The sequence below is a fragment of the Monodelphis domestica genome, chromosome 5 (assembly GCF_027887165.1).
Source record: "Monodelphis domestica isolate mMonDom1 chromosome 5, mMonDom1.pri, whole genome shotgun sequence".
Taxonomy (NCBI): Eukaryota; Metazoa; Chordata; class Mammalia; order Didelphimorphia; family Didelphidae; genus Monodelphis; species Monodelphis domestica.
Genome location: NC_077231.1, coordinates 34,087,213 through 34,231,391, shown reverse-complemented (window position 1 = coordinate 34,231,391; position 144,179 = coordinate 34,087,213). Strand labels below are relative to the sequence as shown.

At 43.6% G+C, this 144,179-nt stretch overlaps 1 protein-coding gene across 8 annotated transcripts; it reads left to right on the top strand.

Annotated features, from left to right (window-relative positions):
- Positions 1-34,156: 34,156 nt before the first annotated feature.
- On the top strand, positions 34,157-116,646 carry SLC4A8 (solute carrier family 4 member 8). Of its 8 annotated transcripts, none has more exons than XR_008912053.1 (26): positions 34,158-34,477; positions 43,330-43,411; positions 54,657-54,803; positions 55,390-55,525; positions 56,765-56,925; positions 68,092-68,280; positions 68,888-68,979; positions 76,861-77,018; positions 77,747-77,834; positions 78,877-79,023; positions 84,162-84,262; positions 88,231-88,405; positions 89,505-89,638; positions 90,335-90,580; positions 96,819-96,924; positions 97,690-97,851; positions 99,482-99,595; positions 102,479-102,640; positions 103,122-103,373; positions 104,057-104,125; positions 104,762-104,935; positions 106,493-106,630; positions 107,104-107,195; positions 110,083-110,178; positions 112,199-112,297; positions 112,420-116,646. XR_008912053.1 is itself a non-coding variant. In XM_056798199.1 (25 exons), the coding sequence occupies exons 1-25, from the start codon at positions 34,433-34,435 to the stop codon at positions 112,455-112,457; spliced, it is 3,324 nt and encodes a 1,107-aa protein (XP_056654177.1). In that variant the 5' UTR covers positions 34,157-34,432; the 3' UTR covers positions 112,458-116,646. The 8 variants fall into 8 exon arrangements, 6 of the variants coding, with proteins under 6 accessions (XP_056654177.1, XP_056654181.1, XP_056654182.1 ...); XR_008912052.1 differs by having other exon boundaries at positions 112,064-112,297; XM_056798199.1 differs by lacking the exon at positions 112,199-112,297 and having other exon boundaries at positions 34,157-34,477; positions 112,400-116,646.
- Positions 116,647-144,179: the final 27,533 nt, after the last annotated feature.

Below are 144,179 nucleotides of genomic sequence, written 5' to 3'. Positions count from 1 at the left end.
TGAAAGGATGTCCCATCATTGTCATTTTCTTCAATGCAATTATTAATTGTTTCTATGATTTGTTCTCTAACTAACTGATTTTGGAGAATCATATTATTTAATTTACAATTTATTTTTTATTTGGCTCGTCATGTACTTTTACTGATCATTATTTTTATTGCCTTATGATTTGAAAAGGTTGCATTTATTATTTCTGCATTTGTATGCCATATTTTTATGACTTACTATATGGTCAATCTTTGGGAATGTACCATGTACTGCTGAAAAGAAGGTGTATTCCTTTTTGTCCCTATTTATTTTTCTCCATATATCTATTAAGTCTAATTTTTCTAAGATTTCATTCACATCTTTTACCTCTTTCTTATTTATTTTTTGATTTGATTTATCTAAATGTGATAGTGGTAGGTTCAAGTCTCCCACTAGTATAGTTTTACTATCTATTTCCTCCTTCAATTCTACTAGTTTCTCCTTTAGAAATTTGGATGCTATACCATTTGGTGCATACATGTTGATTAGTGATATTTCCTCATTGTCTATACTTCCTTTTATCAGGATATATTTACCTTCCCTATCCCTTTTAATCAGGTCTATTTTTACTTTGGTTTTGTCTGATATCATGATTGAAACTCCTGCCTTCTTTCTATCAGTTGAGGCCCAATAGGTCTTGCACCAACCTTTAATTCTGACCTTGTGAGTATCTACCTGCTTCAAGTGTGTTTCTTGTAGACAACATATGGTAGGATTTTGGATTCTAATCCACTCTCCTATTCATCTATGTTTTATGGGTGAGTTCATCCCATTCATGTTCAAAGTTATGATTGCCACTTGTGAATTCCCTAGCATTTTGATATCCTCTCCTAGTTCTGTCCTTTCTTCTATTGCTATATCCTTTTAAACCAGTGGTTTACTTTTAATCAACCCCCCTAATCCCCTCCCTTGATATGCTTCCCTTTCTAGTCCCTCCCTTTTTGTTCCCTTTTTTTTTTTAGGGTTTGTTAAGTTCCCTCCCCCTCTCTTTCCCTCCCTTTTAGTACTCCCTCCCTCCCCCCTCCCCCCTTTAGTTTTACTTTCTCATTTACCCTGTAGGATAAGATAGAATTCAAGATCCCAATGGATCTAGATGCTTTTCCCTCTCAGAATTGACTCTCTTCCTCTCATTCTTATGAGAGTATTCTTCCCCTCCCCTTCCCATGTGTATCTTTGTGTGAAACAGATTATTCTATTTGTTTTATTTCTTAAAGTATCTCTTGGTACCATCTTTGATTCCCCCCACCCTTTTTTTTTCTTTTTTGCATATCATCTTATAGCCCTTAATGCCCCAATCTTTTTCTTTGAATGATTCTTCTACTATAATATTGAATACAATTTTTGAGAGTTACAAATAACATTTCCCCATATATATATATAATTTGATCTTATTGTAGCCCTTAAGAGAGTCTGAATAAGAAAAAAACATTTTCCCCCTTTTCCCTCTCTATCTTATTTACCTTTTCATGTTTCTCTTGATCTTTGTGTTTGGATATCAAACTTTCCACCTGTGTTCTTGTCTTTTCTTTATGAATACTTGGAAATCTTCTATTTTGTTGAATGCCCATACTTTCCCCTGGAAGTATATAGCCAGTTCCTTTAGTGTGGAGGCTGCCAGGCCTTGTGTGATCCTGATTGGTGCTCCTTGGTATCTGAATTGTCTCTTTTTGGCTTCCTGTAGAATTTTCTCCTTAGCTTGAAAGCTATGGAATTTGGCAATTACATTCCTGGGAGTTGTCTTTTGGGGGTTTAGTGTAAAGGGTGTTCTATGAACTCTTTCAATGTCCATTTTGCCCCCATGTTCAAGAACATCAGGGCAGTGTTCTTGGATGATTTCTTGTAGTATGATGTCAAGATTTCCGTTTATTTCTGGCTTTTCAGGTAGACCAATGGTTCTCAAATTGTCTCATCGTGACCTGTTTTCCTGATCTGTCTCCTTGTCAGTGAGATATTTTATTTTTTTTTCTATTTTTTTCAGTCTTTTGCCTTTGCTTTATTAATTCTTGCTGTTTTTCAAGATCAGTGGTTTCTAGTTGCTCAATTTTGGTCCTTAAGGTCTGGTTTTCTGTTATAATCTTTTGGTTTTCTGCTTTAATTTTTTGGTTTTATGCTACAATTTTTTGGTTTTCTCTTTGAACTATTTCCCCCTTCTCTTGCCAGAAGGCTTCCATCTTTTTGATAAGCTCCAATTTAAATTCTTTCAGAGCTTGTGGACAATTTTCATTTTCGGGGGAAGGTTTTGGGTTTATTTGAATTTCCTCCTGTATTTCCTCTGTAGACTGGGTTTTTCATCCAAAAAATTTTTGAGGGTCACTGCCTTTTTTTTGTTTCTTGAAGGATGTTTGCCCCTGGGCAGAATTTGCCATCACTGTGGAGGTTTTACCTTCCCTTTTTAGTTAGAAATCTGAGTGAGCTGAGATGGTTCTCTGTGTATGGAGTTAAGGAGCAAGGATTTTGCCTGAGGCAAGCTCTCAAATCTTTACAGCCTCAGCTGTTCGCAGCTCTTCTCTGCACAGGAACACCCACGGTCTCTGCTTCCCCACCTGCCAAGATTTCACATGTAGCTGCTCTCAGGGGTAGGTTTTTGGTGGTCTTAGTTAGCTCCCAAGGACCTACAGGTGCCCCTTGCTCGATCTAGAGGTGTCCCTCGCTCACTTGCTCATTCTGGTGAGTGCTGCTCTGACTCTGGCTCCATAGGTGGGGTGGGGGAGGGTAGATCAGCTCACATTTGGGTGGGAGCTTTTTCACCCCCTTATAGTGTGGAAATGCCCAAATCCCACCTACCTTCAATGCTCCACTCTACTGTAGAGTCCCTCCGTTCTTATGAGAATGTTTTTTTGGTCTTTTGAGGTAGTCTATATCAGTGTGTGCTGGGGAGAGGAAGCATCTCACGTCTAGACTGCTGCCATGCTTACCCGGAAGTTGTAAAGAATGTTTTGTCGCGATGTTTATATAGTTACTCTGTGTGTTGGTAATGGACTCCCAAATATTCTACAGAGTTATTTAAAATGGAATTTCCCTTTCTCTTTATGGTAAGTTTGGTTAATAATAGACAGAAGCTGAAGACTTAAATGGATTTATTTTATATCCTTCTACTTTGTGGATGTTATTGTGTCAAATAATTTTTAGTTGAATCCCCAACCTTCTCTATAAAGACTAGAATATAATTTCAAAAAGCACCTGGACTTATTCTCCTATTTTCTTTTTAATGTCATACCTGTGAAAATAGAGATGTAGTTTTGAAGAAATTCTTCTGTCTTAGAATCAATAGAGCGTATCTAAGGCAGATGAGCAGTAAAAGCTGGGCAATAGGGGTTGTGACTTCCCCAGTTAGGAAGTATCTGAGACCACATTTGAAGCCATGACCTCCCAGCTGCCCATATATAATATAATGGTATAGTATAGTATAACATAATGTGATATATGATATTATCAAAGTGAAATCTGGACACTTCAATTTTACTCCTGACCTTTGAGAAACCCTAGTGTCAGGCACACCTGTTTGGGATTGAACTATAGACCTTAACTTTTTGGAGACCCTAGTATGAGTGGGATTTGTGAACATAGTCAAAATGTTGAGTGCTTTTATTTGTTTTAGAAGCTTCTCCCATTGTATTGAAATCTCCCCTGAAACCCAGCTTTTAGTTTGACCCTTTTCTTTGTAATTAATTATAGTTGACCATCCCTGATACCCCTGAGGCTGGTTGCAGACCTCTTTGCAGCCTGATTGCAGTTTGTCTCTGCTGGCTTGCCATACCAAGTTCTCCAGAGGGTATAAAAGACCCCCAAGTTATCTCCCTCTTCAGAATTGTCAATCTACAGTGGTTGGCTCTCCCAGGGGTCAGTGACTAAAGCAACCAGAGTCTCAAGCCTTTGGACTCTGTGTGGATGTGTAGCTCTCAGCTCTGTATGGAGGCCTAATTTAGCACTGAACCCCTTTCCTTAATTAAAGAGTGGCTTTTCTGACTATTTAATAGTTCTGTGTTTTTTCCAAGTTAACAATATATAATATGATAAAATATAACATGACATTGTAATATATTGTATATAATATATACAGTATATTAATGACATCAAATGTGATACCTTGTATATATAATAAATATATAAATATACACTATATAATATAAATCATTATATAATTTCTAGAATTATCTCAAATAATAGTGATTATGAGATTTCCATGTTGTACCTCTAATCTTCTCCATTACATTAATGTTGGCTTTTGCTTTTAGGCCACCAGCACAGTGCTGCAAAAGTCACACTCAGGCCAGCTTTGCCAGAACCCAGGAGATAGGAGTTCTCTAGCAGTTTGCCCGAGGCCTTACCAGAGACTGGCTCTGAAGATCCAGTGTACAAAACCTTAACTAGCAAAGGGGGAAAGCACAGTCTTGTAGGTGAAAGTCAGAACAAAAATACAAAGGAAACCACAAAGATCCAAGGCAAGATCATTCAGGACTGATACCCTACAGAAAGCACAGTAGTGAATGAAGCCTGGCTCTGAAACAAAGTCCTAATTGGGAAATAAAGCTTAAGAGATGAGGAAATTAAAGAAAACACTAACCAGTATTAAAAAAATTACAAATTTAATTTCAAAACAACTACAAGTGGAGACTCAAAAGGAAAAAATTATTTTCTACCAGAACTACATGAATACCTAGAAGAATAAAAGCTTGAGGTAAAAAATAAAGCTCTTAAGGAAGGAAATAGAAGAATAACTAATAAAAGAGAAAGTATCAAGTCTTACCCAAGAAATAGAAGCCCTGAAAACTAGATTATATCTAACAGAAATCAATGTCTCTATTAAAAAGCAAGAAACTAATTCTAATTTAAGAATCTGTGTAGGGGGCAGCTGAGTGGCTCAGTGGATTAAGAGCCTCTCAGGCCTCTCTGGGAGGTCCTAGGTTCAAATCTGGCCTCAGTCACTGCCTACCTGTGTGACCCTGAACAAGTTACTTGACCCCCATTACCTAGCCCTTACCACTTTTCTGTCTTGGAACCAATACACAGTATTGATTCCAAGACAGAAGGTAAGGGTTTTTAAAATAAAAATAAAAAAGGAATAGGCAAAAGGAAGAGTCATAAGAATGCCAAAGCCAAAATCTAGAGTTCACATGTAAAAAAAAAATCAGAATGTCAGATTATATATAGATCAAAATTTCTTAGATGGCTCACAATAGACTAATTTTGAGAAGGGAGATTTACATGTCACCAAGGTAATCAAGGAAACATAACATAAGCACCATGAAAAATGACCATCAATATATCAACTAACATCAACTCTCCTTGTATCCTAGGAACTGACCCCCAATATCCATTTAATCATCACATTTTGAGTCCCAGGTGTCTCATGTACTCCGATCCCTGGATATGTTCTCTTGAGTGTTCTGGAATTGTCCTCATCCCCAGGGCAACTCTGAGAATTGCTCTGAGAGGTTCCTAAATAATTTTGCCAAAATCTGCTAGTATTGATAGTACTATAGATTTCATGTGTTATAAAAACCAAGTATTGTCTGAAATCAGTGGGGGTTTTTTCAGGTAATTTTTGCACCTCTTTTTCTATTTGGCCAATTCTATTTTTTGAGTTCTCTTCCATAGATTTTTGTGTCTCTTTTTATCATTTGGTCAATTCTATTTTTATTATTTTTATTTTTATTTATTTGTTGTTTTATAAACCTGATGGACAGGTCTCTTCCACTCCACTCAGCCTGTCCTATTATTAAGTCATCTTCTGACTGTTTAAGCTGATAAGTATCCAGAGCTGTCTCTGCTCTTTAGCCTTTATTTTTTGTGTTCATACCACTGGGTTTCCATTCTTCTCCAAGTTTTCTTCCTGCTTTAAAAAAATCCTTACCTTCCATCCTAAAATCAATACTGAATATTGGTTCCAAAGCAGAAGAGCAGTAAGAGCTGGCAATGAAGGTTAAGTGACTTGCCCAGGATCACACAGTTGGGAAGTGTCTGAGATCAAATTTGAACCCAGGACCTCCCATATCTAGGTCTGGCTCTCAATCCACTGAGTTACCCAGCTGCCCCCTGGCCAATTCTATTTTTAAAGGAATTATTTCCTTCAGTATTTGTGTGTGTGTGTGTGTGTGTGTGTGTGTGTGTGTGTGTGAGTGTGCATGCACATGCTCCTTTTACTGAGAAGTTGACCGATTCTCTTTTCATAGTGTTCTTGCATCATCATTTTTTCTCCCAATTTTTCTTCTACCTTTCTTCTTTGATTTATTAACTCCTTCTTGAGCTCTTCCATGAATTCTTGTTGGGTTTGTCTACAATTCACATTTTTTTTTCTTTGAGGTTTTTCTTATAGCTGTTTTGATATCATTATCTTCTTCTGAGTTTGGATCTTGATCTTCCTTGTCACTATAGTTGATTATGATCAGGTTTTTTGGATTGTTTTCTTATTTCTCCAGCCTATTTTTAACTTTATATTAAAGTTAGGTTTTGCTACCCTAACTGGTGTTAGGTGTGGAGGAGGCACTATTCCAAGCTTTAGATAATTCATGCTCCTATTTTCAGAGCTAGTTGGGAATCTGCAAGTTTTTGGTGCCTCTAAGGTAGTATGATCCAAGCAAAGGTGTGGTCACAGTTATCCTGTTCTGTGTTCTGGTCATTATCCAGTAAAGTAACTTACTGTCCTATAGCTACAAGTACTTTTGTTCCTTTTGGTCTTGGACCTGTGACTCAGGCCCCTGCTCTATTGTGGCTACAAGTTCTAATGTCCCTTTCTGCCTTGGAACTGAGACCAGGACTCTTGCTTCCTTGCGAGTGACTGTCAGCACTCTTTTCCACCCAGGCAGTGTGACCAAGATTCCTGTATCCCTGCAGCAGAAACCTTTCTGTTTTTCTTTGCTTTGGATCTGTGACCCAGATCTGCTTGTGGGCAAATGCAACAGGGTATTGCACATAATATCATCAAAGTTCGCTGACACTCTCTTTTTGGTCAGTTGCCCAACCCTCTTATTGCCTGTAGGCTGAAAGTTCCCAAAGACAGGTAATGTCTCATAATGGAAGCACTGGTCTTGCCCTATTACTGTCTTCTTGAGTCTCTTTGGTTTCATTTTTATCAGTTGGGGTCTCTTGCTGTTCAGTTTTATCATTTTTTAAACTCTTTACCTCCCCAGTCTCTTCTTTTAGCTTAGCTCCCAGTTGTGCTATCTCTTCTTTCAATGTCAAAATCATTAGCTTTAAATCCTCATCTGTTGCCTGAGTTTTTTCCCCAACAATTAGTTTGACACATCTTTTCAGTGCATAATAAAGTTGCAGCACTGAAAAAAACACACCTGCAGCCACGGGAATATAGGATAAAGCCCTACCCATTTCCACTTTCATCCACTGAAAACCATCATAAATATTTAGTAAAGATTATATATAATTCAGAATAGTAATGAAAATCAAGTTGTAATACATCCATAGGATGTGACAAAACATTGCCACTAGTCCCATGATGAGAATAACTTTGGGTATGTCATTGTGCCAAAAAACCTCTCTGCAGGAAAATTTGTCTTTTAACTTTATTCCTTTAAGAAATCCCTGTGCCCCAGAAGTGATGATCTCTTCTGATTGGCTATCTCAGTTGTTAGGTGGAGTTTAGCTCTGAGCTCTGGGAAACCACAATGGCCCCCTCTTACTCTGGCTTCCCAGACCCAAATGTGCAAACCTAGCTTTATTTTATTTTTTAAACCCTTACCTCCTGCCTTAGAATCAATACCATGCATGTATTGGTTCTAAGACAGGAAAGTGGTAAGGGCTAGACAATGGGGGTTAAGTGACTTGCTCAGGGTCACATAACTGGGAAGTGTATGAGGCCAGATTTGAACCCAGGATCTCCCATCTCTAGGCCTGGCTCTCAATCCACTGAGCTACCCAACTGCACCCCCCCCCCCCAGATGTATTTTGATGTTAGGAGAAGATTGCCAGCTGTCAACTTACATAAGTGCATTACAAACCAGACTTAAAGAGCTCCATGAAGTGGGTGTAATCCAACAAACAACACCTCTGGATTATTTGCTGCATGATTTGACACCAGGTGACAAAGTATATGTAAAAATCTTTAATAGAAAATCAGCTACTGATGAAAAATGGATAGGTCCTGAGGGAGGCCAGAGCAGGAAATTGCCCAGCCTTGGAAGAACTATAAAAAATGCCAAGGTCCCAGCTGGAATGGGTAACAGATAAACTTTGGGGCCAAAAAGACCCTGTGACATGAAAATGTCAAGGTACGAAGAACAGTATGTAGCAGATAAGGGCTGAGGGGCCGGCAACATTCCAACAAGGGTATGCAACAGATAATGGACTGGAAGGAGGAAGGGAGGAGAGCCTACATGCTGAAAGATACTTAAGGCCCAGCCTTAAGTAGGGAACTTGGAACTCTTTTGGCTGAGTTCCCACTAGTGCATACTAGTTCAATAAACGGCCCTTTCTTTGCCTGATTGCATTGTCCACGGGTCTTCCTAGGTGGTGGGTGAAATCCCAGACCTTAACAGTCCCTACAAAGTTCTGTTCACAACTCCATCTTCAATAAAAGTTCTAGGTAAAGAAAATCACATTCCAATGTGAAACTCCCAAAAGTTCTAAATTATGCCCATCCTTAGGCCATGAAAATAAATTTGGGTTGCTTCTAGTCTCATTGATAAATTGTCCTTTTTCCCTTTTGGAAGAAAGTTCAGAGAGAAGAAATTCTGTCTTTGAATGAAGGCTCAAATGATCTGATTGCATGGTGGAACTCTTTTATGTACTTCATTGGTTCCTCAAAAAATCTAGAAATTCTCTTTCTTAGGTGTTCTAGATCCCCAGCTGTAAATGTGATGAAAAATGGATGGGTCCCTACAAAGTTCTGTTCACAACTCCATCTTCAATAAAAATCCTAGGTAAAGATGTATGGGTTCACTGTTCCAACGTGAAACTCCAAAAAGCTCACAGAGATAGGAAAGATCAAAGGGAAAAAGAGATGAGGACAATGGAAATGAGAAAAGAAATCAAACAGAAACAATAGAGTTAGGAAATAGGAAAGTGGAAGTTTCTGAAAGTGATTCAAAAGCAGACGAAAACAGATTCATCTGGCAAGTACAGACCACCATCAGAAAGTGCATAAGGGGACACAGTGAAAGGAAGATAAAGAGAAGCTGAGAAGGAAAGATAAAGATATACCAGCCCAGAGGAAAAGCATGAAAGAAAGCTGCAAGAGCAGAAAAGAGACAGAAACTTTGAGAGCTGAAATGGACAGTAAAGACAATTAACACTGTGAATATTTGTAAATATCAAGAGGACAGATGATAAATGGGACATATGTAAGATACAGTATGAGGAAAACACACATAAACAATCATATATTAGGGCATGCAACATAAACATAAAGGGAAGAGAAGAGATTTACATCAGGTAACTGTAAGAAGTGGATTTCTATAACAGTCCGACCTGTGGCTGCTACATAAAGTTTTTCCTTAGTGGGTTTGGGCTTGAGAAGGAGAAAGGAGTCGGAGAAAATGGGTAATAAATCAAGAGACACAGACAAGTTAATTTGAAATGGGGAGCGGCGCTGGCCCCTGGTAATATTTTCCTTAGGAAAATAATTAAAGGAAAATATGAGAAATAAGAGAACATGTGGAAATAAGAATTCCAAGATAGAAATGAGGGAAAGAGAATCAAAGTGATCAAGTGGGAGAATAGAAAATCCAAGAGAGGGATCAGCAGCTGCTTCCCATATTTATTCCCATGTGGATTGGGAGGTGTTCAATGAATATGTAACAAAGCATAGTTGGATGCATTGGATGCACATTGGATGCAATGGTACCTTCTGGGCATGATAATTTCAACCCATGCTTTGCAAATGAGTTTGGCTCAAATGTTAATGAGTTTGCCCTGAACAAAGGCAGCATGGCCAAGTCAATAGTCAGCTCATGAGTATCAGAGTCCAGTCATGTGTCTGATAATACAATATCCATACATCATTCATATTTCTTAGATACGAATATGCCTGGAATGCTACAATTTCTGAAGAGCATTGGTATCACATCCAACACTACATAGAATAGACCACACAATTTACGAAATGATATATTTTGATGATTTCATGTAGATAAATGGGAGTTTATATGATGGGAAATAGATCCATAAGGTATTAATTGATTAGAAGGATCTCTAGATTCTCTATTAATTAATATCAGGGCATAGACAGGATTGAAATGTATTTTGTAAGTATTATACATAGATCTGTATATATCTATGCATATTTTAACATAGATTTCTTGCAATTGTGTACATATTTCTTGTAAGTATGTATTATAGTTGTAGAAAGACCATGTACAAAATAGGATAAAGAAATCAGTTATAAAGTTATTGTAACAATTTAGCTATAGGGTCAAGATTCAGTGTAGAAACTAGATAAGGCAATTAGAATTGTTCGTAGTAGAAGTTTTAAACTGCAATTGCAGAAAGTTTTTCTTTGAAGTTTCTTTTTTTAATCGCAAAATTTTATTTAATTAATTAATTTTATAATATTTTTCCATGGATACATGATTCGTGTTCTTTCTCCTTCCCTCCTTCCCCCCCCCCCCCAGCTGACAAGCAATTCCACTGGTTTTTACATGATCAAGACCTATTTCCATATTATTGATATTTGCACTAGGGTGATTGGTTAGAGTCTACATCCCCAATCTTATCCCCATCAAACCATGTGATCAAGCAGTTGTTTTTCTTCTGTGTTTCTGCTCCCACAGTTCTTTCTCTGGATGTGGTTAGCATCTTTCTCATAAGTCCATCAGAATTGTCTTGGGTCACTGCATTGCTGCTAGGAGAGAAGTCCATTACATTCAATTGTGCCACAGTGTATCAGTCTCTGTGTATAATGTTCTCCTGGTTCTGCTCTTTCTGTATTAATTCCTGGAGGTCATTTCAGTTCACATGGAATTCCCTTTGATGAAGTTTCTTGTGAAAGCTACAGCTAAAATTGTGTTTCCTGGAAGATTTTACAGTTTACATTGTTCGTCCCAGAATCAGTCCCGAATGCAAGGAAGGCATCACACCAACAATGTAATCACAAGGGGAACTTTATTGCTAGCTCAAGCTAGGGTCCAGGACCAAAAGTACAAGTCCAGACCCTACGTAGGGGCTGATGCAGGGTTTATATTTTGTTCAATCAGCGTAGGGAGCGGTTTTCTGGTTACAGCTGCTGGCTGATAAGGGTAACCAGGCTGTTGCTGATAAGGGGCTCAGGGGCATCCTGTTCTGCCTGACTTCCAGGAAGGAATGTTCCTCTTAGATTGTGATTTATGGGGGTCTTAAGTTTTTATCTGGGCCCAACAACATATTGTTCTAGGATATTAAGAGTCATAGATAGGATTGGAAAATTCATGTATTAGTCTAATGTTACAGGAATAGCTAGCAATTGTATTAGGAATAGTTATACTAGTGTTCTAAGTGTTCTAAGAAGTTGCAAGTTGTAATACTGATAGAAACTTTGTAATCATTATGTAAACCCAAGCCTTACCCTATTTCTTTCCTGGGGAAAAATCCAAGATTAAAATGAGTAAATTAGCAAGTAGCATAGTATAGGTAGAGGGTTGGTTTTTTGGGGGGGGGGCAGGAATGAGTTCATAGAATAGAATTTAAAAGGAAAGTATCAAAATTCAAGATGTTGAACTCAGGAAGTTCAACATTGTGAAAGGGGATTTTGGGAAGGCAACATGATTACAAGCAGAGTCATAGGATACTGTGTAACGCAGCAGACAGGAGTTAACTCTGTTAGAATTTTGGGGCGAGGGGATTGCTAGGATACCAACAGCCAGCCTGGGAAGTGGTTCCTTGACTCTGGAGGGACAACCAGCTCTGGTACCCTGCTCCAACACTTGGAAATCATTCCTGAAAGAGATTTTAACAAGAGATTGAAAACTGCTGAGACTTCCAACTCTCCTGTGACACTGTGAAGAGCAAGATCTGAGAGGGAGCTGATCAGACTGCTCAGTGTGCCCTTGGGGGTTATTCCCTGAGGTAGACCTGATTGCTCCTGAAGCCTGACTTCAGATCTATTCAAACTACAATCTAGAGGCTTGTTCCTATGTGGGTTTAGCCTATGTTTAGCTAAGAATAGAAGGGGTTTATCAGGCAGAGAGTGTATTTAGTGGAGCCTCGACTTTTGTGGAGGATTGAAGAATCAATGTCAGATGGGGGGCCCTATTAGAGATAGGGAATAATCCACAACCCACTTCCCTTATCCCATACCCAGTTATCAACTATTAAACCTTGTTATCTTAAAGAAGCAGTCAGATTTGGTTACTTACTGGCCTGAGGCAGAGAGGGCAACCATTTTTGCTCTCTGCATTGAAAAGACTGCCCCATCAGAGCAGGTTAAGCAAAATCCGGGTCACCCATTTATATCATTAACATATAGTGCTGGTGTGGTGGTTATGTTGTCACAGCCTATGCTGTGCTCCACTCCATCTGCCAACTTCCTAAATGGTGGGTTTGCTTGGAAAAATGTCTCCTCCAAACTTTGTGTTATCTTTACCACTTCAGAATTCAGTTTGGTGTTATTTCATTATTTATTTAAAACCTTACCTTCTATCTTAGAATCAATACTTGGAACCAATGTGTTGGTTCCAAGGCATAAGGGTGTTAAGAGCTGGGCAATGAGAGTTAAGTGACTAGCCTAGGAACAACTAGGAAGTGTCTGAGATCAGATTTGAACCCAGAACCTCCCATCTTTAGGCCACTGAGGTGTTATTTTAAAGTTGTTTGGAGGGGAATATTGGAAGAATTCAGTTGAGTCCTACCTATGTTATTCCATTTTGGTTCTGCCTCCCAATTTTCTTTAAAAATTTATTTAATTAGTTAATTTTGAATATTTTTCTATGGTTACATGATTCATATTCTTTCCCTCCCCTCCTGTCAATCCCCTCCTGTAGCTGACACACAATTCCATTGGGTCTTACATGTGTCATTGATCAAGATCTATTTCCATATTATTGATATTTGAACTAGGGTGATCATTTAGAGTTTACATCCCCAATTATATCCTCCTCGATCCATATGATCAAGCAGTTGTTTTTCTTCTGTGTTTCTTCTCCCACAGTTTTGTCTCTGGATGTGGATAGCTTTCTTTCTCATAAAGAGAATTGTTCTGGATCATTGCATTACTGCTAGTAGAGAAGTATATTACATTCAATTGTGCCACAGTGTATCCGTCTCTGTATACAATGTTCTGGTTCTGCTCATTTCATTCTGCATTAGTTCCTGGAGGTCCTTCCAGTTCACATGGAATTCCTCGAGTTCATTATTCCTTTGAGCACAGTAGTATTCCATCACCAACAGATACCACACTTTGTTCAGTCATTGCCCAATTGAAGGGCATCCCCTCATTTTTCAATTTTTGCTACCACAAAGAACACAGGCATAGTTCCAAATTGCCTTCCAGAATGGTTTGATCAGTTCACAACTCCACCAGCAATGCATTAATGGCCCGACTTTGCCACATCCCCTCAAACATTTATTACTTTTCTTTGCTTTCATTTAGCCAATCTGCTAGGTTTGCGGTGATACCTCATAGTTGTTTTGATTTGCATCTCTCTGATTATAAGTGATTAGAACACTTTTTCATGTGTTCCAATTTTTTAAAAAATTGAGATGTTAGCACAAAGGTTGAATAATTTTAGGGATTATTAGCAAGAAAAAATGTTTTTTATGTCACCAATTTTATTTATTTATTTATTTGGTGTATTGCATTTTATGGGTTATTTCATGGCTACTGTTTTAGGAAAAGTATATAGTATCAGAAGTAATATTTTATTGTAAAGAATTGTATGTAAAAAAAGGCATTTTAGCACTCTGTAGTGGAAAATTATAGTTTTTCATGGTCATGGGATCCTAAACCCCTACTTCCCACAAATTTGATGTATCAATATTTGTATTTTTTACTTTTATGCTGTTTTCTATGAATGTTACCTTTCTAAAAGCTGAGGATTGACTGTTTTATCATCTTGTCTCATTTTTTAACCCTTTAAACCTTAAATACTTCCTAGTTGTGAGACCCTAAGCTAGTCACTTAACTCTCATTGCCCAGATCTTAACACTCTTCTGTCTTGGAACCAACACACTATTGATTCTAAGATAGAAGGTAAGGTTTAAAAAAAAAAAGGTTTTAAAAATACTGAATATTGACTCCAAGGCAGAAGAGTGAAAAGGGCTAGGTAATGGGGGTTAAGTGACTTGCCCAGAGTCACACAGCTGGGAAGTGTCTGAGGTCAGATTTGAACTAGGACTCTCAATCCACTGAGCCACCCAGCTGCCCCTCGTCTCATTTCTTGAAGGGCAGATCTGGGTCATTAACAGTATTTGGAGAATTAGGGAAGATTTCATGGAGGAGGTAGCACTTGATTTTGGATTTAAAGGATTTGGGGTTACATATAGAGCAAGGGAATGTGTCTTGTTCTGTCCAAGCTACTGAATCTAAGGGGTCAATTTAGGCCATGTATCATGGGTAATTTAAAGCATGTGTATAGTTCTTAGTTATGAAAATCCTAAACAGGGATAGACTAAATGTATCAAGACCAGCTTTTTGGTGAATCTGAAATATAGTGACAGTGATCACTTGGTCCTTAACTTGAGCTAGGTGATATAGTGATAGAAAATATAGAACAAATAATTAATACTCTAATGAAGTTTAAAGGCTTGTCTAAACCTTGTTTCTGCTTTATAAACTTTATATAATTAAATTGGAAGGTGTTGGGGTAAAATTAGGGGTTGAGACTGAATATATTATATTAGCGGTCACCAGGGATTTAAATTAAATCCCAATGAAATACTCAAGTCAGTATGGGATTTTATGGTGTTTTATTTACAATAGGATGAAGAAATTAAGAAGGAGAAGAGGGAAAGGGTAGAAGATCTGCTCCAGCCTGGCCTAAACCAAGGGGAGTTCAGAGACCTCAGCCAAGAGGCCTTTTCAGAAGATTAAATCTAGTTCAGCTTCCAGCCATGAGGCCTCCTCAGGGGCTAGTGCTTTCAGCAGGTCAAGGAAAAGGAGAGTCAGTCTTATCACTCACCAAGGTCGATTCAGGGAAACCACCTCACTTAAACCACGCCCCTCCCAGTAAACTCCACCACCAAAGCCCAATAAAGCTGCAAGCATACCAAACATCTCCAAACGCTCCCAAAGCTGCTGAGACGCTCACAGGAAGTGACGCAAAATATATAGGCAGTTCTTTACATCACTTCCTGTGTCTCACATGTACCAATGGTGGCTTAAGCTTTGCTTAGGACAGCCCAGGGGGCCAGTCAGTTGTTTCTGATTTGTCATGTGCTAGCACATGTCAGTCATAGGTCATCCTTCCCTACAGTTAATCCCTAAGTGGGGGTGTATACATTCCTGGTTGCTAGAATTCTAAAGACTAAGCAGGGTGGAGTAAATCTAAAATTCACAATCCCCCTGATGATGATTGGGAGACTAGTCTCCCCAATTGACCACTAAACATAATCATCTTGTATCTTTAAATTCTCTAACTGCAGGTGCATACAAAATTTTACCTTCTAAGAGGAAACTACAGTAGTTAGAGATAAGAGGGGAATAGAAGAGAGAAAGACAGCAAAACCAATGTTTTGCTGGGTTCAGTGACAAAAATAAAAATGGAGGGCAGTCCCCTTTTGGCATAAAAAATATACATTCAAATTAAATGTTCAATCAACTTTCAGTTCAATAAATCACACCTAAAGTTAATTCTAGATCTTCTTGATATAGTGTAGGGTTTTCAGGCATCTTTCTGCAAACAATTCATTCTCTGGATTTAGGAGCTAGTGAGCTTCTTTCCTTGAAGATCTTTCTTGAACAAAATTCTAAATCTTGGATTTTTATTAAAATATAACCCCCCCCCCCCTGAAGTAGGTGTTGAGAAACACCCAGTTCAACTCAGGATGCATGGTTGAGTTATGGGGGTGTATGAGTCAACTATCAAAAGAAAAGAAAAAACTCAAAAACAAAAAGAAAAAAATGGAAGAAAGTTAAACTTTGGGGAGAAAGAAAAAAAATCAAAATCAGAACAAAATATCAAAATCTATGTATATAAAATTTTGAGTAAACAAGAATAAATTCATAATAGGCCCTTATATTAGGGTCCAATTAAAGTAATTTCTATCCCACAAGTCTGTAGGACAAATGCAGTAATGTTTCACTTACCCATTTGCAGCCAAAACTATAGGAAGTTGCCATACTATAAGAGAGAAAAAGGACTAGATTTTTCTATGTGTGATAGGGAAGTGTCATTCCCTGGTCTGATTTTTTTTTCATTCTTAGGGATAGGGGGAGCCAGAATGATAGCCAAACTTTGGTACTTGTCTGTATTTCACAAAGAGTGCAGATACAACGAGGTCCTCCGTCTTAACATATGTCAAGCGTCACAACCTGGAGTCTCATACTAGGTTCAAGTCCTTTTGTATTGGCTTAGAAGTTCATCAATGCTGCCTGGATTGGTTTCTTTCTTTTGACCTGTGTGCTCTTTTTGGCACTATTCAGGTTAAGTCTGTGCTTCTATGACTCTGTATAGATGAAGTCTAAGCTCTTTTTTTTTTTATTCCATTTCCTAGAATCAGACACAAATATTAATCACAGTCCCATAACATTTATGAATAAATGACAGGTTTCCACAGCCCAAAGCTTTTGGTATGCATTAATATTATATTAAGTATATATATATATATATTATATATATATATATAAAACTTATACTACTGTAGAATAAAAAAATTAATATTGATTGTATGTACCTTAAGTACAAGAAATGAGAAAAGGGAAAAAATAAAATATTCTAATCAAAATAAAAGAAAAGCAATAATAAAAATAAGGAAAAAAATTCAGGAATTCAATGTGTTCCCAAAAAACCGTATCCACTTGTCTATGGATTATTATCTCCAATGCATGTGATCGGATACAGTCAATCAGTCTCAATAAGATAATCTCTTTACATGTGAGCAATGAATCCAAGAGTACTTCTCTCCAATCTTTATAGATGTTGGAGTAGTTAACAATATTTGGAATGGCCCTTCCCAGGAAGGCTGAATTGCTCCAGTATGCTGGAAGTTTTTTATATACACCTTGTCTCCTGGGTTCAGGTCATGAAATGAAAAGTCTAGTGGTCCAGCTTGTACTGCAGCTCTGGATTTTCATGGAGTTCATACAGTTTGTGCTGTAATTCTTCTATATAGGAAGCAATAGTAGTATCTCCCTCTAAAAGTGATGTATATGCAGGGAAGAAAGGCTTAGCCTGCATAGGTGGATGTCCAAAAAGCATCTCAAATGGTGAGATGTGTAGGTCTCCCCTGGGCCTGCTTCTAAGATAAAATAAAAGAGGGAGAACTTCAGGCCATTTTAAATGTGTCTCAGTGCATAATTTGCCAATCATAGTTTTAAGTTCTCTGTTCATTCTTTCAACTGGGCCTGAGCTCTGGGGATGATATGGTACATTGGAGTAATCCCCAAGCAAGAATATATCTGATTTTGAACAGAATCAGTAAAATGACTTCCTCTATCTGAAGCAATACATGCTGGCAGGCCAAAGTGAGGAATAATCTCTTTTAAGAGCATCTTGGCAACAAAAGCCACTGTGGCTCAGGCTGTAGGAAATGCTTCTGGCCATCTGGTCAGTTGATCTACTATGTTATAATGTCTTGCCTTTGGCATTGTTATGAAATCTATCTGCAGGTGCTCAAAAGATGTGTAAGCCAGAGGACTTCCACCAAAAGCTTTGCCATGAAAGGCATGTTTTATATGCTTGGCAGGTAGAGCAGGCTATACACCCTCTAGAGGCTATAGTAGTTATACCAGGGGCTATTCATACTCTTTTAACAGAGTCCATGATGCCCTGGGTACCAAAGTGACCATTCTTATGAACAGATTGGCAAATTTGGTGATAGAAACTTCTATTATTTCTGCTCTTTTGCACTTGTTTGCAATGTTTTTGTGCCCTAATACATGGTCAATCTTTGTGAATGCACTATGTGCTGCTGAAAAGAAGGTGTATTCCTTTTTGTCCCTATTTATTTTTCTCCACATATCTCCTAACTCTAATTTTTCTAAGATTTCATTCACTTCTCTTACTTCTTTCTTATTTATTTTTTTGGCTTGATTTATCTAGTTCTGATAGAGGAAGGTTCAGGTCTCCCACTAGTATAGTTTTTCTATTTCATCCTTGAGCTCTACTAGTTTCCCCTGTAGAAATTTGGATGCTATGCCATTTGGTGCATACATGTTGAGTACTGATATTTTCCTCATTGTCTATATTGCCTTTTATCAGGATGTAATTACCTTCCCTATCTCTTTTAACTAGATTTATTTTTACTTTGGCTTTGTCAAATATCATGATTGCAACTCCTGCTTTCTTTTTATCAGTTGATGCCCAAAAGATTTGGCTCCATCCTCTTACTTTCACCCTATCTTCTTCATGTGTATTTCTTGTAGACAGCATATGGTAGGGTTTTAGATTCTAATCTACTCTGCTATTCACTTGCGTTTTATGGATGAGTTCATTCCATTCACATTCAGAATTATGATTTCCCAGCATTTTGATTTCTACTCCTGGTCCTGCCTTTTCTTCTTTCACTATTTCCTTCTACACCAATGTTTGTTTTTAATCAGTCCCCCTAATTCCCACCCTTATTTTACTTCCCTTTCTACTGTAGTAGAGGCTGGAGAGAGAGAGAATTTGTAAACCAAGATGCAAAAAAATGGAGACTTATCTGTCAATCAAAAGAAGGAGTTTCCAAAATGAAATGTTCCCAGGAGTTGGTAGTTGAGCTGATCAGAGGGAGGGTTCTGGACTTGGGGTCACTCTCTCTCTGGAGGTTGAACCTGATTGAAAGACACTGGTGGGGCTGATTTGGTTTTTGGGGTTCTCTGGCTTTGGACAGTTGAAATTGTCAAGAAGGAGAACCTGGCTTTTGAATTGGTGATCTATTTAAGAGTTGAGCTGGCCAGGAGAAACTGAGAGACTTTGAACTTTGTTTTTCTCTATGGGGCTAAAGCTGAGAAAGGATTCAAGCCAGGCTGAAGGAGAGATTTTGAACTTTGTATCTCACTGGGATTAAGCTGAGAGACCTTGCTGATTTTGTGAAGAAGATTTTAAAAGCTGTTGTCCTCCATCTCTGACTGTCCTTCTGTCACACTTGTGACTTTACAAGCCCTAATAATCCTCATTTAGATTAGGGACATCTTCATCCCTCTCACCTCAGTTTCCCATCTTGTTATTCCAATAAACCCCCTGACTTCAAAAGGAAAAGAAAATAATATCTTTATAGTTCACTCAGGGGGAGGGAAGAATTGGGAGGAGAGGGTGGCAGGAAGAAGAGGGTTGGAGAAGGGAGGGAGTGAAAGGGAGGAGGAGATTATAAAGATATACTGATCTATCAGCCATCGGTAGGGATCAGTAGGCAAAACCCAGAGTAAACCCCAGAGCAGTGTCCCTTGTGTAGCAGTTCTCCTGTGCACCAGCTGTGTGGCATCCCTCAGCATTTCTCATTCCTACCTCCATTACAAATAAGCAGTCTCAGGTTCCTGTGGCAGTCCTCTCTAGTCACAGCCAGAGAGTAGAGCAGTCATTGCAACAAGAATCAGTTTCCCCTCAGTTTACCTCTCTATATCAACAAGTAATAGTTTCTTCAGATTACATTTTTCTATTTCAAGTAGGAATAGTTTCCCTCAGTTTATTATTCTATTTCACTACTCCTTCCCTTCTTATTCCCCACCTTATTTTCTTTGCAGTCTTTTAAAAACCCACCCTTTCCCTCCCTTGTACTGCTTCCCTCCCCACCAGTCTGTTTGATACCTGTTCTACTTCCCTATAGGGCGTAAATCTATTCTCTGCCCCAGTGGATTGGATTGTTCTTCCCTCTTTAGGTCAATTTCAATGTACATAAGAGTTGAGTATTTCCTATCTCCAACCTCTTTACCTTTCCAGTGTATTGATGTTTTCCCCCCTCCTGCCATGAGTTTCTTTGTGACAATAAATTTACCCCCTTTTGTTCCTTTCCCCCCATTTCTTTTAGTATTAACCTCTTTTTTTAGCTCTAGTTGTATATATATATATATACATACATACATATATGTATTTATGCATACATATATCTATATACATATTCCTGTCTTGGCATCTCATCCTATACAGTATGTCAGTTCCCTCTAAGTGTAGTTCTTCTAGCTGCCCAAGTGATAACATTTTTTAAGAGTTACCAATGATCTCTTTTCTTATAGGGATACATATCATTTTAACTTATTGGGTCTCTTAAAAAAAGTTTGTATTTTTTCTTTTTTCCCTTTTTTAAAATGACCTTTTGATGATTCTCTTGATTTCTGTGCTTGGGCATCAAATTTTCTGTTCACGTCAGTTCTTTTCTTGGTGATAGAAACTTCTAGGGAGTCAGGGTTTTCCTTCAGATGACACCCATACTCCATTAATCTGTTTTCCTTTAAATTTTTGCTTCCATTTTTCCATTTCCTTTTCATTATAAGAAAGTGATAAATTTAAGTCATTAGTAGTTGTTAATGTTAAAATTAATTCAGGCCCTTTTATGGCCTCTAGCTTCGCAGCAGTATCTGCTCGGTCATTTCCCCTAGAGAAAGGGTCAGTGCCACCTGTATGGGCAGAGCAATGAACTACAGCTAGGGCTTCAGGAAGCTGGGGAGCAGAAATAACTTCATTAATAATTTCTGCATTAGCTATAGATTTTCCAGCTGAGGTTAAAAATCCTCTTTGGAGCTATAGAATCCCTACTGAGTGACAAATGCTAAAAACATATCTAGAATCCATATAAATTGTTGCCTTTTTATCCTTTGCAATTATACAGGCGTGTTTCAGGGCTATGAGTTCTGTACCTTGAGCACTAATATCTGTCTATTGGCTAGTTTCACACCTGGACATCTTTAAAACCAAGATGGCCAAATCCTGGAAAGAGGCATTTCAGAAAACTGAGGAAGGGAACAAAGACACCCATCTTTCAGGCAGATACAGATATAGAGAGGCAGAAAATTCAAGGCAGGATGTAACTTCAACCAATAGCATAGATGAGAATTGCTTATAGATTCAAGAGAGAACTAGTTTTGGCAGTTGAAAGTAAAATTGGGAGAAGAGCAGACCCAAGAATAAACCTACAAAATAAGGAATAAACTCATCCTCCCAACAATTGGCCTTTAAGAAAGTAGAAGTAAGTAAATTAACAAGCAACAAACAAATAAAAATATTTTGTATAAGATGAATAAGTGCTATTTAAAGAATATGGAGGGGCAGCTAGATAGCATAGTAGATAGAGTCAAAGGGACCTGGATTCAATCTGGCATCAGATATTTCCTAGCTGTGGGACCTTGGAGAAGTCTTAATTCCAATTGCCTAGTCTTTACTGTTCTTCTGCCTTAGAATCAATATTAAGAGTATAAAAAATAATATGGAAAAATGTATATAAGGTTATGCAAAATGGAATCAATAGAACCAGAATCGATATTCACTGAAGAAAGAAAAAGGCAGTAAACTGAATATTGTTATAAGGAAAAGTTAAGGAGGAAAGTGTATGTTTGCAGAGGGCAGAGACATGGGACAACAGAGTAAGGAATTCTGGAATTCTGCAAGGGGGACTTAAGCTGTTGCTAAGGGATAGTTGGGCTTGTGTTGGCTCTATCTCTCTAGTTTACCTGGAGGAGACTGGCTGTCTTCCCTCGCTGGCTAGATTGATATCTTCAGAGCTTCCTCCTTTGATCCTGAACTGTCTGGGCATCTGTAAGATTTGGTCTGGGATCCTATTGGCTCCAGGACCTCTTCCTGGGCTCTGTTCTGCCTAACTGCCAAACCCACTACCTCTAATATCACCAAAAGGGGGGTTGGTTTTGGTTAGTGAAGATCTATTTATATTAGGGTCTGAGTCTTTAGACAGCTAGGTAGTTCAGTGTAGTTTGAATCCAAGAAGACTTCCTGGTTATAGGACATTAAGATCTGGAGGGGTTTTAGATAGTTTACATTAGATTAGAATAATCCAAATCCCCTTTTTGCCTTCCCTTGATTAATAAATCCATCAGCTATTCTTGATATAACCTGGACTGTGTTTGTTATCTCGGGAAAGGCTTTGCCTATCCTGGGCCTGTCTGCCTAGAGCTGGTCCTTCCAAAGTTATTCTGATACTGGCCCTACATTTAAACATGTAATAGCATCCCCTAAACCACCCTACATTACAATATAGTTTCTTGCTTTGTAGATAGGTGGATGAAGGAAGGCATTGGGGCTTGGAGTCTTGTCGCTTGCAATTGCAGTGTCCTCTGCCCATTTGGATCTCTGTTGGTCAGTTCTGCTTCCTCAGTGCTGATTTTTCTCAGCAAGCAGTCTCATAGGATGATTTGCTCCATCTTTTTTTTTTAATATATTTTTAAAATTTTATAATATTTTATTTGATCATTTCCAAGTATTATTCATTAAAGACAAAGATCATTTTCTTTTCCTCCCCCCCACCCCCCGTAGCCGACGCGTGATTCCACTGGGTATCACATGTGTTCTTGATTCGAACCCATTGCTATGTTGTTAATATTTGCATTAAGGTTTCCTTTAGAGTCTCTCCTCTGTCATGTCCCCTCAACCGCTGTAGTCAAGCAGTTGCTTTTCCTCGGTGTTTCTACTCCCACAGTTTATCCTCTGCTTATGAATAGTGTTTTTTCTGCTGGATCCCTGCAGATTGTTCAGGGACATTACACCACCACTAATGGAGAAGTCCATTACGTTCGATTATACCACAGTGTATTAGTCTCTGTGTACAATGTTCTCCTGCTTCTGCTCCTCTCGCTCTGCATCACTTCCTGGAGGTCGTTCCAGTCTCCATGGAACTCCTCCACTTTATTATTCCTTTTAGCACAATAGTATTCCATCACCAACATATACCACAATTTGTTCAGCCATTCCCCAATTGATGGGCATCCCCTCATTTTCCAGTTTTTGGCCACCACAAAGAGCGCAGCTATGAATATTTTTGTACAAGTCTTTTTTGTCCATTATCTCTTTGGGGTACAGACCCAGCAGTGCTATGGCTGGATCAAAGGGTAGATATTCTTTTGTTGCCCTTTGGGCATAGTTCCAAATTGCCCTCCAGAATGGTTGGATCAGTTCACAACTCCACCAGCAATGAATTAATGTCCCTACTTTGCCACATCCCCTCCAGCATTCATTACTTTCCATTGCTGTCATGTTAGCCAATCTGCTTGGCGTGAGGTGATACCTCAGAGTTGTTTTGATTTGCATCTCTCTGATTATAAGAGATTTAGAACACTTCTTCATGTGCTTATTAATAGTTTTGATTTCTTTATCTGAGAACTGCCTATCCATGTCCCTTGCCCATTTATCAATTGGAGAATGGCTTGATTTTTTGTACAATTGATTTAGCGCTTTATAAATTTGAGTAATTAAACCTTTGTCAGAGGTTTTTATGAAGATTCTTTCCCAATTTGTTGTTTTCCTTCTGATTTTAGTTACATTGGTTTTGTTTGTACAAAAGCTTTTTAATTTGATGTAGTCAAAATTTATTTTACATTTTATGATTCTTTCTATGTCTTGCTTGGTTTTAAAGTCTTTGCCCTCCCAAAGGTCTGACATGTATACTATTCTGTGTTTACCAAATTTACTTATGGTTTCCTTCCTTATGTTTAAGTCATTCATCCATTTTGAATTTATCTTGGTGTAGGGTGTGAGGTGTTGATCCAAACCTAATCTCTCCCACACTGTCTTCCAGTTTTCCCAGCAGTTTTTATCGAATAGTGGATTTTTGTCCCAAAAGCTGGGATCTTTGTGTTTATCGTATACTGTCTTGCTGAGGTCGCTTTCCCCCAGTCTATTCCACTGATCTTCCTTTCTGTCTCTTAGCCAGTACCAAATTGTTTTGATGACTGCTGCTTTGTAATATAGTTTAAAGTCCGGGACTGCAAGGCCCCCATCATATGTGTTTTTTTTTTCATTATTTCCCTGGATATCCTTGATCTTTTGTTATTCCAGATGAATTTTGTTATGGTTTTTTCTAAATCAGTAAAGAAATTTTTTGGGCGTTCCATGGGTATGGCACTAAATAGATAAATAAGTTTGGGTAGGATGGTCATTTTATTATATTGGCTCATCCTATCCATGAGCAGCTAATGTTTTTCCAATTGCTCAAGTCTAGTTTTAGTTGTGTGGAGAGTGTTTTGTAGTTGTGTTCATATAGTTCCTGTGTTTGTCTCAGGAGATAGATTCCTAGGTATTTTATTTTGTCTAAGGTGATTTTGAATGGGATTTCTCTTTCTAGTTCTTGCTGCTGAGCTGTGTTGGAGATATATAGAAAAGCTGATGACTTATGTGGGTTTATTTTGTATCCTGCAACTTTGCTAAAGTTATTGATTATTTCAATTAGCTTTTTGGTTGAATCTCTAGGATTCTTTAAGTAGACCATCATGTCATCTGCAAAGAGTGATAACTTGGTCTCCTCCTTGCCTATTTTGATGCCTTCAATTTCTTTTTCTTCTCTAATTGCTACTGCTAGTGTTTCTAGTACAATGGCAAATAGTAGAGGTGATAATGGGCATCCTTGTTTCACTCCTGATCTTATTGGGAATGCATCTAGTTTATCCCCATTGCAGATGATATTAGCTGATGGTTTTAGATATATACTGTTTATTATTTTTAGGAATTTCTTCTATTCCTATGCTTTCTAGTGTTTTTAATAGGAATGGGTGTTGTATTTTATCAAAGGCTTTTTCTGCGTCTATTGAGATAATCATGTGGTTCTTGTTAGTTTGCTTGTTGATGTGGTCAATTATGTGGATGATTTTCCTAATATTGAACCAGCCCTGCATCCCTGGTATAAATCCTATTTGATCATGGTGGATGACCCTTCTGATCACTTGCTGGAGTCTTTTTGCTAGTATCCTATTTAAGATTTTTGCATCTATATTCATTAGGGAGATTGGTCTATAGTTTTCTTTCTCTGTTTTTGACCTGCCTGGTTTTGGAATCAGTACCATGTTTGTGTTGTAAAAGGAGTTTGGTAGAACTCCCTCTTTGCTTATTATGTCAAATAGTTTGTATAGTATTGGGATTAACTGTTCTCTGAATGTTTGATAGAATTCACTGGTGAATCCATTAGGCCCTGGGGATTTTTTCTTAGGAAGTTCTTTGATGGCTTGTTGGATTTCATTTTCTGATATGGGATTATTTAAGAATTCTATTTCTTCTTCTGTTAGTCTAGGCAGTTTGTATTTTGGTATATATTCATCCATATCACTTAAATTGGTGTATTTATTGCCATATAATTGGGCAAAGTAATTTTTAATGATTGCCTTAATTTCCTCTTCATCAGAGGTGATGTTCCCCCTTTTCATCTTTGATGCTGTTAATTTGCTTTTCTTCCTTCCTTCTTTTAATTAGATTGACCAGTACTTTGTCTATTTTGTTTGTTTTTTCAAAGTACCAGCTTCTTGTCTTAGGGTTTTGGATTCTAATCCATTCTGCTATTTGTCTACGTTTTATGGGTGAGTTCATCCCATTCACATTCAAAGTTATGACTGTCATTTGTGGATTCCCTGGCATTATGATATCCTTCCCTAATTCTAACCTTTTCTTCTTCAGCTCTACCTTTTAGTCCAGTGATTTACTTTAAATCAGTCCCCCTTGTCCCCGCCCTTGATATGTTTCCTTTTTTAGTCCCTCCCTTTTTGTTCCCTCCCCCTTCCCCCTCTCTTTCCCTCCCCTTTTGTTTTCCCTCTCCCCCTTCTCCCCCTTGGTTTTCCCTTCTCCCTACCCTTGTTGGGTAAGATAGAATTCAAGAGCCCAATGGATCTGGATGTTTTTCCCTCTCAGAGTTGATTTCCCTGAGATTAAGGTTTAAGTAAAAATTCTCTTCCTCTCCTTCTTATAGGAGTTTCCTTCCCCTCCCCTTCCCATGTGAATCTTTGTGTGAGAAAGATTATTCTATTTGGTCTTTCTTTACCCCCTATTTATACATTACATTTTCTCCACATGTTAGTATACATAGACTGATATAAATGTAGTCCTTATAGAAGAGAGTTTGAGTAAAAGAAGAAGATAACATTTTTCTCCTTTTCCCTTTCCTTCATATTTACATTTTCAGGTATTCCATGTTCCTTGTTTTTTGGTGTCGAACTTTCCACAGAGCTCTGGTTTTTTCTTTGCAAAAACTTGGAAATCTTCTATTTTGTTGAATGCCCATACTTTCCCTTGGAAGTATATAGTCAGTTTTGCTGGATAGCTGATTCTTGGTTGAAGACCCAGCTCTCTTGCCTTTCTGAAGATCATGTTCCATGCCTTACAATCATTCAGAGTAGAAATTGCAAGGTCTTGTGTGACCCTGATTGGCATTCCTTTATATCTAAGTTGTCTTTTTCTGGCTTCTTGTAGGATTTTTTCTTTTGTTTGAGAGCTTTGGAATTTGGCAATTACATTCCTGGGAGTTGACTTTTGGGGGTTTAGTGTAGAGGGTGTTCTGTGAGCTCTGTTAGTGGCTGTATTGCCCCCTTGTTCTAGAATCTCTGGGCAATTTTCTTTGATTATATCTTATATCACCATGTCCAGTTTGGTGTTTATTTCTGGCTTTTCTGGGAGTCCAATTATTCTTAAATTCTCTCTTCTCCCTCTATTTTCCAGATCTATCACCTTGTCGGTGAGATATTTTATGTTCTCTTCTAATTTCTTGGTGTTTTGGCTTTGCTTTATTAGTTCTTGCTTTAAAGCCTGGTTTTCTTTTACAGTTTGGTCAAACTGGTTTTGTAGATGTGTGAATTTCTTTTGCATTATTTCCCATTTTTCCTCCCAGAAGGCTTCCATCTTTTTGGTCATTTCTGATTCAAATTCTTCATGGGTTTGTGGAGAGTTTCCATTTCCTTTGGAAGGTTTCAGAGCATTTGCTTGTGTTTCCTCTTCTATCTCCTCTGTGTTTTGTATTTTTGCTCCATAGAATGTGTCCAAAGTCGCCCCCTTCTTCTTGTTTTTTTTTTTTAATTTTGGGTTTTTTTGTGCTTCTGTGGAGTTTGCCATCTCTATCTGAGTGGGGAGGACTAGGTTTTCTTATCTCTGTCTGGCGTTCAGAGATTTTAGCCCTAGGCAGATTGTCTGTTCTATGACTTGGCCCTTGTTTCTGTGCCTCAGCCACTGGAAGAGCCAGCACTCTGAGGTGGGGGGGGGCGCGGCTTCCTGGAGCTCTGAGGGCTGGTGATAGGATTAACCTCAGACTGATTATGCCCTCAGGCAGCGACCTTCAGTGAGACCCAGATGGAAGGTTCTGGTCAGGGGGCTACAGGCTTCCCCCCCCCCAGTCTCTCTCTGCCTCCCTGCTGTCTGGGTGCCCCCACGACTGGCTCAGGTCATTTTCAGGGGGCAGCCCTCAGAACAGCCAGCTCCCGAGGCCCCCCTGCCTGCCCTGAGGTTCCTGCTGCTGCCTCGGACTCAGCACTCTGAGTTGGGGGGGATGGGTCCTGGGACCTTCCCTTTGCCTTCCCCTTAGATCTGAGTGATCTCGGGCTCCGACTCTTGGGAGGCCGTACCTTTTGATCCAGGTCCAGGAGGAGTGTTTCCGGGGTCTATTCTGCTGTTTGTTTTGAATTTCGATGCCCTAGGAGCATTCCATTTGAGATCGGTAAGGAAGGGTTTCTGGAGCTCCGAACTTTAGCTTTCTCTAAGCTGCCATCTTGACCGGAAGTCCCTTGCTCCATCTTCTTAAAAAAATTTTTTTTTTTTAATATAAACCCTTACCTTCCATCTTGGAATCAATACTGTATATTGCTTCCAAGGCAGAAGAGTGGTAAGGGCTAGGCAATGGGGGGTCAAATGACTTTCCCAGGGTCACACAGCTAGGAAGTGGCTGAGTCCTAGGACCTTCCATCTCTTGGCCAGGCTCCCAATCCACTAAGCTACCCAGCTTCCCCCTGCTCCATCTTCTTTCCAGGCTTTCATCCCTGTTATTGCAGCCCTTGGGTAGCTACCTTGCATGCTTCCCTTTTGCTTCTTAATTCTCCTTTTCACAAGTTTTCCAAAGGCTGGAGCAAGAGGGCTAGGCTAGAGAGTCTGGGTATTATTGTGTGTCCAAAGGTTCAATTCCCACTCTACTAAGTTTCTCTGCCTTTTTTTTTTTTAGTATGATCAAAGGAAGGTTCCATTTTCAATTGGATTGTTTTTGTTCACAGGTATTGTCTTTGCCATGAGGGTAATTAATCACTGACCTGGAACTGCTCTAGTTAAAGCACACCTCTGTGGACCTTGGGTGTAGCTGAGCTGGGCTCCCTTGACCACTTCCAGTAATCCATGTAATTCAATGCAAGAGAAAGTGTGCTTTGCAATCAAAAAACAATCTCCTTTGATAGTAGGAAGGGGTTCCTGTGTTAAAGAAGATTGGCTACTGGGCCAGGAAAAATAGCCCACTGAGTAGAAAATGGAGTGACTTCACTGGCTCTCTCTTTTTCCTGAACATGTGGTAGGGAACTATCTTTTTGGCATTTCCACTGGGGGCAGGAGGAGAGCCAGAGTTCCAGCTGCTTTTGGTAGCTCTCACATGGCAATTAAGAGTATGCGATCACCTAGGTGAGTCAAGATCTCAAGGATCTGGATACCACTTCTGAGTTGTGCTTCCTTCCTGGAATATAGATGACTGAAGAGTAATTCTGAGATAGAATGTTCCGGTCTGAGACACAGACTCACAAGTCTGAATAGTCTGAGTCTCTCACTGGTGCCATCTGCCCTGTAGAAAGTTCTTCCTGCAGCTTCTGTAGTTTCTGGGAGAAGAACACAACCACTCAATCAGTCAATTAGCATTTATTAAACTTCTCCTACATGCCCAGCACTGTGTAAAACACTGGGGATACAAAGAAAACTATTCTCAAGGCCCTTGCAATCTAATGGGAGAGACAACATGGAAACAACTATGTACAACCAGATATAGACTGGATAAATTGAGATAATCAGTAGAGGGAAGGCACAAATATTAATGGGGATCTGGAAAGACTTCTGGCAAAAGGGGAGCTTTTGGTAGGGAAGCCAGGTGATGGAGATGAAGAGTGAAAGAATTCCAGTATTGAAGATAGACAGTGAAAAATTGCATGAAGTCGATGCCCATCAATTGGGGAATGGCTGAACAAGTTATGGATATATGAATGTGCTGAAATATGATTTTGCTGTAAAAAAATTTTATCAGATGGTTTCAGAAAAAAAAAACTAGGAAGACTTGTATGAATTGATACAAAGTGAAGCGGACAGAACTGGAAGTGCAATTTACATAGTAACAGCAAAATTGTGAAGATAGTCAACTTTGAAAGACTAAATAATTTGGATGAACACAATGACCAAAAGACTCCTGATGAAAGTTGCTATCCTCCTCCAGATAAGGAACTAATGGATTCAGAGTGCAGGTGGAAGCATTTGTTGTTGAGTCTTTTTAGTCATGTTTAAGACTTCATAACTTCATTTGGGGTTTTCTTGGCAAAAATACTAGAATCATTTGTCATTTCCTTCTCCAACTCATTTTTTTAAACAGATGAGGAAATCAAGGCAAACAGGGATAAGTGATTTGCCCACAGTCACAGAGGCTAGATTGGAACTCAGGTCTTCCTTCTGACTCCAGGCTGAAAGGGAAGCATTTTACACAGAGTTAAAATGAAATGATGAAGAAGCAGGAGTGACAGACAGGGCAGTTGGAATGCTGGGAAAAAACCAACAAACAAGGAGTTTGGTTCTGAACCTTGAATTTTAAACCCACCATTTCCTGAGGATTTCTCAATTGTATCCAATGCCCAAATTAACTGTGAACTGATCCTGTTTCTCTGTCATCTCAAGACCTGTGTGGACTGACTGGACATTCAGCTGCCTGAGAGGGTTTCCCTGGAGGTTGGGCTGAGTCAGTCCTGAAGACAGAAACATCTCCCTCTGGATCAGCCATTCCTAAAGACATTTGTTGTTACTTTAACATTAGATTAGGACAGCCAGCCTAGGGGACTCAAGGAGACAGAAAGCTTCCAGGCTGGTCCTTTGTTTTAGCTTGGGGAACTCCTGTTGACCTCTTCCCAAACCCCACCATAGTTATCCTATCCCAAATAAATAGTTGTTTATTCAGGAGCAGTCAGATCTTTAAAGAAGAAAGAAAGAAGGTTGGTGGGTGGAGGTTTAAGCTGGAAGGAAGATCTCGATCAGATCCTGGTAAAGCAAAGTCCTGGACTGAAAGCCATTGATCTTCCTTCAGCAAGGGGTTTGATCAGAAGGGCCCCAGGTGGTTAAGTTTCTCAAAATTTCCTAACAAGATGTCAGTTCTTACTGCTGCGGTGTTCCCATCTGGTTCAGACCTCTGCTTTACCTGTGCCTCCGTCTTATTAGATAAAGAACAGAGGGTAGCCATCAACTCTCCAGCTGAACAGGGAGGGAATATCCTGGAGGGTGGGGGTTAGATCATCAACACATTCTGACCAACCTTAAACCATCATCCCAGGGGGTCTCTTCCTTTCCTTGTAACCACTGTACCACCTCGATGGTTGAAACATACCGTGTTTTCATCTTTTTTTCTTTGACATTGACTAATGTGGAAATTTGTTTTGCATGACTACATATATGTGTAAAGGCTTTTGTTTTTCTTATCTTCTCGATAAATGGAGGAATGAAAAAAGGGAGAGAATTTAGAACTGAAATGAAAATTAAAGAATGCATGGAGTCAGAAGGTGGAATCTCCTTGTTGGAGGAATGGCAAGGAAGAGAGAGTCCCTGGATCACAGAGTATATGGTGAGGGAAAAGGGAAATAAGTTTAAGAAAACTAGAAGGGTAGGAAAGGATTAGTTTATGGAGATTTTTATAAGCAAAACAGGGATCTGACATTTGATGCACAAGGTGGTAGGGAGATACCTTTGATTGAAGAGAGGAGTGACATGATCAGATTCGTGTTCTAGGAAGACCCTTATTTCAGCTAAGTGGGGATAGACTGGTGTGGGGAGAAACTGAAAGCAAGGAAACCAACCAGCAGGTTATTGCAATGGTCTAGGAATAAGGTGATGCAGGCTTGCACTAAAGCGCTAGCAGTATCAGAGAGAAGGGGACATGTATATGGGATTTAAGGAAGGTGGAAAAAAGTGTACTTGGCAGCTGATTAGGTATGGGGGTGGGGTAAGAGGAGTCAAGAATGACACCTAGCTTGCCAGCCTGGGTGACTAAGAGGATGATGAAACCCTTAGCAGGAACCGGGAAGTTAGAAAGAAGGGAAGTGTTTGGGAGAGAAAGACAATGACTTCAGTTTAGACACATGGGGCTTAAAATATCTATGAAAAATCCAGTACGAGGTAACAAGATTGGAGGATACAAGAGAGGTTAGGGTTCAACAATTAAATTTAAGAATCATCATCAGTTGAAGTCATGGAAACTGATAAAATTACCAAGTGAAATAATATAGAGGGGGCAGCTGGGAGCAGCAGGCCTGGAGATGGGAGGGCCTGGGTTCAAATCTGACCTCAGACACTTCCTAGCTGTGTTACTAAGACAGAAAAGTAAGGGTAAAAAAAAAAAAGAAATAGTATAGAGGAAGAAGAGATGGAGAGGAGGATGAAATTGTGTTCAGACCTGGCTGACCAGATGCCAAGGAGTTCTTTAGACAGTAAAGAACTGAAGTGAAGGTGAATTGTCCCACTTACTGTTTCATGCTTTGATGTTTTAAGTATCAATCTCCCAGTGAACATCATAGTTAGTTGTGGGTTAATAATAATCCATAGATTTCTGGGTTATTATATCATATTTTAAATCTTGTCAGTGTGTACTTTGTGGATCCCTTGTATTTTAAGTATATCTTTTGTTTGGGGGAAATAATTGTCTACACTTGTTAGTCAGTCAGTCCTATTTTCTTCAAGAAGTTTTCCCCAGTCCTCTTGAATTTCAGTGCTTTTCCTCTGAGACTACCTTAATTCATTCTATCTAGTATTAGTTGTGTATTGTCTCTTCCCAGTAAACTATGAACTTCTTGAGAGCAGGACTTGGTTTGCATTTTTTCTCTTTTGTGTCTCTAGCACTTACATAGTACCTCGTGCTTAGTAAATGCTTTTGACTAACTGGAGGAAATAACTGTCTTTTATCTGATCTACATTGTACCTTTATACTACCTCTTAGGGGATTCCAGACATGAAACAAACCTAAGTTCTGAGATTTTCCCATTGGGTTCTGGGATATAGATGTAAAAAGCCAGAGAAAAGACCTTGACACTTCTTTTTCTCAGTCTTCCTCAGTTCAGAACCAAAGTTCTTTCTGTTACTGAATTCAGACTTAGTGTCCCTTATATACAGACGACACTCTCACTCTCCTGGGCCAGTACCCATATGTTGTTAAACATAAAAATTTTAATTTTTAATGTTCATCTTGTGGGATCCTTAACTGGAATTATTTTAAAAATGTCTGTTAGCTCATACTTCCTTGATACTTACCCTCCCTTCCACCCCCAGAGGCTATATATCAAGAATTGAAATTGGAGGTGTGGTTTAGATTAGAACCAAATGAAGTGGAAATAAAGTCCCATTTCAAGTTTATGTAGGGACAATCTTATTCTACATATATTGGTGGAGATAAAAGCAGTGTTTAGATGAAAATTTAATCACTACAGAAATAGATCCTCAGAGGACTGTCACTGACTGATTTCTGTTAGCCTCAGTTCTCTCATCTATAAAATGGGGATAATAGCATCTATTTCACAGAGTTGTTTGGTGTAAGGATCAAATGAGATAATGTACGTAAAGTGCTTTATAAGCCTTAAAAGTCTTTATGTTAGCTATTAATCACCATATTAAATTTGTAAGGAGGGCCCAGCTAGGAGGTTCAATGGATTGAGAGACAGGCTTAGAAACAGGAGGTCCTGGATTCAAATTTTACCTGAGACACTTTCTAGCTGTGTGACTTTGGGCAAGTCATTTAAACCCAATTGCCTACCGCTGGTAAGGGGCTGGCCCTTTTAAATTTTTTTTTGTCTTGAATTTTGTCACAGTATTGATTCCAAGCCAGAAGGTAAAAGTTTTTTTAAAAAATTGCATGGGAGTGGAAACACCGAGGAAAAGCAACTGCCTGAATACAGCGGTTGAGGGGACATGACAGAGGAGAGACTCTAAATGAACACTCTAATGAAAATATTATCAACATAGCAATGGGTTCAAATCAAGAAAACATGTAATGCCCAGTGGATTTATGTGTCGGCTATGGGGGGTGGAGGGAGGAAAAGAAAATTATCTATGTCTTTAATGAATAATGCTTGGAAATGATCAAATAAAATATATTTTAAAAGTTGCATGGGGCTTAAGATTTGTTCACTTGCAAATGGCACATATATAGATATGACATCTAAATTCCCCTGAGAGAATATTCTTAAGTTGGAGTTCATACACAGTTTTCAAGGCGTCTGAACTTGGATGAGAAAAAAAATGACATTTCTTTTCACTAACCTGTAACTGAAATTAAGCATTTTCTTAAATTCTGAATATAGGCCACAAGCCACAGTCTTATTAGGCTTCATCAGACTGCCACAGAAGTCCATGACCCAAAAAAGGTAACCCCTGCCAGGTTTGCTGTCTCAGGGGTGAATAACATGTTTTAGTAAACAATAGTCCTCTTCATCCCCCTTTTTACACACAGTAAGTGTTTAATAAATGCTTGCTAGATTGAATTCCGAGATTTGAACTAGGGTGAATCTCCTTTAATTGAGACTGAATTGATTTTCGGCTTAGGTCCGTGGCTCCAGCCTTCCCCTAGTTCTCTAGGAACTGAATCCATAATGGACAATTAGCTTGGTCCATGGTCCTCACTCCCTTCCCGCTTTGATTCCCCATCATTCTTCCCTTTTCCAATTCAGACTTCGATAGAGAGCGTCTTCCATCGGGAACTCTTGGGGCAAGTGTTCTCGGGGGAGACGGAGGTCATTATCTGGTTCCGCAGGTCATAAACAATGGAGAGAAAAAAAAAACCGTCCGCCGATCTTAAAAGTCAGGTGCAATGAGGTTACAAGCACGCGATTTTCAGATGGTCTACAGGAACTGGGTGGGGGCTTCAAGCTCCGAGGTCTCCGCAGGGTGGGAGGTGGTTACCACGGCAACCCGGCCCTGGAGCCAATAGGTTCCTCGCCTCCTCTCTTCTTTCTCCGCCTTCTCCGCCCGCCTTCTCAGGCCAAGGTACCAGCCGGACGGCGTCTCCCTGGCTTTGTGTGTTGATTGGCCGCCGCATGCCGGACTCTGATTGGCTATGGAGGATGCCTCGCTGGCCCGTGGCTATGGAGGCGGCGGCGGCGGTTGATGGTTGACTGTTGGCTCTCGGGTCAGGGTCGCTTCGGAGGAGACGCATAAGGTTCTGCAGCTCGGCTGTCCCGGGGCGGCCGCGGCCTCGGCTCTCGCGGAGGGGAATCCAGCTCGGGGCCGCCATGCCGGCGGGGCGCAGTGAGCCGGACGGCGTCCTCAGCTACCAGGTACCGGCCCCGCCTCCCGCCCCTCCCGTCCCTTCGGTCCCTTGTCCTCTCTCGGAGCTCCGGCCTGGGCCGCGCTTTCCCGGGCGGGGATGGGGATGGAGGAAGGGGGCGCTCTTGGAGGCGTCACGGGGCGCCTTTGCATGGAGGGCCCGGCCGGGGCTGCGGAAGCGGGGGTGACCTTGGGCCGGAGCCGGGCACTGCGGCAGCCAGCGCCCGGGGGCCAGAGAGGATGTGGTGGCGTCGGGTGCCCGGGGCTCAGTCCTCCCGCGAGGGAACAGGAACACCTGGCCCGGTCTAGAAGGATGGCCCGGCAAACCCCTTCCTCTGTCACGGGAAGAGATGAGGAGATTGGGAGCTGACCTCGGGAGGAAGGCGGTGGTCCTCTGGTAGCTTGGTATTAGAGAGACTGGGAGGGAAGAATAGGGACACTAAGCCATCCTTGGTGGGTGGTGGAGTGGGGATGCTCGAGGGAGCCAAGGAGCAGATAACAAGAACTATGCTGAGAGAAAGAGATGAAAGGCAGAGATGATGCATGGAAAGGTAAAATGATATTGGGGAGACCAAGGAAAGATTTTGGAATCAAATGACAGCGTTTGATCATAGGGACAATTCTGGAGAAAAGAGGTAGAGCCAAAAAGTTTTGCATGAATAATTAAATGATTCTTCGAGGCACTGGATTTTTCTTTCTCCTCTTGAGGATGGTGACATCAGGAGATCTCTGAGGCTCCTGACCCTAGGGAGGAAAAAAGGAAACAGCTGAGAATTTGGAAAAACCTGCTAGGGACAAATTTCTGCCTATTTCATGGGGTACTGACAAAGGAAAGATCTGAAGTTGCTTGAATTAAAGGCGGTTTTAGTAGGGCAGAAAATAGCTTTGCTCTCCACCTCTCTCTTCTGATCTAATGACAAGGTATTCAGTTCTACACTGTCTGTGTTTACTGGTAGAGAAACTGGAGGCTGAGGAAATAGCCTGATATTTCTCATTTAGTTCTAAGAACCCTTATCTTTTACTGCCCACATTTTAAATGAATAGCTTGTGTCAAGGAATAGAGATTTCACTTCATACTATGCTTTTAAAACTTTATTGGTGTCTTTTGTTTTCATACTACCTACATTTCCCAACATACCCTCCCGTTTATCCCTAATAACAAAGAATTTTTAAGAGGAAAAAAAAGTTCAGCAAAAGGCACCAACATTTCAACCAAAGTGGTTGGTTTTAAGCATTATTCCACATCCATAGGCTTTCACTTCTGTAAAGAAGGGAGGCAATCATATCCTCATATCTCTTTTTGGGGGCTAGCATTGATCATTGTAATTTTATAACATTCAATTGATTTTTTTCCTTTTTATTTTTATGAACTTGACAAATATCAGTAAATATGAATTTTAACTTATAAGGGACAGAAGAAGATTTCAAATGAAACCACAAGTCTTCCTTATAACCTTAAAAAAAGTATATTTTGATTAATTGTAGTCCCAATACTGCCTTTCTAGGATATGTTCTGCTCTGTTTCTGTTCTATTTGGTATATTTGGAGCAGCCTTTCAAATGGTTTGCAATTCTTTTGAGAACTGTTTGTACATAATCCTTTGATTCCTTATCATTTGAGGGGTGGCTTTTGGTCATATATCCCGATATATTTTGGTTATCTGACTTCTTCCAGAGAGATCTGATGCAAAGATTCCCCCTTCCCCCATTGACTTTTCCTTTTTATCACAGTTGCATTAACTCTGTGCATGGAAAGTTTTTCAATTTCATATCATCAAAATGATCCATTTGATCTTTTGTAATCATCTCTGTCCTTTATTTGGTTAAGAATTGTCACCTTAGACGTAGCTGTGAGAAGTACTTGATCTGGTTTTCTGATTTTTTAATGCTATAACCTTTAATATTCAGGTCACATATGCATTTTGAGTTTATTGGGATATAAAAGATGTTAGCCTAAACCTACTTTTTTTTTAGTTTTTACCAGCAATTCTTATAAAATAGGGAAGCCTTTTCTTAGTATTTCATATTCTTTTGTTATGTACTGAGTTCTGAATTCCACCATTTCTCCTCCTTTCTTCTCTAGCAAGGCTTACCTTTGAATTTCCTTGTCATGCAAGATAGTATCACAAGGAAATGAAGGCATTGAAGCAACACTGTTTTCCTCTCTTTGCCTATCCCGGAAGGATATTAGTCTGATTAGTGTCCTACCTCAAAAATGCTGCCCCTCCCACTCCACTCCTCACCCCTGCCCAGGCCCCATATAATTGAGCTAGCCTGTGGATGGAAGGTTTGGACTAGGTGATGACTTTGAAAGGCACTGCCAACTCTAAGAACCCATGATTCTTATCTGAATCTGAATTTGAATCTGAAAAGGACAGAATTGGAGTAGTCACTGAGGATTTCCTAGAGGAAGTGAGAATTGAATTGGGCCTTGAAGGAGGGGTATATATATATATATATATATATATATATATATATATATATATATATATATATATATATATATATATATAGGTGCAGGGAACATTCTTTGGAGAAAACAACAAACTAGTTAAGTCATATGCTTGAAAATGAAAGCAAAGTGCAGTGAGCAGACCAGGTGAACTAGGGCAGAGAAAGTTCATATTGAAGAGCAATAGGAAGTAAAATTGGGTCAATTGGGGGAGAACCAGCCTATAGAAGGTTTTGAAGAAAAGTACGGGTGTGATATAGATGTGATATGTGTGTGTGTGTGTGTGTGTGTATGTGTGTGTGTGTGATATGAAGCAATTGAGAAACAGCAGGTTCTTGATCAATGGAATCACTTGGGAACATCTTTTAGAAAAATTAATGTGCCAGGGGTATGCACATGCAAGAGAAATTAGATAGGGACATGGCAGGGTTTAGGAAGGTTGTATTGAAGTTATTCATGTATGACATGAAACGGATTTAAAGTATGGTGCCTGGAGTGAGTGGGAATGGAGAGAAAAGGGATTTTTGATAGTCTGCAAGAGGAATAAACAACTAGACTTGCTGACAGGCAGAGTAGAGGAAATGACAGAATAAATGAATGTTTTAGATCTAAGTTTAAGATTTTTTTCTAGTCTGGGAGCCTGGAAGTCTAGTGGTACCACTGACAAAAATGAAGAACTGTGTGTGTGTGTGAGGAGTTTAATTTTGGAAATGTTGAGTTTAAAATGATAACATAATATCCAAGTATACATACTTTATAAGTGAATGGAGGTATGAGTATAGTGGAGGCCATCCCATAGAACATATGTGAACTTGGGACTTTGCCTGGCCCTTTGCTATGGGACATATACAACCAACTGGTGTTGGTCATGGCCCAAATATAGGGGTCATCTCATGAGAGCCTGAGAGTTCTCTCTTTTCACACTCTTACAGAATCAGGTGACTTTTCTTTACTCTCAGAAGAGTGGATTGGCAATATATATACATGCATATATATATTTAAACCCTAACTTCTCTTTTAGAATTAATACAAGTGTCAGTTCCAAGGAAGAAGAGCACTAAGGGCTAGGCAAAGGGGTTTAAGTGACTTGCTCAGGGTGACACAGCTAGGAAGTGTCAGGTCAAGTTTGAACCCAGGACCTCTCATCTCCACGCCTGGCTCTCTTCACTGAGCCACCTTAGCTATGCCCGTACAGATATATTTTTATATATCTTCAGGATAAAAGCGATCAATGAAGCCAAGAGAGTGTTCTATGCTTAAAATGAATACTTACAAAGAAGTAAGGGCCAAAAAGGCTAACTACAGAACCTGGAGCATTATCCACTTAACAGACAGGGGCAAGGTCTGCAGTTTACTTATAGCTTCCAAATTGCTGCTGAGATGCTTAGCAGCTGAAGAACTAGGCTGAGGCTGGTGCTGGAGTGACTTGCTGGTTGGGGAATGGAATTGTGGGCATCCTAGGGGTGGACTGGCAGGGGTAGGGGATTAGTGGTGAAAACATAAGGCATTCTCTCTGGAATTGTGTGTATACCCACTCTCCTTAGGGCATCCTTATGAAACACCTCAACCAAAGAAAGCTGATGATTGTTGGACTTCTGGGGAGTAGTGCAGATGTGACAGGGGGTGCGGTGCCTGTTGAGGAGAGGGGAGTTATTGGAAGAGTTAAATAAGCCCCTGGGAACCATGCTGAAGACTCATGATTAGAAGAAGATTGGAAGAACAGTGGCAAGTTGTTTTTACTTATTTGTAGAATCCCCACATTCCCTCCTTCCTTTTCTCACACATTTAGTATAAATCAAGAATACGTTTGCCTTCTATTTCTGCTGGCCAGAACTACTTGAGAATCGTTGCCAGGAGCAAGGTGTGCGGGACCCTATAGAACAAAAGAATACAAGGATTCGAACAACAAATTCTCTTCTTCCTAAATTATCCAAGTAATTGGCTTTGCATGTTGTTTTGCTCTGGCTGGGGAGTTAGTCTAAGAGTGGCTGACTGAAGTAGGCAACTGAAAACCAGCCATGTTTATCATAAATATGCTGCTAGGAAACTGCCATTAATCTTGGAGAGAATAGCGTTTGTTTGCTTTTCTCACAAAGTGGTAACAAGCTTACCATTCACTTAATGTTAGGAGACCACAATGTACTGACAAAATTACTATTCACTAGGAAGTCTGAACATCCTGATTCTGTACTTGAAACAATGACAATTTACAGAAAGCAGCCCTCCACTCCGAATGGCAACTAATTGGGGCCAAGTCATTTGGAACTTCTGTAGGGGGAAGTTGATCAGAGGATCATCGATTTAGAGCTGGAAAGGATACTGGCGATCAGTTAGTCCCTGCGATTCTCAGGCTCTTTTTGTGCCACAGACCTGTTAGAGGTGGCACAGTGGATGGAGTGCCAGGCCTGAGTCAGGAAAACTTGTCTTCAATCACTCCTTTCAAATCATTCCCAGGCAAGTCATTTAGCCCCACTGCCTAGCCCTTACTTCTCTTCTGCCTCAGAACCAGTACTTGTAGCCACTCTAAGACAGAAGGTAAGAGGGGTTTTGTCTTTTAAAAAAAAATTATTTAACAAGAAATAACCTCTTTAGAAATCTGTAAAGCTTCTGGATCCCTTCTTAGAATAATACATTTAAACATAAAATAAAATACAGATACTGTTGTGGGAGAGCCGAAATAAACCCTGGGTTGAAATGGGCACCTTTGACAGGCATGATAGGCTCCAATAAAAGAGATTTATTAAATTGAATGCAAGTTGAATGACTGGGAGACAGGCACAAGAGTATTCACTATCTCCCTGAAAAGATGTATTTGAGAATTAATATACCATTCTGACAACAGGGGTTACACCACTAGAGCTGAGGAGATGGGGTGATGTTACTCCCTAATCAGGAATGGGGTGATATTCACTACTTGACCAGGGATGGAGTGATGTTTTGTGTCTTGAAGACACAAGGGGTGACCCATGTGATTGCTCAGGGATCTCTCCTTATCTTGGAGATCTTGGAGATCCTTATCTTGGAAGCACTACAGGAATGCAAGAGAAGAAAAGAAATTTCCTATATCCTTTTTGATCCGGGACATTTCAGGGGTTTAGTGTCTCCAGAAGAAACCAGGGACCCATGCCAGTACTTCTTTCACACTTCAACTTTCCCCATTTTGGTTTCAATATGAGGTAGTTTGGCATAAGAACATTTGGGGGAATTCTGTAGAAGCTGCAGATAGACACAAAGGCTCATAGATAACCCAGAAAAAAGTTCAGAAACTCAGAAATTCATAAAATACATTACATAAAATTACATAATTACATAAAATATTGTAAAGTGTTGTACAATATTAACACATTTTATCTTTTAATATCATAAATACACACAATTTCTTTTTTTTAAAGTCCTTATCTTCTGTCTTAGAATCAATACTGTGCATTGGTTCCAAGGCAGAAGAGCAGAAAGGATTAGGCAATGGGGGTCAAGTGACTTACCCAGGGTCACACAGCTGGGAAGTGTCTGAGGTCACATTTGAACCCAGGACCTCCCATCTCTGGGCCTGGCTCTCAATCCATGGAGCTACCCAGCTTTCCCCTACAATTTCTTTTTTAAAGTTAAAATAAGTTAAAAGGTAGGTTGCAGAAATGTACCACAGGCTAAGGGTGAGTACCAAGAGGGGAATTTCAAAGGTAATTTAAAAAAAATGCTTTTTGTTATATATGCAGTATATTCAGTATTATTCCCCTCATATCTGTTTCATTTAAAACATCTTTCACATTTATTTTGTATTTTTAAAAATTTCTTTTCCATATAGTATTTTTCTTTAAAATTGACCATGACCAAATACTTAACCCAAATTTTAGAGTAAGGTACTGTAAACATTCCATAAAAGAAAAAGAAAACATTCTGACTTTTCCCCTAGTAGAAAGGGCCAAAACATTTTACCTGGCTTTTCCTGGAAGGCAGGTGGAAGGACCCTATACACAGAATTACAAAGGACACTAATTGCATTGAAATGAAGATGTGTTTTCCCCCCATTCAAGTTCCCAGGCTTGGTTGGAGAGAGATCTAGTCCAACCCCCTCATTATGAATTACTACCCGAGGTGAAGTGATTTGTCCCAAGTAAGGGATGGATTTGGAATTTGAATCCAGGTCCTCTGACCTCCACCCCACCCCACTGGCCCGCATAGCTTATTTCTTGCTTCCTGGTTGTCAGAGATTGGTAGGAAGGCGAAGGTGAACAAGGCCTTGAGGCTCCGTGGCATGAAGCCATTGGCCGAGTCCATTAAGATGAGACGCTGAGGATTGGGAAAGATTTTGGGATAAAGAACTTGAGAATTGGGAAAAATATGAATGAATAGGCCAAGTCTGTGGACGGTGGAGAGTTTTTCTATGTGCAATTCCCAGAACTCAGAAAGGGGTCTGAAAGTGGGAAGATCCAGGCCCATTTGACCTCCATCTCAGCCATTGATTTCCTGTTGGGCTGTTTCCACTCATGAAGCCATTCCAGGATCTGGGGCCATTATGTAAGATCGTCCCTGTTGCTGCCTTTTCAGTTGTCCCCCGCGGAAGCTCTGGGCTGTGATTCATCCAGGTTCAGGGCTCCTTACCATTCCCTGTTCCAAGGCCTTCAGCAGTTCTTCCCCATCATCCGTGCTCATTCTTCACCAGCGCTGTTCTGGGTGTGTTCAGCGGGTGGCCATTTGTTCCTCATTGCTATTTTAAGCTCTTCGAGCCGGCCTGTCTCTGTTTAGCTCCCATTTGTTGGGCTGTGTGGAATGGAGGAGCCGGCAAAGAACAACAGCGGTTCTTTTCAGAGGTTGAGAACGTTGATAGTTACTGCACGGAGTCTCGGCTCCCGCTGGGCTGACCTTTTCTGGGGCGCCGATCCTGGGCGTCCTCCCTGTCGGCAAAAGGAAGGGAGAAAGCTTCAGCGAATTCTGCCTCCCGATCGCGGCCTCCGGCGCTCCCTTGAGCTTCCCATGCCTTCGCCTCTTTTCCGTTTCCTCCTCACGGAGGGACAGTCGGGCCTTGTTATCGAAGTTCGACTTTTGCTCACTCGGTAGCTGGCAGCCATCACTACTGCGAGCATGCCAGGCGCTTGGGGGGTTCAGAACCGGCCTTTAAGCAGCCCAAACGCTAGTGCAGAGACATGTGCCGAGAGAGTCATTAGAATGAATGAGGCGTGCTGAGGACGGACAGGCACCCGGTGAGCGTCTCAAGGGCCGACCGTGGAGTCCGAGGCCCTCTGAGAAGGGCTTCCGGGGACATAGACGAGAATGGCGGAGCTCCGGCTCCCCAGGGACCACTGAGGTGCCTCCAGGGCAAGCGAGACCCTTTGTAGAGCCATTTGGGGGGGCGGGGGGACTCTAGCCTGGGGAGCGCTTTGCAGGAAGGCTGGGATAGACAGAGGGAGAGCCTGGTAAAGACTGCTGGCAGGAGAAGGAAGGACCCCGAGAGGGGCAGAGGCCGGAGCAGCGCAGGCGCCGAGAGCAGCCGGCCCGTGGATGAGGGCCTTGAAGAGCGCAGGCTCAGGCTGCCGGGGTTCAAGTAACAGGGTTTTGAAGAGCAAAGAGCGTGCATAGAGTCGTGTTCTGGCTAGGTAGCTGGTCTGGGGCACCCCGGAGGGATGGAGCCTTGGGGCAAAGCCGTGGCCAGAAGGCAGTTCCAGCAGGCTGGGGTGAAGACAGGAAGGGGCGGGGTGGAGGAAGAGTAATAATGCCTGTGAAGACGAATTCCGGAAGGAGTCCGAGAGAGCCCCACGATGGCGAGCTTGGGTATTGCCATAGCCAGACTTGGAGAGGAAACGGAGGCGCGGAAATAACGTTTAGTTTGACAAATGGGAGTTTGAGGCAGGACTTTTGTGTGGATTTTAGAGAGGTGTGACGGGTTTCAGCTAAGAAAAGCCCCAAAGCACCCTGAGTCAGAAGAACACAAGGACGTGCCTAGGGCCACCCGGCTGGGAAGTGTGTGGGCTCGGATTTGAACCCGGGTCCCGGGGATTCCAGGCCTGGCATTGTGCTGCCTCAGCATCCAGAGGCCAGGCAAAGGCCTCGGACAGAGTTCTTTCTTGGGGAACAGCCACTGCTGGGGGACCAGAAGGGGAAGAAGAGTTCTGAAGGGGGAGCGCCAGGCAGGAGGGATGCGGGAGAGTCAGAGAGGAAGAGTTTAGGGAAGGAGGGGCTGCCGGAGGCTCTGAGGATGGGCTGCGGCCTGGCCAGGGGAGCTCGTCTGTCCCTGGGGTTCTGCCCGAGGACACTCGGGGAAATGCAAGGCAGGGGCAGGGAGGGATCTGCGGGCCTCCAGGAGGGCTGTTTGTGCCCTGCCCAAACCAAGTGAGTCTAACAAGAAGAGGCCAGGGTGCCCGAGGGGGGGGCGGGGCCGGGTGTGTCCGGGCACAGACTCTCCTTCTTCCCTTTTCAGAGGCCCGATGAAGAGGCGGTTGTGGACCAAGGCGGAACCAGCACGATTCTCAATATTCACTATGAAAAAGAAGAGCTGGAAGGTGAGCCAAGCGTGCCCTCGGGGTCACCGGCGGGGGAGGGGTGGGAGAGGGAAGCCCTGCTTGTCACCACCTCACCAGCCCTACGGAATCATCAAACTCCCATGTGGAGAGCCCTCTGAGGAGCTCTCAGAACTCTCTTGGCTGCAGACGTGCCACTTAACCCAGTCTTTCTGGTGGTTCCAGCAGCTCCTCGGGGTGGCCCCTCCGCCTCTGCCTTGGTGGTCACTTTGGGGCCTGGGTAAGCCACCAGCCAGCTGCTGTTTCCTGTTTCAGACCCCTCCACCTCCTCGCCCCTGGGAGCCCCCCTGGGTGCACTCTCTCCCCTAGAGCCATGAAGGGACATGCTGCTGCCGTCCCCACTCACCAGGCAGGGCTCCTCCTCAGGGCATCGGTCTGACACCTTCAGGTGTGGGCCCTGGCCTCGGCCCTTTACAGATCTTCTCACCGGACCCTCACCACAACCTGGGGCAGCCCGAGGGGATGTGACTTGCCCAGGGTCACACACACCCAGGAAGTGGGGGACTCCAGGCCCAGAGCAGAGTTGAGGGCTGCCCGTCTTTGAGGCTCCTCTGGTTGGCTTCTTTTCGGGACTTCTCTGGGCGGACCATCCCCTGCTTTGGTGTCTTAGGAGTGTGCATTAGAGCTCCAGGAAGCCATCTCTCTTCCATCTGCTTAGGGACCTGCTATTGCAGAGAGGAGGGACTCGTCTCCCTTTTCACCCTTTCATCCCCAGCTCCCTGGACAGGCCACGGCACTCATGACACATTAGAGACCATCCAGGCCCATCTCCTCGTCTGAAAGATGGGGAACCCAAGGCCAGGGAGGCCACAGGACTGGCCCCAGGTCACGCAGATGGCAAGTGACCAAGCTGGGATTTGAACCCAGATTCTTGGCTCCAAATCCAGCACAGTTTCTGCTCTTCTCTTCTGCGGCTTCCTCATCCATGGCCTTCCCGCCCAGGGCCTCCATCATCACCCGCAGAAACGTTCCCCTGGCCTCAGTGTGATATGGAAATCACTTTAAAAGACTCATATATATTAAATTAAGGTCACCAAGGAATTCAGCTATGTAATTCCTAAATGAAAACTCAAGTCAGCTGTTAACCTTTTTATGGTGTTTTAATTACAAATAGGAGGAAGAAAATTATTAGAGGGAAAGAGAGAGAGGGAAAAGGGAGAGAAGGGAATAGGGCTTAAATACCCACTCTGCTTAAGCTGAGCCAAAGGCCCAAGGCCCTGGATAGCCAAGGCAAAGAAAAGAGATCAGTCCCTATCACTCACGTGACCAAAATGGAGAAACAGTCTCAGGACCTCCACTCCAAGCACCAGGCTCCAACCACCACCCTCTCCCTCCACACAGGAAGTCCCAGCCTCCTCAGCTCTCTTCTACCTCACTTCCTGTGTCTCACCTGTGCCAATGGTGGCTCTAGCTTAACCCAGGACCACCCAGAGGTCTGTCCCTTTTGCACATGTCTGTTGAAGGTCATATTCTCAAATAATTAAATCTTGAGCTTTGCTGCAGCCCTTTCTAAATCCTGTTACCTTGAGTAGGGTGGAGATTGTAGTTTCCAAGATCTGATTCTGTCATTCCAAGTATCTCTATTGTTATTGATCAGGAAATAGCCAAATCCCATCCTCTAAAGAATGGTTTGAACAGGGTTGAGTAGTTTTGAAATTCGCAATCCCCCCCCCCCCCAGGCCCAAGGAAGGCTAACCTCTCTGATGGGTCTTGTAAACATACTAGCTATGAAATGACAATAGTTAGAGATAAAGGAAAAATAGGAGAGATAGAGAGAGACAGCAAAGCCAATGTTTTGCTGGGCACATTGACAAAAGCCAATTGGGGGCAGTCCCCTTTGGCAGAAGAGTGTACCTTCAAAATAAATTCAATCAACCTTCAGTTCAAGCAACCACACCCCAAGGTTCATTCTTGATCTTGATGTAATGTAGGTTTTCTGGCATCTTTCTGCAACAGTTCATTCTCTGGATTTAGGAGTTAGCAAGCTTCTTCCTTGAAGATGTTTCTCAAACAAAAAAAACTTTTCAAAATCTTGGAGTTTTATTAAAATACAACCTCCCGCCACCCCCAGGGACAGCTGTGATGCTTCTGCTGGTCAGAACCGTCGGGCACATCCCTGACGTCTCTCCTCCTCTGGGCACCATCCTGGAGACAATGATGCCTCCTTCTGTGGGAAGAGAAGAGGAGAGAGGGTGCAGGAGCGGCTGCTTAAGGCCCAGCCTGGCCCCGGGCTCCCCACTCTCTGCCTCCACCCCACCCCAGGCAGTTACCGGTAACTGTGGCTCTTGGCCCCTAAGGATGGCGCCTTAGAGGGAGGCTTTGTCTGGCCTCTGACGTCCGGCCGGCAGACTGGGTTTTGGACTTGAGCAGTCCGACTCTGGGGACAGGAACCCAGAAGCCCCCTGGCGGAGCTAGGCCAGGAGGAGGAGGGCAGAAGACTTTGCAGGCTCTGTGCCTCTCCGCTGGTGCCTCCACAGCCCCCAGAGCTCCCCATGGCCTGGGGATTGGCGGCCATCTCCTGGCTAACATTGGGCACTGCCTGGGGACCAGAGAGGAGATGGGCCCAGTGGTCCCACCTGAACCCTTCCATTGAGTGCCCAGCCAGGCCGCTCTGCCAGTCCTGCCCCAGAACCCTGGCCTTCGTCTAGAATGAGGGTGGTGTCATGGTCCCAAGGTAGAGGAGCCATGAGAGTCGGGCAGAGGCAGTTAGGGAACTTGCCAGTGTCAGAGGGCAGCCTGGAACCCAGGACCTCCTGTCTGCAGGCTCCACTCTATCTGCTGCCTGCGAAAGTGTGGCGGATCTCTGGCCACGCCCCGAGTGTCCACCGCACACCATTGCCCTAGCTTAGCCCAGTTGCACTTGGACCCCCATGCTTCAGGGCCCTGCAGCCTCTCCCACAGAGAGGCCTTGGCACATGCACCGATACCTGGCAGCGAGAGTCTGCAAGGCTGCAAAGAGTGGCTGGGAGGGCAGGCGAGGCGCAGCAACAGTGGCCAGAACTGGCTTCGTTCTCCACTTGGTATTGGTGCCACCCCCTTCCCAGCCATCTCCATAGCCTCTTATTCCCCTCCCAGATGGCCCCTTATTGAACATAAGCAGTAGGGGAGACTGAGTCTCTCGTCTAGAGAAATTTTCTGTGAGAAAAAATGAAAATGAGAAAGAAAGAAGAAGCCAAATATATCCAACAGCTTTTAAGAGCATCAGTTGATTGTAATCGAGCCCCTCTCTGTTAGGCTCTTTTTTATGCTTTGAGAGGATGGGCGGTGCTTTATTTAAACCCTTACCCTCTGTCTTGGAATCCATACTGTCTATCAGTTCCAAGGCAGAAAAGTGTAAAGGGTAGGCAATTGGGTTAAGTGACTTTCCCAGGGTCACACAGCTAGGAAGTATCTGAGATCAGCCTTGAACCCAGGACTTCCTGTCTGTTGGCATGGCTCTGCTGCTCCTGGCCATGTTTACTTATATTTCTGCTTATTTCTCTGTTGATCCAGCTGTTTATCAAACTGTAGTGGCACACAGTAGTCACTCTAAATCATATTTTGTTTTTTCCCCAATGACTGTAAAAATAATTTTTAATATTTTTAAAAATGTTGAGCCTCAGATTCTCTCCCTCCCTCTGTTCTGTTCCCTCCCTGTTGAGATGGTTAGCTATCTGATATAGATGTTACTTGTGAAATCATGCCCACAATGGCCACTCTTGTATGGGGGAAATGGGGTTCATTTTTTAAGGGTTGGACTGGATTATTTAAGAGTGTGGTCGCCAGGAATTTAATTAGTTCCGAAGAGGTTTTATTTACAATTTATTTACGAAGTGTAGAAAGAGTGAAACAAGAAATCATAGAGTGGATAAGGTAAGATATCTAGCCTGAGCACTAATTTACTCCTGGCCCTTCCAGACAGGGAGAATTCGTTTCAACTATCCTCAGCAAAGCCAAGGACCCAGGAAGTGTCTCTCAAGAGTAGGTCTCTCCAGAGGATAGTTTTTTTCAGAAAAATCCAGCAGTTAAGAGTCAGCTTTTGGGGCAGCTCAGTGGATTGAGAGCCATTACTCGAGGTGGGAGGTTTTAGATTCAAATCTGGCCTCAGACACTTGCCAGCTGTGTGACCCTGCCTAGCCCTGACCGCTCTTCTGCCTTGGAATCTATACACAGTATTGATTCCAAGACAGACGGTGAAGGTTTAAATTAAAAAAAAAAAAGAGTCAGCGTTTCACTCACCATGTGTCAGTTCAAAGGAACAGGGTCTCGGGTCCAGTCAGCAGATCAAAGAATGAAGAATTCCTCTAGTCTCCACTTCCCCCAAAATGAAGAACCGAGTCTCACAGGACGTAGCAGCTCCTTTGCTTCTTTTGGGTCACAGTTGATGCTTTGCCTTAGGGCTGCCCAGAAGGCAGTCTGTGGTGGGTCACAGACCTCCCCCACTCAGGGTGGGAAATGAGGCGTTTGTCCCTTTGGTGCTTACGTCTAAAAAGGGGAAGATCTCCATCCTTCACTTTTAAGTACCGGCTTCTACAGACAGACAGCCATTGCCACTGAATGTTCACAATGTGCATTGTTATAATCCGGGGAGTGTTAAATTGCATCTTCGCACGCTTCAGCAGTATCTGTTGCGTGGATGACTGACAGCATCAAAGGCATCTCGTAGACGGCGAAGGCGGACTCCTCGTGTGTCCCCTCACTGGCCAAAGGGGCCAGCAGAGCTCTTTCCCCCTCGTGCCCCCTGGGGAACAGATTTGCCACGAACTGGAGGCCCTGTAACCCCCCGGGGAGGGCAGGAGGTCCGGAGAGCACCCGGGTAGAGCAGTGACAAAACGCAGCCCTGCTGAGCCTTGTGGGGATGTTGATGTTCCTGCTGTCTCGGCCTCCAGCCTGTTCCACTGTCACAGGATCTCCCCGGAGGCCTTTGAAGTAGCAACAGCTAATATTGACTGTGAGATGCAGGCCAGTGATCAGCATCAGGAAGGAAATGGCCCCCCGCGAGATCCTGACCGGACAGCCAGGGAACTGGGGTGAGAGTGCTGCGTCCTGTCCCTGTAAGGACGGAGTCTGGATTGCCCTGGAGGGATTAGTGAAACTGGAGCACCCACGAGGCAGCCCCCAGGAATCCTGGCAGCCCTTCGCTTCTGAGGAGAGCCCTGGAGCTGCCCAGAGCCCATGGGAAGGCATCGCGCTTTGGAGGGAAACTTCCTGAAGATGGGCTCGGTCTTTCTCATGGACTCATGAGGGTGTGAGACAGCAGCATTTCCTATATGCAATGGAATGGCCTTTGTAAGCTGTGGAGCCCTGGAAGAAGGTGGATGGTCATCAGAGGACCCAAACCCTTCTGCCCGGGGGGACCCTTCCCACCCCTGACCCACATGGCGTCGGGCGTCCGCTCTTTGTTTCCACGCAAGGTCAGGCTGCTCCTGGTTAGGCAGCCTTGTGTCAGGGGCCTCCTTCGTGGGGCAAAACTCTGAGCTCAAGTGATCCAGTCTCTGTCTTCCCACGAGCAGAGCTGATTAGTGAAGGCCTGGGTGGTGGAAGGATCAGGGGCCTTCTTCACTCTGTTTATGTCACCCCAAATTTCTATGGAGAGGAGAGATGCTCTCCCTAAAACATCATTGACTGGTGGACTTTGTAATGGCCTCTTACATGAGCATTCCTCATCTTCATGGTCGTGCAAGACCTGTTAGCATGCGGGAAAAGAGGAATGACCAAAGTCTTCACTTTTTAATTTAATTTAATTTAATTTAATTTAATTTAATTTATTTTTAAACCTTTACCTTCTGTCTTAGAGTCAATACTAAGTATTGGTTCCAAGGCAGAAGAGCAGTGGGGTTTAAGTGACTTGCCCAAGGTCACACAGCTAGGAGGTGTCTGAGGCCAGATTTGAATCTAGGACCTCCCATCTCTAGTAATGGCTCTCAATCCACTGAGCCACCCAGCTTCCCCCTTATTATTTATTTATTATTAATTTATTTTTAAGTATTTTTCCATGGTTACATGATTCATGTTATCTCCCTCTTCTCCTTTCCCCCTTCCCAGAGCTGACAGACAATTCCACTGGGTTATACATATATTATCACTCAATACCTATTTCTATATTCATTTTTGTAATAGAGTCATTTTTTAAAACCAATTTTTTTAACATATTTTATTTGATCATTTCCAAGCATCATTCGTTAAAGACATAGATCATTTTCTTTTCCTCCCTCCCACCCCCCATAGCCGACGCGTAAGTCCACTGGGCATTAGATGTTTTCTTGATTTGAACCCATTGCTTTGTTGATAGTATTTGCATTAGAGTGTTCATTTAGAGTCTCTCCTCTGTCATGTCCCCTCAACCTCTGTATTCAGGCAGTTGCTTTTTCTCGGTGTTTCCACTCCCATAGTTTATCCTTTGCTTATGAATAGTGTTTTTTTCTCCTGGATCCCTGCAGATTGTTCAGGGACATTACACCGCCACTAATGGAGAAGTCCATTACGTTCAATTATACCACAGTGTATTAGTCTCTGTGTACAATGTTCTCCTGGTTCTGCTCCTCTCGCTCTGCATCACTTCCTGGAGGTTGTTCCAGTCTCCATGGAATTCCTCCACTTTATTATTCCTTTGAGCACAATAGTATTCCATCACCAACATATACCACAGTTTGTTCAGCCATTCCCCAATTGATGGGCATCCCCTCGTTTTCCAGTTTTGGGCCACCACAAAGAGCACAGCTATGAATATTTTTGTACAAGTCTTTTTGTCCATTATCTCTTTGGGGTACAAGCCCAGCAGTGCTATGGCTGGATCAAAGGGTAGATATTCTTTTGTCGCCCTTTGGGCATAGTTCCAGATTGCCCTCCAGAATGGTTGGATCAATTCACAACTCCACCAGCAATGAATTAATGTCCCTACTTTGCCGCATCCCCTCCAGCATTCATTACTTTCCTTTGCTATCATGTTAGCCAATCTGCTAGGTGTGAGGTGATACCTCAGAGTTGTTTTGATTTGCATCTCTCTGATTATAAGAGATGTAGAGCACTTCTTCATGTGCTTGTTAATAGTTTAGATTTCTTTATCTGAAAACTGCCTATCCATTTCCCTTGCCCATTTATCAATTGGAGAATGGCTTGATTTTTTGTACAATAGATTTAGCTCTTTATAAATTTGAGTGATTAAACCTTTGTCAGAGGTTAAAACCAATTTTTTAAGACAGTCTCTCCATACTTGATTAGCTCTGCTTGGACCCATTGGATCTAGTCATTTGACATCCTGCCATAGGGAAAATTTGATAAAGTACCTGGAATATTATCTCTAAAATCTTTTTTAAAAAACTTGTTCCTACTTTATTCATCCACCCAAAATATTTATTTCACTCAAAATATTTTTTCACCCAAAATATTTTTAGACATTCCATTTTAAAGATTAAGTAAGGATCTAAATCTGCCCATTTCTTTAAAAGAATTTTTAAAATTAATTATCTATTTTATTTTTATTGTCCTGCAAAACACTTCCACATCATCATTGTTGTATGAACATGCTCATCCATAACCCAAACCCCCAAATAAAACCAAAAATACACGAATGTGAAAGATGACTCCAACAGGTCTTTCTCTGGAGTGTTCTCCCTCATAAGACTTTTAGGATTGTCCCCGATCATTGTATTGCTGAGAGTAGCCAGTCTTCACAGAGAGCCATTGTCTGGGATTGCTGTTACTGTGTACAGTGTCCTCCCATTTCTGCTTATTTTGCTCTGCATCCATTCCCACATTGTCTCTGTAATCTTGAGCAGGTCGGTTTCCTCATCTGGAAAATGAAGGGTTGGCGAGGATGATGTGCCGTCCCTCCCAGCGTGGATGTTCTATGATATCTGTGAATCCATTAAAGCTGAACTCTGGGGTCAGACCAGAGAGGCTGCAGAGTAGAGGGGACAGGGTGCTGAGCTGTGAGTCAAGACAAGCTCTGTTCAAAGACACTTAGCTGCTTCCCCTGGGCTAGTCACCTACCATCTCGGAGCCTCCTTTTTTCATCTATAAATGGAAAGAATCCTTGTCCTGTCCACCTCCCAGAGTATGAGGTCATTGTAAGGGATGTCTGACTTCCAGTTATTACTACTAATACCACGGAGGCCACCATTATTGCAGGGCACGGGCCCTCCAACTGTTGCTTCAGAGCCTGGAATGTTCTATTATATTGAAAAAGTTTTTTTTATCTTGAAAAATGTAACAGCCATTCCTAAGTTCACGGCCTACAAAAACCAGCTTGCCCTGCTGATGACTATCATCCAACCCAGTTTTACTGCCAAGGTCATTCAGTCCTGGGACCAGTCTGTAAAACAAATGCAGCAATTTTTCACCTGGTTCATAATTTTATACTTATGCCCTGGAAACCCACTCATGTGTCTGAAAGTAAAAACTTCTTCCGAACTCAGTAATTTTGTTTCTCTCAAGTTGCAAGAGGAATGCATCAGGGCCAAAAATTTCCTCCTCCAAATGTTCTTGAAGCATGTCAGTGCAGGAACATTCTGATACAGATGGAAGGTCAGAGGTGTAAATTTCCACTTACAAGAGCTTTGGATGAATTTACTTAAGTCTTAGTGCCACCAAACCAGACCAAGTTGCTACTGAACCCTGTGTCTTCCCCTCATGCCCCCTCACACCCTTTAAGCCTTTAGAGATGGAAGCCAAAATGAGAAAAGACAAAGGGTGTTCTGGAATGGTTTAGCCCCTCTTAGTTATGAGCCACAATAATGCTTCTCCAATTCCTCCACCTCAGATATCTCTCTCTCTCCCTCTCTCTCTCCCTCTCTTTCTCCTTCTCCCTCTCCCTCTTCATCTCCCCCTCTTAGATACAAGCCACAACAATGCTTCTCCAATTCCTCTACTTCAGATATCTCTCTTCCTCCCTCCCTCCCTCCCTTTCTCTCTCCCCCATCTCCCTCTCTCTCTCCCTCTCTTTCTCCTTCTCCCTCTCCCTCCTCATTTCCCCTTCTTAGATACAAGCCACAATAATGCTTCTCCAATTCCTCTACTTCAGATATCTCTCTTCCTCCCTCCCTCCCTCCCTTTCTCTCTCCCCCATCTCCCTCTCTCTCTCCCTCTCTTTCTCCTTCTCCCTCTCCCTCTTCATTTCCCCTTCTTAGATACAAGCCACAATAATGCTTCTCCAATTCCTCTACTTCAGATATCTCTCTTCCTCCCTCCCTTTCTCTCTCCCCCATCTCCCTCTCTTCTCTCTCTCTCTCTGTCTCTTTCTCCTCTCTCCTTCTTCTCTCTCTTTCTCTCTCTCTGTCTCTTTCTCCTCTCTCTCTCTCTCTCTCTCTCTCTCTCTCTCTCTCTCTCTCTCTCTCTCTCTCTCTCTCTCTCTCCCTCTCCCTCTCCCTCTCCCTCTCCCTCTCCCTCTCCCTCTCCTCCCTCTCCCTCTCCCTTTTCATCTCCCCTTCTTAGATACAAGCCACAATAATGCTTCTCCAATTCCTCTACTTCAGATATCTCTCTTCCTCCCTCCCTCCCTTTCTCTCTCCCCCATCTCCCTCTCTTCTCTCTCTCTCTCTGTCTCTTTCTCCTCTCTCCTTCCTCTCTCTGTCTCTCTCTCTCTGTCTCTGTCTCTCTGTCTCTCTGTCTCTCTCTCTGTCTCTCTCTCTCTCTCTCTTTCTCTCTTTCTCTCTCTGTCTCTTTCTCCTCTCTCCTTCCTCTCTCTCTCTCTCTCCCTCTCCCTCTCCCTCTCTCTCTTCATCTCCCCTTCTTAGATACAAGCCACAACAATGCTTCTCCAATTCCTCTACTTCAGATATCTCTCTTCCTCCCTCCCTCCCTCCCTCCCTTTCTGTCTCTCCCCCATCTCCCTCTCTCCCTCCCTCCCTCTCTCCCTCTATCCTCTCTCTCTCTCTCTCTCTCTCTCTCTCTCTCTCTCTCTCTCTCTCTCTCTCTCTCTCTCTCTCTCTCTCTCTCTCTCTCTCTCTCTCTCTCTCTCTCTCTCTCTCTCTCTCTTCATCTCCATCTCCCCCTCTTAGATACAAGCCACAATAATGCTTCTCCAATTCCTTCGCCTCAGATCTCTCTTCCTCCCTTTCTCTCTCCCTTCCTCTCTCTCTCCTCTTTCTCTCTGTCTCTGCCTCTGTGTGTGTCTCTCTCTCTGGATATAGAGAAACAAACCCCTCTGATTCCTTCATCATGTATTTTATTTATCTGTAATCATGGCCTAGCCTTCCAGAGCCCAGAGTCATCTCCATGCTGTGACTCTATGCCTTAGAGAATTACTCACGCTGAAGAACCTCAGGTTCCAGGGACAATATTTCTTGTGGTTGCCAGGAAAAGCAGGCAGAAAGTGGGGGTGATTTTGTCTTTCAAAGTCTATCTTCAAAAGGTTCTAGATGAACCCCCATTGAAAAAATTTGGTAGAATTACAGACAGACAAGCCCTCTCATAAATGCTACATTGATCTGTACATATTGAAATTATTTGTATTGATGCTGTTATATTTGCTCTCCCCTTTGATCCCAGAGAATCCTTTAGAGTAAGATCATGTGTGGTCCGTACTTGGTACCCACTAGTTTTTTAAAAATCCTTCTCTCGGTATCAATTCTAAGACAAACAAGTGGCAAGGGCTGGTCAATGATGACTAAATGACTTGCCCAGTCACACAGCTTGGAAGTGTCTGAAGTTACATTTGAACCCGGGTCCTCCTGACTCTGGGCCTGGTGCTCTATCCACTGTGCTACCTAGCTGACCCTGTACCCACTATTAAATAGAATGCCATGTGCCTTGGGGATACTCCTTTTGTTCCCTTCATTGTATACTCTCCCGTCGATTTCTAAACTTCATTCTTTATAATTTGGGCATCATTCTTCCTTTACTTGTCTCCAATATGTTATTGGTTGAATGCAAAGCATCTAACCACGCAGGGGAAAGGGTGGTGGTTGACTACAGCATATGTGTAACCTGATTCAAGGTTCATTGCTCCCTGCACAAGTAGAACGAATACACTGTGCTCTTTTGAGATCTTTCCATCCACCCCAGGTAAATTTTGATGCTAGTGTTAGGTCAAACTGGCCCTGTCAGTGGTGTGCAGGTTGACTGAATCAATCATTAATCCACATATGGTTTTCTATATTTTACTTTCCAGAAACTTTGAAAGTTTTCCCAGATCAGAGAAGTGACTGGGTTTAAAGAAGACTTTTCTATGATACACATTGTTGCATCCAGGAAGATTTTGTTCCTGTCTAAACAAGGGGCCTATCTGACACTCTCCTCTTCTTTCCAGGGCATAGAACTTTGTATGTTGGGGTCCGGATGCCTTTGGGACGGCAGAGCCATCGGCATCACCGAACTCATGGTCAGAAGCACCGGAGACGAGGCAGGGGGAAGGTTGTCAGCCAGGGAGAAGAAGGCCAGGGGTCTCTTGCCCATGGTAAATATATTCAAGGTGGCATCAGTATATGATATCCTTAAGTAGAAAAGATGAGACCTCATGGGTAACATTAAAACGAGTATTGATTTCTTTTAATACTTTGGCTGGTAGGGTAAATTCTATCGTCTGTGGGCAGTTTTTCAGAGGGAGCTTCTAAGAATCAAGCACATGACTAAAATAAACAAAAGTTCCCAGATAATCTCATCCTAAAAATTTGATAATCCACTCAAAAACATATTCCCCAGGAGGAAGTAATTGATTTTGGCAGGGGTAGAGGAGAGGGTATTGAATTAAATCGACCATCGATAGCGATCCCAATTGGTCTGGTAGTTGTCAAATTGTTATTTCCTTTGTGCCGTCTAGACATGGACTCAGCAAATGAAATTTCATTTTTGTGAAACTATCCCAGGACATTGTTTTATTTCTGGCAAAATAAGAGCAACATTGATCTTTGTGGACTTACTATTATCATTGTTATATCTCTAAAAGTCCAGATGCTATTGGGATGCTCTAAGGAGAGCAGATGCTGTTTTCATTCTGGGTGGAGGTTCTGGTCAGATATCTCTTTATTTTGCTGATTGCCTAGACACACCTTCCCAGCGGGTTCAATTCATTCTTGGCACTGAGGAGGATGAGGAGCATGTGCCCCATGAGCTGTTTACAGAATTGGATGAAATCTGTTTGAAAGAAGGAGAAGATGCCGAGTGGAAGGAAACAGCCAGGTAAAGCCCTTAAAATAGCCATGATGAAGATGGGGACATACATAGATATCCTACCTTCTTCTGTTGTTTTGTGGAAGCAAACAATGTGATTTCCTGACATTTCAGAGACCATTCCTCACTCTACCCTTCCCCCCTTGCCAGGGACATGCCACATGACCCGGGGTGCCTGGGTAGGGTAGATGTTCAACCTTTGAGCTCCCCTGAACGTTATACTCAGAATCCAAGTTGATTTCTAGGGAGGGCTGGAGCCACATTGCTACAGCAAACACATTCAACACCATGGTTTATGAAAGGCATTGATAAGTGGAAGGAATCCAGAGGCAGGGAACACAGGATGGTGAATGTGGGACTGGGTGGAGGAACTGGGGTATTTTGCTTGAAGAAGGGAAGCCTCGACAATCATGACAGTGTTCAAGTTAGAGGTCTTGTCGGGGAGCCCAAGAGACCTCGGGAAGTCCCAGTCAAGTCTTATTTCTCTAGAAGTCATTTGGAGTTTCCATTCAATAGAATCTGGGAAATCCCAGCCTAACCTGAATCCTTCGAAAATGTAATCCCAGGACTCGATTTCCTTAGACATCTACATGCCCCATAGGAGGTACTTCCTCTTTTGCCCTGTTCCTCCTAATCTTCCAAGATCTGCCCAAGAATTGACCAGGACCCTGGACAGTCTAAGGGGTCCACAATACTCTGAAGTGGTAAGTATCCGAGATGACCCAGTTTTTGTGAGTTGCAGAGTAGCTGTAGTAATTCAGCTATGGCTGTACTTTGGCACATTTCTCCAATGCCATTTCCTATACCCATTGACTCCAAGATTCATTTTGTGTTGAGAAAACTAGACAAAACTAGTGATTTTAAAGTCAAAGAGAAGCACAGTGACTTTCATTCTTCAGACTATTTCATGTATTTGCTAAAGTACATGACATAACCCTTTGAGTTAAAAACAACACCTTTGATTTATGGAATTCTAAAGTGCTCAAGAGGATGTGGATTAGAACTCAAGTGTATTCACCCAGTGGAATTGTGTGTCAGCTACGGGAAGTGGTGGGGGAGGGGAAGGAAAGAATATGATTCTTGTAACCAAGGAATAATGTTCTAAATTGACTAATTAAATAAAAATTAAAAAAAAGAATTCAATGTATTCATCCAGACCCTTTCTCTATTTTTTAAATGGCATCTCTGTACAATTTCCCCATGGAACTTATTCTCCTCTTTTTGATGTTTATAAAATAAAACTTTCAGGTGGCTGAAGTTTGAGGAAGATGTAGAAGATGGCGGAGAACGTTGGAGCAAACCTTACGTGGCCACTCTTTCATTACATAGTCTGTTTGAGCTAAGGAGCTGCCTCATTAATGGAACAGTGCTTCTGGACATGAGAGCAAATAGCATTGAAGAAATTTCAGGTAGGAGGATCCTAGAGTAAACCAGGACTTTAACTCAGCCCTGGTTTCCAATCTCTCTTTCACATACTTTCTATTGGATGGTACAATTGCTTTGAATTTTCTAACTAGGCTCATTCATCTGGCACTTGCCCAGCCAAGGGGGATGGAAGTTGGGGATGGTTAGAAGAGGGGCTACAGGGGTAGCCCTGAGGGGTACAGGGAACATGTAAGATTTAAAATAGTTGTTTGCCATAAACTGTTGTAGATAAAAGAGTGGGAGCCATAAACTGTTATAGTTAAAATGGTTGATGTTGTAAACTGTAGTGAGTTAAAAGAGTTGAGGATATAAATTGTAGTAGATATAAGAGTGGGAGAGTAAATTGTGACCGCAGAAAATGTTTTCACTACAGTGTCTTGTTTTAAATCAAATATAAGGTGATCGCCAGGGAATATATTCCCAATTATGAATATACCCAAGTCAACTGGGTTTTATAGAGATTTTAATTAATAATACAATGAGCAATCAAAGAAGGAGAGAGAGAGAAAAAAAAAGTATAAGTATGAATGGCCTTAAGCCAACATGACCTAGACCTGAGTCTTAAGAGAGAGAGAATCAGTCAGTTTTTTATCACTCACCACAAGATTTGTCTTAAGCAAGGGTGTCTGGGGAACAGAGTCTCCCCAGAGGGAGTTCCAGCCAGAGTCAGCCTCCCAAGGGACTTCTTCTCAAGAGATCTTCAAAAGGCCTCCTCCAAAAGGATCTATCTCCAAGGAATCTATCTCCAAGCATCTATCTCCAAGGATCTCTTGTTCAAGAGATTCCTTTTCTTATATAGGGGTTTTTTTCCTATGTCACCTCCCCTAAGTTCTTCCATCTACCAATCACCGGAGATGTTTTTTAAAAGGCAGCCCATCTGAATTCCAGCTAAGTCGACTAATCCCCTCAGTATGTCTGAACCAGAGAAAACACAGCTGAGTCGACTAATCCCATCAAGAGAAAACCTGCCCGACCCTTATAGATACCTAGCATCCCATTGTATCAATTCTAAAAGCAGGCATGGCTCAAAGAATTCCCTGCCTCATCATAAGCATGGGTCCAAGTACTTTCATTGTTTAGCAAGGAGTTTCTCCCCTAAAGCAGTCTTAAGTACAGGTGGAGTAGAGGTCCTCCCATTTCTGATCCTGGCAAGTTCTCACATCAAAATGGGGAATGTTCCCAGTAGGGAATTGTTCCAATTGAGAATTCCCCAATGTGGAAATTTTTAACATTCATAAGTCTGAGAGATTTCAAGATTTACAATCCCCCCTGATGATCATTGGGAGACTATTTTCCCCATTGATCATTTAACATAATCAATTTTTAATCCTAAATGCACTTCTACCTATAGATATACACGATATTCAAACTTCTAAGAGGAATTAGAATAGTGAGGGAGGAAATAGAAAAGAAAAGAAGGCAAAACCAATGTTTTGCTAGGTGCATTGACAGAAAGCCAAATTAGGGGCAGTCCCTTTTGGCATAAATGTGTACAATTACAATAAATGTTCAATCAAAGTTCAGTTCAATCAATCATATCCAAAGTTCATTCTTGATCTTCTTGATGAAGTATAGGTTTTCTGGCATCTTTCTGCAACAGTTCATTCTCTGGATATAAAAGTTTCAAGCTTCTTTCTTGAAGATCTTTTCTCGAACAAAATAAAAATTTTGAATTTTTATAAAAGTACAATCTTAAAAAAAATAAAAATATTTGGATTTTTATAAAAATACAATCTCAAACAAAAAAATTCAAAAATTCTTAGATTTTAAATTAAAATACAATCCCCCCTGAAGTAGGTGTTAAAAAACATCAAGTTTAGCTCAGAATGCAATGTTCAGTTATGGGGGTGTATGAGTCAATTATCAAAAGAAAAGAAAAAATAATCAAAAACATAAGCAAAAAAAATTCAAAATAGGCCCTTGTATAGGTCCAATATAAAGTAATTTCTATCCCACAAGTATGTAGGACAGAATGCAGTAATATTTCACTTAGCCATTTGTAGCCAAGACTACAGGAAGTTGCCATAATATAAGAAGAGAAGAATTAGAATTCTATTTTGATAGGGAAGCGTCATTCCCTCGTCTTGATTTTTTTGTCATTCTCAGGGATATAGGGAGCCAGCATGATAGTCAAATTTTGTACTTGTATGAGTACTTCGCAAAGAGTGTAGATACAAGGAAGTCCTACGACTTAACATATGTCAAGCGTCTCAACCTCGAGTCTCACATTAGTATTTATTGTGTGCTCTTTTTGGCACTATTCAGGTTAAGTCTGTGCTCCTTGTTTTTATCCCATTTTCTGGAATCAGATGCAAATATTAATCACAGTCCTATAATATTTTATCAACAAATGGCAGGTTCCCATAGTTTAAAGCTTTTGCATTGACATTATAGCAAGAATATATATATATAAATTTGTATTACTGCAGAAAAAATAATATTATTTATGTGTACCTTTAGTACAAGAAATGAGAAAAAATCAAATATTCTAATCAAAATAAAAGAAAAGCAATAATAAAAAATAAGGAAAAAATCAGTAATTCAGTGTGTTCTCAAAAAACAGCATCCATTTGTCTATGGATTATTATCTTCAATTCATGTGATAGGATACAGTCAATCAGTCTCAGCAGAAGATGCTTTCTACACGTGTGAGCAATGAATCCAAGAGTCCTTTTCTCCAATCTTTATAGATGTTGGAGTAGTTAACAATATTTGGAATGGTCCTTCCTGCGAAGGTTGAGTTGCTCCAGTTCGCTTGAAATTCTTAATATAAACTTTGTCTCCTGGGTTCAGGTCATGCAGAGAAAAGTCTAGTGGTCCAGCTTGTACTGAAGCTCTGGATTCATGAAATTCATGTAGTTTGTGCTGTAACTCCTGTATATAGGAAGCAATAGTAGTATCTCCCCCTAATAGTGATATATATGCAGGGGGAAAAGGTTTAGCCTGTATAGGCGGATGTCCAAAAAGCATCTCAAATGGTGAAATATGTAAATCTCCTCTAGGCCTGCTTCTAAGATAAAATAGGGCCAGAGGGAGAATTTCAGGCCATTTTAAATGGGTCTCAGTGCATAATTTGCCAATCATAGTTTTAAGTTCTTTATTCATCCTCTCAACTTGACCTGAGCTCTGGGGATGATATGGAACATGGAATTTTGGAGTTATCCCCAAGCAAGAATATATTTGGTTTAAGACAGAATCGGTGAAATGACTTCCTCTATCAGAATCAATTCGTGCTGGCAGGCCAAAACGAGGAATAACCTTAGCACCTTAGCAACAATAGTGGTTATACCAGGGGCTATCCATACTCTCTTGACAGAATCCACGATGCCCTGGGTGCCAAAGTGACCATTTTTATGAATATATTGGCAAATTTGGTTATAGAAACTTCTAGGGAGCAGGGGTTTTCCTTCAGATGACACCCATACTCCATTAATCTGTTTTGCTTTAAATTTTTGTTTCCTTTTTTCCACTTCCTTTTCATTATAGGAAAGTGGTAAATTTAAATCATTAGTAGTTGTTAATGTTAAAATTAATTCAGGCCCTTCTATGGCTGCTAGCTTTGCAGCGGCATCTGCTCGATCATTTCCTCTAGAGACAGGGTCAGTGCCACCTGTATGGGCAGAACAATGAACTACAGCTAGGGCTTCAGGAAGCTGGAGAGCAGAAAGAACTTCATTAATAATTTCTGCATTAGCTATAGATTTTCCAGCTGAGGTTAAAAATCCTCTCTGGAGCCATAGCATTCCGACTGAGTGACAGTCAAATGCCAAAAGCATATCTAGAATCCATATAAATTGTTGCCTTTTTATCCTTAGCACTTATACAAGCATGCTTCAGAGCTATGAGTTCTGCTCCTTGAGCGCTAATGTTAGAAGGTAGTGAAGCTGACCATTCAGTGGCAAATTCTGAGACTACGGCAGCTCCAGTGTAACGTATGGCATCCCTCATAAAAGAGGAACCATCGGTAAATAAAATCAGATCTGCATTGTCTAAGGGAGTGTCCAAGAGATTATCTCGAGGCTTTTCTGCCATGGACACTAATGTTTCACAATTGTGTAATGGTTCTCCTGAAGTTGGTAAATCTGGAAGCAAGGTGGCAGGGTTAAGAATAGTACAACATTTTAAAGTAATGTTTTTACTATTTAATAAGGTTATTTCATATCTTGCAATTCTCTGATCCAAGAATGCCTGTGTTCTATGTTTTATCAATAATGCTTCTACCTCATGTGGGCACATTATTGTTAATGGACATCCCAATACTAAATCAACAGTTTTTGTTACTAGTAAGACTGTAGCAACTACTCCTCTAAGACATGGTGGTGCTCCTGCTGCTACTGGGTCTAGTTGAGCAGAATAATAAGCAATTGGGTGCTGAGAAGGTCCAAAAGTCTGAGTTAACACACCAGAAGCTACCCCTCTTTGTTCATGCACATACAAAGGAAATGGCTTGTTGTAATCTGGGATGCCTAGAGCAGGGGCAGACAGGATAGCCTTTTTTAGATCTGATAGAGCTGACAGGTGTTCAGGCTCTAATTTGAGGGGTTCAGGAACCGAATCCTTTGTTAATGCTATAAGGGGTTTAGTAAATTTCCCTATAGCAAGGAATCCATTGTCTGCAAAACCCTGTTGCTCCTAAAATTGCTCTCAACTGTTTCTTAGTAGTAGGAGTGCTTAAATTTTGAATATTCTCAATTCGTTTTGGAGAAATATAACGAGCACCCGCAGTCAGGATGAATCCCAAATATTCTACTTTTGGGAGACACCACTGAACTTTATCCTTTGATATTTTATGTCCTCTTTTGTACAATTCCAAAAGAAGGTGTTTGCTATCTTCTTGACATGTTTTTGCGCCTGTTGAAGCCAAGAGTAGATCATCTACATATTTGATTAATATACTATTTTTAAATGTTATATTGTCTGTGTCTTGGCTCAAAATTTGCTCAAATAAACTTGGACTTTCCACATAACCCTGTGGCAGCCGACTCCATGTATATTTTGAGCCCTTCCAGGTAAAAGCAAAAATATGCCTGGAGTTCTCATGTATAGGTATGGAAAAGAAAGCTGAACACAAGTCTACTACTGTAAAGTATGTAGCTGTGCTAGGAATAGAGGAAATAATAGTATTTATGTTAGAAACTACGGAGTGTCTCTTTATAACATGATTATTGACTGCCCTCAGATCCTCTACGAATCTATAGAGGTGCATGCCATCAGGCTCTCTTTTTGGTTTTTTAACTGGTAGGATGGGTGTGTTGTATTCAGATTTGCAAGGGATTATTATTCCCTGTTCTATTAATGAGTTAATAACTGGTGTAATACCCTCAATTGCCTCCTTTCAGAGGGGACACTGAGGGATGGAAGGAGGTGGGCTAGATTTAGTTTTTATCTGCACAGGAACAGCAGATTTAAGTAAGCCTACATTGGAAGAAGATGTGGCCCAAAGAGACTCCGGTATATCCTTAGGTATTTCAAAAGTGGAAGGCTCTTTTCATGTGGGCACATTATTGTTAATGGACATCCCAATACTAAATCAACAGTTTTTGTTACTAGTAAGACTGTAGCAACTACTCCTCTAAGACATGGTGGTGCTCCTGCTGCTACTGGGTCTAGTTGAGCAGAATAATAAGCAATTGGGTGCTGAGAAGGTCCAAAAGTCTGAGTTAACACACCAGAAGCTACCCCTCTTTGTTCATGCACATACAAAGGAAATGGCTTGTTGTAATCTGGGATGCCTAGAGCAGGGGCAGACAGGATAGCCTTTTTTAGATCTGATAGAGCTGACAGGTGTTCAGGCTCTAATTTGAGGGGTTCAGGAACCGAATCCTTTGTTAATGCTATAAGGGGTTTAGTAAATTTCCCTATAGCAAGGAATCCATTGTCTGCAAAACCCTGTTGCTCCTAAAATTGCTCTCAACTGTTTCTTAGTAGTAGGAGTGCTTAAATTTTGAATATTCTCAATTCGTTTTGGAGAAATATAACGAGCACCCGCAGTCAGGATGAATCCCAAATATTCTACTTTTGGGAGACACCACTGAACTTTATCCTTTGATATTTTATGTCCTCTTTTGTACAATTCCAAAAGAAGGTGTTTGCTATCTTCTTGACATGTTTTTGCGCCTGTTGAAGCCAAGAGTAGATCATCTACATATTTGATTAATATACTATTTTTAAATGTTATATTGTCTGTGTCTTGGCTCAAAATTTGCTCAAATAAACTTGGACTTTCCACATAACCCTGTGGCAGCCGACTCCATGTATATTTTGAGCCCTTCCAGGTAAAAGCAAAAATATGCCTGGAGTTCTCATGTATAGGTATGGAAAAGAAAGCTGAACACAAGTCTACTACTGTAAAGTATGTAGCTGTGCTAGGAATAGAGGAAATAATAGTATTTATGTTAGAAACTACGGAGTGTCTCTTTATAACATGATTATTGACTGCCCTCAGATCCTCTACGAATCTATAGAGGTGCATGCCATCAGGCTCTCTTTTTGGTTTTTTAACTGGTAGGATGGGTGTGTTGTATTCAGATTTGCAAGGGATTATTATTCCCTGTTCTATTAATGAGTTAATAACTGGTGTAATACCCTCAATTGCCTCCTTTCAGAGGGGACACTGAGGGATGGAAGGAGGTGGGCTAGATTTAGTTTTTATCTGCACAGGAACAGCAGATTTAAGTAAGCCTACATTGGAAGAAGATGTGGCCCAAAGAGACTCCGGTATATCCTTAGGTATTTCAAAAGTGGAAGGCTCTTTTCATGTGGGCACATTATTGTTAATGGACATCCCAATACTAAATCAACAGTTTTTGTTACTAGTAAGACTGTAGCAACTACTCCTCTAAGACATGGTGGTGCTCCTGCTGCTACTGGGTCTAGTTGAGCAGAATAATAAGCAATTGGGTGCTGAGAAGGTCCAAAAGTCTGAGTTAACACACCAGAAGCTACCCCTCTTTGTTCATGCACATACAAAGGAAATGGCTTGTTGTAATCTGGGATGCCTAGAGCAGGGGCAGACAGGATAGCCTTTTTTAGATCTGATAGAGCTGACAGGTGTTCAGGCTCTAATTTGAGGGGTTCAGGAACCGAATCCTTTGTTAATGCTATAAGGGGTTTAGTAAATTTCCCTATAGCAAGGAATCCATTGTCTGCAAAACCCTGTTGCTCCTAAAATTGCTCTCAACTGTTTCTTAGTAGTAGGAGTGCTTAAATTTTGAATATTCTCAATTCGTTTTGGAGAAATATAACGAGCACCCGCAGTCAGGATGAATCCCAAATATTCTACTTTTGGGAGACACCACTGAACTTTATCCTTTGATATTTTATGTCCTCTTTTGTACAATTCCAAAAGAAGGTGTTTGCTATCTTCTTGACATGTTTTTGCGCCTGTTGAAGCCAAGAGTAGATCATCTACATATTTGATTAATATACTATTTTTAAATGTTATATTGTCTGTGTCTTGGCTCAAAATTTGCTCAAATAAACTTGGACTTTCCACATAACCCTGTGGCAGCCGACTCCATGTATATTTTGAGCCCTTCCAGGTAAAAGCAAAAATATGCCTGGAGTTCTCATGTATAGGTATGGAAAAGAAAGCTGAACACAAGTCTACTACTGTAAAGTATGTAGCTGTGCTAGGAATAGAGGAAATAATAGTATTTATGTTAGAAACTACGGAGTGTCTCTTTATAACATGATTATTGACTGCCCTCAGATCCTCTACGAATCTATAGAGGTGCATGCCATCAGGCTCTCTTTTTGGTTTTTTAACTGGTAGGATGGGTGTGTTGTATTCAGATTTGCAAGGGATTATTATTCCCTGTTCTATTAATGAGTTAATAACTGGTGTAATACCCTCAATTGCCTCCTTTCAGAGGGGACACTGAGGGATGGAAGGAGGTGGGCTAGATTTAGTTTTTATCTGCACAGGAACAGCAGATTTAAGTAAGCCTACATTGGAAGAAGATGTGGCCCAAAGAGACTCCGGTATATCCTTAGGTATTTCAAAAGTGGAAGGCTCTTTTCATGTGGGCACATTATTGTTAATGGACATCCCAATACTAAATCAACAGTTTTTGTTACTAGTAAGACTGTAGCAACTACTCCTCTAAGACATGGTGGTGCTCCTGCTGCTACTGGGTCTAGTTGAGCAGAATAATAAGCAATTGGGTGCTGAGAAGGTCCAAAAGTCTGAGTTAACACACCAGAAGCTACCCCTCTTTGTTCATGCACATACAAAGGAAATGGCTTGTTGTAATCTGGGATGCCTAGAGCAGGGGCAGACAGGATAGCCTTTTTTAGATCTGATAGAGCTGACAGGTGTTCAGGCTCTAATTTGAGGGGTTCAGGAACCGAATCCTTTGTTAATGCTATAAGGGGTTTAGTAAATTTCCCTATAGCAAGGAATCCATTGTCTGCAAAACCCTGTTGCTCCTAAAATTGCTCTCAACTGTTTCTTAGTAGTAGGAGTGCTTAAATTTTGAATATTCTCAATTCGTTTTGGAGAAATATAACGAGCACCCGCAGTCAGGATGAATCCCAAATATTCTACTTTTGGGAGACACCACTGAACTTTATCCTTTGATATTTTATGTCCTCTTTTGTACAATTCCAAAAGAAGGTGTTTGCTATCTTCTTGACATGTTTTTGCGCCTGTTGAAGCCAAGAGTAGATCATCTACATATTTGATTAATATACTATTTTTAAATGTTATATTGTCTGTGTCTTGGCTCAAAATTTGCTCAAATAAACTTGGACTTTCCACATAACCCTGTGGCAGCCGACTCCATGTATATTTTGAGCCCTTCCAGGTAAAAGCAAAAATATGCCTGGAGTTCTCATGTATAGGTATGGAAAAGAAAGCTGAACACAAGTCTACTACTGTAAAGTATGTAGCTGTGCTAGGAATAGAGGAAATAATAGTATTTATGTTAGAAACTACGGAGTGTCTCTTTATAACATGATTATTGACTGCCCTCAGATCCTCTACGAATCTATAGAGGTGCATGCCATCAGGCTCTCTTTTTGGTTTTTTAACTGGTAGGATGGGTGTGTTGTATTCAGATTTGCAAGGGATTATTATTCCCTGTTCTATTAATGAGTTAATAACTGGTGTAATACCCTCAATTGCCTCCTTTCAGAGGGGACACTGAGGGATGGAAGGAGGTGGGCTAGATTTAGTTTTTATCTGCACAGGAACAGCAGATTTAAGTAAGCCTACATTGGAAGAAGATGTGGCCCAAAGAGACTCCGGTATATCCTTAGGTATTTCAAAAGTGGAAGGCTCTTTTCATGTGGGCACATTATTGTTAATGGACATCCCAATACTAAATCAACAGTTTTTGTTACTAGTAAGACTGTAGCAACTACTCCTCTAAGACATGGTGGTGCTCCTGCTGCTACTGGGTCTAGTTGAGCAGAATAATAAGCAATTGGGTGCTGAGAAGGTCCAAAAGTCTGAGTTAACACACCAGAAGCTACCCCTCTTTGTTCATGCACATACTTTTGCCTCCTGGTTTTCTGAGAGAAGTACAGGGAGTAAATTTAAAGATTCCTCTGGTACTTCCAATGATAAAGAACCATCTGGTGAACAAGTTATTGTGGCTCTGAGTTTGCATAGAAGGTCTCTCCCCAGCAAATTTAAAGGGGAGTCTGCCACATTGCTGTAGCAGACACATTCAGTGACTAAAACACCTGATTTGTATTGCTCATTAATTGCCTAAGATGAGGGTACTAAATATATATGGTTAAGCGCTATAATGTCAAAACATTGGCCACATCCTACAATGGACCTTGAGTCCATCTGTTCTCTATCAGGAGATGGCAGGATACTCTTCTGCCTTGGAACCAATACATGGTATTGATTCAAAGATGGAAGGGAAGGGTTTAAAAAAGCGGAAGAACCCTCGCTAAGATGGGCTCTTTGCTTCCATAGAGGGATTTCCCATCCAAAGGTTCAGGGTCAGTCACTACAGCCAGTGTGCATTGCATATCTCTATCCATATCAATAGGGCATAGAAAATACTTCAGGAGTTTCAGCCTACAAAGAATCCCAGACTCCTTTTGCCTAGTTGCTGGCAGCTGTATGGGATCTTGGGCTGAGAAGAGGGACACAGCTTCCAGGATCTCATTGTTCTGTCCATCAGAACTCTTCTCCGGTCTTGTAGTCACTTCTAGGCACTATGGTTTATGAAAGACACTGATAAACTGGAAGGAATCCAGGGTGGTGAAGGCCTTCACTGAGTCTGTAGAATGTGGGGACTGGTTGAAGGAACTGGGGATACTTAGCTTGAAGAAGAGAAGACTTGGGAATCTTGATGGGAGTCGGGTATGTGAAGGGCTGTTGCAAGAGGAGGGATTGAATTTGTTTTGTTTGGATCCAAAGAGCAAAAATGAGCAGTGAAGTCTGTTATGATGGTGGCCAGATGCCAGGACGACTCCCTAATTGAAGCTTTCCCAAAGTGGAATTGGGCTGCCTTGAGAGGCAGTGAGTAGGGAAGTCCTTTTTTATAAAGAGGAAAATGGTCTAAGTGGCTGCTGAGGTCTCAGTTCTAACTCCAATTGTGCGATTGATTCACTGACTGGGAGTCTGTGACTCTTGGAAGGCTAGAGCTGAAAGGAACCTACACCACCATCCTCGTTTTATAGTTAAGGAAACTGAGGCGCCATGATGTGAGGCTTCTTAGTGGCCAACACGGGCGCTGGGACCACAGAACCACAGACTGCGGTCCAGTGGCCTCCTCTGGTGCAGGGTCACATCCCCCATGTTGTGGAGATGTCAGTCATTATTTGGGCTCTCCCTCCCCAGCCTGCACCTGGTCAGCCCTTGGTAGAAGTAAATGATCCTTAGTAAATGATCCATTTGACCCGTATTTCTGAATTCTGCCCTCCTTTCTGGCTCATCTCTCCCCTTTCTTGAGCCTCCCTCGTTGCCCACATGGGGTGCCCTTGCCATGGGAGAGTGATTTGGACTTGGATGGCATCTCTCCCTTCCTGCTATCCATCTCAACTCTGGATGGCTGGTAGAGGAGGAGGCTGGTCACCCTCTTCAGGTAGCTCCCCAGTACCGTGGCTGGAGCTGACTTGAGTGACCCCGGCTGGAACCCCTCGACTCTCGTCTGGGGGTGCTTGGACACACACGTATTGCTTTTCAGACCTGATCCTGGACCAGCAGGAACTGTCCAGTGACCTAAACGAGACCATGAGGGTGAAAGTGCGCGAAGCCCTTCTCAAGAAGCACCACCATCAGAACGAGAAGAAGAGAAACAACCTCATCCCCATCGTGCGCTCTTTTGCCGAGGTTGGCAAAAAGCAGTCCGACCCCAATTCTTTGGACAAAAATGGTGAGACTTGGAGAGCGGAGCCCTCTGCCTGTGTTGGTGGCCTCGGGAGCCAGGCTCCACAGCCGAAACCCAAGGCCTCTTCGTGCTCTCCCCAAGGCGGTCCTGGGTGGGGCGGGGCCCGACTCCTCCGAGTGGGGCCGCCATTCAGGTCAGGAGGGGGTTCTTAGGGTCTGTCTGCATCAGCTGGGGCTCCCTTTCCCCAGGTCTTTGGCTCCCCCAATCTGTGGTTAGTCTGCATTTCTCCCTTCCCCACCAGGTGAAACAGCTGGGTAAGTCCCTTCCACTTCCTCTGGTAATAGTGCCTTGAAGGGAGCTGAAAGGCTTTAAGCCGGGCCTCTCCTTTAATCTCCTCAGCCCAGAGGTTCCAGAACTCGCCATGTTCACAGTTAGTGAAGACCTGAGGCTGGATTTGAACTCGGGTCTGACCTGTGCCCACCGCTGTTTCTGATTCCTTGGGGTGAGGGGTTGCGGGCAGCCTTTCCAGAGGGAGCCGCGGGCTCCCCTTTGCTAGTCCGCCTTGGCAGGAAAGAAGCTCGTTCTCCTGACCTGGGGGTGGGCAAAGACGGAGAAGGGAGGAGTCGAAGGATTCTTGCTTTTCCTCCCAAAGGGCAAACGGTGTCTCCCCAGGCTGTTCCCGCCACGAATCTTGACGTCAAAAATGGAGTCAGTTGTGAGCAGAGCCCTGTGGATCTGAGTAAGGTGAGTGGACAGCCCGCGAGGGGAGGGATCTCCAGAGAAGGCGTGTCCGCGCCCGGCTGGCAGGAGCCTCCGCAGGTGGTGTCCCTGCCCAGTAGAAGGACTGTCGGCCTCTAGGGGGCATCAGGGCGTGGTTAACGGCTCAGCTGGCGCCTCCGGGGCTGTGTCGGGGCAGCGCCCTCCCACTGCCTGAGCCTCCGCCTCCCCTCGGTGTAAACGTGGAAGGTCCCAGGCCAGCCCCTCCCCCCGAGTCTGCGCCGCCCCGGGAAGATTACGGAACCGAACCCAGACAGCCTGGGCAGGGCTGAGCGTGAGCGCCTTCCCAGAATTCTACGCATGACCAGCCGCGGCTCACGTTTCGCTCTGGTGGTGCCCAGACGACTGTCCGTAAGAGTCGCTCCGACGCCCCTCCTCCTCCCGGCGAGCCCTGAGAACCCTCCCAAGACTTCCCGTTCTGGAGCGCTCCCGGCCTGGGGAACCGCGGGGCTGGGCTGCCCGTGTCCCCTAGCCAGGCCTTCCCAGCGCCTCCTCGTCCAGATGTGCCTTAGGAACATTTTTAAATGGCCGGCATGCCCACACAGGACATCAGCATGTCAAGACCTAGAGGAAAAACTACGGAGGCGAGGACAGCTGGGTGGCCAGGCCAGAGACAGGAGGTCCTGGGTTCCAATCTGGCCTCAGACACATCCCAGCTGGGTGACCCTGGGCAAGTCACTTGACCCCCATCGCCTAGCCATGACCACTCTTCTGCCTCGGAACCAATATACGGAATTGATTCTAAGACAGAAGAAAAGGGTAACAAAAACAAAACACGACATAGGTAATAGTTTAATTCCTTACCCATTCAACTTCCGCGGTTATTATCATTATTTTAAACCCTTATCCTCTGCCTTAGTAACAACTCTGAGTCAAAAGAGCAAGGACTCATCAATGAAGGTTAAGCGACTGGTCTAGGGTCACACAGCTAGGACGTATCTGCGGCCAGATTTGAACCCAGATCCTCCCAACTCCGGGCCTGGTGCTCTAGATCCACTGAGCCACCCAGTTGCCTCCACATTCATTACTGCTTCATCTAGTCCTGGCATTTTGCAACCTAGAACCATTTTTAAAGACCAGTAATTGGGCAGGGCCAATACCTCAGGCTCAGTTATTCATGGCGCCCCCCCCCCCCCAATTCAGTCATGGGGGTCTAAGCCTCCACCCCTCCTTAATCTGATATCTATTTAGCCAAGGGAACTCCCGAGAATTTCCCCTCTGGCTTCCCATCCCAGCAGCAAACAATGAACAACCCAACTTTAGCCTGAATGTTTCCAGGGACACAAAGCTCTGTGAGGACAGCTGTAGTTGTCCCCTCCCCCCCCCCCCCCAGCCCCTCTTCCCTGGGCTCTCGCGTGCCCTCGGGAGCTACGCGGGATAATACACGCACCATCCGAAGCAGTCGCTGGCCAGCCCCAGGAGGGGGAAGGGAGACAGTTTGGATCATAGAACTGTGGAAATCGATTACCTGTCATTGGTGAAAAAGGAAACTGAAACTGCACAGAATGATGGGCTCTCTGTACCCCGAGGGGGGCTCAGGCTCTCCAAACCCTCCTGGTCCCTGGCCGGATCCCTTTGGAATCAGGTTACCCAGAACCGGTCCCCAAGCGTGGGTGGCGGGGCTTGTGGCGAGGATCCAATCGTGCAATCTGCTGGCTCACAAGCACATAGCAGAGGCTTGATGAATGCCGCGTCTCTCCCTCATTTTAGCTTTCCGTCATCTTCGGTTTTTCTAGCCGCCGGCCCATTTTGAGCTCGGGGTCACCCCAAACCTCCGGGCTTCCCCTGTGAGCCGAGTAAGTCCGGACTCCTGTCCTGAGACCATTGATTTTCTAAACCAAATTGCGCGCTTTGGGGGTGGAGCCAAGATGGTGCCTTAGTAGCCGGGAGAGCTGAAAGTGCTCTGAGAATCTTTCCAAACCAGCCTCCAAAGAATGCCCCTCTGTGGCATGTGGCAAGAGCCGTGCCCCTGCAGCCAGGAGACGCCTCGAGATGCCTAAGATGGCTAGCCTTTGTGTGGCTAGACGTTTTTAACAGATAGAACTTAGGATGCCTTGAAGGGGGTGGTTCAGAGTTGAGGAGGATGGGATGGGAGTGAAACGAGTTCTTTTAAAATGTGTTTCTATACTTCTTTACATGATTTCTAAGTAATTTTTAATGTTCTCCTAATAGACACACAACCGTTTTTAATGCCCTGTGTATCTCCTCATTATAGTATTCATTTTAGGATAAAGGACCCCTAGAAAATTTTCTTTTCTTGTCTCTCCTATCAGTAAAAGTAGTAGCTAGCTATTTTGTTTTTTAGATTATATTTTCTTTCCCCAATTATATCTAAAATAATTTTTTTGAGATTTGTTAAATTTTTTTTTTATTAAAAAAAACTATCTTTCATCTTAGGATCTCTATTGGTTCCAAGGCCCAAGAGTGGGAAGGGCTAGGCAATGGGGGTTGCCCAGGCTCACATAGGTAGGAAGTGTCTGAGGTCAAATTTGAACCCAAGACCTCCAGCCTCTAGACCTGGATCCCAATCCATTGAGCTACCTAGCTGCCCCCTGACATTCATTAAAATTTTTTTTTTGAATTTCAAATTCTCTTCCTCCTTTGGAACGTCCCTTCCCCTGTCCCTGAGGTAGTAAGCAATCTGCTACAGATTGTATATGTGAAATCATGTAAAACACTTCCCCATATGAGTCATTTTGTGGAAGAGATCTCAAACAAAAGAAAGTGAAGCATAATTTGTTTCCGTCTGCATTCAGACTTAACAGTTCTTTCGCTAGAGGCAGATGGCATTTTTCATCATGAACCTCTAGGATTGTCTTGGATCACTGCGTTGCTGAGAATAGCTAGGTCATTCATACTTGTTCATCAAAAAATATCGCCATCATTGTGTATACCATTAAGTCTTTCTAGCTTTTTCTGATATCAGCCTGCTTATCATTTTTATAGCATATATTATTCCATCACAATCACATGCCACAACTTGTTCAGCCATTCCCCGATTGATAGACATCCCCACAATTTCCAATCTTTTGCTACCACAAAAAGAGGTGCTCTAAATATTTTTGTACTTATAAGTTCTTTTTGTTCCCTTTAAACATCTCTGTGGGTAGTGGTGTTGCTGGATTAAAGGGTATGCACAGGGTTCTTTGGACATAGTTCCATATTGTTCCTCAGGATGTCTAGATTAGATCACAACTCCCCAAATGTGCTTTAGTGTCTCAATTTTCTCACATCCTCTCCAGCATTTATCATTTTCTTTTTCTGCCATATTGGCCAATCTGATAGATAGGAAGTAGTACCTCAGAGTTCTTTTAACTTGCCTTTCTCTAATCAAGAGTGATTTAGAGCATTTTTCTTATGGTTTTGATTTCTACATCTGATAATTGTTTGTTTATATTCTTTGACCATTTATCAATTGGAGAATAATTTATATTTTTATGAATTTGATTTAGTTCTCTATATATTTGAGAATGAGACCTTTATCAGTGATACTTAATGTAAAAGATTTTCTCTCGCTTCCTACTTTCCTTCTAATTTTAGTTGCATTGTTTTGGTTGATAAAAAACCTTTTTAATATGACCTAATCAAAATTATCCATTTTATATCTTATAATATTCTTATAATCTTATTTGGTTATCAGTTCTTCACTTATCCATAGAGCTGACAGGTAAACTCCACCAATGTGCTTTTGGTATCTCCTTTTATGTTTAAATCATGTACCCATGTCGATCTGATCTTAGTACAAAATAGCATTATAGACCAAAAGGTCTATAAACATAATAGTTATAGATTTTATATTTATGATACCTATATAGCTTGGATAATTGAATAGTTTGAATAATTTTGAAGCTCGAATTCCTAAATAATAGCCTTAAATATTGTTAGGAATGTGTGTTGGAGCCAACTTAAATGATTGGGGAGACCTGATTGATTCGGTGTGAGCATTTGCACCATGGAAATTAGCTAATGCCACAATCCAGGACTTGATTGATTGTTTTCTCAATTGTCTAGACTTAAGAAAGTGATGGAGAAAATGTTAATGCAAACTAAACTTAAAATTATGCCATGACTTTATCCTTTTTTTTATGAGATCCAGTTATTAAAAATTTATCAGCACATCTTTGTTTAGGACTTTAAGGTTTGCAGAGTGCTTTACTGAGGCAGAAAGAGGTTAAATAATTTGCCCAGGTTCACAGCTAGTAAGTATCTGAGGCTGAATTTGCACCCAGATCTTTGACTTCAGGCCCATTGCTCCATCTACTGTACCACCTGGTATATTGGTGTACTATTCACCCTTCGTTGTGTCCTTCTACACTATCCCCACCTCCAGAATTTTCTGACAAGTATGGCTTGAAGGGCATACCCTAGGACCTTGATGGTGTACCTATGGCATGTGTGCCAGAGACGGCACGCCTAGACCTCTGTGGGCATGCATGCCAGGGACCCAGTGCCCCCAACGGAGGCACAGCCGGGCCCCTTGCCCTATCCCCAGAAGGAGTTAGTAAGCAGGTCTCTTCTAGACAGCATCCTTTGTGGGGCAGGATTGCCCCACCCCATTCAGAATACAGTGAGCTGAGTGAGATAGAAACAACTGATGTCTTTACAGTACAGGGTATTTTGGGGATTTGGGCTTGTGTCTTTGTACTTTAAAAATATTTAGGAAGAAGTTTTGTGAATCTGAGGCAAGGCTAATCGCCTCTTCCCTCTTCCGTAACTGCCTTCCCTAGTTTATTTCACAAGCAGACTTGGGCTTCATCTGCATTCTTCAGCCCCTGAGCTGGCCTGGGCGCCTGCCTCAGGGAGAAAGGTGGGCTAGAGGTTCTGGAAGGTAGAGCTCTCCCAATCAGCCCTGCATCCAGATTAAAACCTGACTTCAGCCCTTGGCCATTGGCTAAAAAAGCTTCATTTGGACTCCACATTTTGGTGGATGCCCATTAAGGAAGGCTGGACTGTGTGTGATGGGGTGGATGTGTCAAGACGATGTCATTTAAACGGGGTTATAGTTTTCTTTAAATAAAGGGCTTTTAGGGGGCAGCTGGGTAGCTCAGTGGATTGAGAGTCAGACCTAGAGATGGGAGCTCCTGGGTTCAAATCTGGCCTCAGACACACCCTGGACAAGTCACTTGACCCCCATGGCCTACCCCTTACCACTCTTCTGCCTTGGAGGCACTACACAGTATTGACTCCAAGACCGAAGGTAAGGGTTTAAAAACAAACAAACAAACAAACAACTAACTAACTAACTAAATAAGGGGCTTTCCTGTAAGCCTGGACCTTTTTGCTTTTTTTTTTCTGGCTTTTTCTTTCTCTCTCGATAAAGCGTTATATTTGAAATGGCTTCTGGTTCCTTGACTACTGGCTAAAGAGGGTGCACTTTGACATTTTCAAGGTCCCCTCGATCTCCACTTTGGGGAGGAGCTAGGTTTGAGGGGATCATAGCTCACATGACTAGAGGGGAGCAGAGCCGAGTGCTTGGGCTCCCCGCCCCTCCCTCTCTCCAAACTTGACTACATCACCTGCCCCCTGCCCAGCAGTCCAGGCCCCCTCCCCTGCGTGGAGTAAGAGGGGGAGCAGTGCAGGGAGGGCGCCCCATCTCTTAAGGTTGCCCCTCCCTGCCCTAGGGGAGCTGTGCCTTGGCCTGTCCTGCTGAGAAGCAGAAAGGGAACGTGGCTGGCTCTTCTCCAGGTCAGGCTTTAGGAATTAGACCCTAACTGAAGCCATCCTTTGCCCAGCAATGGCTCCATCAGAGCTTTGCAAATTGAAATAAGTTCCTCTCTACTTTTGAGCTTCCACTCTCTAAATGATTTAAAATTTAAAACTAGAAACCTTTCCTGATCCCTGTCCTCCCACAGGGCGCCTCTTCATGTTTGTGCTGCCCTTTGGGCTCTGGGCATTTTGTGGGCCTGCCTCAGGCCTCAGCCACGGCTGGGGGACTGGCGAGTGAGGCGTGCGCCCTCCTTGGTGAAGCAGCCTGTTGGGGGTGCTGGGCGCTAAGCAGGGCCGGAGGAGCGCGCGTGCTCCTCTCTTCCTGATTGTGGGCGGGGATTTGAGAGGGGACCAGGGACAGAGGCGAGCACACAGTGCTGCCAATGAGGCGCAAAGTCTCGTCTGCGGCCGCGCGCTCCTTATGAAGGCCTGACCCGAAGAAGAGCTGAGCCACGCTTGGGCACCGCCACCCAGAAGCCTTCTATTAGTATGAAAATGAAGAAAACCCCAGAGCCTCGGTGAGAGTTGGTTCCCAGGCAGAATGCCAGGGCTAGGCGGCTGGGATTGAATGGCTAGCTAGCAGGCGTCCAGGCTAGCCTTGCACCGGGTCCTCCTGACTAGGCATGGCTCTAGCCGCCGAGGCACGTGCCAAAAGCCAAGCTTGCCAAGCCCGGAGGGATGAATGGCCAGAGAGTTCCCGTCACTGACTTGAGGGCTGCTCTGTGACATAGAGAGGCCCCTTCCAGGGGCCGTAGCATCGTGGAGTGGAGCTCCTCGAGCAGGAGGACACGGTAGGTCCAATAGTGGAAAGTCCGGAGAGTCAGAGAGGGAGCCGAGCCTCTCGCGTCAGACAGATGGACGAAGAGGCAGCTTTCGATGGAGCATGGCCCGCGGGAAAGCCCGCTGTGGAGGTGCCTCTGCTGCTGGCCTGGGTTCAAGTCCACAGAACAAGACCCTCCTGCATTATTCTACTCTCACCAGGCTGCTGACGGGAGCCTTGACTGACTACCACGGAGGGTTGGAGAGTGGACGTCGTCCCTCCTCCGGATGCTTCCTCCCTGACCGCAGCTCCCTGTGGCCTCTGTTGCGTGCCCGTGCTTTGGCTGCACCACACAAGACTCATTATAACCCAGCAGTTAGCCCCGTGCCCAGCACATTGCTGCACGCCCCATTCGCAGATGGAAAGAGCTGAACCTGAGGGGCATGAGACACCCTCATAGCCCTCCTGAGTCTGTACCCCAAAGAGACGGAGACAGGGGAGAAGGACCTGCCCATAGCAGAATACTAGCAGCAAAGAGCTGGAACCCAGGAGGGTGGCCATCACTTGGGCAATGGATGCCCCCGGGCTGTAAGGACCGAGGGACAGGGTGAGTTCAGAAAAACCTGCAGAGATTTCTGTGAAGTGAGCAGAGCCAGGAGATGGACTGAGCCATTAGCCGCAAAGCAAGGCTCCAGGAGAACCCCAAATGTTCTCCACAGCCAAGGAAGGAGCTGCTGGAGTCTGGGGCAGATCGAAGCTGACCGTCTTCCACTGTATGGTCTGCAGGAGACTTCTATTGTGTGTGCAATGTGTCTTTAGTCATGATAGGGGAATATATTGTTACTTTTGTATTTAGTGGTATAGCCTATAACAGACCATTTACCTCCTTGTAAAAAATTGTTTCTGTGTGGAATTGAAAAAAATAATAAAGTTTTTTTTTAAAAGCTGATCTTGACCCTTGAGAGTCAAGGGTGGGAGAGGGGGAGGGAGAATTAGAGCTGGGAGTCCAGGGGCACAACCCCCTGCATAGACGCTTGGTCCCAGGGAGCTGGTGGGGCATGATGGGCAGAGAAAGGACGCTGGAGGAGGAGCTGCCCTGGCCATGGAGATGCCGCCTGGGTGTGTCTTCCTTTGTCTTCTGCGTGGACTGTGACATCTTCTTAAGTGCCTGTGCTTTGGGGTAACTGTTCCTCCTGACTGACCAAGCACACCTTTGGGGATTTGGGAGTTTTGGGGTACCAGCCTGCCAGGTACGTTGGAGCCTAAGGGAACAGTCACTCCCCAGGTACTCCCTCCATGCCCACCCTGAACCTGCATGCTGAATTGAGGGAGCAGACCCGATGGGTGCTAAATCCTTGTTTCTACTCATTTTGGATTTCTAGGTGGACCTTCATTTTATGAAGAAAATCCCTATTGGGGCAGAAGCCTCCAATGTCTTGGTCGGAGAGGTGGATATCTTGGACCACCCCATTGTGGCCTTTGTGAGGCTGTCCCCTGCTGTTCTTCTCTCAGGCCTCACAGAAGTACCAATCCCCACAAGGTAAAGACAGAAATAGATAGAGTAAATTTCATTTAAAAGTTGTTTCTTTTGAGCCCTGGTAAGACCCAGGACCGGGGAATCTTGGGAATGGGTCTAAGGGGCTGTTCTAAGCCCTAAGAAAATTGCCTGATGAAGGAAACTCCACACAATTAACTAAGCTCTACTATGTTAGAAATGTGTCAGGCAAAGTTTGGGCAATAGACTTCCAGCCTTCCAAGTACCAGCCCAGCAAAGAAGAGTTTAGAATTATTTGACTGTGACAGGTTGCATAGGCACCTTGTTAGTCAGTTGTCATAGAGTGCATTCACATGTCCAGAACAGTGTTCATCTCATTTTAGGGAGTTTCATCATTTTAGCCTCTCCCTCTTGTTTGCCTCATGAGAGTGCTAAATGGGATTCAGATGGGATTGCATCTGTACTGCATGTAAAAAGTGACCTTTTGGAAAGAACTCTCTTTGCCAAAACAAGGTTTTTTGTTTCCATGGAAAGACCACATAATGGTAGCCACATTATTAAATGTCAACTGTGCTAATGGTTTTAATGAAGATTGAAATGTCTGTGTTGGAGATGGAAGTTAAAATAGCCGATATGGCCCCATTAACAGCGCCTGCTGAAGGCATATACTTAGAGTTTGGTAATAATGTTTGTCTTTGTAGGTTCATTGGAGAGGAATTAAATCTCATACATTGGTGCTTAGCAACAACCTTTTCTTCTCTATTTATTCTCAGGTTCTTGTTTATCTTGCTAGGACCAGTCGGAAAAGGCCAACAATATCATGAGATTGGCAGATCCATGGCCACCATCATGACTGATGAGGTACGACGAATCTCCTTGAGATAGTCAGAGCTGCTGTTTTTCTAGTGTAGCTTTTCTTCACTTGGATCAGATGCTTCTCCCTCTCTGACCAAAGGGAATCAACACAGAGAGGGAGAAGTCTCTCCCTAGGGTGGGGTGTCTCAATAGAGCAGACAGTTTGGGGCTGGCTTTGCTGGCTGTCTGTTTTAGGGGTGCATGATTCTCCTCCCCTTTATCTAAAGCTAGGTTTGCCCATACACCAATAATAAACAACCACATCTTGGTAGATCTTCCTCCTTCCCATTGCCAGCACTCAGGCCTCATGCGTGAGCATTTCCCACGGAGGTCTGTCTAGGCAGCACTCACACAGACACAGGCTCTTGAGAAGTTTGGCAGGCTTTCAGGCTTTGGCAAGGGCAGGCTTGTCAGTGGTGCTGGAGGAGGAGAGAGCAGAATTCGTGTGATCCGACAGAATAAAGCTCTGCATCCACACGTCAGTGAAACAGCATTTGAACGTAAGGAAAGATCTGTGAGGAACATCATGATGTATGCCTCATGATGACATGGGCTCCCGGAATAGTGCAGAATGATGGCACAAATGTGCTGGGCAACTGTGTCTAAAAGACATGCAGACATGTCTATGTCTATATTTCTATAGGTGTGTATTATATGCATAAAAAGATAATTCCTGAACCTCCGTTTTCAGTTCAGCCTGAAGTGCAAGCCGATCTTTTTATTCCTGAAGTCTTCCCTAATTTCTCATTTAAATCCTCTTGTTTGGTCCCCAGTAGAGATGGAGAACAGCTGTAGAGCCTTTAATCTACTTAGAGACCATTGTTAAAGTTCCTTTGGATCCAGATCCGTTTTATCATAAAAAATTATGATTTCTTTGGGCTCTCCCTCCTCCCCACCCTTTTAACTGTGCTCTACAAGTTATCTGTATTTCAGAGTTCCAGTGCCAAGATAAAAATCAAGAAGTGATCATTTTCCCCACCTCCAGTGACAATTGTTTTCCTTCAGGAAAATTCCCTTCCTCTTCCTAAGAGTCATCTCTTCTCCATAGATTTTTCATGATGTGGCCTATAAGGCAAAGGAACGTGATGACCTCTTAGCTGGTATCGATGAGTTCTTGGACCAAGTGACTGTGCTCCCCCCAGGCGAATGGGATCCATCTATTAGAATTGAACCACCCAAAAATGTCCCTTCCCAGGTAATGTACCTCAATTGGTCTACATGTTTTATTGGGTGCAAAATATTACATATGGGGTGTGGGGAGATAAATAAGAAGAGATGTAGCCTCCGCTTTGGGGGAATTTGTAATCTAATTTAAGGAGATACAACCTGCACATGTTTAAAAAGACACATGCACCTACAGAGAAATCACATAAAGGAATAAATGAACATTTTCTGGAAAATTTTATTTAGTCAATTTAGAACATTATTCCTTGGTTACAAGAATCATATTCTTTCCCTCCTCTGGGTTTTACATGCATCCTTGATCAGAACCTATTTCCATGTTGTTGGTGTTTGCACTAGGATGATCATTCAGAGTCTACATCCCCAATCATATCCCCTCGACCCATGTAACCAAGCAGTTGTTTTTCTTCGGTGTTTCTGCACCCACAGATCTTCCTCTGAATGTGGATAGTGTTCTTTTCTCATGAGTCCTTCAGAATTGTCATAAATGAACATATTACCAGCATAACTTTTAAGAAAAGATAGATTATTTAATTGAGTGATCTCAAATGAGTTGGGTGGGCTTCCAGGAGGAGTGAGTTTTGAGTTAAATTTTTAGAAGGGAAATGAAGGACATGGAAGAACCCAGAGTGAGTGAGAAGAATTTTGTGATTGAGAGCAGCACATGCAGAGGCCATAAAACAAGATGTTTAGAGATAGCAAGCATATTTGTGTCATCATTTTAATGTGGTAAGGACACACAACCACTATGGAAGGCCATATAAAGTGGGTTTTTGTGGTTAGAGTGATATCTGCATTCAGTTCATCATCCAGATTCCCCAGTTATGTACCCTTTCTTTCCATGCTTGCAGTATTCTTGGCCTTTCCTACTAATTTCCTTTTCCCTCTTTTTCTGTGATCCTCAGAAGGAAAGGAGGAAGGGAAAGAGAAGTATATCTAAGCACAACTCTCCCATTGGGTCCAGATCAGAGATTCTTTCTTTTGGGTCATGGAACCCCTTTGCAGTCACAGGAAATCTCACAGCCTTGTTTTAAATTCTTAATTTTAATTCAACTTAATCTTAATTTGAAATTAAAATTAAATTAAAGTTAAAATAAAATACACAGAATCACAAGGGAAACCAATTAAATCTCTGCCCGGTTAAGAACCCCTGATTGTGGAAAGGACCCTGGAGTAGTACTTGAATTATTAAAACAAGAGCTCTAGATTTGTGTAAGCATTTATACACAGCTGGGACAGGCCAGGCACTGGGGATAAAACGACACAAAGGACAACCCCCTGCCCCCCCCCCCAGCCCGTAGCCTACTGCCCGGATTCCGGGTCTCTCTCCTCTTCTCCCCTCCGTCTCTCTGCCCCCCCTTCTCTGGCTCCCCCTCCCTCCCACTTCTAAGCATCTTAAAACTATTTTTGCTGTGAGGGGGAAAGGCATGAGCAGCCAAAGGCATCAGAAAGGTGCCTAATAGCCCGCCCAGAGCCCATCCCGGAAAGATTGAAGCGGCCCGCGTGGCCTGGAAACAAGTCAGTGTACCTGCCTCGGCCTCAGTGGTCTCCTCTGTAAAGCGAGCAGCCTCACACGGGTTTTTGTGAGGATCAAACAAGCTGGGCGTGTGCTGACAGCGGGACCATTTGTGTAGAGCCCCGGGGCCCCTGGCTGTGACCTGAGGAGGAGGCACACTGGGCCCCCAAGGGCCCGAGGTCCGAGGCTCGGAGCGTCGAGCTTCGAGCGTCTCCCTGGGCTCGGGTTCTATAGTGGGAAAAGAGGCACTAGCGGGGAAGGAGGGCTGAGAATGGAGGTGTGAGCTACCAGGAGAATTGGGCGTGGTTTGGGGCAGGTGGAGGCGTGTCTGGGGCGGGGCTACGGACTATCCTAGCATTTGATTGGGCCAGCGGACACGTCTCTCAAGCAGGCTCCTATTTTGAAAGTAGGTTTTGACCACTTTGCTGAAGAGCATCTAACGCTGGGACAGGCTCTGTCCTTCCGGGTTTGGGGTTGGCCTGGAGCGGGAGAGGCGGGGGAGGGGGACTTTGTGAGCTAGCCCTTGTATGGAAGTGCTTGATTACCTCCTCTGGTCTAAGTGATTAGCACTGGGCTACTGTGAACTGCTGCGGGACGCCTTCTGACTGCCCGGCGCTGGCCCGTGAGCCCTCCCCACACTCTGAGAGCCTGTCCTGCTGCTGCCGGCGGCAGTGGAAGGGGGACTGGAGCAGCCCTGGCGCCCTGCAGACGGGCATTCCCGGACGGGGGTGGGGGTTGGGGTGCACTCCAGGCCCGGGGGGAGGGAGGGGAAGGAGTGAGCAGGCCTGGGGTCGGCTCTCCCGAGCTTTGTTCCGCTTGGATCAGAGGAGCCCCTGTTTGGTCCCGGGCAGAGGCTGTGGCGTTTGGGAGAGCGGTAATACGGTCAGACCCGTCAGACCCGTTCTTAGCTGTTGACCAGCCGATAGATTGGGAGGAACTGAGGCTGGGGAGGCAGGGATAGGTGTTAGGAGGCCAAGCGCAGAAATCCTGAGGAGAGGTGCCCAGGAGCCGAAGCCGTGGGGGAGGGGAGGGAAGCAGAAATGAGATCTGTGAGCTGATTGGCTGTGGAAGCAGTCACCTGTTCATGGGCTTAGGTAGTGGATGAGTGCCTTCTGTGGGACCCCAGGACTCCCAGTTCAAATGTCCCAAAAGTCGCGGTGATGAGCTTGGGCGCCGCGTTCTCAGCCATTCCCCCAGATCGGAGTCAGTTTATGGAGGGACAAACGTGTGCTTTTCCTGGGAAGCACCTGCCTCTAGGCCTCTCCTACAGCCCCTGGGACCCCCACCCAACACGCCTGTCTGCCAAACAGCTCTGAGAAAGGAGAGGGTCTGGGGCGGACAGCCCAGCAGTTCAGCAGGCACTGGCGGCTTTGGACTCTGCTTCTGCTCCTGGGTCTAGGCCCCCACTCCCAGCTGACAGGCTCTGACCTGCTTCAAAGCCTGCAGCCATGGCCTGCTTGATCGGAGAGTTCGAACCCTTGAGGGCGGTGGAAGAAGTCATCAATCAGTGAAAAGCACCCGTTAGGGATCTGTGCCAGGCCCTGTGCAGTGGGCCGCAGACCCAGATGTCAAGCCTTCATGTGCCTGATGGGAGTCTAGGCTGGGGCTGGGAGCAAATTCCCCCGGGTGCCCGATCCTTAAAAAACAAAGCCGGAATATTGTCCTTGTCACCCCCCCCCCCCTTTTTGTCCTCCTTCCCCAGCCTAGAGAAGGATTTCATAGATATTGGAGGAAAGCCTGGGCAAGGTTCCCCTGGACAGTGGATCCACAGGGTGAGTGGAGGGAAGGGGGTCATATGTGAGAGATGGAGGTAAAACAATGATTTAATTGCTGATTATTGAAAGGTATTGGGCAGCCAAGTAGCTCAGTGGGTAGAGAACCAGGCCTGGAAATGGGAGGCCTTGGATTCAAATCTTTCCTAGCCATGTGATCCCATCGCCTAGCCCTTACCACTTTTCTGCCTTGCAACCAGTACTTAAAATTGATTATAAGACAGAAGGTAAGATTAAAAAAGAACAAACCAAAAGAAAGATACTGGTATAACCCCCAAGAGCCTTTGCTTTGGCTCTAAGAAGGGGAGAGAGAACTAAGGGAAGGGATATGGATGAAAGGAGAGAGGGGCACAGTGGAGCTCATTACATTTCTGAATGGAAGCCTTTCTTACCTAAAGAGAATTCTCAGAAGCATTAGAAGGGCTCGACATCACCCAGACCTAGATTTCTGCTTTGCCACATGGTTTTTCTCTCCACAGCTGCCACCTTTTTGGCTGAGAGATTATGCCATGGAGCTGGAGTCCAGGAACTGTCCTCCTCTCAGTTCCCATGAGTGAAAACACAAGTAATAAGTAATGACTGTACCCCAAAGAAGTGGTTCTCATTGGGGAGTGCATGGTATGCATAGGTTTTTTTTTCTGGCCTGGGACCTCGGATCATTTCTAATTCTGTTGTTCTCCAGTTTGTGCTTAGCTCCTTTTTTTCCTTCTTCCTTTTTTATCATGAACCTAATGAATAAAATGGTCATTTCCAAGAATATGGTTGAACAGGAACAAGATTATACCTGAGAATATGGCTCTGGTCCAGTTTGCAAAGTTGCTTTTCTTTTTCAGTATCTAATACATTCAAGTGGAACTTCCTTCTTCCCCAACTCAGCAAAAGAAGCAGATTTTGTCTGAGGGGACCACTGAGAAGTGGTTCCCTCAAAGGAATGGGGGGTGAGGGGGGGTGTATCCTCTCCATGCCTGGTATTACTGTGCAAGGTGGCCTGAATACTCTAAGAACCCCTGTGGGGGGGATGAGAACTTGAAGCCCCCAGGCCCTCAGCACCAAACACAAGGTATCCCTCTATAGCAGCTCTTCCTGTTGGGGCAAAGAACTGGAAAGTGAGGAGATGCCCATCAATTGGGGATGGCTGAGCAAGTTATAGCATATGATTGCAATGGAAGACCACTGTGCTCAGCTCTTAAAGGATATCTGTGATAAGGGAGTGGGTGGGAAGGGGACAGGGGAAGACTGGTTCTACAACTGACTCTTTTTTATAGTCCTAGCACAAAGGACTGGCTCTCTTTTGCAATAGTTTATTCCCAGCCCGTCTGTAACAGCCCAAGCTAAGTCCACTTCCAGGCATGGTGGTTAAGGACATATACTTCTCCTCAGTGATACATTATTGAGCACATCCCAGTAGATTCCCCGGAGTCTTCTCCAAACGTTGTTAGTGGGCATATCTATGATCTACATGGGTAGAGGTAGTTGAAATCCAAAGAAAAGGCTCCCTGCCCTCTCAGGTCATCAAGCCGTTTAGGACCTTACTATATAAACCTCTTGCATGTAGACTACTCTTTTTTGAGGGTATTTCATGTAATTACTATTTTTCTTCCAGCTAGCACACTGCTCTTCCTAGTGTCTTCTGCTCTCACTGTTCAGACACTATTAATTCAGTGAATACAAAATTGTTTTCATATTCATTTGAGTAAAATAAAAACTAGCAAGGGAAATCAGTTATGGAACCCTGCCCAAGAAGTGGTTTTTGCATTCTTTGGTGTTTTCTGAGTTAACACCATTGTTTTTTCTCTTCCATTAATATGAATAAACAAATGATGACTTCATCAGTAAAAGTAATTCATTATATTTTGTAATTAGGAAAAAAGGAAGATGCCTGGGGTTCCAAATGGAAATATTTGCCATGTTGAACCAGAGCAACATGGTGGCCATAGTGGTCCTGAACTTCAACGTACAGGGAGGTGAGTTTTGTGAAGTTTCATGTTGGTGTTAAAAGTAAAGAAGCTGTTTAAAACAAAACATTTTTCTTTCAGTATTTACTACGATGATGTTTACATAGGCTCGAAAGAACTTTTGAGGGGGAATCAATGTCTCAGAGTGTTGTGGATACATAAAAATATAATATTTGGGACTTTGACCCATGCTGACCTGGTTATATATGAACCCATGTGGCTGAATTCCATTTCTGAGCTTTGCTTTTCAAGAGCTATATGTATGGATTCAAATGTCTTTGTAAGCCTTAATATGACTAGGAACAGAGAGAAATTGCAAAGATGCACAAATCTAAAAACCTTTTGATCTGAACCCAGGAGTAAAGAGGACCTGCTAGTAGTAGGTCCTAAGAAAGATACAAAAGAAGTCTAGAACCCTGAATGACAAGCAGTGGAGTTTTAGAATCTCAAAGCTGGAGGAGGCCAAAAGGGGTTTCTTGAGTCACCAGCCCCCTTTCCTTCAAGTAGAATGGCAGCCCAACTATTCTAGAAAGGAACTCTCAAGAATGGTCAGAAAAATCTTGTCAAATTTCTTTTGCTAACATTCTTTTGACCAATAACTCTTCAAACCTTGAAGTTCTGATGAATGTGTCTAACTTAATTCTCTCTTGTGATAGAGTCCAGAACAGCTAGGTAGCACTGTGGATAGGGCACCAGGCCTGGAGATGGGAGATCCTGAGTTCGAATATGGTTTCAGATACTTCCTTGTTGTGTGACCCTGGGCAAGTCACCTAACCCCAGTTGTCTAGCCCATGCCATTCTTTGTCTTAGAACTGATACTAAGACAGAAGGTAAGGGTTTAAAAGGAAAAAAAAAAGATAGAGGCCTTTTGCCTCTTCTCTCACCTCAGTGGACATAAAAAGGTACTGCTTTTCATTTTTGTTAAGCCTTTAAACTGTAAAAAGAACTGGCTCCCTACTAGTTTTTTTATTTAAAAGGCCTCACTTTCTCACTTAGGATCAAAACTATATATTGGTTCCAAGGCAGAAGAGTGGAAAGGCCTTGGCAATGGATGTTAAGTGACTTACCTAGGATCCCACAGCTGGGAAGTGCCTGAGATTATTTGAATTCAGGACCTCCCATTTTCAGGTCTGATGTTCTGTCCACTGAGCCACCTAGCTGTCTCCACCCTTCTAGATTTTTAAATTCTTGAAGAACTGTTTTGTTTATCTTTGGGTCTGCCTCTGCTCCTCACACAATGTATTGTATAGAGTAGGCATTTAATCAATATTTATTAAATTTTAAAAAAGGGAAATTTACTTAAGAATTTGAGATAAATTATAGGAAATTATATGGTTTCATCTTCACTGACACACTTGGCTAATTTGAAAGAAAAGATTTTTAGTGGCAAGGCCTGATATCCCCTTGCTGGTGCTCTTAGCAATGAATTAATCATGTTGAGTTTATTATAGCCATGTGATGTTGTCTATAAAAGACAAGGCCTGCATTTTGAAGGGTACAGTATTGTAGAGAGGACATCTAGGAGATGGTCTCTTCTAATGCCCATGGCAGCAGGGGATTTAGTGTTAGATTAGATCTATTAGATCTCTTAGATCCATTATGTTCATAATCACCATCCTCAGTGGCCGACCTCCCTACGTTAAGTAGAGTGTTGATATTGGGTAATTCAGGCCCTGAGAGAAAAGATTATTCCTGACCTTCTCAGAGTACTTTTGCCAAAGGACCTCCAGAGTCTGACCATCCACCTCGATGTCCTTGCATTTTTGCATCATAGAATGCACGAGTGTGCGAATTTAATGCCATCTTTCCCAACTTTAGAAAGTGTGGACACAAAATTAAAATGCCCTGTAGCATGGTTGGTAGGAAAAGAAAATAAATGGAGTCCTTGCTACAGCACACTGAATTGGGGGAGGATCTTCGCTTAGCATCTCAGCATGGTGACATCCTTTTCCAGAGGAAGGAGACCCGCTCGCTCCCAATGCCTTATGTTGCCCCAGTTCCCTTATATGACCTTGGGTCAAAATAGCAAACCACAGCCAACGCTTTGGTCAGGCCATGACTGTCTTGGCATTTTAGTGGACCACTAAAGGTTTGGGATATAGCTGTTCTCATAAGGAATGTGCCCAGAAGACATGGTCCTGAGCCTGGCAAGTGGTGACCCCAGACCAAGGAGGCTCTCCTGAAGGGCTGCCCAAGACGGATTCATGCCTGGTGTTGAGACACCACTTCTGGGAAAGAAGTCAGGCTCTGCAGGCTCCCTAGAAAGCTCCCCTTCCTTCAGCCAGACTTCATCCACCTAGTCTGCATGACAGGCAAGGAGCTTCTTTCCTGCTGCCCAGGCCCACTGACCCTTGGTGTAGCTACCTTCAGTTAGTGAAGGATCGCATCCTGGGAGCCAGGGCTATTCCTAGAGAGGAGCAGAGCGAGGACGGCTCACCCGACGTTTTTAAACAGGTGAAATGATGTTCCCGAGGAAGCTTTAGACAGGAGAAGCAGCAGCAGCCTTGGGGGGGGGGGCGGGGTTGAGAGCAGTGTGGCAACAATGGGGAGACAGAGGGAAGGAGACTCACTCAGGGCTGAAAGAGAGGAAACCCCATCCTATCCCTTTGCTAGTTGGGCAAACCGGGCAAGCCATTTAACCTCATTAACGGTTTCCTTGTTCAGCAAGAAAATGCCTGCTCTCCCTGCCTTGTGTAGGGGTAGGGTGACGGTCAGACGATAGTCGGGGTGCTCTCCGAGTGTTACCAGGCACGCTTATACTGTCCGTTTTCGCACAGCAAGTTTGTGGAGCACAGGGGTGAAATATTAAAAAATGAATCTCCTGGGCTTCTGCCCGCTCCCTAAAGCCTGCTTCCCAGAGGTGCTGCCCATCAGGGAGTCACTGAGGCGATGGGAGCACCCCCCAGGGGATGCCAGGGTGTGCTGGAGCCAGCTGAATCTTGGGAATTAATTGTTAAATTCTCACATTGTGGAAATGAACAAGCACTTAAGAAGGGATGGAGAAAATACCAATGATACAGATTAAACGTAAAAAACTTGTCTGAGAGCTGGTTGTTAAATATTTATCAGTAGACCCTTGGTTGGGCAGTTTAATTCATATAACTTCTTGCTCTAAAGTAGTGGATTGTTTTGGGAGAAGACTTTTCCCAGGATGGTGACTGGTTGAGAGCAGTTGTCCTGAAGTGTCCATGTGTGAGTGTGAGAAAGGGGAAGAGAAAAAGCATTTAAGGGCTCACTCTATGCCAGGTCTGTGCTCACTCTAAGCGCTTCACCAATATTTCTCATTTACTCTGTGAGGTAGGTGGTGGAATTTCTCCTGTTTTACAGAGAAGGAAACTGAGACAAATAGGATTAAGTGACTTGTCCAGAGTCACACAGCCAGTAAGTATCTGAGGCAGGGCTTCCTGACTTCAGGCCCAGTTTCCACTGCACCACCAGCTATGGGAAAGGAAAATAACTGTCTGACCTCTCACCCTGGGGTCTAAATTGATTTTTCAGCCTGGGGGCAGGCCAAGAGCTAAATTAAGGTGTTCTTAGGTAGAGGGAACAGAGAGCATTGGGCCTGATATGGGCCCATGGCCCAGAGCTTTCCCCATTTCAGGAGAGGGTCTTCGAGCCAGAGCGGCTGTCCAGCTTTGGCCTGGTTTCTTCTCCCTCGCTTTCGCCCCTCTGCTAGTTTTTTCTGCCTCTCCTTACCCTTTGTACTTTTGCAGCAGCCTTTCAAGCTTTATTTTTCCTTTCGTGGGTGCTCAGTCCTCGGGGCTTTAGGGGCTTTTCATAGGTGGGCTTTGGATTTGTAAGGCAATTGGAGCCGGTGCTGGCTTTGCTCGTCCGCCTCAGGAACGAAAGTCGTGTCTTTGGCTGCTGGAGAACACACGCTGCCCCTGAAGCAGCACCTCGCTTTGGTGACCTGCCTCTTCCCACAGCAGGCGCGCAGGGGGAGCACGAGGCTCACCGGCTGTCTCCCGTCTCTGCAGGCTCTTTGGGGGGCTGGTGCTGGACATAAAGCGGAAGGCCCCCTGGTACTGGAGTGACTACCGCGATGCGCTGAGTCTGCAGTGTTTGGCCTCCTTCCTCTTCCTGTACTGTGCCTGCATGTCACCTGTGATCACCTTTGGGGGACTGCTCGGAGAAGCAACCGAGGGACGAATAGTAAGACCTCTTATCACTCTAAGACCTGAACCAAAGACAGAGAGCATGATGGCGGCAGAGGAGGAGATCTGGCTTCTTGCTAGTTAATCAGTTAATCGCTTGGCAGGCCCTCTCCTCTCTGCATTTTATTTAAGGGTCCTGGCCCTTCCAGGAATGGCATACGGCTAAAAGAAGATAATCAATATGAAAGGAATTTGTGGGTAATAGAAATCCGAGGGATTATACTAATCTTTTGGATTTAGATTATCCACAACAAAATGTTAATTCCTAGTTGATTTCTGACCCTTCTGGGCCAACTCCTTATGGTGTTGATCTATTCCCAGGGAGGATAAATTATTTATATTTTTTAACTTAGCCAGACATAATTAAATAGGGAAGTTTGTTGTCAAAACAGAAGTCCCTTGAATAATGCCCAGCCTACATTCCAATGACAAACAAAAGGATTTGGAAATCATTTGTCACATTGCATAATTTATATCACTGCTACCCTCTATTCATATACATTCGGAGGAGAGTTGGTTGTATTGCCACTATTGTCCCTAGTTAACACTTACATAATTTGTTTCTATTCATATTTATCTTTAGCAGTTGGCGCCAATTTGTTTTTTTTTTTTGCAAGAGTGGTAGATTTTATGAATTGCTAGCATCCTGATGACTTAACAAACAATATTTCCTCATGTGTGGAATGAATATTAAGTTCTTTAATATCAGAGCCAGAAAGATATTTGTATATTTTGACTTCATGATGCCTCAGGAAGAATCTAAGGATAAACTCTTGTCACCTTAAAATAGACTTTAAGGTGACTGACTCTAACAGCCCATAGCCCAGACCTTATCATCGTGGTTCACATATTTTAAAAAAGAATATTGGAACAAGCCATCACTCAGGATTGCAAGGATTGAGGGAGGGATGGACTTGGGCACCTGAATTATTAAAGTGCTTTCATTTGTTATAGGGGAAGTTTTAGACTTTGGGTAATACAAAATGCAAGCAAATGACTTTTACGATACATAGAAAATCTATGTAATAGAGTAGAGAGAACAACATTGTTGTTTATTGATCTGATCTGGAATCAGTTCTGAATTTTATTCCTTGCAGAGTGCAATTGAATCTTTATTTGGCGCCTCAATGACTGGAATAGCCTATTCCTTGTTTGCTGGGCAGGCTCTCACCATCTTGGGAAGTACGGGACCTGTGCTCGTGTTTGAAAAGATTTTGTTCAAGTTCTGCAAGTAAGGTCTTCCTTTCCTTTCAGAAAACCTGAACTCCTGTGGTTTTGGGCCAGATCAAATCCCAAGGTCTTAGGTACAAAAAAAGGACAGCACTTGTGATTTCAAATCAGAATAGGAGTCTTAAGACCTAATGAATGAATGAAACGAATGAATGAAAGTGGATAGTGTGCTGGGTCTGGAGTTGGGAGGACCTGGATTCAAATGTGGCCTCAGACACTTCTTAGCTATGTGACTTTGGACAAGTCACTTAATCCCGGTTTGCCCAGCTCTTGCCCTTCTGTCTTAGAATTGGCACTAAGACAGAAGTGAAGGTTTTAAAAAACCCCCAAAATAAAGTAGGAGGAGGAGGCACTCTGATGAAGTGGATAGACAGCTGACCTTCTTCAGAGTCCTGCTTGGGCAACTTGGGCAAATGAACTGAGTCTCAGTGATCTACTGTGACCCTCTCTTGGACTCTACATGGTAAAGAAGTTGTGCCATGGTAGAGGAGTTCACTAGAGCAATGAAATCATTGGACCAAACAAACGGGGAGAATCAGAAGCATTGCAAGTAATGGTCCCATCCTTTGTGGGGAGAGTCCCTGGGAGTAGAGTGGGATGTGTGCAAATAGCTGGGCCAGGGCTCTGAGCTCATGGCCTGCTGTCCTTGGTTAGGCGGCCTCACTGGTGCTTTTGATTTCTTGTGGCTCTGCTCCAGAGACTATGCCCTCTCGTACCTGTCCCTCCGAGCCTGCATTGGACTGTGGACTGCCTTCCTCTGCATTGTCCTTGTGGCGACGGATGCCAGCTCTCTTGTCTGCTATATCACCCGTTTTACTGAAGAAGCGTTTGCCTCATTGATTTGTATCATTTTCATCTACGAAGCAATAGAGAAACTGATTCATCTGGGGGAAACCTACCCCATCCACATGCACAGCGAACTGGATCACCTTAGCCTTTACTAGTAAGTGTGGGCTTTTTCCTCTTCTGTGAGCAGAGCTTTGGTGAGGAGCACGACTGCTCCAAGGTGTGGCCCTGGGAGGTGAAGGATTTCCAGAGCCCTGTTGGGAACTAGAGATGTAGATGCAGAAACCTGGGAGAATAACCCTGATGGTTAGTGAGCGAAGAGCCTGGATCTTGGCAGAAGACTGGAGGAACCAAAAGAGAAGTTAGTGTCCGAGAAGGCACTGTTTTCATTCTAGTTCTGCCTTTAATTCCTTGTGTGGACCTCGGCTGAGTCTCTTCATCTCCTCTGGGAAGTGAAGTAGCCTGGCTGATGTCTAGGATTCTTTTTGGCACCAAGATTCTGTGAGAAATCTAGACAAGTGAGGGATGGGGTCATTTAATAAGTCTTTGACCATATAGAGTACAGTCATACCTTGGAGCTATTAGGCTTTGGTTCCAGACCACCACCACAGTAAAGCGAATAGTGCCATAAAATGCAGGACCATTTTGGTTTCCCAGTGCATAGAGAAGTTAGGTTTATACTGTATATGCCTTAATTTAAAAATGCTTTATTGATGAAAAATATTAACTCATCTGAATCTTTAATGACTCAATCTTTTTGCTAGAGGAGGGTCTTGCGTCAGTGTTGATGGCTGCTCCCTGCCCAGGGTGGTGGTTGCTGAAAGCTGGGATGGCTCTGGCGATTCGTAAAATGAGACATCATTAACTGTTCCTTCCCCACCACCCCCCCAACACTTGGAGGCCATTGTGTAGGGTTACTGATCAGCTTAGTTTCAGTATTGTTGTGTCTCAGGGAATAGGGAGGCTCAAGGAGAGGGAGAGATGGGGAGCATCCTTGGTTCAGTTTGCCATCTAATATGGGTGCAGTTCATGGTGCCCAAAACCTTTATAGTAGTAACATCAGAGACCACTGATCACAGATCACCAAGACAGAGAGATTCATGATGAAGAGGTTTGTAATATGGGAATTGCCAAAGGTGACACAGAGACGTGATGGGAGCACATGCTGTTGGAAGAATGGTGGCTCAGTGGATTGAGAACCAGCCTAGACATAGGAGGTCCTAGGTTCAAATCTGGCCTCATACTTTAGCTGTGTGACCCTGGGCAAGTCACTTAACCCCCATTGCCTAGCCCATATTGCCCTTCTGCCTTGGAACCAATACATAGTACTGATTCTAAGTCAGAAGGTAAGGGTTTAAAAACAATGTGTAAAAAGCACTGCATCTGAAGTGTAGTAATGAGAAGCACCACAAATTGAAATATACCTGTAAGATAGAGAACATCTATCCTGTTTCTCCTGAGGATAAGATGAACAAGAAGAGTCTGATATTGAATCAGTGGGGATTTAAGTTGAGTGCTGGCAATTAAAAAAAAAAAACCTCCCTTAGTATAAAGATTTTTGAAATCATGAACATAGTAAGAATCTCCTCTTTTGGGAAAGAATCTTTTTCTCTTTCTTTTTCCTTCCTTCCTTCCTTCCTTCCTTCCTTCCTTCCTTCCTTCCTTCCTTCCTTCCTTCCTTCCTTCCTTCCTTCCTTCCTTCCTTCCTTCCTTCCTTCCTTCCTTCCTTCCTTCCTTCCTTCCTTCCTTCCTTCCTTCCTTCCTTCCTTCCTTCCTTCCTTCCTCTTCCTCTCCTTCCTTTCTCTCTTTCTCTCTTCCTCTCTTCCTTTCCTTCCTTTCTATTTCTCTCTTTCCCTCCCTCCATCCCTCCCTCTATCCCCCCCATCTCCCCTCCCCCTCCGTTCCAAGGCAGAAGGAAGAGTAAGGGCTAAGCAATGGAAGTTAAGTGACTTGTGCAGGGTCATATAACTAGGCCATGTCCGAGGCCAGATTTGAACCCAGAACCTCCTTTGTCTAGCCTGGCTTTCAATACACTGAGCCACCTAGCTCCCCCACAACTATCTTTCTTAAAGGGTCATTTCCTACCTAGGATTTTATTGGTTTTGACCAGACAGATCTGGGAACCCAGATTGCTTACTAGATTACAACTGAAAATATTGTTACTTGATCACACAGCTTCTTGGCTGAAGTGACTATTTCAAGAAACTCTCATTGGTCACTAGGCTGTTGTGGATGGTATATTCTTTTCTTTATTGTTGCCTGTAGAACCTTCTGTTTTTTCACCATTTACTCTCTGGAGGCAGATTTTTTAAAATTATGACCAGGGAACTTTTGCCATCTGGAAAAAATGCCCGAGTCGTCTTGCTCAAGCTTCAACTTGGTCCTCCCTTAGTTCTGTATATCCCAAAGAACCTTAGAGATCCCCTAACCAGCCCCTTCTGTGGACTGTGGACCTCTTTAATAACACCCCTAACAGCTCGCTGTCCTCTACTTGTATTGATCTGATGTGGACCATCTCAGGAAGTAGAAGAGAGAGAAACAGGAAGAGAATGTATAGAAACAAAGGAGCAGTGAACCTCCCGGTGCCCAAGGCTAAAGTGTATGTGCTCAACACACATCCACTCCCCTCACCCCACCCCACCCCCATACACACACACACCCCTCCCTCTCACTGCTCTGGGTGTGAGTGTGAATGTTGACGACTAAACATAATGCAGTCAGGTGACATGGAATCTTGAATTTGGAAGGGAACCCTGGAGGATTTGGAATCCAGCCATGGCTGGAGGAACCGTTCCCTCTTCAGACACTATTCAAATATTTCTGGGGGTGGGTAAATCAGTCTTTTGTGTGACAGCCCCTACCATTGTTGAACAGCTCTTATTGGGAGGTTCTTCTTTGGGTTGAGCCAAAAGCGAACTCCTTATTTCTAATCCTTGGTGCTGATTACTTCTCCTGGAGCTACACAAACAGGCTGTCCTTAAATCTTTTTTTCTAGTCTAAATTTCCTTAGTCCCCAAACCATTGCGCATATTCAGTTCAGTTCAGTAAGCATTTATCAAGTGCCTACTGTGTGCCATCCACTTGTACTAAGCCCTGGGGATTTAAAAAGAAAGTTTAAAAAAGCCCTCAAATTGCTTATAGTCTTACGGAGGCGACAGCATGCAAACAAGTAAGCTATAGATAGGACAAATAGGTACTAACGAAAAGAAGGAAGATATTGGAATTAAGCACTGGAGATGGCTTCCTATAGAAGGCGGGAGTTTAGTTGGAATTTGGAGCATGCCAGGATGGTCAGTAGTTGGGGCACAGTCAGAGAGAATGCCGAGAGCAGGAATGCCCAGAAGCCAGGGTTACTGGACTGAGGATGACACGTTTGGGAGACTCGCCACGTAGGCCTTTGACCTCCGAGCAGACCCCTTTCTGTTTGCTCCTAGGGGCATCGCTGGGGAGGAGGGACATGATCTGGCCTGTGTGAGTGGCTGAATTGAGAGAGGATTGGAGTGGGGAGGCTTGAAGCAGACAGACCACAGCAGGCTATTGCAGAAATCCAGGCACCAGAGTGAGGAGGGGGCGCAGTGGAGAGAGATGGCGAAAGGGAAATGAACAGGCCAGCTTGGAGATGGGGGGAGAGGGGGGAAGAAAGTGAGGAATCCAGGACGACTGCTGAGCTGTAAGCCAGAGGCCTGGGAGCATTGCTCTGCAGTGATAGGTTTAGTGCAGGGGTCCCCAAACTTTTTACACAGGGGCCAGGTCACTGTCCCTCAGACCGTTGGAGGGCCGGACTATAAAAAAACTACGGACAAATCTGTATACGCTGTCTGGGGTAGCGGAGGCTGCAGTGCTGGCTGGGATGGGCCTGTCACACCTTGCACAGGCCCAGCACTGCCACCACTATACCGGGCAGCAGTACACACAGCGTGGAATCCCCTCCCCCAGATTGCCGCTCACCACGCTGAAGTCTTCCATTGTGCAGCCACGTAAGCCTTTGTGCAGCGCCTCGTTCTCGTTCAGGTACTCTCAGAACAAGGCGCCACGCAAAGGATTACGTCACCGGAAGTAGTACTGTACATGAGCGACGCGACACCACCACATACTGTGCTCCTCACTGACCACCAATGAAAGAGGGGCCCCTTCCGGACGTGCAGTGGGGGCCGGATACATGGCCTCAGGGGGCCACAGCTTGGGGACCCCTGGATTAGTGGTGGGAAAGAGCTCTGTTTTGGAAACAGTGAATTTCAGATGTCTGTGGGGCATCCAATTGGAGATGTCTGAAAGGCAGTTGGAGATGTGAGACGGTGGGGAGCAGGGAGAGTGGGCCAAGAAGGGGACATCTCAGAATCATCGGCATAGGGATGATTAGATCTTTGGCAGCTGGTGAGATTACCAGGTACAGAAGGGGAAGTGCAGAGACCCTCATGATCTGATTTCCAGATGTTCTTCAGTTTGCCTGGAACTCTGAGTGTGCTTCCAAGATCTATAGTATATAGGGAGAAAAGGGATCAAACATGTGGCTGTATTCAGCCAGCAACACTCAATGTAGCCTGAAATAGATGAAAATGGAAAAGGAAAACACTAACAAAATGAAAAAAAAACTCTAGAACATAGATAATGTTAATATATGTGCCTGCAGGGCCTCTAACCTGTTCAGTGGGCTCCATTTCTAGTTGGTCGTGTTTTGCTTTTTTTTAATACCCCTCACCTTCCATCTTAGAATCAATACTGTGTATTGGTTCCAAGGCAGAAGAGTGGGAAGAGCTAGGCAATGGGGGTCAAGTGACTTGCCCAGGGTCACACAGCTGGGAAGGGTCTGAGGCCAGATTTGATCTCAGAACTTCCCATCTCTAGGCCTGGCTCTCAATCCACTGAGCCACCCAGCTGCCCCAGTTTCTGTTTCTATTTGCTTTTGATACCAGTGCTACAGAGTACAATGTGACTATTGTTATCATTGACTTGTTTCAGTTGTGCTCAATACTTTGTGACTCCATACTAAATTGGTTTGCCATTTTTCTTCTCTGGCTCATTTTGCAGGTGAGGAAGCTGAGGCAAACAAGGTTAAGTGACTTGGCCAGGGTCACATTGCTAATTAAGTGTGTGAAGCTAGATTTGAACTCGGGAAGATAAATCTTCCTGACTCTAGACTTGCCACTCTAGTCACTGTGCCACAAGGTGCCTCCAATGTGATTATTACCTTCCTTTTTTAGATATCATACTTTCCTTAATGCAGCCAGGATTGCACTAGTTTTTAGGAGTGGTGCCCTATTCTTGTTTGTTCATCCTGTATTTGGGGTCAATCAGGAGCCCTGTGTTTTTATTACATAACTATATCCTATAAATAGATAAAACCCAATTCTTCCCCCTTTACTTCTTTCTGTGCTTGATTTTTTTAAACAAAATGCTTCACTTGATATTTATTTTTAAAAAATAAAATGTGATTGATGTTTTATATCACTTATATTTCTTCATGTAACCTTCCCTCCTTGTACCACATAACAAAGACTAAAAAAGAGGGGAAAATAGTTGGGCAAAGGTGATCAGCATATAGAAAAAGTCTCACCATATTTTCAGTGTTCTCCACTCCTAGTCTTTTACCTCTGGAGAGAAACCAAGGGAGGGAGAGGCCTTCACATTCTTCTTCCTGGAGACTGAGCTTGGCAGTTGTGATTTCACAGTCTTTAGAACTGATTGCTTTGTCCTTGTTCTTCCCATTCCCATTGTTGTAGTGATCGTATTGCATTCTCCCAGTTCTACTTGTTTTACTTGATGTAAATCTTCCTGTGCTTCTCAGTAATTCACTGTAGTTGTCGTTTGTTATGGCACAGTAACATTCCATTCCATCTGTGCACCACGGTCTGTTCTGGCATCTCCTTTGTCCTACGGAGACAAGCGCTGCTGGAATGTTGGCCTCCTGGGGACACAAGCCTCGTCCTTGACGCCCTGGAACACCTTTTAGAATCAGTTTTATTTCCCTTTGTTTTTACCCTGTTCCTTTGCTGTTACCGCTCTCCCTTTCCATACACCTCCTTTATCACAAAGGAATTAAGCAACCACAATTGATCTAGTAACCTAATCACTTTCTAGCAATCAGCTGAGCTGGGTGACCCTGAGGGAGTCAGTAACTCCTGCTTGCCCCCAGCCGTAGAACGGGGCGGCTGTGAGGATGCAATGAGATACTGCTTGTGGAGCCTGGCGCTCTAGACAGTGATTTCCCCTTTCCCACAGCAGCTCTTGAAGTAGATCGCTGCAAAATGCCACTTTCACCTCCTGAGTGCTCTTTGAATTCTGATTTGGTCATCCCTGGTGGCTGCCCTTCCCAGCTCCTTGTCAGGGGCCCATTGAATAAATGGTCTCTTTCGTTATCTAATGCTTTCTCTGACATCTCTTCTGTTTGCTCCTAGCTGCAAGTGTACTATCCCAAAGGACCCCAGTAATCACACGCTGCAGTACTGGAAGGACCACAACATTGTGGCAGCAGAAACCAGCTGGGCCAACCTGACCGTCAGTGTAAGTCGACGAGCAGCCGAGGCTGTCCAGTAGACCAGCAGGGCAGGCTCTGGATTTACCTGACAGAGAGGACATAGGGTCGTCCTCAGTTGGATGGCTTTTTCTTTCTTGGGGAAAAAGCGTTATCACTTATTCATGATGCCTGCTCCCTTTTCAGACCAGGAGGACATGATCAGAGGGGAGGACGTGGCTCTCTGGGATTCTTCCCTTTGGCAGGGTAGCTGGAGCAGCTTGCAAAAGTCAGCCATTTAAGGACTTCTTGGTTTGGCTTTGCCCTTTGGAATGGGAGGCGGAGGGCTCTCGTACCCCACCAGCTTGCTGGTCCTGTGTTTGGGAGAGAGATGGGCACATCCGTTATTTCCTGTCCCAGCAGACAAAAGATGACGGGGATCCCTCGTCCCCCATAGTTCGAGGAGCTTGTTTTGCCTTGGCAATAGAGCTGATGAACAATAGCCCTGCTATAAGCTTTCTGGGGTGTTTTGCCAGTGACTCCACATGTAGCCTCAGCCATTGACAGGTGGGAGATGGTTTCTCAGAAAGATCTATTCTAGAGCCTGCCCAAGGCAGCCAGGCACACCCTGGCTCTTCCCTCCGTCCCCTCTTCTCGTCAGCCCCTGTGACCTCTCCAGGGAGGCAGCCACTGCCGAGAGGGCCACGGGCGCCCTCCCGGAGTGGCGAGGCGAGAGGCACTCAGCGCGGAGGGAGGGCGACTGCTTCCCCCCCGCTCGTGCTGCCTCCAGTAACTGGGAACGTTTGTTTCTTCAGGAGTGTCAGGAGCTGCATGGAGAATTCACAGGATCTGCTTGCGGCCACCACGGACCTTACACCCCTGACGTGCTTTTCTGGTCCTGCATCCTCTTCTTCACCACTTTTATCCTCTCTAGTACACTAAAGACATTCAAGACAAGCCACTATTTCCCAACCAGAGTAGGTAGCGCTTACTTGGATCCTCAAATTCCCACGCACTGTGCCTTCCGCTCTGATGTCGGGGCAGCGGAGGACAGCGTGTCCTCCGCCTCGGCGCCCCTGCCCGTGTGCTGGCCGAGCTCCTGCTGGGGTGGGGGAGGAGGCGCCCCCTTGGATCCGGCAGGGAGCTTCTCCTCCACTGGCCTTGCCCCCACGCTGGGTCTTCAGACAGTTTGGGTGAGGATGAAGGAATTCGCCTGTAGACAGTTTGCTTTGAGAGCTGCGTGAGTTTCACAGGGCAGTTACGCTCCTCCTCGGAGGAGGGGAGGGCACCCGCTCGATGTCCTGATGGTTCCTTTTCTAGTTCTTGTTCCAAATCCCAGGAGCTCCTCGGAGCTTGCAGGATAAGCCAAACGCAGTGGCCCAGAGCGCTCTGTGGTTGAGAGGAGAGGGCATCGGTGCGGATTCTGCCGGGCAAAGCAGGCTTCTGGCGGTGGCGGGACCTGGTTTCCCACAAAGTCAGTAGCTTCAGGGGTCAGGAGTTCCGTAGGAGCAGGTGAGCCCGCTCAGAGCGGCGGGGGAAGGTGGCGTTGCTTTAGAAAGGTGTGCCGGAGGCCCGACCCCGCCATTTCCTGGAAGTTGATTCCATCTTGTGGTGCCTCGGCTGCCTCGTCTGTCCAACAGGGATACTTGCAATACCTGCCTCCCAGGGCCGGGATGAGTGTCCATTGGCAGTCTGTGGAGAACGGCCAGGAAGTTCAGGTTACGGCAAGGGATTCTCCCCAGTAGGGCAGAAGAGTAGACATGGAGCAACCCACCTCCATGACTCCAACGAGGCGGGAAGCCCAGGATCAGACCAAGTAGGAGAAACAGTAGGAAGTGGCCCGGCCAGGGCCAAACCGAGAGAGAGGGCAGTAGAGTAGGGGTCACAGCCGGCATTTATCAAGGCCTGTCGGGTTGTAAAGAGCTTTACAAATATCCCACTTAGGCCTCACACCTACCCTGAGAGGGAGGCACTATTATGATCCCATTTTACAGATGAGGAAACCAAGGCAGTCAAAAATGAAGTCATTTTCATTGGACCCGATTCACAGCTAGTAAGTGTCTGAGGCTGGATTTGAACTTGGGCCTTCCTGCCTCCAGGTCAGATCTCTTTCTCCTGCCTGGCCTCGGAAGGACACAGAATCCCTCACAGCCAGCTATAGAACTCATTGTGGCACATTGTCCCTCGCAGGCCTTATTGCTTGCTGAAATGATTCTGGTTGTATCATCTGAGCATCCTGTGCACAGTGCCGGATGCTGTGCTGACTGCAGGATATGCTCTTCTCACCTTGGGGGTCTGGATAGCTCCTGGGCGAATCCTGGGGTCACTCGCTCCCCATTTCCTGTGCTCAGGGGCTCCGACAAGGGGCCTCCTGGGACTTGCTCCCAGGCCCAATTGGCTCAGAAGCCGAAGCCTTCCCCTCTCCAACCTGGCCTGCAGAGACGGGAGGACCGGTGTCCAGCGCCTCCTCCGGCCACACTTCATGGGCCCTGAAGGGTGGGCAGTAATACGCATGCTCAGTTATGTCCAGAATGTCACGAGGACTTCAAAGCCCTTTCATGCTCATTTTGCCACGTTTTCTAACTTTCTCATCCTTCCTTCCACCAGGTACGCTCCATGGTGAGTGACTTTGCGGTTTTCCTCACCATCTTCACAATGGTGATTCTCGATTTTTTAATCGGTGTCCCATCCCCGAAGCTCCAGGTCCCAAGTGTGTTTAAGGTAAAAAGTTCATGTGATGTGCGCTTGGCTTTGTTTCAAAGACTTTGGTGCTAAGGGGGGCTCAAAGAGCTTTTTGGACACCCTGGCCTAGGCCGAGTTCTGGAGCACCCCTCCTGCCCTGCCCCTGCCTCAGGAACAAAAGGCATTCACAGAAATTTGGAAAGACAAGTACTTTTAGGGACGAGGCTGAGGGACCCCCCAGCTTAGCACTAGTTTTCCTCTTAATCCAAAGATGACGAAAATGGAAAGCTTAATAAAGCTGGAAATGGAAAGCTTCTGGCAGTCACAGCAAAGCTGCTGACTGGGTTTCTTTTTCTCTTATTTTGTGTATTTGCTGTTAGGATTTTTAGATCTTTTGTAAAAACTTGCCAAAAAGATCTGAAAGTGTGGGGCAGGAAGGCCCGGGGAGGGATCTGGTCCTCATGTTTCTGATCTGTCAGCACATAGTGATGGGCCTGCGAGGCCTGGTCCTGAGAGGGCTAAGTGCCAGCATGTGCCCCAAGCCCCTGACAGCATGGCACAGAGCAGGGGATGCTGGGAAATCAGCGTGGGGTGACTCTTGGGACGCGTTGAGAGAGTTAGACAGCGGGATGGGAAAGGGGAGGAGAGGACACACACACTCCCAAATGGACGGGCATGCAGCCTCCAGAGAGCCTGCTGCCACCTAAGGGGGTCTCAGGGATGCCCCGAGGGAGGGAGGGAGACAGATGCTCCTTAATACTTTTCTCTCTGAGAATATATTTGGGTTAATAAGTGTCCTCTTTTTCTAACCAAGTCCGAGTGTCTTGTCTTCCAGTCTCTCCTCCGAGGGAGAGTTCTTTGATCTAACTTGAATCGAATGGAATATCTCTTCTTCTGGCCTCTGGTTCTCTTTTTAAAGATCTTTTTCTCTTGTGTCACCTCCCCTAAATTTCCTATCTACCAATCCCAGCAGACACTCCTCTCCAGGACTGCCCACTCTTTAGTTCACACCTTCTTTGGTTAGAGGATACCTTTTTTGGTTACTTAACACCTTTTGTGGTTCGTTCACCTTTTGTGGTTAAAATGGGTAGATCTACTTCAAATACTGAGTTACCACCTTTTGGGGCTTAAAAACTAAAAATAGATTATGGATTACAATTCAATCTTCCCAATAAAGGAAGAGCTAAGTATCTTCATTGTTACAATCCAGAGATAGCGAAATCCAATCTTCACAGGCAGAAGAGCAGTAAGGGCTAAGGCCATGGGGGTTAAGGGACTTGCCCAGGATCACACAGCTAGGAAGTATCTGAGGCCAGATTTGAACCCAGGATCTCCTGAATCTTGGCCTGGCTCTCCATCCACTGAGTCACCCCGATGCCCACATCCTCTTTTAGGAGTGTAAATTCCTCTGGGGGGGTTACGGACTCTGGTTCACTTCTTCTTTGGGGTTTCTCCCGGTTACCCAGCTGAAAGCAGCTGCCCTCAAGGAAGGGGAGTTTGGGCTGGCCACTGGGGTTTGGGTAAAGAAGGAGGCAGCTGTGTGGGACTTGCCGCTCCCTGTAGCTCCCTCCCTGGGCATCTTGGGCTTTGTGGCCTCTCGGACGGTATCACGGCGCTCATCCATCTCACCCACCTGGGACTCCGCTGCCCGTCCCTGGCAGGTTCCTAGCCTGGCACCGACCCAGACTCCTCGTTTGTGACTTGTCTGCGAGCGTCTCGGGGTGAGGGTCTGTGTGCGGGACAGAATGGGAGAAGCGAGGGCCGGGGCAGGGCAGGCTGTCCACAGAGCTTGTCTTGTCATTTGGGGCCGCCTCGAGCCGGGCTCGCCAGCCCCAGTGGCTGTGGGCAGGAAGCGGGCAAGGTGGCTCTGCGTGCTCCTGAGTTGTCATCCGCCCTCTGGAAGGGCGCTTGGGATCTTCCCACGAGCCTGTGTTAGGGCAGACGCTCCGTCTTGAGTGGGGCCTCCTACCTGGCCAGCCCTCCCCAGGGAGCCCCGGCACGGTATCGGGGAGGGGAAGGGGCAAACATTTATGGAGCACGTGCCGGGCACTGCGCAGGCGCCGGCTCCTTTGCCGCTCACAACAGACCTGGGCCAGAGGCACCATGGTTGTCTCCCTTTGTAGATGGGGAGACTGGGATTGAGCGACTTTCTTAGGGTCGTGCAACCAGAGTGTCTGGGGAGGGCTCTGAACTTGGGTCCCTCGGGCCGCCTCGCTAACTCGGTGGGTGTGCTGGGGTGGGGCCCGCCAGTGCGCTGCTGGGCACGTGGGCTCAGCTCTGGAACAGTCAGCCTTCGGCTAATGCTGGGATCTGGCGTGGGGAGGTGGGCTGGCACGCAGCGGGGCATCGGCCGGGCTACAAAAGTCGGGTCCCCCTGGCTACTCCACCAAGAGGAGAATCCCCCAAGTGACCAAAGGGCGGTTGGAACAAAGGCAAGGTTCAAGAAGTCATTGATACTTTCCTACAGAGGGGGCCGAGGCAATATTAAAGAGGAAAGAGTCAGCCTTTACCTTCTGTTTTAGTAACAGCTCTAAGACAGAAGGGCAAGGGCCAGGCAAATGGGGTTCAGGGACTTGCCCAGGAGGAGGCCGAGGCCAGATTAGAACCCAGGCTTGGCACTCTTTCCACCCTGCTTCTCAGCTGCCCCAAGAGACTACGGTTTTTTAAGCCCTGACCTCTGGCCACAGAATCGGCTGCATCTCGATTCCAAGGAAGAAGAGCAGCGAGGGCTCCTGGGGGGTTAACGTGGCCAGGAAGTGACGCGTTTGGACCCAGGCCCTCCCGTGGGCGGGCTGCCCCTCCGTCCACCCAAGGGCCCAGCGGCCCCTCCCTGAGATGACGTCCCAGAGAGACTTTTGCCCTTATTCTTTCTGCCAGCCAAAGTGCAACCACTAAGCCGGATGGCGCCTTTCTTTCTTGCAGCCCACCAGGGATGACCGGGGCTGGATCATCAATCCCATTGGCCCCAACCCCTGGTGGACGGTGATCGCCGCCATCATCCCGGCTCTCCTGTGCACCATCCTGATATTCATGGACCAGCAGATCACGGCTGTCATCATTAACCGAAAAGAGCACAAGCTCAAGGTGGGGGCGTCTGCCTCTGTTCCTCACACCGTGTGGGGAGGGGCAGGGCGGTGTGGTTGTCCCAGCAGCCCCCTCTCCTGCCCACCCAGCGGGCCAGTTAGGGATGGGGGAGGAACAGGCTCAGGCATTCTGCCCAAATGCCTGAAGGAGGGCCGGGGGGGGTGGGGGGGTCCCGGCTTCCAGTGTGGCCTCGGACACGTCCTGGCCGGGTGACCCTGGGCAAGTCACTGAACCCCCACGGCCCAGGCCTTACAGCTCTGCTGCCTCCTCAGAGCCCTTCAGGAGGGCAGACGGGGAGGCTTTAAAAAGAACTTCAGGTCTCAGAGAGCTCGGGGCCGGCAGGTTCGGGGAAAGTAGTCCCACAGGCGGACGGAGAAGGGACTCGAGCCCAAGGCTTCCCAGCCCCAGCCGCCTTTTCTGCTGTCCGGGTCGCCCGGGGAGCCCCGGGGGTTCTGCTGACCGAGATGGCGTCTCCTCACAGAAGGGCTGCGGCTACCACCTGGACCTGCTGATGGTGGCCGTGATGCTGGGCGTCTGCTCCGTCATGGGCCTGCCCTGGTTCGTGGCGGCCACCGTCCTCTCCATCACGCACGTCAACAGCCTCAAGCTGGAGTCGGAGTGCTCGGCGCCGGGGGAGCAGCCCAAGTTCCTGGGCATCCGCGAGCAGAGAGTCACGGGGCTCATGATCTTCGTGCTCATGGGCTGCTCCGTCTTCATGACGGCCGTGCTGAAGGTAGGGCGGGCCCCCCTCCGGCCCCTCCTTCGGCCCAGGGCGGCAGGAAGCAGGCAGGCTAGGATGACAGGCCGAAACTAACCAGGTTTGAGGCACAGTCTAAACCTGAGTGAAAACAGAAAAACCGCTGCCTGTATAGGGAGGGGAGAGGATCAGGGGGCTTAGTGGACCACCAGCTCACGTGGAGTCAGAGAGGAAACAAGCCGGTTGGGAGGCCGAGGGGGTTGGCAGGTAGCAGGCGCCCCCGCTCTAAGGAAGGAGGCTCGTGCGTGGCAGGGCGGTCCCCGAGTTCCCCTGAGGTGGGCAGCCACCCAGGGGTGCCAGGGCTCCATTTTAGAGGAAAGGGTGAGGCGGGAGGTGCCTGGTGGCCCCAGGGCTCCCTCACAGGCCTGGATAATCACGCTGGATTGCCCTCAGGCGGCCCCGGGGGCAGGAGGGGGACAGAAGTTGTCACTCAAAATTTTAAAGAAATGAAGGTTGAAAATGTAAGAAAGCCACGCAGAGCCTCTGTGTGCGCGGCGGAGGAGAGGAGGGCGCAGATGATGGCTGCGGCCGGAATGGACCCCTCGGCCTGGGGCGGGGTCAGCTGGGGGGCCGGCCGGCCAGGAGGGCGTGAAGTCAGGGTGCTCCGTCAGGCTCCCAAAGCTTCTGCTCATCGTGCGTCTTCTTGGGTCTGTCTCCAGTTCATTCCCATGCCGGTGCTTTACGGAGTTTTCCTCTACATGGGAGTTTCCTCGCTCAGAGGGATCCAGGTAGGACCCTCGCTTTCTGATTGGTCTCCTGGGCTGGTGATGGGAGAAAAGGTCTGGCTCAGGGGGAGGGCCACGGAAAAGGGGCCGGAGGCTGCTGCCCAGCGAGGCCCCTGAGCCCATCTCCCGGGAAGCCCAAGGGCCACGCTGGCCAGGCTCCGACCCCTGGGCCAGGGAAGGCCTGGCAGAGCCTCGCTTCTGCCCACGATCCGAATCCCCGGCAGCCTCGATGGCGGACCGCGAGCGAGGGACGTTTTAGCAGGCAGCGTCCCCAGTATGTGGGTGGTGCTCTTGGGAGGGCAGCCCCTCCGGGCTCACCAGGGAGGGCCACCCTCCGCCGCTGCTCCTGGGCACAACTCCAGCGGCCGTCTTTCAGTGAGAGAAGGTGTCTGGGCCAAGCTTTGACCCTGTCCAAGTGCTTACAAAGATGGCCTCCAGCCTGCTCACTGGACCTTGTCTTTGGCCCCTGGGTGAGGCATGTCCTGGGGCTGTTGGGCCTCCTCCCATGGGTTGTTGGGCTTCTGGGGCCCTGGGCCTCCTCCCATGGGGCTCTGGGCCTCCTCCCATGGGGCTCTGGGCCTCCTCCCATGGGGCCCTGGGCCTCCTCCCATGGGGCGTTGGGCAATGACTCTCTTCCAGTTTTTTGATCGCCTGAAACTCTTTGGGATGCCGGCGAAGCACCAGCCCGACTTCATCTACCTGCGCCACGTCCCTCTGCGCAAAGTACACCTCTTCACCCTCATCCAGCTGACCTGTCTGGTCCTGCTGTGGGCCATCAAGGCATCCCCAGCCGCCATCATCTTCCCCATGATGGTAACTTTCCCCTCCCTTCCAAGCCACAGCACGCTTGGCTTTTGTCTTGGAGGGAGGGTAGCCTTCTCTGGCTGCGAGGTGCCTGCTGGGGTTCGCTAAGTCACAAGGGCCAGCGTGCAGCAGGGCCAGGTTTGAGCCCAGGCCCTCTCCTGGGCCCCCACTCTGTCCGCTGGGCCACTCACTGCCCCACTGGGAAAGCCTGGAAGGGGGAGAGAAGCGACAGATGTTTGTAAGATGTACATCCTGCACGATGCTTTCGATTGAGTGAAGTCAGTTGGTGCAATCAATAGGGATTGAGATGCCCCACATGCAGAGCAGCCTCTTAGAGGCCTGGGGGATCAGGGAGAGGGTAGAGCAGGGATGCAGAGTGACTGGACCCACATGACACCCTCCTCCCTTCCTCCTCCTGAAAAAGGTTTGAGGAACTTTGGGGTAATGGGAGGTGGGCTGGGGGTGGCAAATAGGTTGTCCCCTAAAAACCATGGCAGTGACTGGGCCTAGGAGTGGATTCCTGGGTGTGGGAGCCCCATTATTTCATTTTGCTTTTCTTGCCCATTTCATCTCTTCTGTCTCCCGGACCTGGTTGTAGTGGTGGAGGAGATGGTGCTGAGAACTGCCCGAATGAGACTTCTGGGGATTAAAACAAAGGGTTCTATTTGCCTGGTTTAAGCATTTGTCATCCTTAAGATGAGGGGATAGAATATCCAGCTTGGTGCCATAAAGAACTGGGTTCAAATCCTCCCTCTGACTCTCACTAGCTGGTTTATGATCCCAAGCAAGTCATCTAACTTCTCTTCTTCTGTAAAATGAGGGAGTCAGATTGGTTAGACCCCTGAGTTTCCTTCTAGCTCTGTCACCCTCACACTCATGTTGAGGGAACATGTTCGCCTCATAACCTTAGCTAAGTCATTTACCTCTTTAGGCCTCAGTTTCCTTATCTATAAATGGAGAGGATTGTCTTTGATGTCATTTAAAGTCTCAACTCCCAAATGTAATGACTTGGGAAGACTAGTCCCCCTCTTTCCCCCTACTGAGAGGAGTGCTTTAACATTCTATTCGTCTCCTTTCTCCTTGTCTGGTTTCTCTTCCTTTTCATTTTCGTTGGGCTCATAGATTTGGGCTTTGTAACCCTCCCTACACTGCCGTTTGGGGTCACAAAACTGCCAGTGACACATTTAGGTCTCACACGAGTTGATGGAAAGTCTGGCTAAAGAGAGGGTCTACTGAATTTGGACTGGATGGAGTCGTGGCCGTTGAACTTGGAGGGAATCTTTGAATTAGAAACGCCAGAGCTTAAAGCTACATTAAGCATTATAGCTATATCTGGCCTCCATGTTCCTGTTATGATAACGATGGGAATGAGTCTGAGCAACAGCTGATCATTCTTTTCTTGCAACATCCCCCTCCCCACCTCAGTCCCTTCTCTCCATTCTCATCACATTTTTAAGGAAAAAAACAACATTCTGATAGGTGTTAGTGTATTTTGCCAGACTACCAGAAGGTCGTCTCTGGAGATGAACATTGACTCCTTTAATCCATATTCTTTTTCTTCCCTAGGTTTTGGCCTTGGTCTTTGTCCGGAAAGTCATGGATCTCTGTTTCTCTAAACGAGAACTGAGTTGGCTTGATGATCTCATGCCTGAAAGCAAGAAGAAGAAGCTAGATGATGCCAAAAAAAAGGCCAAGGAAGAAGAGGTTATAATCATTGTGTCAGCTAGACATAGAGATTCCCAAATGCAAAAAGGACCATATGAGAAATCTTCATTTCTAAGATCCCCAAACTAGCCTTAAGAAGATCACCTCCCAGAGATATTATGTGTTAAGATTGTCTTAGAAATTTCTGCCCCTTCCATCTTTTATCCTAGAGTTTAAAAAATCAAGTCTTAAAAAAGACAACCCCAAAACATTGTCATCTAACAACATACTAAATATCTTATAGTTTGAGACAAATAGCGATGGTCTAAAATGGAAAATAAATCCTAAGTCATGAAATTGTTTTTATATCCAATGCATGGCCCATGGCCTATTTCATTAAATAGCTCACAAAGGGAATAGATTAAGTAGATGAACATATAATTAGTAGAAACACACAAGGTGCAAAACATAGATTGTGTTGGTTAGGGAGTGGCCATGGTTATGGGGAATAATAATGCCTTCTTTTCCCACAGGAGGAGGAGAAAATGCTAGAAATGGGACCAGACAAATTTCCCTTGGAGAGCAGAAAGTTACTGAGTAGTCCTGGAAAGAATAATAATTTCAGGTAAGACTATCTTCAAACATAAAGAATTGGAGGCTTTGGGGGCATTCTAGTTCCAATTTCACCATTATGCTACTGGCATAAGCACTCAACACCCCCCTTTTTCCTTTCTTGGTATGAAAGTAGCCATGTGCAGCATAGTCAGAGCTTTTCAGAGTGAGAAGAGAGAACTTAGAACATAGCCACGGATCTGAATGACTATGGCCTTGGTCGCTGAGGTCAGTAATAGAGATGACTGAAATGTATGGACAATCCTTCACTCCATTTTCAGCCATGAGTTCCCACTTTCAGGGATTCCATCAGATCTTTTATCCTCAGCTACTGATTGAAAGGCCAGCTGACTCATGGGTTAGTTGTAGACATCTTAATTCTCATCCTATTTGAATCCCTCACAAGCAGACACATTTCCAGGAGCAGGAGGGAGAAGGAAGAGAAAAATGGGTCTTGGGAAGAGAGGGGACATGATAGCTGCCTTCAGATATTGAAAGGGCTGTCATCAGAAAGGCTCCATTTACTTACTGTAACTCCACAGAGCAGAAGAATTGGTGTAGACATTTCAGGGAGACAAGATCTTAGCTCAGTATCAAGAAAAGAATTCAAACTGTTCCACTATGGAACAGATCGGTGTGTGCTGTCCTGGTCATGCAAAGTGTTCAATTAGTGAATGACCCTTAATGGGGTTGTTGTTGAGGGGGCTTCTGTATTGGGCAGGACGGTGATGATCCAGGAGGAGATGAGAGGCAAGAGCCTTTCAACTATAGCCTCTTCTGCCATGCTGGACCCCAGTGATGGGCAAAGCAAAGATTCTGGAGGCAGGACACTGCCATTAATAGAGTGGCAGGCCTGGGATGGCAGCTCTGTTAGGACTTCCCTACGGTTGGGCTCCTGACATGTTGCCAACCATTACAATCAGCAAGGAAGTGGCAGAAACCTGTGGTGTCATCGTTGTGGGTTCTTCCCAGTGCAGATCATCGCTCCTCCACATCTTAGAACTTTTTGGCTGACCTTCCAACCTCTCCAAACTCAGCTGGTTCTTAGCCAAGAGACATCCAGGCCATTGTCTAAGTCCAAGAACAAAGGTTTTGATTCAGTTTGGTGGGACTTGCCCATCTGCTGGCATAACCTTTGAAGACCCAGGTCATCTCCATATACATAGCAATGTAATCTAAATGTTTAACAGCCAGCTTTCCAGGGAGGAAAATTAATTGTATGCAAGACACACTTTTATCTGTATTGCCAATATTTTCTCCCTTACTTTAAAAAATCTAGACAGTCAACAAAACAATAAATCAAGTTTGTTTTGTAGCATCTGCCAATTTCTGAGGTGTAAATCTTCACTCAATGAAAATTTAACTATTGGTTTATGCAAGCAGGTTTGAGCTGGCTCCAGTGACACCCTGCTTCCATGTTACATACAATAAGGCATCTGTTGAGGATGATCTTCTCTTTGGTATATCATGAAGAAGATTCCTGGTCAGGAATAAGTTGGCCTATAGCACTGAGCTTCCTTATAGTTGTAATATTCTCTGATTCTCTGGCTGGGCCTTTTAAGCGTTGACTAGGATTGGATGAAATTACTAGAGAAGCATGAGAAGTTCAACCAACATTTGTTAAGCACCTACCTGGCACTGTGCCAACTGCTGAAGACACAAAAATGAGACAGTTCCCTGCCCTCCAGGAACTTGTATTTCTATCATAACTTTTGTAGAAGACTTGGTGGAGTCACCCAGGATTTGAAACCTTTAGTGCTTTAGTGGCGATCCCTCAGTTTCAGTTGGCTGCTGTAAGGGTGAAAAATTAAAGGTTGGACTAAATTCATGAGAAATGTGGTCTCCAAAATGAAATACTCAAGTCAGAAGGACTTCTTATGGTAGTTTATTTACAAAAGGAGAAAGAGTAAAACTAAGGAAATGAGAGAGTATATAATTACTCCAGCCTGGTCCGAACCACGCAGGGCTTCAGAGGCCCCAGCAAAGGGGGTCCAGAGGTAAATTAAACAAGGGTTCTAGCCATGAGACCTCCTCCAAGAGGAAGGGCCTCTCTGGAGGCTAGTATCTCCAGAAAAGCCAGGAAAGGGAGTCAACCTTTTTACTTACCCATGTGGTGGTTCTAAGGGAAAATCCAAGAGAAGTCTGAGGTCCCAAGCTGGAACTCCTTCAAGGTCAAGTTCAAAGGCAAAAGAGCTGGTCACAGGAAGTTCTTGCCACTTTTAAAGACCCTTCCTTTCATCACTTCCTGTACCTTCCTTCCACTTTACACGGACCAGTTGCAGCTATAGCTTTGCTTAGGACTGCCCAGGGGGCAGTCGGTCGATTCTGATTCATCACTCACTATAGCACATGTGGGTCATAGACCTCCCCATACTTAAGAATAAGAGGGGTGTATATGCTTCTGGTGATTAAATCTAAAAATGGGCAGGGGAGAGTTAACCCCTTCTTCACACTGCCCAAGGGAAGATGGAGACTTCCTAGAAGTTCATGACTTGTTTGAAGACCCACAATTCCCTAGATCTCTCTAGATTCCTGAGAACTACACACTGTGGGGATAAAGTGACCTTTTGGTCTAACTCTCAAGACCACATTCTAGGGCCTCCTTCTGACACCCCTAAGTCTCCATCCTGTAATAGGGACCTTCTAACTTTCTACTCTTCCTACGAAATAAACTTCTCGATTGATGCTTGGTGGTGAACGAGGGACGTGATGTTAGCAAAATGCATTTAGTTCAGGGAAGAAATGAGTTATTTTGAGTATAAAATGTAAAATCCTTATCAGGCCCCCAGACTTTTCAGATAGATAGATGCTGGTCTTTCCTCTCTAAGTGATTTGCCACAGACAGCTAATAATTGCCTGTTTGTGGGCTAAGCAGTCTTTGTCTTAATTGTTGGTTTCAGATGTGACCCTTCTGAGATTAATATTTCTGATGAAATGCCTAAAACTACAGTCTGGAAAGCTCTTAGCATGAACACAGGAAGTGCCAAGGAAAAGAGGTAAAGGGAACTGAATTGTTTCACTTATTCCTGCCCTAAAATTAATTGTTTTAATTGAAGTCATATCTTACTGAAAACTTAATTGAAATAATATTATTCCCTAAACCCAATCGTTTTTACTGAAATCATATTATAGGCAAAACACTTCTTTGCTTTGGGAGAACAAATCTTAACTGACGACATCTCCCAGGGCTGCCCACAGTGCCAGAGTCCTGGCTGCTTTTACAGACAGATTAATTTCTGGGCTTCCCATTCACACACTCCTAAATCCTCTATTATTTTCTTTTGAAATTCAAGGTCATTTTACCCATTTGTCTGGTTTCCATTTCAAAATTAGTTTGTGACTTTTGGAGAACTGCAGTGACAGTTGGGTTAACTGCTTGAAATATATGGATATATTTGGTATAAGTTTTCATTTAACTTATACGTAATAAAGAGACTATCTACAAATACTGCTAATGGGGAACTGTCAAGTCTTAGATTTTTATCTTTTCCTACTATGGAAACCAAATTCTGTGTATTTCATCTCTAGTTAGCATGGCTCAAGGTTAACCAAGTCAGTGAAAAAAACCAGGTGTCTCAGGGTATGACTTTTTCCTTAGAAGGTTATATCCCCAAACCTCGATTTGGAGGACAATTCAGCTAATTCAAGCCAAAATCATTTTGAGACTGTCATCTGAACAATTGGCATATGTAGTTCTAGGAGTCTTATTGGGAATGATAACAGCTGGCACTTAAATAATGCTTTGTCATTAGCAGAGTACTTTCACATTGGAGTCAGAGGACCCGGATTCAAATCCCAGCTCTGTGACCTACCTGTATGTTCTTGGGCAAATCAAAGAATTAAGACCTTCAATTTCCTCATCTTTTACATGGCTTACTTCCTCAGTAGAGTGTGAGCTCCTTGAGGACCAAAAAAAAAAAGTTTTTAATTTTGTCTTTGTGTCTTCATTTATGCCTAGCTTGGGTGGTTAATCAAATACTTGTTGAGTTGTGATGGCGTATAAAAATGAGAGATTGGGCCTGATGATCTCCAAAGTCCTGTCCATCTCTCTTATTCATCTTATTTTTTATTTTAAAAGCCCCTACCTTCCGTCTTAGAATCAATACTGTGTATCGGTTCCAAGGCAGAAAATGGTAAGGGCTGGGCATTGGGGGTCAAATGACTTGCCCAGGGTCACCCAACTAGGTCTCCCATCTCCAGGTCTGGCTCTCTAACCACTGAGACATCCAGCTGCCCCCTTCCATCTCTAATATCCTGTGATTATGTTCAATTTGATTCTCACACCAACATGTGGTGCAAATATTGTTATTCCCTTTTACAGATGAAGGAATGGAGGTCCAGGTTAAGTACTTTGCCCAATGTCACACAGGTAGTCAATTTTAGAACTAGAACTTGACTCTAGGATTTCTTGTTCCAAGTTCACCGTTCTTTGCATGATACCCTCTTGAAATAACGCGGGTTAGTCAGATGACGTGGGTTCTACTCCCTCCTTTGGTCTGAGCTCTGAAGTTTGGGAGAAGCGGCTTAGCTGCTCTCTAGAGGTCACTTTTCCCAATAAGGATAAAAATCCCTCACCTACCGAACCCCATTGTTCTGAGGAGAATGTGTACAGAGTCCAAAGGTCTCTCATGAGTCCTGCATTGCATGGCTTCAAAGGAATGTGAGGGAAATGGAGAATCTGGTTCCTTCAGAGGAAAATCCAGACAGCTGTTGAACTGTTTAATGCATACAGTTATTTTTAGCCAAGAGCTAGTCTCCTTGTAAAATGAACTTAAAATATAGCAGGCTACAAACTTGTGGTGACATCTTTAAAGTATTGTGTTAAAAGCAGGAATGAATCATGTGTTCCCTTTTTTGGCTAATGGTAACACTTTTATTCAGTCTTTTCAACTAAGCATCTTTGCTGGGATGGAAGAGATGGCCTGGGAGGTACCTCAGGGAAGTGCCAGGAGACAGAGAAGGGAGCAAGTTTCTTAGAAATGAAGCAAGACTCATCCTGGCCCCTTCTTCATTCAGATAACTGGATTCCTATTAAAGCCACACAGAAGTGTTCAGTTATTCTCAGTGCGCTTTAGAGAGCATCCGGCCATCCTCATACCAACAACCAGTCCCCAGGTATGAGCCTGGAAGGAAACGGAAGAAAACCTCTTGGTCATCCCTCTTCCTCGTCCTCCTTCTCCCACAATGCTGGTGACCAGCAGTCACCACCACTGACAGTCAAACATTCCATTTTTCAGACACTTCTTCTGAAATTCTTTCTCTGCCGACCAGTTGAATACCATGAATCTCCTCCTCCTCCGGCTGCTGAAGAGTCCCATCAGCCAGTCCTCCCTGGGGCCAGGAGAGGATGGGAGGGAAGAGCCCTCCGACTGCAGCTGCCTCTGCCTTGCTGGACCACACAGGCAGAGTACAAAACGAGGGGGGTGGGACATCACACAGGGTTTCCTCTTTGGCCAGTCCTCTGGTCTAGGGATCTTTTAATCGCGTGGCAGGCGTGGGGGGTTAGGCTTCTGACACACTGCCTGCCACTATGGGGGGCCCAGAAGGGGCAAACTCATAGCTTCATAGCAGCACCGGCACTCTTGGTTGATAATCTTGGAAAGTAAAAAATGGCAAAGGAGAATTGAGGCTCTTTATAATAGAGAAGAGAAAGCTGAAGGGGAAATGGATGATTTTTAAAATTTGTTCTAAGAGGAGATTATTTGAATGATGATAATTTGCTTTTCTCAGTTTTCACTGAGAGCAGAATGAGAGACAGCGGGGGGAGAGAGAGAGAGTTTAGAGTGCAGCAGATTTGATAGAGCATCTCTTCTTTTTTTGGCAGATTGATAAGAGAAGGGCAGGTCATTATCTTTTGGGAAAGCATTTTGTAAACCTTAAAGCATAATCCTTCCCATAAATAGGGAGAAGTGATTCTCAAGTCTCCTTCAAGCGTGGGGAGGTCTACAAAAATCACTTTATTGACCATGTTAAGGAAATGTCAATGTCTCCATTAATTATTGCTTTGTGTGAGCACATTCTGGTGCCACCCCTGGAGAGATTCAGTGTTTGTTTAAGTTGCCTTAGCTGCCTTAGTAGCAAACAACTGTAGGCAATGGACAGAGTGGTTCAGGCATCATCTTGAATCTCTTCTCATTTTTCAAAATTCAGCCTTTCACATCTTGCATACAAAAACCCAACTGGAAACAAAGCTGAAAGTGATGAGATGAATTTTAATATTTAATTTAAGATCAATATTTGTAGTTAGTCTGCGCTCTCCTTCATGTTCAAAAGCAACGTCGGTTGTTTTTACTCTAGTGCTTTTGGGATTGATCATCTATTGCTCACAAAATGTATTGGAGTAAATGAAAATCACACCAAGAGCAGTCTACAGAGAATTTGGTTGTGTTATATACAGGCTATTCTAGCACTGAAATGCTTTGTTTGGTGGAGGTTGAAGGATGGATTGAGAGTGGTCATCTTTAATGGTAGAGAAGAGACCAACGAAGGGAACAGGCTCCCCAGGGCCACTGTAGCTTTCTCAAGTGAAGCTGCTTTTCTCCGTGCATCTCGCTTTCCCTTCAGCCTTATTCTGCTTTCCATTAGCTCTCCTTCTTTCTCAGTTTGGCCCCTCCCTCTACCTCCACTCCTTTTCTTCTCCACATCTCATTTCACCTTCTCCATGGACCAATGGACAAAGCCCTTGACCAGAGCATCTTACTAAAAATAAACCAAGGGGGAGAAATGTCGTATGTCTCTATCAGCAGATGCCTGGTTCAGATAATCAACCTATGAGCTGGCCCATGGTTAAATAGTCAAGTTCATGTAACTTCAGCTCTTTCAGAAGCCATTTGGAAAATCTCTTGCATTCATTAGCCAACTGCTCTGATGAGTGATCTTTTCAAAATGGAGCTGCTGCAAGTCAACTCAGATCTTTCTTCAGTGAGTGCTAAAGTACATGTGACACTCAAATTTAACAATATGTAGGAGTCCAGAGGCCCCCAAAGGTATTGCTTTCCCATATATGCTATAGCAGTATATTTTTTCTCGGCTCCTGACATGGTTTGGGAGTGGGGACGGGACTGGTAAACATGGGAAGGGGAGGAAATTGGCTTCTTTCTCATTTATCCTTTTTAAGTGTCCCCCAATTTGTGATCTCTTCTTCTCCCTTACCCCCAGCTCCTTAAAAAACCAACAAACCAAAACAACTCACTCATGTTGTCAGTGCCACAGGATTGGTTGTATCTGGAGAAAATCACTCAACAAATACAAAAACCCATATCACTTAGAGAATTGCCTCTCTTTTAAGGCAATAATGTATCTTTTTAGACTCCAAGCTCTTAGAGGGCAGGAAACATGTCTGCTTAAATCTGTTATAACTGCTTGACACATACTGAGCCAGATCTTACAACTTCCTGCTCTTTCTTGTCCTCACTATCATCAGTCTCAGCCCTTGCTTCTTTCCAGCTCAGGTGGGTGGAAGTGGTAGTAAGATGTGGTATACGATGAGTTTACTCTTGGGTTGGTGAAGGAAAAACAAAGAAAATGATTTAAAAAGAGGAAAAAAAAGAGAGAGTATGGATGTATGGTAAGAAAGTAAATGTGTCACCATCATCACTGCCATAAAAACAAACAAAACAAACACACTAACCTTCCTTAAGCACTTTATTAGTCCATGACTACTCCAGAGGTTTTTTGTTGTTTTTTTAAAAAAATAATATTTAGAAAATATGTTTGGGTTTCCTAGTTTCAGATTACTCTAGAATTTATTCAGTTTATTCAGTTGAAGGAAGACAAAAACAGTAGCATTTTTGGACACACATGAATAGACAATAAAAGTGAATATATATTAAGGCTAAGTACCTGTTTTAGGTAGTAGAGAACAACTTAGGGAAGTAGCTAACTGTTCCTTGAACCAGGAGGAACCAAAAAAGTGGTTATTTTCCAAGTGGCTGGGAAAACTTGGAAGTGAGAAATTTTAGGCAGAAATTATACGTGATAGGTTGGCAATAGAGTGGTAAGAAGGAAGGAATCCCATTTACTCTTCCTAAACCTTGGACTACAATATGGCAGGCACTTAATATAAAGCTTGCTGTATGAATGGATGATTGACTCAGTGATTGAAAGAAAGTAGGATTAAATGCATTGCCAGTAGTAGGGAAAACATTTTTTCACCTCTTTAAGGCTCAAAGGAACATGGCAAGATTGGGTGTTAAGGTGGGCAGATATTGATATATATTATACTTGTGGCTATATAATATCACCACCCTCCAATAACATGTTTGTATCAGGAGTAAAAGATTTTCCTGCTCCTCATATATCTATCCCATATCAGCTTAACTTGTTTCTAGAACTTTGCTTTTTGAGGGGTCTGTGATATAAAAAGTGAACAGCCAGCATACCCCACCAAAGAGAGTTTGAATTCTTTCTCAGATGCCTAAATGGATCTTTGAGCTTATCAGATGTGGACTCTTTCTCCAACTATGCTGATTGAAATCCATGCATACTTGTCCATCCTTGTCCTCCCATAAATTCCTAGGAGACCACCCAAAATACCCAGGCCTTCCTTTATGGACCCTGAAACTACTATTTAATTGTCATTGCAGACTAAACACACACCAGGCCATATTTATAGCTTCCGTGAGTTCTTTGGTCTCAGAGATCCTTCAAGGGTCCCTGGCTGGCAGGCTGAGTCACTTCCTAGGGCTTCCTCAGCTACTATGCCCTCAATTTTTCCAAGTTTCTCAAATGCCAGTAGGGCATTTAGCAGTTCTTTTTGGGTCTTCTCCACTGATTTCCATATCTGTCTTCTGCCAGTCTTCCAAGCCTTCCTTGAGGCAGGAGATTCCTGCCTTCCTCACTGGCTCTGGGACACTTCCCAGCCTTCTCATGTGTGCTTCACGTGTTTCTCATTTTGCTGATCATGTATTTCAGTAACTTCTTTTGGGGCTTGTCTGGGATTGGTGTTTCAAGGCATATTTGACATCTCAAGATTCTATCTCAGCCAAGTAACTCTCTCCAAAATCTAGTTCTCTTCAACCTTAATTTGATTTACGTTTCTCAGATCTCCTGTGTACTAGAAATGCCTTAGAGCACTGGTTGGCAGATCCAAATGTTTTTTTACTTTTCTCCAGCTTTTACTCTTGTAGCTTTTCTAAGCTCTCCTCTTTTTTTTTAAGGAGGTCTGGTGAACTCAGTTTCCCTTCTGTCTTCCCTCATTCTTTCACAGTAGTCATAGGTTCTTAAATAATTTCTATACCAGGCAAAGTGTGATCTAGAGAGTCAGCAACTTAACAAAAGAGGGATAGCACTCTTGAGGCCTACTTTGGATCCAGAATACCAGCATGGATGATGCTATCCATCACCAATGGGGATACAGGGAGAAGTTGAAAGTGCAGTGGGGGTGGAGGGGACTGGATAGGAAAGCTCAGTGGCTTTCCGGCTCCTCCACAAGGAGGTTATAACAATAAAGCTTCGTTATTTGGTGTGGTGTTGTGAATTTGTCAAATATATATATATATATAAAAATTACAAAATCAAAAATTTTTATTACCTACTTTTTATGATTCTGTGCCACTCAATTCCCTTATATTAAACAGAAAATGTGCAATTGGCTCTATGAATAGCTAGATAGGAGAGTGAAGACAAAACAAGGTCTGAAGTAATGACCCCATTTTAGGATTTAAAAGAAATGAAGTGTCAGGGGAGCCATCAAGAATTGGGGTGATTGATCCATGGGAACAGTCTTTTAAGGATGGTACCTAAAAGGGAGTAAGCTGGACTGATTTCTGGTCATTCTGAAGAGAACTGCAACAGCCCTCTGCCTCATCTCACCCTGCTCCTGGCTCCAAAGGACACACAATTCTTCCCATCAACAGCATTCACATTTCCTCAGGAAAAAAAAATGCCAGTCCATCATGGCTGAGAAATCAGTGGTAACAAACATGGTCTCTCCGAACAGATTTTTACTTTAAGCCAGCTCATGGTTTCCTCACACACATGGTAACATTGGAAACTAAAATGCCAAACTGCAATGAGCAAGAGTTTTTTCTGGAAGACAAGCTGAAATTCCTTCCTTCCTTCCTTCCTTCCTTCCTTCCTTCCTTCCTTCCTTCCTTCCTTCCTTCCTTCCTTCCTTCCTTCCTTCCTTCCTTCCTTCCTTCCTTCCTTCCTTCCTCCCTCCCTCCCTCCCTCCCTCCCTCCCTCCCTCCCTCCCTCCCTCCCTCCCTCCCTCCCTCCCTCCCTCCCTCCTTCCCTTCCTTCCTTCCTTCCTTCCTTCCTTCCTTCCTTCCTTCCTTCCTTCCTTCCTTCCTTCCTTCCTTCCTTCCTTCCTTCCTTCCTTCCTTCCTTCCTTCCTTCCTTCCTTCCATCTCCCTCCCTCCCTCCCTCCCTCCGTCCCTCCCTCCCTCCGTCCCTCTGAGATTGGGTTTCCTCCGTCTGTCTGTCTGATTGACTAAATGTCTGTTCTTTCACACTGATAATGTTCAAGTTAAGGGCAGAACAATTCTTCACTAAAGAAGGGAAAAATAAAGGTGCTGGCACATTTTTTTTCCTGTTTTCTATATTCTTTCTAGTTGGCTACATGTAGAGATAGAGATATTTTTGTTTTAAAGATTCCAGAATATATTTTTTGTTGGATGAAATGTAACCTCTCCACATTCTTACAGTGTAAATAAAATGGAGAACCAACGATGTAATTGTAATGTTCTCATCCAAGTCTGTGTTAGAGATGGGAATTGTTTCCCACCACTGTGTCATCTCCTAGTCTGTGTCTGTGTCTGCCAGTGTTTGTGACTCTGAAACAACCAGAATTGTATCTGCCCTTGGTATCCATCTTGCTCACCTCTTAAAGGTAAATAAATATGTCTGTGTAAACAGCCACAGCACTACTGTTCTTTGACAGACCCCAAACGATTAGAGATTCAGAGTTGGAAGGTCCTGTGCCATTTAGTTTAACTCTTTCATGTTGTGGACGAACCAGACCTGGAGAGATTTAGTAACTGACCCAAGATGACACAAGTAGTAATGGCCATAGGCAGCAATTCAAGCCCAGGTCCTCTAACTCCCTCTTTCACAGTTATTACCCAAGTTTTGGTATTTGGGGACGGAAGAAGGTGACGTGATCAATAAAGGACACAGAATATCTGGTGATTTTTTAAAAAGGAATCGTCAGTCACATCCAGAATACCCAGCAGGTAACAAGATTCTGATCTAAATGAAGGGTTGAAGGAGTTAAGGGTTTTGATTCATGGGCTTTATGGGATTCAGAGGAAGGAAGGATAATTTCTAAAGGGACTTTGGGCTCTGGTACCCCAGGCCAAAAGTGAACCCTATTTTCTTCCACTAGGAAGTCTCTAGGACTCGATTCACGAGTGCTGCCTTTTGGTTTCTTGCTGCCCACTCTATAGCTTGTCCTTGGAATCAGCTGGCTTAGCCTGGACTGAATTCCAGACCAAGTTCTTTGTTTCTAGCAGATGGATCTAGTTTGCTTCAACTATTCTCTAATTCTTCACCCCATTTGGTTGTGAGAGCCCCTGGCCAGCAGGAGCACAGGGACCTTCTCCCTTGGATTCCCGCTTCCCCTACTTCATATGCGTTCTCATGAGCTTCAGGCCTCCCAAGTCCTTTTGGTTCCCTTCATCACACTCTGTTAGCATGCCCAGAAAGGCAATGTTACTGATTGTGGGCTGGGACAGTCAGCTCTCCCAGAAATGCAGGGAGTAGCCTGCCTTTTGCTATTTGCATTTGTGACACAACATTTCTGCTCTTGCAGAACTCTTAGCAGAAAATAAGACAGCTGGGACCTAGTCCTAACCAAGGAGTGTGGCCAAAGGGATCAGGTATTAGGAGATCTTGAGGGAATTCCCCTGATGCACAGGTTAGTATATGAGTTCTTGGGCACCCAGAACTCTCCATGTCCTTCCATTGGACATGTATAACCTGCAGATATCTGTCTGGAGGCAGTGAAAGGCAAGGGCTCTCCTTTGAAAGCACCAGAGTGGGGATCTCGGGAGCCACAGGGACCAGTGTCAGGGAGACATACCGAGGTGACTGCCTGTGGTCATAAGGTGAGGAATGACTGTAGCCATGACAGTTTCTTAGTCAAGATGGTAAACTCTTGTCCTACACTTCTGAGTGGGTCCAGAACTAGATTAACATGTAACTAGGAAATCATTTTAACAAAATAAAGACAATACAGTGTAGATTACATTAATTTATGGGTTTCTAAGTCAATATACAGTCTCCAGGGATCTTTCCAATTAAGAGTTAACCTGTTTAGGGCAGGTTAACAGGAGAAATTCCTCATCGCACTCTCTAGCAGTGGTTCTCAAAGGGTTCTGGCTCCAAGTGACTGCCTTTCCAGGGCTCATAAACCATCCCTTCAAGAATACATGGTAGATTCTGCCAGAAATCTAATCAAGCTTAACAGAGAACAGCCCGAGAATGCATTTTATTTGAGGAGAACTGAGGTCTGGAGCAATGACGTGAATTGCCCCAAATTGTCCAATTAAGAAGGAACAGAGGTGGGATCTGGCCTGGGATCTTCATCAATTGACACTGCTTGGAGGCTCACAAGACCCTTTGTGTACACCGTTCCTTATGTTCTTCTGCATAACTGAATAATGTAGGTAGCACACATTGTTTTCACTTTACAAATGAGGAAGCTACAACTCATCAGAAGATTCAGAGCTTGAGGTCGCCAGAGCAACAGGCCAACTTTCATTTTACAGAGGCCTAGAAGTGTCGAGTGATTAAGATTAGGTAGTTTAAAAAAACTGAACTTGCAAATACACCAGCATTCCCATCTTTACAGCTGAACATAAATAGCAGATTGTAAATGAAATCGTGAATCTCCATATCTCTTAAAAATATATGATAAATTCCGTACATTAGCTCTGTGGTGCTTCCTTCTGTTCTGCCTAGGATGAGGGACCAAGTAAGTGATGCTTTCTTACAGTTTCCCTGGCTCTTCCCAGTGTTCTTAAGGAAAAAAAGGAAGGGAAGGAAGAAAAAGGAAAAAATGAATTGAAACTATCAATTTTAGCAAAGTAGCAGGATATAAACCCACACAAATCATCACCATTCCTATATAACAATGATGGTAAACCTATGGCATGGGAGCCAAAGATGACATGCTCTCTGTGGGCATGTGCAACCCCCCCCCCCCAAGTTTGTTACTACAAAAGCAGAGGGACTTGGGTAGAATTGCTCCCTCTCCATTGCACCTGATTACATTTCTTCACATCCCCCCACCCCTCTGCCCAGCAGCCAATGGGAGTGCAAAGGGGGTAAGGTGGGTGGTGAGGCTCCCCAAACCGGCGAGAAGCCTCAAGGTAGGAAGATAGAAAAAGGATAGAAGTTTTGGATACCCCGAGGGGCGTGGTGGAGCCAAGTTATAGATATGGGGTGGCAGAAATGAGTCAGAAACCCGGCCTTATTGATTATAATAGGGCCACAGCATAACCCCGATCTTTAGGATGTCACAGAGGCATGATCCATCCTGAGATCCACAATTAATACCACACAGGTCGGAGACATGATAGAGAAAAGAGAGTGCCTGGCCAAAAAGCCAGGTCCCAGGTGGGAGAGGTAGATAAGGAAAGGAATTAAAGATGGCCAAGCTCCAGCAAGGACAGACATCAGTGAGAGCTAAGATCCAAGAGAGGAAGAGAAGGCGGAGCTTGCTGTGGCCCTGTATTTAATCTCTTTGATATGCAAATATACACAATACATAGGGATGATTATCATTGGTTAATGACAAGGTATAGGTGTGGTTTCTCTTAGCCAGGTGAACACAAAGAAACCTGTTTTCCTGCCTAACCTGGGGGAAGCTGGGGTCAAGGGTCAGAGGCTTTCCCAGCCATGCTCAAGACTGAGCATGCTCTCTTCTAAGCCACTCTGTACATACTGTTTCCCTTGCCCATAGCTAGGGGTGGACTGCTCCAGGTGGCTTATAGGAGGCAGAGCTGGAGGGGAGCAGAGTGCTTGGGGCATTCCCCTCCCCCTCTCTATGCTTGCTGAGGACATTCCTTTCTTCCCCAACCCCTCTGCCCTACAGGCCACTGGGAGCACTTCCTCCCTCCCCTGTGTGAGGTAAGGGGGAAGGGCGGAATACACCCCTAAGTGGAGGGGAGGGACATGGCATGAGATCTCTAAAAGGTTCACTATCATGGCTATATATCAACCAACAAAGCTCTACAAGAAGAGATAGAGATGCCTTGAGATGGGATGTCCTATCTGTATGACTCTGGTCAAGTCACTTAGCCCCCATTGTCTAGTCCTTAAAACCTTGGAACCAGTACACAATATTGATTCTAAGATGGAAGGGAAAGTTTTTTTTTTTTTTAAGAAGTGATAGAGATAACCTATTTAAAAATAACCAAAGACAGAATAAAATTTCTCAGTATATACCTGCCAAAACAAACCAGAAACTACATGAACATAATTATAAAGCACTTTTTTATACAAAGAAAGAAGAGAAGAGAAAGGATGGAAGGAAGAGAGACACTTTAGAATCAGGCTCCTAATTAACCCTGGGGGGAATGACAAGGAATACTAATAGCTCCCATTTCTGTAGTGTCTTAAGATCTACAAAAGCACTTTGCTCACAACAACCACCCTGTGAGATGGTTGGTATAAGTATTATCCAAGGGATAAGTCACATAGATGACTGATAGCTATGTCTTCTGGCTCCAAATCCAGTGTTCTTTGCATAACACTAAGCTGTCACTCAGTGCTTCAGTTTGGCTTCTTGAACCGGGTTCTGCCCTTTCCCAGAGACTTGACCCTGACAAGCTGAGGCATCAAAATTACTTGAAAGCTGAGGGATACCCATTTGTCCAGAATTACTTAAGTGGCCTTAACTTCGAATCTAACATACTTCTGAGAAAAAGTCAAGGGGACACCACAGAGGAGCCAGGAGAGTCTTTGGGGGCTCCATGCTGGACACCTGGACACTTGGGAATGGAGCAGAGGAATGGCTACTCTACAAGTAACTAATTGGATCCTTTCAACCACTCTGTTATGTGGGTGCCCTTATTATCCCTATTTTATAGTTAGGGAAGCTGGGCCAATCAGAAAGTAAATGACTTGCCCCAGGGTCATGCAACAGGTAAGTACTGGAAATTAGATTTGAACACAGATCTCCCTGATTCCAGATCCAGATCTTTGTCCACTGTGCTGCCAGGTGCCTCAGTAGAATTTAGAGGTAAGAGCTGAAGCCCATCGGAGAGAGGACATTAGTGATACATTGAAGATGATTCATAGCCTAGATTTATTTCCTTTTTAAAAATGATATTGGTACAAGGAAATATCAATGGACAAATATTATTAAGCACCTACTGTGTGTCTGTACTGTGCTCAATGCTAGGGATACAAAAAGAATCAAAAGATAGTCCCTTGGGGACAGCAAAGATGGCTCAGGAGATTGAGATCCAGACATGGAGACTGGAAGTCCTAGTTTCAAATCTGACCCGAGATACTGCCCAGCTATGTGACCCTGGGCAAATCACTTAACCCCCATTGCCTGGCCCTCACTGCTCTTTTGTCTTGGAACCTGTACACAGTGTTGATTCTAAGACAGAAGAAAAGGGTTAAACAAAGGCAATCCCTGACCTCAAAGAGCTTACAATTGAACAGGGAAAACAACATATAAGCAAATATATGCAAAGTAAGCTAACTATAGAAATAGGAGATAATTAGCAGCAGGACACTGGAAGGAAGAATTAAAAGGGGCTGGGGAAGGCTTCCTGTACAAGGCGGGGCTTTGGTGAAGCCAGAGAGGGCAGCTGTGAGTGCATGGGAGCACCCTCCTTGTGCTCCAAGGTACTTTGAAGCTGCCCCCTCCAAGGTGCTCTAGGCAGGAGTTCTCTTGGCTCCTCGTCCGTCCCTTGTTGGGATGCTCGGTTTTCTCATGCACCCCCCATCGTGGCCTAAACTCAACCAGAGAGTACCCTTACTATTCCCCCTGTCTGAGGTCAGACCAACGGGGTCATCCCTCCATGCTCTGGTATTTATTATCCATGCTCAGCACAAGGGAAATCATTTGGTCTGCACAGGAGGTGGGAAGGGTTAGTAGAGTGAGCGATTTTCCAGAAATGAGATGGAGAGATCTTAGCTCAGAGGAGCTGAAGCCACTCCACGCCACTCCACTGCTCCCCTGTCCAGGCACTCTCTGGGTAGTTAACTGGGGCCCGTTGCTGAGGCAAGCCTGGTTATTTCCCTCACCTGGAGTCAGCTGCTGAATCCCTGGGGCCCTGGTTCAGGGAAGAGAGGCCACCCCTGGGAAAGCAAGGGAGCCTGGGGCAAAGCTTTCACTGCTTCGCTGCTTTCCCTTCTGTCTACTATCGGCATTTCCAGATCTTCTTCACATTGTGTGGATGAGAACATGGATTCGCTTCTTCTAACTCTGTGCCTGCCAGCCCTAGCTTTCCTCTGAATGTACACGAACCAGGCTTGATTGCTGTCGAATGTTTGTGTGTATTCATCACACATTTATACCGCCATGTTAATAAGCAAGACCTTTATCTCTACATGTGGTCTGAGCAGCAGAGACCCAAACTGGAAATCCCCTGCCATTGAGACTAGGTTAGTCTCCCTAGAAAGGCAAGGAGACATCCTTGGGGCTTAATTGACCCAGGAGGCTAAGGTGGAAAGCACTGATGGAGCTTCCAGGTTACCTAAGGCATAGAAAGCCCCTCGCTAGTGTAAAGATGCTTCCCTACAAGGTGGCATTCTGAAGGAGAGACGTTTTGCCCAGCTCCACAAGAGACGGAGATAAGCATTGATGTGGCAGGCACTGTGCCAAGTGCTTTTGTAAATATCATCTCATTCAATTCTTACAAAAATTCTTGGAGATATCATTAGGCCCATTTTACAGATGAGAAAACAAGGGTAATGAGATATTAAACGACTTAGGGTCTCAAAGCTGGGAAGTATTGGAGAATAAATTTGAATTCAGGTCTTCCTCATTGGAGGCTCAGTACTCTAGCCACCATGCCACCAGCTACCTCCTCATTATCTTGTAAGAGACTATATAATAAGGGTTGGGGGTGGGGGCAGCTATATGGCTCAGTGGATTGAGAGCCAAGTCTTGATTCAAATCCAACCTTAGACATTTTCTTGCTGTGTGACCCTCAGCAAGTCACTTAACTCCCATTGCCTAGTCCTTACAGGTCTACACAGTACTGATTTTAAGACAGAAGGCGAGGGTTAAAAAAAAAAAGATTATATAGTGGTTGAAAAACCCAATGAGAAACGAATGTGACTTCTTCCCCATAATTACAAACCATGGGAAATAGAAAACCTACCAGCAAAGCCAGTGCCAATACAAGATAACTCCCCATCATGCCCTTCCATGGGACATATATAACCTACCAATATCTGTCTGGAGGCAGTGAAAGGCAAGGGCTCTCCTTTGAAAGCACCAGAGTGGGGATCTCAGGAGCCGTAGGGACCTGAGATCAATGAGGGTGCCACAGAGCTCAGACTAGGTCAGTTCAGTCCCAGAGGCTCTGAAGACCCCAATACTCTGTCGTGAGATGGCATCAAGGGTTTGAAGAGTGAGCAGAGATCTGAGGGGAGGGGAGGGGAGGCCTAACCCTGAGAGATGGAGGTCAGAGCAGGAAGCCAGGTCACCCAAAGTGAGAGCAAGCAGGGCCAACCTCCACCACCTAAAAAGCTAGAAGTTGGCCCCAGTACAAAGCCCCAATTCAGGAACGAAAGTTAGAGAGATGAAGGAATCACATACCAACCAGTATTAAAAAAGTATTGCAAGATGAGATTCTCCCCATAACAATTTCAATCAGAGACCCAAATGGGAAAAACATGGATTTTTCACAAGGCTTCTGTGAATGCCTAGATTGAATGAAACAAGAGATGATATTGTTTTTAAAAGAGAAAAGAGCTAGAACCTCTGTAGGAATGAATTGGAAGGAAAGTAATTAGCTTAGAAAAGCAGTAAGGCTTAAGTAAGAAAGGAACTTCCTGAAAACTAGAAGAAACTAAGCAGAAATCAGTGACTCCATGACAGAGCAAGAAATATTTGAACAAAATCTGAAGATCTGAGAAATGAGTCCTTTATCAGAGAAAATTGTTATAATTTTTTTCTCGGTTTGTTGCTTCCCTTCTAATCTTGGCTATACAAAATCTGAAGATTAAAAAAAAAGCAGAAGAAAATGCAATAGATCTAATATCAGAAACAATGGGTATGAAAAACTGTCAAAGAGAGATAAGAATTGTTGGACTCTGAAAAAGGATTTTAAAAAGGCTTGTAGGTGGCTCAATGGATTGATAGTAGCCTTAGAGACAGGAGGTCCTGGGTCCAAATTTGGCCTCAGATACTTCCTACCTGTGTGACCCTGGACAAGTCACTAGCCCTTACCACTCTTTTGCTTTAGATCCAATACTTACTATTGATTCTAAGGTGGAAAGTAGAGGATTTTTTGAAAGTCTGGATATTTTATTTCAAGAGGATAATAAATGAAAGTTGCCTAAATCAATCAGGTTCAGAGGACAAAGTAAAGATAGAAAGGATCCATTGATCATTTCCTGAAAGGAACTGCAAAAGGTGACATCCCAGGAATGTCATAGCTATCAACCAGAACTCCTAAATCGAAGAAAAAGAAAATACTGTCAGGACCCAGAAAAAAGAGTTTTCAAGTGACAATGAGCCACAGTCAGGTTTTCACAAGACCTGGGAAGCTTCTATTATATAAAGAAGAGATCAAGATCTCTTATAATTATAATATAACATAACATGATATGATATATGGTATGACATGACATGACATAACACAACATATGTATAAATGTACTATTTTTTTTTTAAACCCTTACCTTCCGTCTTGGAGTCAATACTGTGTATTGGCTCCAAGGCAGAAGAGTGGTAAGGGCTAGGCAATGGGGGTCAAGTGACTTGCCCAGGGTCACACAGCTGGGAAGTGGCTGAAGCCAGATTTGAACCTAGGACCTCCCGTCTCTAGGACTGGTTCTCAATCCACTGTGCTACCCAGCTGCCCCCTAAATGTACTATTTTTAAAATTCCAAAAATATTTCAGAAGGTCAAAGACACAGGCTTACGACAAAGAACGACTTACCCAGAAAAACTAAGTATAATCCTAGAGGGGAAAATTGGACTTTTACCGGAATAGAGGATATTTTTGAAATGCTTTTCAAGCATCTTTATGAAAAGACCAGCAACTCTGAAATGCAAACACGAGTCCAGAGGAATGTAGATAGGGAAATTTATTTGAACATCTGAAATAGCTACATGAAGATACAATACAAATCTTCTAGGAGGGGGAGAAGACCCAAGGTTATAGAGCAAATTAAGGAAGAAAAACAGGGTCCTGGAGGTAGATTCTATTCTGAGGATTTTAAGAGGAGAGAGAAGGGAGAGTAGAAAGACTAGACCAATATAGAAAGGAGGAAGAGGAATGTGGAACTTGCTATTAGTTCTCATTAATTGGTGTACGTGAGTCAGTCAGTCACTAAACATTCAGGTTCCTATTATGTGCCAAGCACTGTGATAAGCAGAGGGGATACAAAGAAATTTGACTTATACGTAGTCTCTGCTCAAACTCTAATGGGAGAGACCATGTAAACAACTATGCACAAACAAGATCTATGCAGAATGAATGGAGAAAATCGTAAAGAGACGGCATTAGAATGAATAGGGATTAAAAAAGGCTTCCAGTAGAAAGTGGAATTGTAGCTGGGGAGCCGTGGAAGTAAGTTAGGGGAACAAGAAGTCAGAAATGAGCAGGCAGAGAATGGAAAACTATCCGAGAAAATATCCTAGATATGGAGCATCTTGTGTGGGGAATGGCAAGAAGACCAATGCCCTTGGATCTCAGAGATCTAAGAGGAAAATAAGGCAGAAGGACAAGGTATGAAGGGCTTTGAATGCCAGAGGATTTTAGATTTGATCCTGGAGGTAATAACAGGGAATTTATTGAATAGAGAAGGGGGCATAGTGAGACCTGCCCTTTAGGAAAATCCCTTTGATAGCTGGGTGGAGATGTTCTGGAGTGGGGAGAGACTTGTGGCAAGCAGACCCACCAGCAGGCTGGTTGCAATAGTCCAGACATGAGGATCTGCATCTGAATGATGGGAGTGTCAGAGAAGAGAGCTGAAGGCAAAAATGGACAGCACTTAGAAACAGATTGGATGTTGGAGTTCAGGCAATGTGAGAGGGGGAGCCATTGCCTGGTGTGTCAGCTTGGGTGAATGAGAGGATCAAAGATTTCGGTATAGAGGTATTTGGGAGACCGAAGGGTTAGGGAGGAAAGACAATGAGTCTACTTTTGGTTGGATTGAGTTTAAGATATCTATGGGACATGCAATTCAGGACCGCTCTATAGGCAGTTGGAGATGTGAAATGGAGGGGTCAGTAGAGTGGATGGACTGAGTAAGAAGATTTGAAAGTCATTGGCAGAGAGATACTAGTTGAATCCATGGGAATTGATGAGATCACCAAGTGAAATAATGGAGAAAAGAAGGAGCTCAGGACAGAGCCCTGTGGGACACTCATGGTTAGGAAGTAACTTACACGCAGAGCAGCAAAGGATACTGACAAGGGGAGGTCAGAGAGGCAGGAAAAGAACCAGGAGTGAGGGATGTCCCAGAAACCTGTAGAGAAGGAGAAGATGGTAGCAGGCTTCAAACAAGTTAATGATTGTAACAGGATGTTCCACAAGGGTAGGCAGACACTGCTCAAGCTTGAGAGATGTCTTAGTTGCTGATGAGCCAACAATTAAGGATGACCAAGTGAATTAGGGCAAGTGTTCCACCATGGGTAGTATCCTGGCTGCCATTGCTAAGTCAACTTCCTTTTGTTGATTGTTAGATAGTTCAAAATGTCTCTTTTTATTCCAATCGTGAACCTAAACTACCAGAATGATGTGAATGAGGACTGGCCCAGAACAACTTATTAAGAGCTTTGTGGAAATGTATTCCATCTCTCTTAAGGAATCTGAATGAGAAATCACATGAAGAATGTTATGAAAAAAATTCCAATAAGCACCACTATGAGGTCTGTGCCCACTAGAGAGTATAATCTATGGCCACTCTCTTGACACTTCTCAGGAAATTCGTATGTATCCTGTAAATATTATCCCTTAATTTTTGCTTTTACCTCTAAAACCAGACCAGGTCTTTCCTTCCTTCCTTCCTTCCTTCCTTCCTTCCTTCCTTCCTTCCTTCCTTCCTTCCTTCCTTCCTTCCTTCCTTCCTTCCTTCCTTCCTTCCTTCCTTCCTTCGTTCCTTCCTTCCTTCCTTCCTTCCTTCCTTCCTTCCTTCCTTCCTTCGTTCCTTCCTTTGTTCCTTTGTTCCTTCCTTCCTTCCTTCCTTCCTTCCTTCCTTCCTTCCTTCCTTCCTTCCTTCCTTCCTTCCTTCCTTCCTTCGTTTGTTCGTTCGTTCCTTCCTTCCTTCCTTCCTTCCTTCCTTCCTTCCTTCCTTCCTTCCTTCCTTCCTTCCTTCCTTCCTTCCTTTCTTCCTTCCTTCTCAGAATCAATACTAAGTATCAGTTCCAAGGCAGAAAAATGGTAAGGGCTAGGCAATTGGGGTTAAGTTACTTACCCAGGTCATGCAACTAGGAAGTGACTGAGACCACATTTGAACCCAGGATCTCCAGGCCTGGCTCTCCATCCTCTTTTCATAACAACCTTACAAAGTGTTCTTTTTATGCCCATAAGGCTCTATAGCACTGGCCATCATAGACAGGACTTTCCATATCACATTTGTTACTTAATCTTTTTTAATTAAAACTTTTTATTCTTATTAGCTGATCTTGAGTAAATCAGAAACCATTACAGTACTATACACTCATCCTCTCAAACAAGTATTTCATTCAGAGAGTCCAAAATGTAAACCTGGAATCACAGATAGCAAAGAACATTGTATTCCTCACCAACTACCACCCTGGGCAGGGAGAGAGCATTTGTAATACATGGTGAAGATTGAACTTTTGGGGAAGTCATAATTAGAGTTATACCATCATCCCAGCCTGAGGAGCTGACACTGAACCCTCAGTCAGGATACAAATTTCGGGGCCTACAGTATCTTACTTCCATCTCCATCTGACTATAAAGAATATCTTTTAATAAATCTCCTTAAAACATGCAAGTCTTGTGTGTGGGTTTCCTTTTACCTTCTCTAGTGCAAATGGTTGGGTTGTAAGCATTCATTTAAAGAGGCATTTGCCACTAAATGAAGGAATGGAAATGGGTAGGAGAAACTGATGAAATCTCCTCATTTTAAAGTTCTTTGAACCTAGGGAGTCTTCAATCCAGCTGCTGCATTGAGTAGACCTAATGTATAGAGTCAATGGATCTGCCCACTTAGAGGCAAATCCATTTGTTGCCCTGAACTTAGCTAAAATAAGCAACTTTCTAGGGGGCTTTTGCATAAAGAAAAGAAAGAATGATGCTGTAGGTTGTCAGGGTTGAAAAGAGCAAGAATTCCCCAACCCCACACTAGTATCTGGGGATTTTATTTTGACCTAGAAGGACTTTAAGGACAGAAAGGCAATTAGATGTTTTGAAAATATTCCAAATATCCGGGATATTTTTCTTTCTTTCTTTCTTTCTCTCTTTCTTTCTTTCTCTCTCTCTTCCTTCCTTCCTTCCTTCCTTCCTTCCTTCCTTCCTTCCTTCCTTCCTTCCTTCCTTCCTTCCTTCCTTCCTTCCTTCCTTCCTTCCTTCCTTCCTTCCTTCCTTCCTTCCTTCCTTCCTTCCTCTTTCCTTCCTCTTTCCTTCCTTCCTTCCTTCCTTCCTTCCTTCCTTCCTTCCTTCCTTCCTTCCTTCCTTCCTTCCTTCCTTCCTTCCTTCCTTCCTTCCTTCCTTCCTTCCTTCCTTCCTTTGTTCGTTCGTTTGTTCGTTCCTTCGTTCCTTCCTTCCTTCCTTCCTTCCTTCCTTCCTTCCTTCCTTCCTTCCTTCGTTCGTTCGTTCGTTCGTTCGTTCGTTCGTTCCTTCCTTCCTTCCTTCCTTCCTTCCTTCCTTCCTTCCTTTGTTCCTTCCTTCCTTTGTTCCTTCCTTCCTTCCTTCGTTCCTTTGTTCCTTCCTTCCTTCCTTTGTTTGTTCGTTCGTTTGTTCGTTCGTTCCTTCCTTCCTTCCTTCCTTCCTTCCTTCCTTCCTTCCTTCCTTCCTTCCTTCCTTCCTTCCTTCCTTCCTTCCTTCCTTTATCAGAGGGGTATCAGAGCTGGTTGTCCCCTCAAAGTCAAGGAACCACTTCCCCGGCTGGCCGTTGGTATCCTAGCAGTCCCCTCTGCTCAAAATTCTGACAGGGTTAACTCCTGTCTGCTCTGCTTCATGGCATTCTATGACACTCTGCTTGTAATCATGTGCCTTCCCCAAATCTTTCACAATACTGAACTCCATCTCTTTTAATAGTTTTAATAGTTTAGAATGCCTCCTTTCTCTTCTACTCTTTGAGTTGCCCTTAAAGACTCAACACTGCTAGGAAGTCTTCCTGAATAACCCAAAGGAGAAGAATGTTGGATTTTTTAGGGAAAATTCAAAACTCCCTATGGCTACCCCTCCCCAAGTCTCCACTCCAGGAATGCACGGTTATGCCATTACATTCTGTACTATTTATTCTGCTGCCTTTGCTTTATTACCTATGTTTTCTTTGCCAATATCTCTCTTGTATCCTTCTTAGTTTGGAAACCCCATGGTGGGCAGGGGCCATGGCAGTTATTCCTGTAATACGAGGACCTTAACAGTGGCATAGCAAGTAGACATTTAATAAAGTCTTACTGGGGATTGCTGGTGACATTGATGGCCATGAAGCAATATCACTGTTCCCAGGTCAGCATTCATGACATTGCAGAATCACATTTGGAAGGAGATTCAGGGGCCATATATTTAGTCCAAAATGTACTTGAAGAGAACTTTCTTCTAGAACATTTCAAACAAATATCATCCAGATTCATCTTGAATACCTCCACAATGGGAGATATTCTAGTTTATCTTCTGAGGCAGCTCATTTTACTTACAGGGAAAGGAAAGGAGAAAGAGGAAAGGAATGAGCATTTATATAGCATCTACCATGTGCCTGGCACTGCACTGAGTGCTTTGTAAATATCATCTCAGAGGGAGCCAAGTGGCTTTATGGATAGAGAGCTAGCCCTAGAAATGGGAGGTCTTGGGTTCAAATCTGACCTCAGATATGTCTTAGCTGGGTGACTCTGGGTAAGTTACTTAACCCTACCTTCCTAACTCTTACTCCTCTTCTGCCTTGGAACCAACATTTTTTGTTTCTGTTTTATTTATTTAGTACTAAAAGAGTTTAAGATTTTATTTTTGTTTATTATTTTTATCATATGATATGATAAGACTATGTTATATTATATTTAATATATAATATTATTAAAAGTTTCCATTTTATTTATTATTTTTATTGCATGATATTTAAAGTTAATTTTAATATTTATATTATGTTTAATTTATTGTTATTTATTATCATTAGATTATTTAATATTAAATATTTAAATTTTATTTATTATTTTATTACATGATATTTTAATTTTGTTATTTACATTTATAATCATATTATTTAAAATTAAAATATTATCTTATTTATTTATTATTAAAAAACTTTATTTTTCCTATTCCATGTAATAACAATTATCATCATAGGTTTTCTGACATTATGAGATCCAAATTGTCTCCCTCTCTCCCTTTCCTCCCCCTTCCCAGAGATCGTAAGCAATTTGATCTGAGTTATACATCTATTATGCAAAACGTATTTCCATATTGCCATTGCTGTAAGAGAATACTCATCTAACACCAACTCCCCCAAATAAAAACATAAACTAATGTGGAAAATAGTATGCTTTGATCTGCATTCTGACTCTAACAGGAACCAGTTCTTATTTAGTATTGATTTTGTGATAGAAGATAATTTCATTTCATTTGATTTTCGCAACAGAAGATCCTAATTAAAAAATAAATGTTGACGATCAAATGTCATATGACCAGCAAGATGGCAAGAGTAGCTGCTTTCTGCAAACTCCTCCAGCTCTGAAGCTGGATCTACAAGATAAACAGAAACACTCCAAAAGGTAAAAATTAGCAGGAAAAACATGAACTGTGTCGAACTCCCACTCTTCAATCTGCTCCAAGGGGAACGCGCAGAATCAAAGGCTTGGGCTTCCTAGAATGACTTTGGGAATACTTGTCTGGACCCCCTTCTGCCCCCTAGCAGTGACTCAGCCTGAATGCTCCCCCCTACTCATGCCCTGCAAGAGTGTCAGACTTTGTGCAAAGCAAGAGCAAAGCATCTAGAGGTGGGGGAAGAGTCCAGAGGAAAAGCCTGGTGGGGAAGATGTAGACCTAGCTTCGAAGCCACATCAGCTGGAGAGCTAGGGCTTTTGTACTTGACCAAAGATGGCCTGGAAACCCAACTGGAATCAGCACTCAACCACCGGAATTTTCTCTGCTCAGAGACTTAGGTCCTCGTGGTCCCTGACATGAATAAGTTGAGGATGCCCAGCCTAGGTGAAAGGAGAAGGAGAGGAGGGAATGGCCTTTTTGTACATTAGCCGAAGGTAACCAACCAAATAATTAGAGAAATTACAGACCAACACTGGGAATACCAAACATTCTCAGTAGAGAAATCCTAAATAAATGCCTAGCTCATAAACAGATAACCACTAAAGGGAAAAACAAAACAAAACTGAGTCATAATGTGAAAAGAGGCCAGAGAACAATGAACATGTATTATATTACTAAGGAAAATTACCCAAATTCCCTGGTGAAAAAAGAGAATACTGATGGATCCCTCTCTAGAGATCGTAGAAGAACCACCCCAGAAAGAGAAAGAAACCTTTTAAAAAGAAGATATTAGGACTAAAGTAACATCAGGAATCAGAACTCTCAACACAGAATTAAAAAGTACAAATATCAGGGTAGAAAAAAAGGAGAAAAAACCAATGAAGAATTCAATCAAGAAATAAAGTTTTCGAAAGAGAAAATAACAGATTCAAAACAGTTGAGCAAAACCAAAAGACAATTACATCTGATAATGTCTAGATAAATCTAAATATTAGGAAGTTCTTCCTAACACTTGTAATAGATGATATTTTGGAGGGTATATTATATACATATGTATATATATGTATATACAAATATACATATATATGCCTAAATTTATATATATAAATTATATATATTTATATATAATATATGCACATTATATTTATATAATATATAAATATATAATATATAAATATATAAATATAAATTATATATATATATATATATAAGCCTAAATTTGTTTCTGTGAAACTTCTACCCAATTCAGACCTTTGAGACTGGGCAAAACAAGTCCATTTCTTCTTTCATACAACTCTCCAAATACTGGAGGACAACATAGTTTTTCTACCGTCCCCTAGATTTCTCTTCTCCATTTCCTTCAACTGGTCTCACATGGAATACTTTCCAGCTCCCTTTACTATCTTATATATATATATATACATATATATAATTTATATATAATTTGTGTTATATATGTATTATATCTAATATAGATGTGCACAATATATAATACATCATATAATAATTATATATTATGTGTATTATATATATTTATTATTATATTATAATATATTATGTATATATTATGTATATATTAATATACATATATTATATGTATATAGAATGTGTAACATATTCTATATAATAATTATATACTATATATTATATATAATATGTTTAATAGTATACATAATTTAATAGAACATTTATACAATAGAAGATTGCAATATTATATTTGTATTATATATAATGTATACTATAAATATATAATAATCTTTTTTATAAAGGAAGATACTTAAGGTAATAAAGGGAACTGAATACCCTACTTTGTGAAGGCATTTTTATTTAAAAATATATCTCTCTCCACTTTGTACTTCCTACAGAGTAAGCCAGTCCTTCTGGAAATGAATAGATAAAGAGAGAGAAGCTTACATTTGTTGCTGCTGAGGGTAGGTAGCGTTGTGGCTCCTAATTAGGACTTGACTTGTTTGTGCTTCTTTCCTCTCAGACACTAATAGAGAAAGGGAGCACTCTGGGCTCTCTGTGTCAATTGGATTCTGTCCTTCAATGAATCTACGTGCCCAAATAGGACCTTGTCAGACCTTCTCTCCAACCATTGGGATCCTTAATTAGCAACAACTCCCGGAGCTGAGACAGTGTGTGCACATGAATTCTTTGAAGAAAATGAGCTAGTGATTGTCAAGCGAATGTTCTAAGGAGGCTCTGTGGGAGGAGATGACTGAACAGGAGGAGACAAAAAAAACCAAACCAAATCCCTGCTTTGGAGAAGGTGGATTCAGTCCCCGCCATCTGCAGTGAGCAGGCTCTGGGTGGTTGGCTTGGATCGGCATAGGGAATCAGTTGCTTGCTCTGGCTATGCAACTCTGGGATAGGAAGGTAAGCCAGGACAAGCCACACACACACACACACACACACACACACACACACACACACACACACACACACACACACACACAGAGGAATAAAACCACAAGGTGGAAAAAAACAGCAAGGACGCCAAACGGAGAGGTATAGGCAGCTGGGAATTATGTCAAGATTTGCTCAGATTTTATCCAGTAATGTAGAGTAGCAGAATTTGTGGAAGTTCAATTTGAGCTCCTTAATAACTCTTTGTCGGCAAGGACTGCCTTTTAGTTACTTTTGTATCCTGTGCTGGACAAATTGTTGCTGTTCAGTCATTTCAGTCATGTCTGACTCTCAAGACCCATTTGGGGTTTTCTTGGCCAAGACTGGAGTGGTTGGCCATTTTCTTCTCCAGCTCATTTTACAAATGAGAGTATGATGCAAACAGGGGAAGCGATTTGCCCAAGTGTCTTTGGTTGAATTTGAACTCAGGAAGACGTGTGTTATGTAGCCTAGCAAATAGTAGGCACTCAATAAATACTGATTGACTAGAACTCTTGTCTAAGAATTCATTCTGTTCAGTATCAGAGAGAGGAGTGGAGGGATTCAACAAGGTCACCCTAGAAGTAGAGTCAGAGATCCTGTGTTCAAATCCCAGCTTTGCTAACCTGAGTGATGATTTATTCAAGTTTAGTACTTTCACAAGTACTTGGGCTTTTCTGTTCATCTCTTGATGGGAAATGGAAGGTTTCTATTAAAAATACTACCAAAGAGGTGGTCCTTACCCAACCACGTCTACACGTAATGGGAGGACTTGAATTAAACATTCATTTGTGTTTTCTGAGAAGTGAGAATCAGAAGGGCTGGGAAAGGCCAGGAGAAAGAATCCAGAGATCTGAATTTAAAGACTGGTTCTGCTATCTGTCAGGGCAGCTGGGTGAAACAGTGGACAGAGAGCCAGGCCTGGAGATGGAAGGTCTCAAATCTGGCCTCAGAGATTTCCTAGCTGTGTCACCCAACACATGAGCAGGTCACCCAACCTCAATGGTCCAGCTCTTATTGCCCCTCTGCTTTGGAACCCACAGTTAGTATTGCTTCTAAGACAGAAGATAAGAGTTTTTAGGTTTGTTTGGTTTTTTTTTAAAGACTTGTCATCCTAGATTCAAATTTGGCCTCAGATAGCTGTGTGACCCTGGGCAAGTCCCTTAACCCTATTTGCATCAGTTTCCTCATCTACAAAATGAGTAGGAAAGGGACATGACAAAAGACTTCAACGTCTCAGCCAAGAAAACTACAAATGGGGTCATAAAGAGTCGGACGTGATGGAAAATGACTGATTAACAACAACTACCGTTAGCTTAGCAGTGTGACCACAAGCAAATTGCTTTATCTTTCTTTTGTCATTTGTAAAATGGGAATAATAATATCCTGTCTGCTTGCCTCACCGGGAGAGGACATGGTTATTTCTTTAAAAAAATTTTTTTATCATCATCTAAAACCCACTTCCATATGGGTCATTGTTGTAAGAGCAAAGTCACACATAACCAACCCCCCCCCCCGAAATAAAATCATTAATACCCTGATGTGAAAGATAGTCTACTTTGATCTGAATCCATCCCACTCCAATAGTTCTTTCTAGGGAGGTGAGTAGCATCCCCCATCATTAATCTTTCAGGATTGAGAGAACATAGTTATTTGCCAGGATATGGTGGCTAATTGCCTAGGGCCAGGACCTAAATTATATATGATCATGGAAAATCTAGGTAAGTTTAGCACCAATTCCTGGAATGCCTTTTCATTGTCACTGAAACTGCTAGAGAGAGTATTCCAGAAATGATGGATGGACATGGAGGTTGAAGAAACAGAGATAGTGATAGAGAGGAAGATGGGGAGATATAGGTAGAGGTGCAGACAAAAGGAAAGAGGAGAGAAAGAAGGAGTGGGGGGGGGGAGAGAGAGAGAGATGGAGACAGACAGTAGACTTAGTTTTTAAAGGCCAGAGAGCATTCATCTATCAGATATCTTAGAATGGTGATGGGAGCGAGGAGAGACTATTGAAGACCTTGATATTCATTCTAGACAGACTGGGCATGCCCTCTGGTGGAATGTTTGATAAGCAGTAAACTGGTCAAGAGGTGTGTGAAGTAGAAAGGAGAGGGAAAACAGCTACTGCCATAACTGACAGAGGAATTTCCTCCTGCCCAATTGATGACAGCCATGATTAGAGATGGATGGAAAGGAGGAAAGGCAAATGGGAGTGGAGAAAGATGAGCACAAATTATCAAGGAAGAAAGGACAAGAAAAGAGTCCCATGTTTCCAATCTGCCTTGGTCTCCTAAGAATTTATAAAGTGGGGAGGAATAGAGCAAAAACTAGTTGGAATGGCATGACCAAGGGTTTTTCCCTATGTATGAATATGAATGGAGGATATTGGGTGGGTATCCTCCCTCTTGTCACTGGCACAATGCCAGCTAGACACCCAACTATTTACTGACCCCCTCCTTCCCCCAGAGTTCAATGGCTACCATACTACTCTGCCATGGTCACTTTGCCCTTATGTTGAATAGTCTACTTTGGACCACCTAGATAGGGATACCATACTGCATGGGATAGGCTAGGACAAGCAGAAAAGCCACTCTGCAAATGCAAACTCTTTTATTGAAGGAATTGTATTTCTCCTTGTTCTCCCAGTAACAAATACAGCAGTTGATACAGAATTACCAAATACTTGATGTATGTTTTCCAATTATTATGATAACAATTGATAAGTTTCCTATCAGAAAAATGGGTATAAAGTCATCCCCCAATTGACAAATGGTTAAAGGATATGAATAAGCAATTTTCAGACAAAGAAATCAAAGCCATCAATAATCATATGAAAAAATGTTCTAAATCACTATTGATTATAGAAATACAAATGAAAACAATGCTGAGGTGCCACATCACACCAATCAAATTGGTCAACATGACAGTAAAGTGGTAAATATTGAAGGGAAAGTGGCAAAATTGGGATATAGTCGTCTTTGCTATATCACAGTTCACTTGTGACTTCACTGTATTCCAAGTTTTCTAAAAGAAAATCTTAATTCTTTATTGCAAAGTTATGCTTATTGTGGCACACTATTGGCTGATGGAATGGAAGGTGACCAACCAAAGCACTGTGTTCTATATCCTGTGTGCTGATTGGTTCAGTGACTGCAGGTTAATAAGTGTGTGGAAAAGGTTTATAGGAGTATGGGAAGGGTTTATATAGCCTTAAATAATAAAATAAATGTAATGCCATTACTTTGCAGATTTTCACCTATCACAGGGGTCTCTGGAACAGAACTCCTGCGATAGGTGAGTAGTGAACTGATCCATCCTTTCTGGAGGGCAGTTTTGAACTATGTCCAAAGGGCTATAAAAATGCATATGCCCTTTGATCTCATAATACCATATCTGGGTCTGTATCCCAAAGAGATAATAACAAAGCAGAAAGGATGTACTTGAACAAAAATATTTATAGCTGCTCTTTTTGTTGTAGCAGAAAATTGGAAATTGAGGGATGTCCATCCATTGGGGAATGGGTGAACAAATTTTGTTACATATTGGTGATGGAATATTATTGTGTTATAAGAAATTATAAGATGGATGATTTCAGAAAAAGCTGGAAAGATCTTTGGGAACGAATGCAGAGTGAAATAAGCAGAACTGGGAGAACATTGTACACAGTAACAGCAATATTGGATGATGATTCTCTGTGAAAACTTGGCTCCTCTCAGCAATGCAATGACCTGAGACAATCCTGAATACTTATGACAGGGAATGCTATTCACCTCCAGAGAAAGAACTGTTGGAGTTGTCTTTCCCATTAGTGCATTTATGGTTTTATTTTGGAGTTTGTTTTGTATGACTTTGCTCTTATGACAATGACCACTATGGAAAAAAATGGGTACATGCCCTAAGTTGCAGGGAAGGTTCCTCAAGTTGTTTTTTGGGGTTTAGTGTAGAGGGTGTTCTATGAACTCTTTCAATGTCTATTTTGCCCCCTTATTCAAGAACTTCAGGGCAGTTTTCTTGGATGATCTCTTGTAGTATGATGTCAATGTTTCTGTTTATTTCTGACTTTTCAGATAGACCAATGATTCTCAAATTGTCTCTCCTTCCTCTGTTTTCCTGATCTGTCACCTTGTCAGTGAGATATTTTGCTTTCTTCTACTTTGTCAGTCTTTTGACTTTGCTTTATTAATTCTTGCTGCTTTGCAAGATCATTGGTTTCCAATTGCTTGATTCTGGTCCTTAAGGCCTGGTTTTCTGTTATAATCTTTTGGTTTTCTGCTTTAACCTTTTGGTATTCAGCTATGATTTCTTCATATTTTTGAACCATTTCCCACTTCTCTTTCCAGAAGGCTTCCATCTTTTTGATAAGCTCCAATTGAGATTCTTCCAGGGCTTGTGGACAATTTCCATTTTTTTTTTAGGTTTTGCCTTTGTTTGAGTTTCGTCTAGTATTTCCTCTGTAGTCTGGGTTTTTCCTCCATAAAAATTCTTGAGGGTCACAGCCTTCTTTTTCGGTTTTTGAAAGGATTTTGAGGCTCCTGTGCATAATCAACCATTTTCCTGGGTATTTTCCCTGTTCTCTGTGTATGGAATTAAGGAGCAAGGATTTTACCTGAGGCAAGCTCTCTAATCTCTGCAGTCCTTTGCAGCTCTTTGCTCAAGGTCTGTGCTCTCCTGCCCATCTGGGTTTCCAGTCTAGCTGCTTTCAGGGGTAAATCCCTGGGGGGTCCTAGTCAGCTCCCAAGGACCTAGAAGTGCCTCTTGCTCACTCTAGAAGTACTCCTTGCTCACTCCCTGGTTCTGGCAGGTGCGCTGGCTCCAGGCACCTCTCTCGCATGCTGGATTGGCTCCCAAGGACCCAGAGGTGCCCCTTGCTCACTCAAGAAGTGCCCCTTGCTTTCTTATCTTGGCATGTGCTGGCTCTGGCTCTGTAGGTGGGGGTGGGGGAGGGTGGATTGACTTGATTTTGGGTGGAAGCCCTTTCACCCTCTTATAGCCTGGAAAAGCCCCAATCCCATGCACCTTCAATGCTGCGCCCTACTCTACAGCTCCTCCACTCCTCTGAAAATGATTCTTAAGGTCTTTTGGGGTAGTCCTTGTCGGTGTGTGCTGGGGAGAGGAATTGACCCACATTTAGACTGCCACCATGCTTACCTGGAAGTCTGGGGAAGGTTCCTCAAGTGATTTATGAATCCACATCCCCTAAAGCCAAAGCTCAGAAGCCCTCCAGATGTATTTTCCTTTAATAATTAGCCAAGGGACACAATTAACTTAAAGCAGAGACCTTTAATAAAATAGTATGATAAGGAAAGCAGCAACACCACAATTTTCCTCCATAAATGGGGCACCTTCTCCCATAGATATTTATAACATCACTGATAAGTGGCCCATGCACATAATGGAGAAATAATTCAGATCTTCTATGCTAACAGGACTATGGGTATATTCTAGTAATGCGCTAATACTATTGCTATCAAACCTGCTTGGCTATTTAGATTAGTGTTATATTAAATTAAATTGTTTCTGGCATACTTAAGCCTAAAAATCCAAAGCACAGGATTAATAATAATATTTTTTCTTCAACAGTGGAAAAGGACACATACATATAAAATATTTATAGCAACTTTTTTTTTGTAGTAGCAAATGAAATGGAAACCAAGAAGGTATACCCATCAATTGGAGAATAGTAGGACAAGTATGGCATATGAATATAATGGAATTTTTTCCATATTATTATTCTATAAGAAATAATGAAAGGGAAAATTTCAGCCAAACCTTGGAAGACTTGTATGAACTGATTCAGAATGAGATGAACAGAACCAGAACAATTTATACAATAGCAACAATATTGTGAAGACAAAGACCTTTGACTTAAGAATTCTGATCAATGCAATGACTAACCACAATTCCAGTGGGCCAATGATGAACCTTGCTGGTAATGAATTCAAGCTGCAGAATAATGCATGTGTTTTCAAATATGGCTAAGGTGGAGATTTATGTTAATTAACTATGCATATTTGATACAAAGACTTTGTTTTTTTCTTTCTTTCAATGAGGAGGAGATAGAAATGGAGGAAGTGAAGGTCAGTGAAAGGGTTACCAAAATGAAAAATAAAAAAAAAGTAAAAACAAACTCATTAAAACATTAAAATAAAATACACAGAAAATGAGCAGCTAGGTGGCACAAAAGATAGAGCACTAGCCCTGGGGGCAGGAGGACCTGGGTTAAAAGCTGGACTTTCTAGCTGTATGACCCTGGGCAAATTATTTAACACTAATTGCCTAGCCCTTGTCACTCTTCTGTCTTAGAAATGATAGGTAGATAGAACTAAGACAGAAGGTAAGGGTTGTATAATTGAAAATCTGTTACCCTAAAAAAGAACTCTATTTCCCAGGAGCCTACTGACTTCCAGTCATTATGTACTTGAAGACAGAGAATATTAGCAAATGGGCAGGCCTCTTGGGCATCTTTGGCATGAGGACAGCAAGTGTGGTGGCAGTGGTAAGCTAAGTGTGGGGATTTTAAAAATGGGCTAATCAGCCATAGGCAGTGGTCTTTTTTTTGGTATCCTCTTTGTATTCCTATTTCTAATGATCATTTAAGAAATCCCTTAAAATATAATATTACTTTTGTTGACATTTAATTTAAAATTTACAGGGTTTTTAAAAAGCATACAGAAGAGAACAAAAGGAAAATCAGTAGGAATCAGACAAACAGGACAGCTTTACAAAACATGTTTAAGTCATTGTATTCTTGGAGAGAGAAGCAAGTTATATGTGGTATAGATTTGGGTCTTCATGGACCAACCTCTTTTTTTGTTCTGCTTTGTGTATGGAAATACTTATTTTATTTGATGTTTGTGAAGTTTAGAATAAATGAAAAGACTAAGCAAAGAAATAATTTAGGGCTAAAAATATAGATAATAATTGAAATGATTTGAGCTGATGATGTAATAGGATAAAGCCTTGGGGTCCACCCACAATTAATGTCCATGACATGGATGCTGACTCAGCCAAGGATACTAAACAAGACATGTTATCCATCCAGGATAGGATGGATAGGAAGAGAACTAAGAGAGAAGCATGTTAAAAACAAAGAAATAAACCTAGAGAGGAGAGAATGGTTACCAATGCCAAATGATGCAGAAAAATAAAAAAAGATGAGAACTGAAAAAAGACCACTAGATATAGTGGTTAAATGATTTGGTGATAATACCCTTTCTGGATCACTCTTTGAAACTGGCACTCATATTCATATCAGGGGTCCCCAGATGGTGGCTGTTACCTTAGATTCTAAGGTATTCCATGAGTGGTTACTTATAAAACTATAGCTCATGAGCCCCCCACTAGTGGATTTCCTTTTAACAATAGCCAGTTTATAACACATTTAGCTCTTAACAAAGGTATTTAGTGGGATGGCTAACTAAGAACTACAGTTAAAAAATACATTACCCACCTCCACTAGTGTATACTTTTCTATAAATACACATCTGTGAGAAAGCTGGGCACAAACTTGGATTACAATGGATTTTAGAACATCTGCTAGTCAACAAGTACTTATTAAGCACTTATTATGTTTGTCCCAGGCTCAGAATGTGGGGTTTGATTTAAGCATTAAAGGAAGTAAGGAGAACTAAGAGACAGAAATGGGGAGGTAAACTATTCCAGGCATGGGATTGGTTGGTAGAAAGGCACAGAGAAGAGAAGTAGAGGATTGTGTACAAGGGATATCACAACTATAGTGCTGCATGACCCTAAGATATTTTTTCTTTTTCAAGGAGTGTATTCTGTCACACACCTTTTCAGTGCCAGGACTACTTCTGTCTTGACTCCATGGTTGCCCTTTTTCCTGTTGCTAGGGGTCATACTCTTTGGAGATGCTTCCCACATTAAATGAATGTCTCTCTGGACAGTCTGGAGAGTGTACCTTTTCTTTTTTTTAATTAATTAACTAAATGAATTAATTTAGGATATTTTTCCATGGTTACATGATTCATGTTCTTTCCTTCCCTTCCTCCCTGCCCCCTCCCATAGCCAACAAGCAATTCCATTAGATTTTACATATATCATTGATCAAGACTTATTTCCATATTATATATTTGCAATAAAGTGATTGTTTAGAGTCTACATCCCCAATCATATCCCCATCAGACACATGCTTTTCTTCTGTGTTTCTACTCCCACAGTTCTTTCTTTGGATGTGGATAACATTCTTTCTCATAAGTCCCTCAGAATTGTCCTGTACCATTACAATGCTGCTAGTAGAGAAGTCCATTACATTTGATTGTACCACAGTGTACAACGTTCTCCTGGTTCTGCTCCTTTCACTCTACATCAATTCCTGGAGGTCATTCTGGTTCACATAGAATTCCTCCATTCCATTATTCCTTAGAGTGTGCCTTTTCTTTTTTTTTTTTAAACCCTTACCTTCCGTCTTGGAGTCAATACTGTGTATTGGCTTCAAGGCAGAAGAGTGGTAAGGGCTAGGCAATGGGGGTCAAGTGACTTGCCCAGGGTCACACAGCTGGGAAGTGGCTGAGTTCAGATTTGAACCTAGGACCTCCCGTCTCTAGGACTGGCTCTTAATCCACTGAGCTACCCAGCTGCCCCCTGAGTGTGCCTTTTCTTAATCACTGTCTTCAGCTTAAATTTTCTCAAATTGCTAGAGTATTTCCTTCTTAATGAGTATCTATGCTAGCAGACACATGGACCAAGGGAAAATTGAGAGGAGGGAGAACTTTCTTCCATCTCCCTTCAGGAATCCCTTTCATAGGCTGCTCCCAGTCTGGAATACCTCAACTCCCACCAACTGTCTTGAGCCAATTTGAACTGATTGAATTATGTCTTTAAATGTCATCTTCAGGACATATGCCATCATGTTCATACAATGGCATTGTTCCCATCTTACTTTTTCAGAGAGGTGTTCATGCTTCATAAGGAGATGACAAGTTATTAATATATTGACTTTATTAATATTTTAACATTTTATCACTTGAAATTGCAAACTGTGAATATATTTACTGAGTTGGAAGTGAGGGGAGGGACTAAATCCTCTTTTTCTTATCACTAGGAAGTGAGTAGAGCCAGGAGAACAATTTATACACATTATAAAGACTAACAATTTTGAAGGACTTAAGAATTCTGATCAATGTAGTAACAAACTGTGTCTTCAGATATCTGATCCAAGATAAAACATATCACCCATCTCCTAGCAGAGATTACAAATATATAACATCTACATATATTTATACACACATATGGATAGTTAGAGAATTTGTTGTTCTTGATTATGCATATTGGTTACAAGGGTTTTCTTTTCTTTTTTCCAAAAAGGATAGATTTGAGGGAGAGAAAATAGGTTTTTGTTAGTTGAAAAAAATTGTTAATTTTTTTGTTAAATCACTAGTAACTTTAGAGAGAGAAGTTTTGGTTGAGTGATGAGGTTGAAAGGTAGATTGTAGATGATTTAAAAGCAAGTGAGAGGAGAGGAAGTGAAGACAGCAAGTATAGACAGCTTTTTCACAGAATTTGAGAAAGGAAAGAGAGCTACTAAATGATAGTGATATTTGGATTTAGTG

What these genes read in the sequence shown, in the direction of transcription:
- SLC4A8 (XM_056798199.1), top strand. Translation starts at nt 34,433, where the DNA reads ATGCCGGCGGGGCGCAGTGAGCCGGACGGCGTCCTCAGCTACCAG. An exon ending in GAGTGGAAGGAAACAGCCAG is followed by an intron (nt 55,526 to 56,764) that starts GTAAAGCCCTTA and finishes TAAAACTTTCAG; the next exon opens with GTGGCTGAAGTTTGAGGAAG. An exon ending in TAGCATTGAAGAAATTTCAG is followed by an intron (nt 56,926 to 68,091) that starts GTAGGAGGATCC and finishes ATTGCTTTTCAG; the next exon opens with ACCTGATCCTGGACCAGCAG.